The sequence below is a fragment of the Acomys minous genome (assembly GCF_964271855.1).
Source record: "Acomys minous genome assembly, chromosome: 3".
Lineage (NCBI taxonomy): Eukaryota > Metazoa > Chordata > Mammalia > Rodentia > Muridae > Acomys > Acomys minous.
This window is the reverse complement of record NC_140485.1, coordinates 19,941,980-20,085,849: the sequence shown is the minus strand read 5'-3', so window position 1 is coordinate 20,085,849 and position 143,870 is coordinate 19,941,980. Positions and strand designations below refer to the sequence as shown.

Genomic DNA, 143,870 nt, shown 5'->3' with positions numbered 1-143,870 from the left:
TTCCTATAGACTATTGCCTTTCTGCTTTTCTGCCATGTTGAGACACAGCTGGGAGAGTGGGGTACTGAGAGACATAACATCCTCAACAGAGGCCAAAAAATGGGGGCTTTCAGCCACTGTCTTAGGGTTTCTATTGCTGTGAAGAGACACTACGACCACAGCAACTCTTATGGTGCCTGAAAGGTAGCTGAGAGTTCTGCATCTGGATGGGCAGGCAGCAGGAAGAGACAGTGAGCCACTGAGGCTGGCTTCATCTTCTGAAACCCCAGAGCCCATCTACTGTGAGACACTGCCTCCAACAACACCACGCCTCCAAAAATGCTACTCCCTAGGATCCTATGGGGGCCATTTTCATTTGAACCAACATTGTGAGTTGATAAAGTACACAGCCTCAGGTTTTATTACATCAAATAGAGTGAAGATAAATACACCTTTTAGACTGCAACTAAGCTGGGCGTGGTGGCGCAGGGCTTTAATCCCAGCACTCGGGAGGCAGAGGCAGGCAGATCTCTGAGTTCGAAGCCAGCCTGATCTACAAAGCAAGTCCAGGACAGCCAAGGCTACACAGAGAAACCCTGTCTCGAAAAATCGGGGGGGGGGGGGGAGCATCTAGGCTATGCGTAGCAATGACACTCCTTGGCACAATTCCGTTCCCTTAGAAAGTACCATGTTTCTGCCCTAAGTTTTATCCAGCAGCTCCAGTGCACTGTCTGGTCATGCTCTTTGGCCAGCAGCAGCTGCAGGCCACTGAACCTCTGGAGACCTAGCCTGGTACCCCTTTCTTGAGCCTACCTGATATTTGGAGCATGAACAATCACTCTCTTGATCTGGTAGGCTCCAATTACAACCAAAAGAATCTTGGCTCATATTCTGAACAAGATTCTGTTAAGTAGAGTCATTAAGATAATAAACTTTGTATAGCAGAGGGGTGCTATTATTTTTCCTAATGAAACAATATGACAACAGTAAGTCTCACGGTATTTTCCTAATATTATGAAGTCTACTATATAAAATACGTAATTAGACTCTTATCTATACTTGGAAAATGTTGTATGCTGTGTTAAAGACATCTTCAAACTCACATTTATATTTTATACAAGTATATAACCTGATCATTGTTTATGAGCCAATTAGATACTCTTTAAAAAATAGTATTTGTGTGTGTTACACACACACACACACACACAGAGTAAATTAGAGTACAGACATACATGTGTAGGTCAGAGGACAACTTTCTGGGATGTGGGGACCAAACTGCCAAACTTCCATAGGAAACTTTTACCTGCTGAGCACATCTCACCAGCCCAAGGATGTGGGTATAACTGCTTGCATACTGTATGATTCTTCACCTGTCAATAAACAGCTGATTGGCCTATAGCTGAGGCAGGAAATGGGAGGGGGAGCTCCAGCACAGAAAGTGAATTCTGGGATACGGGATTCTGAAGACAGATGTAACCAGTCACATGGGAGAGCTATGACTGGAATAAACGGGATGCTAGTTATGAGTGTCAGGGAGCATGCCAGCTACACTGGCCTAAGCATTTAAAAATATATTTCAGCCTCAGAGCCATTATTTTAGGAGCTGGGGTGCGAGAGGAAATCATGTGTTTACAGAAGATAAACACTCACATTTTAACAACACAAAGGTTAAGAGTATCAAGTATAAAAACACCACAGCAAGAGTTTATAAAGCAACCACTTTATTTAAACAGTAGTAATACGAAACAAATATCCAACAGGAAATTGGTTTTAAAAAGATGGCAGAACCACATTCTATGCTAAACCATAAAGTGGAACTTTGAATTGTTAAAAACACTATGCAAAGTATTTAATGGCACGTAGGGGTATAGCTCTTTTTTGCCCCATGCCCCCTAACAGTTCTGTCATCATCCTTTCTATTATTTCTCCCATCCTCACTTAACTTCTCTTTGTCTATTTTGTGCTTGTAAAAACTTGTACTTGGAAATCTCGATTGGAAGAGATTGGAAGAGACTTCGGCAACCTAGCACATCACAGCATTTGCCGCCAGCCAGCATGCACGTGCCCCTCTCCTGCCCCAGGAAGCACCCTCCAGCTGAGCACTGGACCCACCACTCCGTGTCCAGAGGGAGCTGCACGTGAGCACGACACAGGAAGGCGCATTAATCGAGGAACCTTATGAACTATTCCAAGTCACCAGTCTTCAAAAGTCTTGAACAGGAATAGATCTGCCCTCTACACAAGCTGCAGAAAAGAACACACATACCAGCTTGTGAAAACTACCAACTTAATCACCCCCACCCCAAACCCATCCATGCAGCAAAAGAAAATATAAAGCCCAAAATGAGTTAAATATTCTTCTTGGGGAAAATGGGAAGGAAAACCCTAACTTACATGTAAAATATAAGGATAGAACTTAACACAACTCCAGAAAACAGAAAAAACAAAACTGCAGAAAGGACAAAAACCAGACTATATTGAGTTTTTTAATCCTAGGGGGCAAGCAGGTAGATCTCTGTGAGTTCTAGGCCAGTCTAGTCTACACAGCAAGGTCCAGTGTAGCCAGGACTACACAGACAGACCTCATCTCAACAACAACAACAACATCATCATCAACAACAACAACAACAACAACTGATAAAAACACTATCTTAACAACAGTAGAGTTAATGGAAATATAAGAACCACCCTTATGATTACAATAAAAAGTTCACAGATATGGAGGCTGGAGAGTGGCTCAGTGATGAAAATACTTGTTTGATAGAGAACCCAGGTTTGATTCCTAGCACCACACAGCAGCTCACAACCACATGGATCCAACATCCTCCTCTGACCTCTGTGGGCACCAGGTATGAGTGCGGTACATGACATTTATCCAAGCAAACACTCAAGCACTCTACAAACAACATAAGCTCACAGAGAGAGAAAGTGCTGTGAAGTTCTCACTGCTACCCAAGGCAATCCACATGTTCAGTGATATCACTAAAAGTTACAGTTAGATATTTGGGAGGGAGGGGGAGGAAAGAAAGAAAAGAAAAAAGGAAGAAGTTTCCTAAGAACTCATATATAGAACCCAAGGGATCCTGAATAGCTAAAACAACATCAGAAAAGAATGACGCACGGCAAGATCCTGCCTCAGAAACAAACAAAAACAGAAAGAAAAAAAGGAGGGAAAAGACACCCTACAAAACGGTTAAAGGCCTGACACTCTTCACAAAGGATTATGAGCTGTATATAAAGGGATTGCAAAAGGACAGTCAGGTGAATAGAAACTTTGTCAAAAGATAGTAAAAAAGTTGGGCGTGGTGGTGCATGCCTGTAATCCCAGCACTCAGTAGGCAGAGGCAGAGAACTCTCTGAGTTCGAGGCCAGCTGGTCTACAAAGTGAGTCTAGGACAGCCACGGCTATGGAGAGAAGCCCTGTCTTGAATAACCAAAGCCAAACCAAAGCAAACAAACAAACAGACAGATGGACAGAACTCAAGAACAGAATTTTAAAACTGCATGGCAGGCAAACCCAGACAGACTCAGGAATGCACATATTTCTATTGAGGAAGGAATTAAAAAAACAAAACAAAACACTTTCATTTGAAAAGACAGAAAAACCTCTATTGAGGTGGTTATCCCAATTTCAAGAGATGATTAAAAGAATTAAAAAAAAAAAAACCCTAGTAGAGTCACCATTACCGTTTCAGTCTACTTACATGACTTCTTTTCAACACCCAAAACCTAATACAGGGAAAAAAAAAAAACCATGTGATTTTTTTATTCACTAATACCTACTAAGTGCAATCTCAAACGGTTCTAATAACATCCAACCTAACAGTATTTTGCACTACTGGAAGAAATAAAAAACTGATTTCACACAAATAAGTATTTGGTGTGATTCTGATTCCACAGAAACCTTCCCGGTTTTATGGACAAAAGCATCTACAGAGAAGCACCTCCGACTTCCTCATATTCAACTGTGCTCAAGGAGCTTTTGCCACAGGTGGTTTCAGGAGGATTTTTTGTTTTCGTGTTTATTTAAATATAATTTTGGAGAGACTAGTCTCAGCTAGTGTACAGGGAGAGCGCGATATCTGCAACCTCACACTCACCTTGCTCCCAGACTAAGAATTCCACAAGACAAGCTATCTGATCAGTCTTCCAGGTACCCGAAATGTCTCAGCCATGACTCTCAACTCCCCTTCTGCGCTTACAATAAAGTTTCTTCTGACTGCTAAAAGTCCGCGCGCGCACACGAACACGCATGCGCGCGCGCGCACACACACACACACACACACACACACACTAAGCAAATAAACATTTTAAATTGCTGGTTATATTGAAAAGTTTAAGAACATTCTAATTCAGGCTGGAGAGATGGCTCAGGGGTTAAAAGCACTGTCTGTTCTTCCAAAGGTCCTGAGGTCAATTCCCAGCAACCACATACAATGAGATCTGGTGCCCTCTTCCGGTGTGCAGACACCCATTCAGTCAGATACTGTATAAATAATAAATATTTTTGAAAACTTTTAAAAAAATAAAAAAAGAACATTCTAATTCATACTATCAATGAATATTAATCTTTCTTCCAGCTACAAAAAATTAATTTCCAAACCTAAGTAAGCTTATAAGATTATCATACACACTAGCCCATACTCTCCCTAAAGAAAAGTATCTTGGGGTTGGAGAGATGGCTCTTCCAGAGGTCCTGAGTTCAATTCCCAGTAACCACACTGTGGCTCACAACCATCTGTAATGTGATCTGATGCCCTCTTCTGCAGATAAAGCACTCATATATAATAAATAAATAAATCTATAAAAAAAAAAAAGAAAAGAAAAGCATCTCTTCTTTTTTGTTTTGTTTTTCGAGACAGGGTCTCTCTGTGTAGCCTTGGCTGTCCTGGACTCACCTTGTAGACCAGGCTGGCCTCAAACTCACAGCGATCCACCTGCCTCTGCCTCCCGAGTGCTGGAGTTAAAGGCCTGTGCCACCACCGTCTGTCAAAAAGTATCTTTTCAAATGCTACCCTCAGTCCAAACACACAAGAAGCTCACCACTGTACTTACTTTAGCCAACAGCTCTTGTGTTTCAGCAGTCAGCGGGGCATGAGAAAAATTACAGTGATCACCCTGGTAACACCTGGCTCCTGTGTGATAAAACTTGCATGGATATTCATGTAGCACAATGTTAAGGAAAATAACACTTTATCTAATTGAAATGATTCATTTTTAATTTAATAACTGTTTCCTCTAAGTCTTCCCTACCCCTACCAGTTGAATCACTGATTTCTCTTTAAAATGGGACAAGAAAAGGTCTCATTTTAGAAAGACAACTTTTTCTCATTCATATATGGTCTCAAAATGGGCCACAGGTAAGTTTCACAGGTGAAAGAAATGTATTTTAATTACCCTGAGACATGGTAAATTAGAATCAAGTGTATTTTAATCACCTCGAGACAATGTAAATTCAAATCAATGAGAACAACATGTTTTACAAATCTGGATCCTTTATGTATTAGTTTTGTTAAAGTAGAACCAATTTACACAACATTATTATCTCAGACCTACCAAGTTAGGATCTGAAAGTTCTGTAGTGTATGACTAAAGAGAAACAACTTCTGGGCGGCCATTGGTGTTATTACCCTAAATGCTTGTATTTCATGTTTTTATAAAAAGTTTGGCAGTTAGGACTAAGGCTACACCTTCGAGTTAAGGGAGACCTCCATAAAATCTCTCTACTTTTCTATATGAATAAGACTCAACTGGACACCATCACAGTAGAAACTGACATCCTCCTGGGCCTGACGAGGCTCCACGAACCTTCCACCGCCCACGCAGAGCAGAACAGGCCTACACGTAAGATTTCCTGGAGGGTCCCTCTCCTTCTTATGGAAAAGCATGCACAGCGCGATCCCTCTGATACCAAGCTTGGGCTTAGCTACAGCACCTTTTTATACTAACAACTGTAGCTTATTAAAAAGTCCACAACTTCGAATGCTCATGCTAGACGAAGAGCGCAGAGAATCTTGTGATAAAGGATATTATGCAAATACAGGCAGTTCTCTCCTCTGGTACAGTATCCTTGTACGTAATACTTACACATTTGCTTTTTCTTCTCTAACTCTGCATCATGATCGAAGTTACATTGGTCTCCCTGGGTGTAAGAACAAGCGCGGTTAGACCTCTGCAACTTAACTCCTGCTAAACTTGAAGTGAGCGAGCGAGGGTCCAGAGAGAATCCTAACAAGCCAGCGTCATAGCACGCAACTTAGCCTGCTCAAGTTTTTAAAAATTCTTACAACATTCTAAATGCAAAACACTTTAATAAATTACCTTTTAAAACATAAGGCACTTTACTAATTTTCTTACTAAACTTTTTCCAAGAGGAAAGAGATTTTTAAAGCTTACAGGTACATTCTTAGCAGACTGGCAGCAGCTCTAGTAGACTTCCGCCATAACTGCACCGTAGTGTTTCTTGCTTTCACACTCTCTTACCTTAATACATTTCCTTTCAAGGAAGTATTTGCAAACTTGCTTCCCTTTACGCTCCACCGTGTGCTGATTGATGAAGCCTTGACTCATCCTCACACGTGGCTGCTTCTCTTCAGGCTTATCAGCCTTTAATACAAAAAAACGGACAGGAGAAAAAGAAAAGTAAATCTTTCACTCTGTTTTAAACTACTTTTAATACATTAGAATGTCACTCATCTAGCAGGGCATGGGCACCAATGCATCATCTCAGCATTCCAAGGCTGGAGCAGGGCTACAGATCAAGTTCAAAGCCAGCCTGGGCAGTACAGCAAGATCCTGGCTCAAAAGCGTGTCCTCTAAAGGGCCTTCAAGAGCTGGACTTTGGTGTATCAGTTTATAAAGTGAATAATCATCAGTTTCAACAGCTTTCAACCACTGAATGCTAGTGTTGATAAAACTTGATTATCTTATTGTACTTTGCCCTTGTTTTTTTTAATTATAAGAAAAATGTTAAAAATGAAGTAAACTAAAAAATGAAAATATATTACTTGTAATAAAAAGAAATCTAAAACAGAAAGAGCTTTAGAGTAACGGAAACAAAGTTGGGAATCACAGTCAACAAGAAGCAGTGAAAAATCTCTGGTTCCAGTGATAGGTTTGTACCATGTAAGATTTAAAAAAGAAATGAGAACCTTACAATCTATTTTAGCTTTTTAGGAACAAAACTATTTTTAAAAGAAGTACTTATTTATTTATTATTTATACAGTATTCTGCCTGCACATACATCTGCAGGCCAGATAGGGGAACCAGATCTCATCATAGATGGTTGTGAACCACCGTGTGGTTGCTGGGAATTGAACTCAGAAGATCAGCCTGTGCTTTTAACCTCTGAGCCCTATAACTTGTGACAGAGTTTATAGCTTCTACATAGCTACATAGTAAATATGTCTTAGGAATATGGTGTGTGCAGTTAAGGAGCTAACACAGCTCCTAATCATCTGCTTTGCAAGAATATCAAGTTATTGATTTATTAAGACCATAAGAATCATATGTGGAGCTGGGCGTGGTGGTGCATGCCTTTAATCCCAGCACTCGGGAGGCAGTGGCAGGAGGATCGCTGTGAGTTCGAGGCCAGCCTGGTCTACAAAGCGAGTCCAGGACAGTCAAGGCTGCACAAAGAGATACTGTCTCGAAAAGCCAAAATAAATAAATAAATGTAAATAAAAAAAGAAGAGAAAGAAGAAGAAGAAGAAGAAGAAGAAGAAGAAGAAGAAGAAGAAGAAGAAGAAGAAGAATCATATATGATCAAATCTTTGATTTTAAATGATTCTGTTGTGAGAGTCTGATGCGGGTTTAGAACTTGCTCTTCACAAAGAAGGGCTGTCAGTGCTGCGGGAAGAATCATTTGAGGCAATGTGAAGACACAGAAGAGAGGTTGGGTGGAACAGGCAGTGATCTGAACCCTGACCTCAGATTCCCTGCTTGCAAAATATGGGAAAAGCGACAACTTTTATAGAAGTTTGTTTCAATCTTTAGTATTTGGAAACATTCCCCTGCCCCAACACACACACTTTTTGATCTGGGATGTCACTGTTACCCAGGACAGTCTTGAACCTCTGCTCCCACTCCTGAGCAGCAGGACTACAAGGCAGCCCCATCCATGTTCTATTTCTTTTGACCTCCCCAAACTAGTGACCTTGTGTCTAAGCTGAATAAAAAGCCCGCCACTCAGTTTAAAAGTCTTCAGAAAAGCAGAGTCTAGAGAAGTCGTTTACTGTGCCAGGCTGAAGTACACATGCACAGTAAGGAAGGACAGTTACAAAGCAAAAGCAAAGTACCAGGAGCAGGACTAGGAGATTTGGTAAGGCCAACGCTCAGAAATAGTTGTTTTTAATTTCCAGAAGGAATCACCTCAGGGCTGAGGGTCTGCAGTGTATAAACTGTGCAGGACTGTGTGGCCTTCCAACTGTCTCCATGGCATTTCCTTCTGCCTCCCAGTTGTCTACCATTACTGATGGCCCAGCACGCACAGGTGCACCAAAGGGCTGATGACCTGTATTCTGGGCCAACAGGGAAATCACGAGGCTGAAAATGGGTGCTGGCAGGCAGCACCCACGCCAAGAGGGAAGGAAGCAGTGGTGAGGAAGGGAAGACCACAGAGTCCCAGCAGGTACAGGTCTCCAGACAAGCCTGACCTGTGGGACGCTCCTGCTCCCCCCATCACAGAGCACTTCTTGAAACCGGAGTGAAAGACAGAAACCCTGAAGCACACAGCATCCTCCTGCAAGCACAACTCCTGTACCTTGTCTTGGGAGCCACTGTTCTTCAGTAAGGCACTTGACCCATTGTTCCCAGTGCCAGGCCACTTTTGCTTCATTTTCTTCTCTTTAACTTTCTTGTGACCAGCTTTAGATTTTTTATTTTTTTGTTTGACAGCTAAAAACAAACAAGTTCATTTTTAAAAATAGCATAAAGGTATGATATCAGCTTAACCTTCAGAAATATGCCTTATGATAACTCAGGGAAACTGAAGCTCAGTGAAGGAACACTGGGGTAACAGTGACCTGACTTTCTAGAAGCCTTGCTATTAAGAGGCAAAAAGAGAACTCTAACACCCCAAATTCAAACACATTGTTTTTAAAAAGAAGTGTTGGGAGGGAGAGAAAAGCAAGACATTTTTTGCTTTTTGTTTGTTTGTTTGGTTGGTTTTTTTTGAGACAGGATCTCTCTGTGTAGCCTTGGCTGTCCTAGACTCACTTTGTAGACCAGGCTGGCCTTGAACTTGCAGCAATCCACCTGCCTCTGCCTCCCGAATGCTGGGATTGAAGGCGTGAGCCACCACGCCTGGCCAGGCTAGAGCATTTTAAAGACAACAGCAATCGGTTGATCTAGTCGGAAATGCCACAGCTTTACAAGAGAAAAAAACTACAGAAGTTTATAATGATCTCATGTATTATATATTTTTCATTGAAAATACATCACAAAGCTGAGGATGGTGGTGTATACCTGCATGCTGGCTAGTTTTTTGTTTATTTGTTTGTTTTGTTTTTTGTCAACTTGACAAAAAATAGAATTATCTGGGAAAGAGGCACCTCAATTGATAAGACAACTCCATTCGAGTGCCTGCAGACAAGCCTACAGGGCATGCTCTCTATTACTAAGTGATGTGGGAGGCCCAGCTCACTGAGGGCGGTGCCACTCTGGACAGGTGGACCTGGACGGTATAAGAAAGCAGGTAAGAAAGCATAGGGAGCAAGCCAGGAAGCAGGGCTCCTCCACGGGCTCTGCTTCAGTTCCTGCCTCTAAGTCCCTGCTGTGGCTTCTTTCAGTAGCGGACTGTTGGTTACGTGAAAGTCGATAATATGATATAAACCCTTTTTTCCTCCTCAAGTTGCCATCACGGTGTGTGATCATAGCAATATACAGCAAACTAGGACAACTGTAAGCCCCGCACTGAGGACACTGAGGCTGGAGGATCAGGAGTTCACAGCTATCTTCAGCTACACAGCACCACCTGGGCAGCCAGGCATGGTGGCCACGCCTTTAATCCCAGCACTCGGGAGGCAGAGGCAGGTGGATCGCTGTTGAGTTTGAGGCCAGCCTGGTCTACAAGCAAGTCCAGGACAGCCAAGGCTACACAGAGAGACCCTGTCTTGAAACCCCCCCCCCAAAAAAAAACCACCTGGGCTACATGAGATTCCCATCTTAACATATCATAACCTGTCACAAAAAAAAAATATCTCATATGCACTAAGTTTACTATAGTTGTACTTTGAATGAAGAAACATAAAAATGGAGGAAAGTGTTAAAAATATCATTTATGCCAGGCACGGTGGCACATGCCTGTAATCCTAGCACTAGGGAGGCAAAAGCAGGCGGATCACTGTGAGTTCGAGGCCACTGTGGTCTACAAAGTTGAGTCCAGGACAGCCAAGGCCACACAGAGAAACCCTGTTTCAAAAAAAAACCCAAACCCCAGCACCCCCTCAAAAAAATTCATTTATACTGGTTGGTGGTAGCACACACCTTTAATCCTAGTACTTGGAAGGCAGAGTCAGGAGGATCTCTGAGTTTCAGCCCAGCCTGGTGTACAATGCGAGTTCCATAATAGCCAGGGCGATACAGAGAAACCCTGTTTTAAAGAGAGAGAGAGAGAGAGAGAGAGAAAGAGAGAGAGAGAGAGAGAGAGAGAGAGAGAAGAATTTCATGTGCCTTCATATCTACGGCCAAATCCCACTTTAGTAACTTAAGAAAATACATCTCAATTTAAAAAGTAAAAATGAAAATAATTTTAAAAATAAACATATTTCTATGCTGGGGCTATGGTTCTGTGATGGGATATCTCCTTAATATACATGAGGCCTGGGTGATCAATCCCAGCACCTAAATACATGGGCATAGACGAAGACAACATCCAGTCAGCCAGTTCTTTAAGCAAGGGTCAAGGGAGCAGGCACAGCCTAGCCTTTATACATGCACAATTCCGGATTCAGACTTCTCCTGAGAACTCAACAGCAGCTGCCTAGTGTCTCCTACAAAATGAGCATTTATGTATCAAGCAACCAGTCGCAGGGTATGCCTCACATCAAGCATAACGGCGGACAACCACGATGGCTTCTGCAGATGAGCACTTACTCTGCTGGGTACCTCCCGCTCCCTCTTTCTTCACAGATTCTTCGGGGCGTAGTGAGGGTTGAGCAGCACTTGCCATCTCTTTAGCTTGTATGTACCGCTGAAGCTCTTTGTCAAAATTATCTTCTGATCCCTGATTGCATGTCTCCCCATCGCTGTACGGCTCGTAGTCCTTACTTCGTGACTTTCTACAGGGCAAGCTCTTCGGTGATGCTGTAGAGCTTCCAGGGCGCTTAAACTAAGTAAAGATGAAAACCAAAAATTTCAAAACTTAAGATTCAAAGCAAGCTTGATATACACACACACACCCACACACACACACACACTCACACCCACACACACCCCAATACTGGCTATTATCTGACCATTACTGCATTTGTATAATGGGCACATAGTTTTCAGATAGCATTTTCCACACTCTTTTTTTTAAACACCTGAAACCTCTGTAGAATTAAACATGGGCTGGAGAAATGGCTCAGTGGTTAGGAGCACACAGTGCTCTTTCAAAAGACCCAAGTTCAGTTCCCAGCACCAGGTCCAACAGCTCACACCTGGAACTCCAGCTCCAGAGGAGTCTGAAGCTTCTAGCCTTGAAGGGCACCAGCACTCAAGTGCACACACACATGCAAACCTAATGAAAAAACAGTAAGTATAAATTTTAAAACACACATGCAAAAAAAAAAAAAGCAAAACAAACAGACAAACAAAAAAACCACAAAGAGGCCTAGGGAGACGGCTCAGTCAAACATGCACTATGCAGGTATAGCAAGAAGTTCAGACTCCCAGCACCATGTAAAAGCTGGTTTTGGTGGCCTCGTGCGTGTGTCCCTGGGAGACAGAGCAAGGTGAACGGAGAAAGATCCATGGAGTTCACTGGAAAGCAAACCTAAGTGCAGCAGTGAACTCAAGGGTCAGAGGAAAATGCTTCTCAAAATACAGAACAACTGAGGAAGACACAAACAGCAACCTCTGGCCTCTACATGTGTGAACATACATGTACATACACACACAGAGAAAACAAAACACAAACTACAGCAACATATTTATCTTCAGGGATAATTTGAAGAAAGAGTCTGAATTGGCACAAATGTATTTACAGGCCCGTAACCTCAGCATGCAGGAAGTAAGCGCAAGAGGATCAGAAGTTCACCAAGAGCCTCAACTATAGCACACAAGGCCAGCCTGCATCAGGAGAAATCCTGCCTTAACGGGCATCTTTATAAGCTTCGGTTAGTAAGATGTCTGCACTTAGCAACATGGGTATATCAATTGTATGATTATGATAAACATGTATTAACACATTTTACACAAAAAGTTGTTTGTTTGTTTGTTTTTCATTTTACCAAGACAGGTCCTTGCTATATAGCTCAGCCTGGCTTCAAACTCATGGCAATCCTCCTGCCTCAACCTCTCAATTACAGAAATGTGCCACCGTATCTCTTTTCCTTTAGCTACCTGTTTTTATCAATTAAGTTCCACTGCAACCCAGTCGTGCCCGTTCATTTGCAAGATGTTTCTGTTGTGCTTAATTATAACAAAGATTACAACCCAGAGTCATCAAGAGTCCCCGAATGGTGCTTTACATAGAAGCTGGCCTTCTCCTATCAATAGACTATGGTTTTATGGTCTCTACCTTTATTTAGTAGGTAAAGAGGTATGTTAGTAAGACTTTGCTTGTAAGGGACACTTGTTTTGTAAGCAAAGGACCTGAGTTTAAGCCACAGAACCCACATTAAGAAAAAAGCAGAAGCCTGGGATGAATGTGCATGCCTGTAAACCCAGCACTCAGGGAGGCTGAGGCAGAGGCAAGCATATCTCTGAGAGTTCGAGGCCAGCCTTATCTAAAAAACAAGTTCAAGACAGCCAAGGCTACACAGAGAAACCCTGTCTCGAAAAACCAAAATAAAAATAAATAAATAAATAAAAAACTAGAGAGAAAGAAAGAAGGAAAAAGGAAAAAGAAAGCTAAGAAAAAAGAAGCAGGGCGCAGAGGCAGGAGAATCCCTGGGGCTCCCCTGCCAACAGGATCAGGCCACTTGCTGAGTTCCAGGTGAGTGAGAGACCCTGTCTCAATAAATATACTTATTACACACACACACACTTAAAAAAAAAAACAAAGTGAATGATGCCAACGCTCACACACAATCACATACACAAATGGCTTAGGAAGAATTAAGACAAAGACTACAATATTCTAATTCCAATTCCTCTCTAAATAACCTACGGATTTTTATGGAATCTATGGAAATCCCACCAGGGCCACCTGACAAACTGATGGGCCTGTGTCTAAGACTAGCCAAGACAAGGCGGGTGTGGTGTAGCACCCTTCAATCCCAGCACTTGAGAGGCGGGTACCTGAATTCCAGGCCAGCATGGTCTACAGAGAAGGTCCTAGGATAGCCAGGGCTACACAGAGGAACGCTGTCTTAAAAAACAGAAAGGAAGAAAAAAGGAAAGAAGAAAGGAAGGAAGGAAGGAAGGAAAGAAAAAGAAAGAAAAGCTGGGCGTGGTGGTGCACGCCTTGAACCCCAGCACTTGGGAGCCAGAGGCAGGCAGATCGCTGTGGTTTGAGGCCAGCCTGGTCTACAAAGCAAGTCCAGGACAGCCAAGGCTACACAGAGAAATCCTGTCTCAAAAAACCAAAACCAAAACCAAAAAAAAGCAACAAAAAAAAAAAAGCAAAAAAAAAAAAAAAAAAAAAAAGGAAAGATAGCCAAGACACTTTAAACAAAAAATAAAACAAAACAAAGGTGCTAGGACTAGCTTACATAATATCAAACCATTATAAAACTGCACAAATTAACTCTGTAAGAGCTGGGGAAGGAAAAAGATAACTCAGAGGACAAAAACAGAGTTGAGAAGATTAACCATAAACACTTGATTTTAACAAAAATGACAATGTAAAACCACAGGGACAAGACAGCCTCTTCCTGATAAGTTAATAGTCCTGGAACAATTAGGTATGATAATTACAAAATATATGAAAAAATGGGTTGCCTGCACCTCATAGAGAGTATAAATTTCAATGTGAAAAGGTAAAATAAAGCTTTAGAAAGTAATATAAGAAAATATATTCATCAATACACAAAGGACTAGATACATAAAAACATATTCTTAAAACCAACTACCTTAAAATTGTGACATTTATTAAAAAAAAAATCACTGGCTAGAAAGAAAACTAAAATGAGCGGGTTCTGCAACACTTTACGTATAAGAATAAAGACCAAAAACTACTCCTAAAGAACCATAAATTAAGAAGAAAAAAAACAAAACAAAAAGGACAACAGCAAAACAAAACAAAACCCATAAATAATCTCAATGAGGGGAAGGCAGAGGGAAAGACTTGAACAAGGTTAAGTAAACAGAAAACTCACAGGCAGACAGTCCTCTGAAAACGCAAGCTGTGTGGACAAGACTGGGATGGCACGGCATCCTCCTCAGACAGAGCAACAGATAGGGTCTCTCTCGTCCATGGGTTGGAATAAAAACAATTAACTTTCTAACATAGTTAAGTGTCAACGCACGGGCAATGCTGCTCATACCCGAGGATCCGGCAGCTAGCTCCTCCCCCAGGGCAATGCTGAGTGCATGTGCAGGACACAAGTGAAAGGACAGCCCAGTGCCTCCCTACAGTAGGATGTCCTGTGTCCATGGAGGACCACTGTGCTGCAATAAAGATGAATGCGCACACACTAGATTCATAAATGTTAAACAGTATCCTTAGGGATGACCACACAAGCAGGAAGACTGTGAAGAACAAGGAAGCGGTCAGTTTACAAGTTACAACGGCTCATCTCAGGGGCTAACACAGACGGAGGAGGCACCTTGACTTGCAGGGCTGCCCTGGGTGCCCGATGGTTAGCCATAACCCCACACCTATTTGTATTAGTGACTGAAGAGCCTGGGTTGAAGCAACCCTACTTGGGATAATCCGGGTGGCCACCTTTTCATCTGACTTCCTTGGACATTACTTCAGAATACAGCATGCTACCTGCTGTCTGTGAGGGGTATAGTACACCGATTATGAACTGCAGACACAAAGGAGTGAGGCCTGTACGACTTGACTACCCCTGTGAGACAATAAAACTGCAGTTTCTGGACCTCAGCCTCAGTTCTTATCCATGGCAGCTACACATACAAAGACAGTATCTATGTGGTAGCTCCGGGCCTTCCCCAGGAGATGAGGGTGTGCCAGCTGTATCTTCTCTCCTGGATCTTTTCATAAAGCTGATTTGTGCCTTATAAGTTTCATTGCCAATAGGAACAAAAGATTTCAAAAGAAAGAGGAGCAGATATATTGACTTTGTGATGGACTGAACTTGAGTCTCCCCCGACTCTAAATCCTTTTTTCTTTCTTTCTTTTTTTGGTTTTTTGAGACAGGGTTTCTCTGTGTAACAGCTCTAGCTGTCCTGGAACTTGCTCTGTAGACCAGGCTGGTCTCGAACTCACAAAGATCCTCCTGCCTCTGCCTCCCAAGTGCTGGGATTAAAGGCGTGTGCCACTACCGGCTCACGATTCTAAATTCTTATGCATAGTCTTTATCCTCAGTATTTCAGAGTGTGGCCTGTCTATTTGGAAATCAGGCCATTGAAGATGAAGTCAGAAAGTTTCCCAGAATCATGGAAAACAAAAAAGCACCAGAGAGGTCTGGGTCAGATCCTTTCTCACACATCCCAGAGGGAACAACCCTGCTAGCAGCTTGCTCTCAGATTAATCCAGCCCCAAAACTACATGATAATGCATCTGCTGTTCTTACTGCTGTGTTGTGTCTTAGTAAGGCAGTCCCCAACACACGAATCCGGGTTCTAAATTAGTAATTACTAAGGCTGTGTAAGCTAGCAAGTCAGACTTTAAATTTTATATCTAATTTCACAAGAAGGAAGCTTTTCAAAAACAGTTTATAGCCCACTTCAGAAACAGGGAAGCTGATCTTTTTTTTTTTTTTTTTTCGAGACAGGGTTTCTCTGTGTAGCCTTGGCTGTCCTGGACTCCCTTTGTAGGCCAGGCTGGCTTCGAACTCACAGCAATCCGCCTGCCACTGCCTCCCGATTGCTGGGATTAAAGGCATGTGCCACCACACCCGGCTGGGAAGCTGATCTTGTTGCAATACTGGCACACTCTCCATCTGATGGTGAGGGCAGTTCATGCTAAAAGATAAGAAAGTTCCGGAGCCAGGAGAGAAACCCTGTCTCGAAAAACCAAAAAAAAAAAAAAAAAAAAAAAAAAAAAAAAAAAAAAAAGAAAAAGAAAGTTCCGGAAAGATGAGTTTCCTTGACCTAAGTAACTGAGCCCCAAATGCTGAATACAATAAGACAAACAAGATCCCTCATGCTCTCACGGCCATCCAGCGCCTTCTGTTCAACGTGCCAAAGGAATCTTACTTTCTTGGGAACTTTTCCACAGACTCGCTTTACTTCCCATTTGACTGTCTGTGTTTCTTCAACTTCAGTACCATCTACAGTTCTGCAGAAAAAAAAAAAAGCAAATAACACAAAGGGATTAATCACACAGCCATTAAAATTCATCGCCTGCATTTGTCTTAAACTAAACTTGAAATGCACAGTCTACTCTAAATGCTCTATAAAAATCAACATTAATAAAAACAGCAACGTAGGTCAGGAATGGTGGTGCAGTCCTTTAATCCCAACACACAGGAGACAGAGGCGGGTGGATCTCTGTGAGTTCGAAGCCAGTATGGTCTACACAGCATGTCCTAGGCCAGCCGGCGTTACATAGTAAGGCTCTGTCTCATAATAACAACAGCAATAATGATGTTGACCAGTAAATGTTACTATGTATATGCATAACCTGTAGGACCGAAACCTCGTATTACATAATCTTAATGCTTAAGAAGCAGCCTGCATATAAATCGCCATTCAGTCACCACTCCAGTCACTCAGTACACACTAAGTGGCCACCACATGTCAGGCTGTGGCCTCAGATCATGAGTTATAACAATGAAAACGGCAAGCTGCTCCTGCCTTCTGAGAGCTTTCTATCTTCTTCAGAGAAAAATAGTACAGGCACGACACTTCAGTTAGACTTGGGGTTTTCTAAACAGAAAAGATATGGAAGAACTACCAAAGAGGACCAAGAAGAGACTTGATACCCTATGAGCATATACAGGGGGAGGAGGTCCCCCTCAGTCACAGTCATAGGGGAGGGGAGTAAGGGGAAAATGGGAGGGAGGGAGGAATGGGAGGATACAAGGGATGGGATAACCATTGAGATGTAATATGAATAAATTAATAAAATAAAATAAAGTAAAAAAAATAAAGAGAAAAATATCAAAGAGGAATATAAAAGAGAAGGGTATATCAGGTACAATGCAGGATGCTTTCAGAGGCTAGGAGACAAACACCTAAAAAAAGTCAAACACGAGAAATTGGCCATGCATAGATACTGTGCGAGGTAATTCCTGAGCATAGTCTAACACAACGGTTCTCAACCTTCGAGTCTTGACCCTTTGGGGGGTGGTATATGACCCTTTCAGGGGAATCATATATTATACATTTACACTACAATTTTTTGCAGTAGCACACGCCTTTAATGCCAGCACTCAGGGAGGCAGAGGCAGGTGGATCACTGTGAATTCAAGGCCAGCCTCACAAAGTGAGTCCAGGACAGCCACGTTTACATAGAGAAACTCTGTCTCAAAGAACCAAAAAACAGTAGCATATCCACAGTTACAGTTATGAAGTAGCAACAAAAATAATTTTATGGTTGGAGGAGTCACTACAACACAAAAACTCTATTAGGGTCATAGCATTAGGAAGGCCGAGAACCACTGTTCTAGCAGATGAAGGGACAGAAAATACCAGAGACTGGAGAACTGTGCCTTGGACCACATCCCATCATCCACAATGTCCTTTCAACTTCACTACTCTATTGGGACCGATGGATGATCTTCAGTCCTATTTCTTGACCCACCCATAAACCTGTAAGCCAGCTCCAGCAATACTGAGCTGTGCCGTTTCTTTTTTCCCCTGTTGTAGGCTCTGGTGTTTTTGTTTTTTTTTTTAACAATTAAACTTTATTATACAACCCCACTAGCTTACACAAGAGGGAAAAAAGGTTAAAGGGGAAAAAGAGTGAACCTTCCAGTATCCGTTCCACAGGACGGGTCCATGGGTGTCTCAGGCCTGCGTGCAGGTCTGGCCTGTTCGCTGATCCACGTGCGCTCAGGCCCGGTCTGAACCTGCAGCTGCTCTCTCCTCTCTGCCTGCCTGTGTGACATGCGAAGGGCAGTCTCCTTCTCCCACTGAGGGTCAATTAGAAAAACAGTAGTCCTGGTGGAGTCCCCAGGTCGGCTTCCTGAATTCCAGGCCCAGGATGGCTCCACCCAGTCCATCTCAAGGTATCCATGGTGTGTCCAAGGGTAAAGCCCACCGAGACTGCTTTCACCTGTGACAAAGCTTACAGTCCTTCCCACACCCTATTGCTGCTATTTTTTTTAAAAGATAGGGTCTCACTGTGTAGACCAAGCTGGCCTCAAGCTCAGAGATCCACCTGCCTCTGCCTCCCCAGTGCTGGAGTTAAAAGGTGTGATGCCACGCCTTGTTGCTGTTTCTCAGTCTCCTTGGTTGATGCTTCATCTTTGCAACTCTTAACAAAGCCTTTCTTTTCTCTATGGTTTCATTCTTGGTGATGTCTTTCAATCTAATGTCATTTGTATACAGCTGATTCCAATATCCTAGTCTCCAACTCCCTACCCTTAACAACCAGCCAACCTCCCTTTCAACTGATCTGCCTGGATACCCCACCCCCACCCCCAAACCCCACCACCTTCCAGTAAGACTTTCCTAACTATCCTCTTTATCTGCACTCTCCTGATGACTCCACAAGCACTTCCTAACTCCTCACTCAGGCTTTTCATTTACCCCATGGCTTTCATTATCGTATAAATACTATGTATCTGCAGCTCGCCTCAGCCACCTTGGTAATATACAATTCAAGAGCATTAGTATTTTTCTGCATTTCATTCATTTACTGTTCTATCATCATTGCCTAGAATGATGTGTCTTATGTCAACAGAAGTTGTTTCAAATAAATGAGTATTCCCATCATGAACAAAAAGCCGCCCGTTTCAAGGCGGAGAAACGGCTCAGTAATTAAGCGCCCTCTTCTGGCCTCCACAGGCAGTGCACACATGTGGTGCAGAGGGTACCTGCAGGCAAAACATTCGTACATACAAAATGAAAATGAATTAAACAAACAAACAAACAAAAAGATTCAACACACTAAAAAAACTCTACAGGCAAAATCAAAGATAAACCGAGAGGAAACACAGAAATCTGAAATCTTTTTGCTGTTGTTGTTGTTTGGTTTTTTGAGACAGGGTCTCTCTGTGTAGCCCTGGCTGTCCTGGACTCACTTTGTAGACCAGGCTGGCCTCGAACTCACAGTGATCTGCCTGCCTCTGCCTCCCGAGTGCCACGCCTGGCAAAAAATCTTACATCTTGAAAAAGACCTAGGTCAAAGTGAAAAGCAGGCACACTCCTTACTTCCTATCACTCTCCGCTTATCTTTTGGCAAATCCAAGTGTCTCTTCGTATTTCAGGCAAACTTTAGCAAATGGGCTTTTGTCTAACATTATGTTCAAATTGTTAGCTATTTTATTAAAATCTTGCTCAGTTCTCATCTATGCGAAAATTACCAATTCGTTCTCTTGCTGTTCTTAAATGTATTACCTGCAAGTAATTAGCGCCCATTTCTTCACTGTATCTATAGGACTTAATTTACAAGAGTAACTCTGCTTTAGAAGCTGGGTGATGAAATCCTATGTAATGGAGTGACACTACATGGGCACCTTAATCCTAGATCCGCCACTCACACTGCACAGTCTTGGAGGACGATTCTCTATGCCTCAATTTCCCATCTGCCAAACGAGAACATCACTTTCTCCTTAAGGTTGATGTTAAGACTACATTTCATACAAAGGACACAGTAAAACCCAATTAGGTAATAGTTTCCACTAAGGTATTTGAAACAGAGCAGCCAACATATACATATATTCCTTTCCCTCTTGAGACAGGGTTTCGCTATGTAGCCGAGGCTGGCTTGGAACGTAGACCAGGCTGGTCTCAGACTCCCAAGATCTGCCTGCCTCTCTGCCTTTCCAGTGCTGGGATTAAAGGTGTGGCCACCAGGCCCGGCCCAGGGCTGGAAAAAAATATCTGTAATGAAAGTGGGAAAAAAAACTCGTGAAGGATGTGTGTCAAGAGTTCCACTGAGGAAAGATGTAACATAGGAAAGGTTTAGCAGAGATGGCTTTGGGGAGCACTTTCAACTCAAAAGTTAACGGGTATCATCTGTACAGAAATTCTGCACTAAGTACGAGAAAAACAACATGCTCTTCCAATTTAACAGAAATAATACGGCAAAACAGCGCTTGCTGCTTTATTCTGGGATTTTGGGTTCAGGATCACTGGCAGGGCAGTCCTGTATGTAGCCTTCAAACTCACTACAATCAGAAGTCTGAGCGGAGTGACAGGAAACAGGTTAAGCGCACGTGCGAGGGGAGCAGGCGGCCCCTGGGGGGCAGATTTGCTGAGGCCGGAGCCTCCTCCCGCCTCCCGGCCACTGCCCTCGCCCCCGGTCCCCCACTCCGACTTCCATCCCACTTGCCCTCGCGACCTCTCTGTTCTGGCCTCCACCCACGCGCTAGCCCAGGCTCGGGGGTCTTCTTCCAAGGAGCGAGGGGGCGGAGCCTGGGCGGTGCCCCTGCAAAGGACGAAAAACGTGTGGATCACCTTTCCTCAGGGTTGGCAGCCGGTTTTTTGCCGAGGGCCGGATTGGGGGGTTTTGAGAAAAGATTTTCAAAATCCATAACTCTGATCGTCCCTCTCCACGGCGAGCAGCTACTGAGCAACTAGCAGAGCCCAGGCTCCGAGAAACCTTGAGGCGCGCTACGGGCCACAAGCTCCGCCCCCCAGCGCGCACGCGCGCGTGCTGTCTGGCTCGACTCCGCACAAGCCGTCGCCCTTCCTACTACGCATGTGCAGTCCTCACTTGGGTGCTTTCGGTACCTTCGCTGCGCACGCGCAGTTCCCAATGTTTGACAGGCGGGTTTGCACATCTTAGTGCAGCAATCTAATAGCATTAAAAAAACAAAACAAAACAAAACAAAAAAAACAGGCGGTGGTGGCCCACGCCTTTAATCACAGTGCTTGGGAGGCAGAGGCAGGCGGATTGCTGTGAGTTCAAGGTCAGCCTCATCTACAAAGCGAGTCCAGGACAGTCAAGGCTAACACAGAGAAGTCCTATCTCAAAAAAACATTTATTAATTAATTAGCTAATTAATTAATTGCACAAAAATAAACTTACATGGTCTCTACAATAGAAGACTAAACAAATATGTTTAAAGCAGGTAGTTCATTAGAAAGAGCTGTGTGAGGACTCTTCGGAAGAGTGGGGCATACAAGCTGAAAGGGATGAGCTTGAGTGGGGTGAGCTCAGTCTTGAGATAATTTCCAGAGGAAGGAATAAAATTGTAGTTAGATGTACGTCCGAAGGAGAACTCTGATGGCAGGAAAATAGATAACATTTGGAAAACAGGAAATTGTTTAATGGAAATAAATGTAAGAAAGTAAAACTCAAACTATGTGTTGGACCAGGACAGAAAACCTGACTCTGCTGTAACTAGGGGTGGGGTGGGGGGTGTCACACCACAGACAAATGAAGAAAATTATTTGAGGTCAGACCTCTTCCAGAGGGAAATTCTACCTCCCCGGTTATATGGACAGTCACCTTTTCTTCCTTTTTTTCAGTTGGTTACTAAAAATTATGAGAGAAAAACTAAGGAGGTAAAAACTAATAATATCAAAAATATATTTTAAAAAACTAGTAATATCCCTTCTTTAGAGGAAATACTAGATCATAAAATTATTGCCATTTAGACCTTTTCATATTAAAAAAAAAAAGATGATGTTTAGAATTTGTGTTGATGATGTGTTGGTCGTCCGTGCTCAGATGGAAGGGCGTCCTAGGACTCAGAAGGCCAGGAACAACACAGCTCTGACAGGAAGCCTCCTCAGCGGAGTCATTTCAGCTCCCAGAGGAGGGTAATCGACCCCCCCACACACATCCACCTCCGCCCCCCACCCCCCATCTCGGGAACTCAGGACCCTCAGTCCCCTACAATCCTTCAGTTCTTCCCTTCTTTTCATTTCTTCTTGGCTTCTTCTGATAAGAATCACATTTAGCAGCAAATCTCATAAAACAGATTTTTAGGAGGGTCTAGGGTGTGGAGGGACGATTCCAGGGTTGGCTGTCCTGCTCAGCAGGAAATTGAACAAAGGCTGGGGCTTATGTAGGATTTCTTAGGGGGCAGAGCTTTTCAGGGCAGAGATTTCCAGAATGAGGATTGGTAGGATTTCAAGAACAGGCAGCTTTGGCTGAGGCACCGTCGCTGAGGAGCTGTTTGTGGAGATGCTGTCATGGCTCACGGCGGACAGTTCCTCTGATGGCTTCCCACTACAGCCACAGGCTGGGGCTGCAGGGAAGAAGGTGCAGGTACCAAGGTGGCATCTCATGATGGCAACAGGCTGAGGAGGTGTCGCTGTCTGACAGATGCCGCCATTTTGATGGTTCCTGGTGACAGCACACCAAGGTGGCACAGGCTAGGGCGGGAAGGAGGGACCACCGCTTTGACAGCTCTCACAGTGGGCCACCCAGGGACTGCACAATGGCCTGAGTTTGATCCTTGGAACCCACAGCATGGAAAGAGAAAACCAATTCCCCCAAAGTTGTTATCTGACCACCGCATGCTTGCCATAAATCTGATTTAAAAAATGAAATACCCAAGTTGGGTACGGTGGCACACGCCTTTAATCCCAGCACTCAGGAGGCAGAGGCAGGCAGATCACTGTGAGTTCAAGGCCAGTCTGGTCTACAAAATGAATCCAAGACAGCCAAAGCTATAGAGAAACCCTGTCTCGAAAAACCAAACAAACAAAGAAATACTGGTCTTAGTGTAAGTTTTATTTCTCTGAAGGGAAAGCCTTCCCCAAAGTGTTACAGCTTGGAAGGAAAAGGTGTCCTGGCAGTTGAGAGTCAAGGAATACCACAAAGCCACACCAACAACAAACCTCACAAAAGTAATTTTTGGGAGAGGAAAACCCAGGAGGCTACCTGCCTCTGTTTGGGTGAATAGCAGCAGCAGAGAACTGCACAGAAGACAGCATCTCTACAGGATTTCTTGGGGTGGGGTGGGGTGAGGTAGGGTGGGGTGGGGAGGCTTTCCAGGGCGGAGACTTTCAGGGTGGAGATTGGTGGAATTTCAAATCCTGAGCCCCAGCTTTTTACTGTGTGGGGTGGGTGCTGGGTCTAGCCATTAGGGCAGTTAGAGTGTTCTGTGGGTGGAGCCTGAACCTGGTGGTTGGAGGTCCTCAGGGGAGGGGCCTGGCCTCTCTCTGGTCCCTGGAGAAGTTTATACTTCGTGAGTTCTAGGACAGCCAGCCTTGTCTCAAAAACAAAAACAAAACAAAGCAAAGCAAACAAAGAAAAAAAATTAAATGCCTACAATAGAGTTAAAAATAAGCAGACACAAAGGAAGTCAGATGAGCGGCATAAAACTTGACATGTAAGAGCATTAGATTTAGTATTTTCAAACAAAGATTATAGAAGGTTACATATGTATGCAACTAATGGCACTGAATTGTGCAGTTCAAAATGGATGGGACAGCAAGTTTTATGACATGTTACAAAACGGGAGAAAAGGAAGTATCTGGCACGATGTGACGGTGCAACGACCTCTGATAGGCTTTGTCCCAGCATTACATACATGCTGTGTATGTACTGAGCATGTATGTAACCACCAACAAAGGCTGCTGCATTTCTCACTTTCCTCCTCACAGTTGCAGATGTTAGCGCTTGTCTTTCAACCTCAGCACAACTGCCGCTGCGATTGAACAGTTCTTTTCTAGGAAGGACAGATGTGCATTGTAGGACAGTAAGCTGTTCCTACCACTAGGTGTCAGTAGCACCTGCTCCTGACATCAAAAAATAAAAAATAAAAAAAAAAATCACAGGCTGAGAAGCGTAAGATTGAGAAAGGACAAAACAAAAAACAAAACAAAACAAAAACCACTTTTTGAAAAGCCTAAAACTTTGCCAGAATCAACGAAACCTATCAATTTACAGTTCTATAAATTAAACCGATTCCAATGTATCAGCCGTGGCAAGCAAAAATTTCTCCTCGACAGATGTGGAGGGAGATGGGTTGGAGGAGAAGCCTTCCTAGTTCAAAGGCACTGGATGCAGATTAATTTCCAAAGCAGGAAGGCTTCTATTATAAAGGGTGTGACAGTCTTTTATAGCTTCAAGTTGAGACTGCCATTTGGCCATGTACGGCTCATCAGGCCCGTGAACCAACACGTGAAAAGGGAGGACTCCCACTGGTGGGTGATATTCACCCACTATTGAGTCACCCCAGTTGCACAATGAGGCCAAGTTAAAAAACAAACAAATAAACAAACAAACAAAGAAACAAAATACAGGTCTAGAAAGACCGGGGCATGGTGGTGCACACCTTTAATCCCAACACTCAGGTGGCTGAGGCAGGCAAATCGTCATGAGTTCAAGGTCAGCCTGGTCTACAAAGTGAGTTCAGGACAGCCAAGGCTACACAGAGAAACCCTGTGTCGAGAAAACAAAAAACAAAAACAAACAAAACAAAAATTAAAAAGATGGTGAAAGATAGCAGAACAAGAATAACGAAAAGTAGTTAAACTTCACTTTGAAAAGTCCATAAAATCAGCAAATGTCTGCCAAAACTGAGAAGATGAAGGAGTGCCACAAGCAGTGGCAGCTCGGGGATCGTCAGGTAATTCAGAGAGTAGTCTCAGAGCTCAGATGTAGAGCGCATTGATGAACACCCCTGGAGGCCTGAGTTCAAACAGCAAGGAAACAAACCATAATGCAAAACCTCAAAAACTGGCTGCACCAGAAATAAGAACACAAGGCTAAGATGGTTTCCTGTGGGTAAATTGTTAAGAAGTATCACTTCTACATAATTTCATACAGAAAATAGAAAAGGAAGGGTTCCCAAATTATATTTATGAGGTCAGCATTTGTAATAACAAATAAAATCCAACAAATTTACTAAATATAGAACAATGTATCATCAGATTGAGATTATCTCATGAACGTGGGGGGGGGGGCGAGGGGGGACGGCCCGCGGGGAGGCAGAGCTGCGAGTGCGCATGCGCTGGCCCACAGGGAACTAAGATGTCAATGCGTCAGTGGTTTCTTGAGTCCTGTTCATTTTTTGTTTGTTTGTTTTTTAAAGACCTGGTCTGTCACTACCCTGGAGCTCACCAAGTAGGTGAGTTTGGGTGCCTGCTAGCCCCAGGGATTAACCCGTCTCTGCCTCTCCAGTACCGGGATTATAAATTTGGGTTAGCTTTTTCATGTGGGTTCTAAGGGTAGGACACAGGCCCTCCTGTGCGGCTGGTCTTTGCTACCTCGCCAGTTTTGGTTTTCCTTTATCCACTCTTTATCATCCCTGACCCCTGTTTCACGCCTAATCACTAGAAAGGAGAGAAAGAAGGTTAGGGAGAAAGAGAAAGATTCTTGAATCTAATTTCTTTCTTCTTGTTTCTTGTGAGTTCTTCTTTTTCCCCACTCTTTATCCCCAGTGTCAAACTAGATAGGAGGAATAGAGGGAGGGAGGGAGGGAGGGAGGGAGGAGAGAGAGAGAGAGAGAGAGAGAGAGAGAGAGAGAGAGAGAGAATCCTTAAATCTAGTTTCTTTTTTCTTTTTTTTTTTTTCTTTAACTAATTAACTTATTTATTTGGTTTTTAGAGACAAGGTTTCTCTGTGTAGCTTTGGCTGTCCTGGACTCATTTTGTAGACCAGGCTGGCCTCAAACTCTTGGTGATCTGCCTGTCTCTATCTCCTGGATAGCTGGGATCACAGGCGTGTGGCTCTTTTGTTTCTTCGTTTGATCATGGCTATTAACAAACAGAAACCAAATGACTAGAACCACAGACCCCGCCTATTGCAGCTCTAGCATTTCCATACCATCTGAAAATTCCCAGAATTCCAAATGTCACACAATCACAGAAAATAAGTGCAGCTGGCAAATCATAATCAGCTGCTGTGGGACAGTCCAAAGCAGCCCCATGTACCCACACCTGAGATTAAAATGAAAACATACTGTGTTTCTGTGTTTTTAAAAAAAATCCCGCCGGGTGTGGTGGTGCACACCTTTAATCCCAGCACTCGGGAGGCAGAGGCGGGTGAATCGCTGTGAGTTCGAGGCCAGCCTGGTCTACAAAGTGAGCCCAGGACAGCCAAGGCTAACACAGAGAGACCCTGTCTCGAAAAACCAAAAAAAAAAAAAAAAAAAAAAAAAAAAATCCCAAAATTGTTGCTACACTTATGCTTGTATGACAAGCCCTTTCCTAACTGACCTATCAACCCAGCCCCATTAACACTATTTTTTAAAGTCTTAACACTGAGAGATCTATAAATGTAATGTTAATGGACACTCTCCATTCACTTGCCTGATCTCTCCCTGCTTTGTTTTACTTTGATGGAGATTGGCCTCTGTATTCCTTTGCTCTTGACTTCCAGATGCAGTCAAATGGTAGGACCAGAGGTTAGAGAGAGGGAGAGGGAGCTATCTTATCCTCTATCTCCTGGAAAGCCTTGCTTTGGTGATGGCTGCTTGCCTTTTAATATTGATTGATTGACTGCCTGGTATAAGGAATTGAACCAAAGCCTCATGCCTACTAGATGGCTGATATCCCCCACTCTATAAACTTTGAAAATTCTAGTTAAAGAAAAAAAATTTTTTTTGAGTTGAAGTCTCTCTGTGTTCCTCAGGCTGGTTCTGAATTTCTGAGCTTCAAGGTCCTTTCTGCCTCAGCCTCCTGAACAGTTGGGACTACAGGGCAGTGGCAAGATGGCCCAGCCGATGGCTTCTTTCTTGTTTTTAATCCAGTGTCACAGCTCTTGGCAGGAACTTTTCTCCCGTAACTTCAACCATCCCCAGACTCTAATAACTCCAGGCTGCAGTCTCTGCAGGCTGAGCTGACACATCCACTTGAAAGGCGCCTTTGCCACTCCCCCCGTCATATATTCCAACACACTGTTTCCAATAGCTTTGCAGGCTAAACTCACCTCAATCACACCTTTGCATATTCTTTGGGATACGATCTGAATAACACACAAGGGGAAAAGAGAAATATCAAGATCATCTCAAGATACGAAACAGCCAACCTAGCCACAGAATATAGAAGTAAATTATTGGAAGAAAATATGTTTTCTAGACAATATCCTAAAAGAGAAACCGTTAATGTCATTCTGGAAACAAGGCAAGAACAGTCTCCCAGATTGTGTCTATTTAACACTGCACTGGGTGCCCTAGTTCGAAGCTCTCTGGGCCCATCATAGCCAGCAGAGTAGCGATCAAGAGAGTCGAGAAGGCAGTTCAGTTCAGCATGACTAAGCAGCAGACCCCAAGCAGTTTATTTTAGGCATATTGAAGCACACCACAATTTGGTAAACCCTTTCCTGGTTATAATGAACTCAATCGCATGTACATAGTAAAGCTTAAGATGTGACTACTCTTTTTAAAGTACATGTGGCATCTCCCATAAAGACAGGTTCTATAGATTGACTACCTGTGATCTTTTCCATAAGGATTGTTTCTGTAGATTGACAGGCCTATGGTAAGGTCTGGGGGAGGATCTGGCGAGATCTTGGCTATACAGACAGCTCAAAGGTCACCAGACTATTAGTCCCATCGGATTCTAGCCTCTGGGCAGATAACAGATTATGCATCCTTCCCTTTGAAGGCGCAACCCTGTGTTTACATTCCTGCTTCGGCTAGTGCTTATCTGTGAGCGAAGTTCTGGGACAATTTCCAATACCAAACTATAAGTTTTTAAAAAATGAGTATTATTGTAGCTTGTTACTCAGCAATGAAAATAGAAATATCAGCTTTTGAGAAGGTGTCTAGAGGAAAGCTATGAAGTTCTGTTAAAATGACTTCTGGTCCTGCTGAGATAGCCCAGCTGCTAATGGTGCTGCCACTAAGCTCTGAACACCTTGAGTTAAGTCACCAGGACCCAAATGGTAGAAGGGAGAACTGTCTACAAACCTGCCCTAACACATACACTAAATATGTGGCTATTACTTACTCAGAAAATTAAGCATAAAACAGTTCAAATGTCAATTTCAATTACAGGATTATTTTTTTTTAAATAGCATTGAGCTTTGGTCATAGAATTTAATCATTCTAAGAGTTGAATTAAATTCTAAAGTCTGCAAGCCATTTTTCAGCCGATCCTAGGTTTCTTCCATTCTGAGGTCAACAGAGGGTGACACACTGAGAGGAAGTACTCAGTCTTTGCTGCTGATGGATCCTTCCAAGTGTCAGTATCTTAATTTTTTGCTAGGAGGCAACAAATTTTTAGGTTTTTCTTTTTTTCTGAGAAAGTGTTTCTTTGCGTAGCCTTGGCTGTCCTGCACTCACTGTGTAGACCAGTTTGGCTTCGAACTTACAATGATCCACCTGCCTCTGCCTCCCGACCACTGGGACTAAAGGTGTGTGCCACTACACTGGGCTTCTTAGGAAGTAACAAATTTTAAAAGTTGTTTTTCAAAGGGTAAACTAATGTCCAGAACTTATTTTAGTGTGTGTTTAAACTTTCCAACGAATTTGAATACAGCAAATACTCAAATGTGTACCAGTTCAAAGACTTTTTTTTAATTAAAAAAAAAATTCAACTCTTAAGTCCCTACTTTAATGTGTAAGCAGAAAATGTGGTTGTCAAGTGCAGCTGTTATACCTCAAAAGCCTTTGGTTAATTAAATGAAGAGGCTTGAAGATTTTAGTTCCAAAAGCTAATATTTGCTTTTCTAGATAAAACAGATGTGCTTTTTGAAAGTTTCCCATAAATAATGGGCTGCCGCCTTAAAAATTGTAAGGGTTCAGGTCATAACAGCTGCGTTCAACTAAAAAACAATGCCTATTCTCTTTTCAAATTATTCTAATCGCAATTGCTCTTTGGATGTAGGTTATTTACGCATCAGAACACTCAAAGACAAAGGAAGGCGTGTATTTGGGAAGATTGGACATTTAGGCTCATCATTTTAATAAAAAAAAAAAAAACCATCAACTTTCCTTCAGAACCGAGTATACACTACTCATTTCAAGATTATTTCTGACAGCCATTGACATGAAGAAATGCGCTGTCTTGTTATTTATGAAATATTCGAATCATTCCACATACAAAACGCTAATATTTAGACATGAGATCATATTTTAATGTCCTCAACAGCTACTTTCAATTTCAAGTAATGATTGGGTGAATTTAACATTATCAGAAAAAGTTGCATGCCAGCCAGTCTTCCTTCCAATGCGAATAAGCACTAGCAATTACAGAAATAGAGAACAGCCACAAATCTGGGGGCTTAAGCATGATTCCGTGTTATTTCAGAAAAGAAAAAATAAAAGATTTTCTTTCCACAGATTTTACTGGCAGTCCTGAGTTCCTTTTTATCTCGCTCAGCTAACGGTGGCGGGGTAGGGGGTAGGAGCGGGGGAGGTGGGGGGTGGCGGGAGGATGGTGTGATGCGCCCAGACGGCTAAAGCCCTCGGACGACGAGTCTCGCAGGAACACCGAGAAACCGGCGCAGAGGACCCGGTGGACTTAGCAGGCCTGGCGGGGCTGCGGGCCCCTCCCGATGCGACTCCCGGCGCCACCCGACAGCATCTGTCGCCTCCCTTCCCAGCCATCAGCTTGCTGCCTCCGCTGCCGCGGCGAGCGTCCCGAGAGCCCGCCCCTGGAGGTGATTGACGGGCAGCTTCCTCCAATGGCCAACACGCTCACCCCGGCGGGCAGGGAGAAGGCCGCGCTTCGCGGAGGAATCTCACACGTCCTTTAGTCCCGGGCGAGGTGTTGCGGCCGGCGCCATTTTCTGAGCCGCCTGTTTTCGGGTGCCGCCATGTTGGTGAGGAGAAATCACCGTTACGGCCACTACCCAAATCCCCGCGTCGCTGCACGCCGCCCGCCGGCTCCCACGCCTCAGCCTCCGGCGGCGAATACAGACTAGAGCGGCTGCGCCGGCAGCGCGGGGCCGTTGCCCAGTCTTTGCAGTTAGAGCCCCATCTCTCTGGCGTGGTTGTTAATAGACTGGAAAAGTCTGTGTCTGTGTCGCTCACTAGTAACCGTGAGTTTTTACCACTTCGTCACCTGTCGGCGGCGGCCGGGAACAGGTGCCCGCAGGCGGCGCCGGGGTCCTCCCCGCGCCCCGCAGCCGCCGCAGCCGCCGCCGCCGGCCTCCAGACCTGCCCTCCAGCCCCGCCCCGTTCTTGACCAAACATGACAGACTCTGAACATGCAGGGCACGACAGGTCGGGAACCCTTCTTGTCTGTCTTTCTGTCGGATGAGAGGAGGGGTCGGGGCGGCGGGAGCGGGCCGGGGCCGGGCGCCCTCCTGCATGACTTAGACGTCTCTTGTGTGGCTCCATCGGTTCCTCCGTGACGCGCACCTTCGTCCACCGCCGCCGGCTGCCGGCCGCGGGGCGGGGGTGGGGTGGGGGGGTGGGGAGGCCGATCCGGCCGCGCCCGCCTCCCGGAGCCGGGGTCGCCGCTCGCTCGCTCGCCGCCCCGCCCCCGTCCCCGCCGGGCACGTGCGAGCCCCCCGCCCCCCGGCCCCGGCTCTGTCGTCGGCGCCGCGCGGGCGGCGGTGGCGACGGCGGCGGCGGCGGCGGCGGCGGCAGCCCCGTGGGGACCTGCCCCGAAGGCCCAGTAGTAGGCCTTGTGGATGTTGGCTTCCTACCCCGAGTCCACCTCTGAAAATAAACATGTTTAGTTTTTAGGGGAGGGTTTAAAAAAAAAAAAAAAGACCTCTCCCCCCCTCCCATCCCCCGCTCTCAGGCCATGTGTCGCTGCAGTCCTGTACCCACCTCACCCCCCTTCTAGGAAAGCGAAATGGCAGTTTTCAGATTGACTATGTTAACACGAGGAGACAACAGATGTTTAGCTTAACCTGGTTTCCTAGGTGCTAAGTATCATTTGAAAATTCAGCCGAGATTCTGATTTCCTTCTTTGCAATATCTTTGTGCTCTGAGAGGCATATTCTTGGCGCCATTCAATGATTGGTGGCATTTACAGAGTATACTCTAGCATAGCTAAGTTATAGGTAAGACTTCAAATTTACATCTATAACCAAATCATTTTTGAAGGGGGCAAAGGAGGACTTTTATTAAAATTCCTGGCACAAAAAAAAATCTCATGCATCTGAATCCCACTTAGAATAGTGAAAACTACATCCTCGATTGCTTGTGAATAGTGGAGGTATACAGTGTGGTCTAGTGGGGCCTTGGAGACTTGCACACACCTTTCTTCCCTAAACATAGAATCAAACAAAAGTATCATTGAAATTTGAAATATCAAAATATATGGCGACCTGGAAAGGGATTTAAGAAATTCTAACAGCTTCAAAAATGTAATAATAATTCTCCAGAAAGACATCAATCAGGCATATGGCAAGTTTTAGATAAATCCACTCTTAAAATTATAGCAGCAGAATCATATTTTTTTTATTATTTTTTAAATATAATACCTTTGTCGTTTTGGTATTGGCAAATGGACCTAGGGACTCTTATATGATAGGCAAGTACTCTAACATTTGGCCACATCCATAGCCCAATATTACCCTTCAAGAAAAATTTAAATACGGTTTTGTTAACACACTTAAAATTCATTAATATGAAAGGAAATTTGATCCCATTTGTTAGTGGACAGTGTAACTTGAATACGTAGAATAATGTTTAAAAAATGCCACCAAGTTTAGAAATCAAAATAGTGCTACTAAAGCACAGGGATACCAGGGGTTTGGGTTTGGTTTTTTTCCCTCCTTTTATTTTTCCCCCTTTGAGACTTGGTCTCATTAGCCTTAGCTGGCGCAGAACTTGATATGTAGACCAGGCTGTCCTAGAACTCAAAGATCTGCCTGTCTCCGCCTCCAGAGTGCTGGATTAAAGGTGTGCATTACCACACCTGGCTGCTGTCAGACAAAGACTGTGAGGCCCAGTATGGCAGTGACACTCGGGCTGAGACAGGAAATGGTGTGTGTGTGTCGGCCTGCCCTACACAGCAAGACCCTACTTTTTTAAAAGTGGAATTTTAAAGTACTTAAAAGTTAAAATGAAACTCCCGGTTTGAAGGATATCAACGATCAGTTTTGTGAGGGAGCGATAGCAATTGCAACGATACCTAAAGGTATCTACAGTTAGCTGCTCAGTTCTGACTCACCCAGCGGTAAGCGGTGCTGTGAAACATACTTGTAATTCTAACACTTTCGAGGCCAAGGAGAACTGACATTTGCGCCTGGGCTAAAGGAGAGGAGGAGGAGGAGAACCAGCAGAGCAGGGTCTACAGAAATGACCCTTGCTCCAAAACTGCAACCAGTTAGCGTGCTGAACTTGAACAATCGAATTTGGTAACAGAAACATGTACCAAAGCAGTGTTTTCCAGCCTGCCTCGGAGCTCTTCTTAAGTTCAGGGCATTCCTCTTACGTGACCTAGGCCCATAAGTTTTAGAAGCTCCTCGTAATTATGAACCATTAGGTAAACATTTCTCAGTCTCGTCTAATTAGACCCGCTTTGATACAAAATGACAAACAACTTGGATAGAAATTTCTAGGTGGGTGTGATTATAGGTTTCTAGTTGATTCTAAAAAAAACTTGGGAGAAAATAATTTATGAATCCCTCAAGTATTCTCTGCTTCTACATTGTAACTATTTTATGCTGTAATACAAGCGTATGTGAGTTAGTGGAGAATATATAAAATTTTGCACAGACTATATATTTTTACAAAGATTATTTTCAATCACTTTTGAAAACTAAAATATACATTGAGGAAAATAGTGAAATCTCTTATTTATAACTGCTTTTAACAAATTAGAATATAATTTATAGGAGACAGAAATTCTGAATGTAGGTGAAACTCATAAAATGTATAACGTTTTGCTTTCAAATTATTTTCTTGTACATATTTTATATGTTGAGTGCTTTGTGTAAGTTTGTTTACTATATTTTGAAATATACATGTATATTTGAATAATAACCTTTTGACACTATCCATTTGGGAGTCAAGTGTTGTTGGCGCACACCTATAATTCTGCACTCTGGACACTGAAGCAGGAACATTGGCTTGAGTTGAAGACCAATCTGAACTATATAGTGAGACCGTATCTCAAAACAACAAACGAGTCCCCCAAACAAACAAATAACGCTATCCAGTTGGGTGTGCTTCCCTTTAATATATCATGCCTGGCGCAGAACGTATGTTTTTATAAAGTGTCACTATAAGCTTGTAGATATGTAGAATGTTAGCGTTCCAGTTTCTAAGCATGAATTAGAGATAAGGAATTGAGGAAGCTAAAGAAAGGTATAATCCCCTTTTCCCTCAGTTCTCTTTCACTCGGTTCTTTCAGGCATGACTTCACCCGTAGTTCAGTGAGGACTTGGGCTTCAGCAGTGCTGCAGGCGTTACTTGTTTGTTAATTCTTGGTAGAATGAGAGGTGTCTGAGATGTTAGTTGGAATGATTGAGACCAACTGAGGTATAATAAAAGTTGTAGGTCATGGAGAAAAGAACACAGGGTTTACATTTTAAAGGAGGAAAAGCCTTTCACAGATGTAACGATCACAGCCCTAAGGGAAAGAGATTTTTTAAAATGTCCTTTGATATACGTTATTCCAAATTACAACGTTTTAGTACTGAATAAAAGGTGCTGTAAACTGGTGGCCTTCAGCCTGAACCTGAACGTTTACACATGCTGTTTGATTAGATGGTTTTTTTTTTCCTGTATAGGAAATTACAGCAACAGCCTTTCACATGGTAGGTATGCTCTCTACACAGACCTTTGCCTAGTTTAGGTTTGAATGCATTTAAGATTTGACTTAACATTTCTACCCGCGTCAGTCCTTTGCCACTTCTGCATCTGCAGACTCACCACCCAAGATGTGCCTCATTCATGTAGGTCACCTAGTTAGCATCTTTAGTTGTAACTGGAGTTTGTTTTTTGCTTTTTTATTTGTTTTGTTTTTGAGACAGGGTTTCACTGTATAGTCATTGCTGGCCTGGAGCTCACTGTGTAGGTCAGGTTGGCCTCAGAATCAGGCTACCTTTGCCTCCCTAGTGTTGGAATTCAAGGTGTGGACCTACAACTGGAGTCTGTAACCCTTTCCCACATATTAAATCAAGGCTTCCTCCTGGACTGCCTAACTCACATGGATGGCTGACCTTGAGTTCACCAGATGAAGCCTTTGTGCCAGGGCTGCCAGCACATTGCTTTGTGATTTTTTTCAAGAGTCATCTTTCAGAGTGACCTTGCATTACCAGTTTTTCAGGGTCAGCAGCTGACTCCAGAGCTGTTTAGACTCAGAAGTGCCAACTCAGTCTCAAAACTGGTAACATTGATCACTTACTGTGTGAACGCTAATGTCTTAATTGCTTCATATGAATCATTTAATTCTCACAGCAACCCAGAAAGACGGTCTTTTTCTTGGTCTCCCTTTTGAGAGATGAGAAAACAAATCCAAAGATTTTGTTGTTGTTTTGTTTTGTTTTATTTTTCAAGACAGAGTTTCTTTGGCAAATACAACGATTTAAAAGTTCCCAAAAGCACTAAGTAAATCAGTAGGAACCGCTGGAATCTAAGTACCGAGCCTACACTTTCATCCCATATCAAGAGAATGTTTGGACATGAGAATAGCAGTTAATTCCTGTGAAGTGAAGCCTAGGTATTTGCATCACAGAGTATGTTTTCCATATAGATGCTGTGTAGAAAACTAAATGTCGAGCTGCCCAATGAATAAGAGCATGGTATTGGGACAAGAGGACTGACTGCGGATGACTGAGTTGAATGGCATTAGTCTCTGATGAAGTGATAGTCATATATTTATATTGTACCTGTGAATTACACACTTGCACATCTCTTAAGGCATATCTTTCCTCCTGGGCACATGGCACTGGCCGCATTTGTCATTGCATTTCCTCTTCGTTGCTTTCATTGTTAACAGCCTTTTTTTCTGTTAAGAGAAATTCTTTTTGCAATGCACTGCTAATATCTCAATTTACTTATTTTTCACTTGGTCCATCTTAATCTGTTATAGTTTAATCTTTTGCTTTTATGGTTGGTTTCTTTCTTTTTTAAAGGACATTTTTATTCTAAACACACACTTATACACGTGGGTACATTGGGGGCAGGGTTGGGTTCTAGGATGTGTTACCTGACTGGTGTGAGCATGTGTCAGCCAGGATGATAGTAATTACAGAGACAGTTGCATCAGGCTGTTTTCTCCTGGCTAAGTAGGCTTTTCCCACTGTACCTGATTTCATATGTGCTTTGAGTTTAGTGTTCTGGTTTAACAGTACTTCAGATACTGATACTATATTAATACTTAAACTTTCATTAATCATATATTTTTTGGAGTGCAAAATAAATGACTAAAGCAAGTTCCATGTAGCTTTTAAAGATCTTAAGTAAATCATCCTTAAATGTGTAACATAAAACTAACAGCACAGCTTTTTCCTCCCTACAAAGTTGACAGAAAAGGACCTAGATTTGGAATTCTAATGATTCTTGAAGTTTAATATATATCACAGTTTATAATTCATATTTCACTTCATTTCAGAGTTTAGGAGCAGACTGGCCTTGATCTTACAGAGATTGACCTGCCTCTGCCTCAGGGGCATGCTCTACCACTACCTGGCTTTCATAATCCATTTAAAAGAAAGTCAAATCAGTTAACTTCAGCCAACAAAGCTGCATTTTTAGCTATAGAAAATAGAAAATCTCCTATTATCTATGTTTCAGCTTCTTAAGGGAATTAATTGAAAATGCACAGACACACACAAAACAAAACAAAAATCACCCAACCTTAATTCCCCCTTTGCTTAAGTTTTTAATTCCTGCAAGCAGTTGAGAAATGTCTTGGAATACTTGCATTTCTATGTGGGATTGAGTTCTAGGTTGTGACCTGATTGCTATGTCCTTAATATATATAATTCTATCTTAAAATTTTATTTTGTATAAGCAAATCAAGTGGAAATGAGTAATCCACAATAAGAAACACCTCTGTAGCTGGGCGTGGTGGCGCATGCCACCCGCCTTTAATCCCAGCACTAGGGAGGCAGAGGCAAGCGGATCGCTGTGAGTTCAAGGCCAGCCTGGTCTACAAAGTGAGTCCAGGACAGCCAAGGCTACACAGAGAAACCCTGTTTCAAAAAACCAAAAAAAAAAAAAAAAAAAAAGGAAAAGAAAAAAAGAAACACCTCTGCAAGCTGGTCACAGTGGCACATGCTTTTAATCCCAGCACTTGGGAGGCAGAGACAGGTGGATATCTGTGAGTTCAAGGCCAGCCTGGGCTACAAAGCAAGTCTAGGACAGCCAGGGCTATTACACAGAGAAACCCTGTCTCAAAAAACAAAACAAGGCCTGCAGATGTACATGTAGGCAGAACACTGTATACATAATAATAAATAAATAAATATTAAAAAAAGAAAAAGCAAGACAAAACAAAAGAGAGAGAGAAAGTATGTAATTTCTTTGTGTATTGTACCAAATGCCTTTACTTTTTTTCTGAATGTCAGATGGCAAAGTGTGAAAAATAATAGTCAGCCAAAGCCATTGTTATCATTATTGTATAAACAAACCTCCAGCATATGTGAGCAAGTAGGAGCAGTTACACTGGAAGCTGTCATTAGACATTTTAGTGGTCTCATTTAAAAGTAAGTCATTATAGTACATTAATGGTATTTTTTTCCCCGGCATCGCTCATTGCTAAATTAGCCCAGTGGTTGCTTTTAATGCATACACTAGAGTCATTTTCACTTGAGATAGTAGAACATCAGACAGTAGGAAGAACTTGTTTCTTTTGGTTTGGTTTTTGTTTGTTTCAGACAGAGTTTCTCTATGTAGCCCTGGTTATCTTGGAATTCACTCTGTAGACCAGGCTAGCTAGAACTCAGAGAGATCCTCCTGCCTCTGCTTCCTACGTGCCAGGACTAAAGGCGTGTGTCACCACTGCCCAGCTAGAACTTGTTCCTTATAACCTGGTCTTGTATATACCCACACAAACAGAACAAAACAATTGCAGCAAACAAAACTTCCTTATACAATTTTGAGGTGGAAAAGTCATTATTTAGTGGTTAATTTGCTTTTATACAAAATAGTTTTCATGAACATTGCTTGTAGCATTTTCTACATTCATAAATGTAGATTTATGCTAAATCAAATTGGTAAAATTTCAACGAATAAAACAAAGATTTTCATTCCAACTTGTACCTAAAACACCTTAATGTGGAATATTCAGATATTAATAGCAAATCTAAATCTCATGTGTGTGTTTACATTTCCCTTATTATACTGATGAATTAAAATGGTAAACAGATGAACAGGCAGTTTCTGATGATGTGATTTCCAGGAATATCAGAAATTACTTGACCAAAGGAGAATTAGAAAAAAGTACATTTTAGTTGAAAAGTTAGGCCAAGTATGAAGTAGAGCATTTCCTTAAACAAACAAACAAACAAAAAAGCATTCTTAGCAAACCTTTAAATCTTGTAGTCTTGTTACCGCACATTTCCAATTAATCTAGCAACAGATGGGGGTTAGGGTATTGACTACTTTCAGAACGAGTTCCCTTTGAGTGTGTTAGTAGATGACAGGCAGTCGCTCTAGCTCATTGTTGGAGCCATCCAGCAAAGATTTCTGGAGAATTGCTGTGTGAAAATGTAGGGGAAATTATTTGATGAAAATTTTCTGTGGATTTCTACATTTTTCAGTTTGTACTGGAGAGTCTTTTTCTATATATAACTATTAAGTCTCAAAGAAGTTAGCAAAGTAATTCACAATTTTTATTGATTCACATACTACCCTGTTTTTGGTTATTTACAAAAATATTTGAGGCTGGATGGTAGTGGTTCATGCCTTAATCCCAGCACTCAGGAGACAGAGGCAGACAGATCTCTTTGAATTTGAGGCCAGCCTGATCTATAGACAACCAAGGCTACATAGAGAAATCCTATCTAGAAAAGGAAAACAAAACAAAACAAGAAAAACCAAACCAAAACAACAAAACAAACCAACATTTGAGGAATGTAACTATTCTCTCATGATGTCAATAACATAAATTTACAGGCTGGAGAGAAAGCTAAGAGGTTACACTGCCTGCTCTTCCAGAGGTCCTGAGTTCAATTCCCTGCAACCACATGGTGGCTCACAACCATCTATAATGAGATCTGGTGCCCTCTTCTGGCTTGAAGGCATACGCATACAAGCAGGCAGATACTATATTAATAATAAATAAATCCTTTTTTAAAAAGGAAATATATATTTACATATATATTTAAATGCTTGCTAGTGTCATGGTACAAAACTGGAGTCCCAGCACCCAGCTGAGGCAACAGGATTGCTATGTGTTTGAGGCCATCCTAAGCAAGATAGCAAGTTCCAGGCCAGCCAGGACTATGTAGGTATTAAAACAAAAAAACAAAGCAACAACAAAACCCACAGAAGATGGAGGCTGAGGACATTATGGATGCAATAGCATGTTTATAATCCTAGTGCTGGGATGGTGTGCGAGGTAGCCTAGTCTACTTGGTGAGTTCTAGTCCAGTGAGACTGTCTTAGAAAATAAGGATAGTGCCTGAGGAATGACACTTGAGGTTGTCCTTTGTGCCTCACATTCATTGCACACATGTGCAGCATACCCCACCCTGACAAGAATGCCTAGAAAATCCCAGAGAAAAGAAAAATAAAAATGCTTACAACAAAAATAATATTTCCTAGAATAAAGGCACAACAGTATTTCCCTCTGCTTTCTTGGAAAATGAAATGGTCAGGGAATTTGGCATTAATAGATGATTTGTTATCCAGAAGCCAGTTTTTGGGAACACGCTGAAAGAACTCTGAATAAAGTATGTTCCTTGCCTCCCTGTTTTCCTGAAGCTCCTTTTATCTCTTGAGTTACTTTGGGTCTTTGCAAACGTCCTTACAGTTCTGATGAGCACCCCCGTCTTCAGTTTTGTTGCTTTGGGAAGACTCTGGAAAGATAGTGGTTCAGAGAGCATGCTGCTGAGGTTTTGTAGAATAAAATAGAAATATCTTCAGGAACAGACTCTGAGTTTGGTCTGTCCCGACTTCATTTATTTTTTACCCTGTTCCAGATAACTTTTCATTATTCTCAGAAGGAAAATAATGGAAATTTCTTGTTAGAATCCTTGCGCTTAGATTTATAAATTCTCCAGACATACATACTACATTCCATTTGGAGTTGTGCGTTTCAGAGAACTCACAACAAATTAAAGTAAAAAGAAAACTGTAGAATCTTATGTTAGTACTTTGGTCATTCATTACCAGCCCAAGTATTTTGCCTGGGAGGCCCCAGTGTCCTGACAAACACTAAAATCGCTTGAGGAATGGGTGTGCTAATGTGACCGAGTGACTCTGAGCTGGCTTCAGTTACTGGAGTGTGTTGCACTCTACACAGGAATTTTGCTTGTTCTTTGTTGGCAGAGATCCCTTACTATGTCTATCCCTCTGGCCAGTTCTAGTCACACGTTTCCTAGAAAGTCATCCAGACTGCCCTCACGATGGCTTTACCCTGTCAGAGCACATTCTCACAGCTTGCTTACCACCTGCATGTACTGGCATAGTTTTATTTATTGGTGATTGTTTTTAATTGCCTATTTTTGCATATTTTATAGGTTTTTTGTTTTGGGGGTTTGGTTTTGTTTTTTGTTTTGTTTTTTTTTTTTTTTTAGTCTTTTGAGACAAGGTTTCTCTGTTGCTTTGGCTGTCCTGGACTTGCTTTGTAGACTAGGCTGGCCTCGAACTAACAGCAATCCGCCTGCCTCTGCCTTCAGAGTACTGGGATTAAAGGCGTGCACCACCACGCCCAGCTATATTTTGTTTTTCAAGACAGGGTTTCTCTATGTAGCCTTCTGAACTCACTTTTTTAGAATAGGCTGGCCTCAAACTCAGAGAAATCCACCTGCCTCTGCCTCCCCAAGTGCTGGGATTACAGGCATGCACCACCAAAATTATAGTTTGTTTAATAAAATTTACAAATGGCAATAACATAAATGCGACTGGAGACTTTATAAAATACAAGAAATCTGTTTGGTAGTAAAATCAAGTCAGAGTGTCTTTCCATACTGAAGTTAGAAATAAAGAGAAAAATAAAATTGTATTACATACTGAAAAGGATTCTAGGTATTAAAGTTCAAATTGGGTCACTTAGGGATTACACAATTCTCACTTTTTTTTTTTGGTTTATTTTGAAAAATCACAAGTTTGCCTTAACATATATTAGAATGTGGTTTGAATGGTTTTAGTCCTTTGGCCCTCATATAGCTATAAACAGAAATGTACACACCCACCATTTTATGACATAGGACCTTTGTAGGAATTCTGACCTAAAGCTTTACTTTACCCTGACTGGCTAACAGCAGCCCTTTTGTTTTCCTTCTATTACAAAACAACTTTTTGAGTGTTAATTATTTTCTTTTGTGTGTGTATGTGTGTTTTGTCGGCATGTATGTCTGTGCACCATGTGTGCAGTGCTCTCAGAATCCAAAAGAAGTTGCCAGATCCTCTTGGAACTGGAGTTACAGATGATTATGAACGCTATGCAGGTGCTGGGAATTGAACCCCATTCCTTTGAAAGAGCAGGCAGTGCTCTTAACTAATGAGCTAGCTCCCCTAAAAAACAAGTGTTTGAATCACAGATGAAATAACAGCTTGCAGTAGTATCTGTGACTCTAGAGAGCAGGTACTGGCAAACTATAACAAAAATAGCTCGGTGGGGCTTGGAGAGATGGCTCAGCAGTTAGGAGTACTTGCTGTCTTGCAGAGGACTGGAGTTTGGGTTTCAGCTGGGGACTGACACCCTCTTCTGATCTCCATAGGCATGTCCCCACCCCTACATACAGTTACACAGATACACATAAAAATAATAAAAATTAAGAATATTAAAAATAACCCCAACTCTCATAAGGAAACATTGGAAGACTTTTTGATGGATGACCAACAGAAGATTTCCCCCTCTTGAGTACAGGTCAAGGGTCAGAATTCTTTCTATGTCTGCTTTTGATAGGCATATTGTCTATTCTTTTGGTTTGACTATTGATTAGCAACCTTCCTTGTGTTATTAATCCACACAGCAGAAATTACTAGCCTCACTGCAGACTTTTCTCTTGCTGGTAGCAGGAGCCCTGGGGCTCTACTGTTTTCTGTAAGCATTAGATCAGTTATTTCTGATTGGTCTGTTGTGTTTCTAGGGCTACACACTTTTCCATTTACATTTTTAGTCAATAAAGTTTTAGTTAATAAAAATTTTCAAGTTATTTGATCCCATCTAAAAAAATAAATGTTCTTTCAGACACTTCCAAAAAAACATGGTCTTCTGAGTGGAGAAGAGAATATTTAAAATGGTCTAATTATTGAATTGTTATATAGTGTTTTTATTTAACAGTTATTATGTAAGCCAGGTATTGAGTAAATATGTTACTGACTGAGCAAGTAAAAGTTATTATTTGTAACACAAGAAAGGAATTCTCAATTGTTTTTGGTATAGAAATACTTTTACATAAAATTAAACAAAATTTTCAAATGTCATAGGACTGTGGAGAATGTTAGGATTAGCGAAAATTCATTATATAGTCCATGTATTTGTATTAAGTTTCATTCGTGAAAAAAATCTTTATTTGGATTGATTTAGGTTTTAACAGATTCTGATATTGGCTTGAGTAAAATAAACAATAAAGTTTTTTTTTTTTTAAAGTAAAAATCACCACAGGGTACTATAGAGATGGTTCAGGAGTTAAGAGTTAGGTTTTAACAGATTCTGATATTGGCTTGAGTAAAATAAACAATAAAGTTTAAAAAAAAAAAAAAGGTAAAAATCACCACAGGGTACTATAGAGATGGTTCAGGAGTTAAGAGCATCTTACCGTGCTTCCGGAAGAACTGGGTTCAGTTTCCGGCACCCATATAACAGTTCACAAGTGTCTGCTACTCCAGTTCTACAGAATCAAACACCCTTTTCTACTCTCCATGGGCACCAGAACCTACCTGTGCACATGCATATATGCAGACAGAACACATACACATATAGAATAAAGTTGAATCTTAATAAAAAATTTTAAATAAAAATTTAAAAATCCCCGTACACATATTTTCAAAAGTGGTAAAGGGAGTTCCTGCAAACTAACTTTGAAAAGGTATAAGAATATATTGGGTAAAAGATGCGGATGGACACTTTCAAGGCTTGTAGGTATTGTACCTCTGGTAATTTGTAAAGAGATGAAATTTAATACTTGTGACCCATGTGGTAGAAGGAGGGAATGGACCAACTCTGAAAAGTACATTTTAACCTCTTCGCACTAAAACACACAAAGTTGTTTTTATTTCTTTTTTAAAAAACTTAAGAAAATAAGAGCTGAGGGCCGGGTGTGGTGGCGCACGCCTTTAATCCCAGTACTCGGGAGGCAGAGGTAGGCGGATCGCTGTGAGTTCGAGGCCAGCCTGGTCTACAAAGTGAGTCCAGGATGGCCAAGGCTCCACAGAGAAACCCTGTCTCGAAAAACCAAAAAAAAAAAAAAAAAAAAAAAAAAAAAAAAAAAAGAAAAGAAGAGCTGGGGGCTAGAGAGATGGTTCAGTGGTTGAGAGCCCTGTTGGCTCATCCAAAGGTGGTTCAATTCCCAGCAACCACATGTTGGCTCCCAACCATCAATAATGAGATACTGTGTCCTCTTCTGGTGTGCAGATGTATGTGCAGGAAAAACACTGTATACATAATAAATAAGTAAATCTTTTTCTAAAAAAAGCAAAGAAGAGCTGTTGAGATGGCTCAGTAGTGAAGAGTATTACTCTTATAAAGGACCCAGGGTTTGGCTTGACATCTTCTGGACTCAGCACCTGCACTTACAATATGCATTTACCCCCCCACAGACACACATAATTTAAATACAAAACAAAACAAACCCTTAATTTTAACATTTAGGAGACAGAAGCAGGCAGATCTCTGTGAATTCTATGCCAGCCTGTTCTACATAGCGAGTTCCATGCCAACCAGGGCTACAAAATGAATCTGTCTCTCAAAATAATACATTAAGCAAAAATAAATATTTTAAGAAGTAATCTAAAAGGTGAACTATCCAGGATATAAACTTCCAAGGTCTGAATTTAGGACAAAACTGGCCAGGTAACATGGCCTCAGAATGACCAGTCAGTGGCTTTGCTTGAGTGGGGAGAACTGGTTTAGGTGTCTGATACATGGAGCTAGCCTACAGCTTGGTCAAGGGCTTGTCTGGGTTGATGCAGAAGGTGAGAGTAGGCCTGACAAAAGCCTAGACCAAACACCAGCTGTCAAGCATGCTGACAGAGTGAGTCAGTGTCATCAGTGCTTACATGGAGAGCATCTTAGTATCATCTGTTCACACCCCTCATCCCAGGGTAACACTGAAACCAAAGGAGCCCCATTATATTAACCTGAAGCTGCTAGGAAGGTAATCAGTCAGACCCTGCTGGACACTGGGAGGTGGGTGAGAAACTGCCCCACAGAAACCTCCCACAAATTTGGGAGTTGGGTGAGAATTAGCTTTCTGGCCCAGCGCTCCCTATCTTCCCATATTTTAGGGGAATTACAGGGTATACTGTTGAGGCTCAGGCTGCCTGTGGTCCATCCTTTCCTGTGTGGTCTGTGAAGGCGTGGAAGGTCAAAGACACCAGCACAGAGCACTGCCCTACCTTGTCATTCTGGGCAGGGAGAAATGGCAGCGTGCATTAGTACAGACTATGAAATGAAAATGTTGGCTAAGTAAAAGTTTCAAATACTGAGAAGATTGACATTGTTTAGAGGAGGCTCCAGTCTCTGTCTCCACTCCTGCACTGCGAAGAATTGCTGCCGGTCACTTGCTACATTTAAAAAATGTCTGTTTTGTGGCATTTATACCAGTGAGTACGTGTATTCATGAGTACTGTTGGAAATGTCTGTTAGCAGTGCTTAGCTAGTCTTTTTCTGAGAGGGTGTGTGTGTGTTTGTGTGTTTGTGTGTTTTAGAAGATTTAATTTCTGACCTGTACCTTATAACAAGCCTTTAAACAGTGGTTCTCAGCCTGTAGGTCACAACCACTTTGGGTCATATATCAGATATTTACATTTCAGTAGCAAAATTACACCAAAATAATTTTATGATTGGAGGTCACCGTAACCAGAGGAACTACATTAAAGGGTTGCAGCATTAGGAAGGTTGAGAATGCTGCTTGAAACAGTCATGATCATAAAGACAGAAACTGCCTGTGGAGTTAAGGCCGAACCGTTAAGGTTGCTTTATCCTGGTAGTAAAAAATATCAGAGTGGAGGAAGGTAGAACCGTTGAGGCTTGAGACATACCAGTCATAAGAATTTGGTCAGTAATTATCTTCAGAATGTTATTTTTCAGGTAAGATACAGATGTGTAACCCGGGCCAGCCTTAGATATGTGACTCATTTGTCTTAGCTGCCCGAGTGCCGGGTATTGGTGTGCATCACCATGGCCAGTTCCTGAGCACTTGGCTTCAGAATGAGGACATAGGGGAGACCCAAGTCTTTAATTTACACTATAGTTTATTGTGATTTTCTCCACTTGTTTCCAGTTTGGATCTTTAAACATCCCCTTGGTGGTATTGAGAATCAGACCCAGAACCTTGCACATGGCAGGGAAAGTTCTTTCTCACGGCTGTGCTCCCAGACCTAAGACTTTTAAAGCTAAAGGAAAGGTATCTTAGTTTTAATACATTCTTAGCTAAAGTAGAGTTCCATCATTTTCCACTTTTCTTTTCCTTTCTACAGCTCCTCTGGGTACTCTACCTCCAGTCCCTTTTCACACTCCCATTCTCAGATTGTTAGCTTCTTTTTCTTTGATTATTGTTATTACACAAACATATGTATGTATATGTATATATATGTATGTATGTATATATGTGTATATATGTATGTGTATATACACATATGTTTATGCAACAATTTTTAGAAGAGACTGTTTTACACCCAGGCTTCTGGTTCTCACAAGCGTTCCATTCTCTTTCCATCCACTCCTCCAGGATATCCGTAGAGCCATAAATGCAGCAGCTGTGGATGTATCTGTCCCCGCAGGGTTCCCTATGATCCATTGATCTGATTGTGTATAGATGGAGTTTTCTGCAGTGGCCTCCATGAGCTGTAAGGAGATGTTTCTTTGATGAGGGCTGGTAGTTACACTTACCCGGCAGAGTTGTCTAGTGAACCAGAACAAAATACTTTAGCCTCTTAAAGATAACTTTGTTGAGATGTAGCCCAACATTTTAAAGTATATATACTGATTTTAAAGTGCTCAGGGCTGTCCAACCAGTACTACTATGTAAGTTCAGAACATTTTCATCATTACACAGAGACTTGAGGCCTATTGGTAGTTTCTCTTTATTTTCCCCTTTAATCTAGCTGGTAACCCCTACTTTATTTTCTGTCCTTGTGGATTTGCCTAAGATACAAACTCTTAAAGACTGGATAGTTATTTACCAAGCTTCTGTACATGAACATGCCATTTTGCTAAAAATAACTTTATCATGCTAATACTTCTATGTTAGTAAGAAATCACCTATACATTTATAATTTTTAAAAAATATTTTTATTCTTGAAATTATAATATAATTACATTATTTCTCCCTCCCCTTTCCTTCCTCTAACTTCTCTCCCATTATACTCCTCATTTTTCTGTTAAATTCACATATTTTCCTCATTAATTGTTGCTACATACATGTATAGATACATACATATATATTCCTAAATATAACCTCCTCAGTTTGTATAATTTGACTCATTGCATGTTTTCAGGGCTGACCATTTGGAAGAATCTCTCCCACTCTCAGCATTCCTTAACTGCTTGTAGCTCTTTGTGCAGGGTTGAGGCCTTGTGGGCTTTTCTCCATCCATTTTGCCTTGTCTAGTGTGCTCTTGCTCAGCTTATCCTTAGGCAGTCATGTTGGTGAAGATCTATGGGCGTAGCTTCTGACATTAGGAGGATACATAGTCTCACAGCAAACTCCTGATTCTCTGGCTCTTATACTCTTTCCTCCCCCTGTTAGCAGTGTCCCCTGAGTAGTTTCGTAGGAGTATCCATTGTAACTGGGCAGCACAGCGCTTCACTTTGACTGGTTGTGATTTATGTAACAGCCTCTGTCTGTTGCAAAGAGAACTTTGCTATGAGTGGTGAGGACCACACTTTATCTTTAAGTATAAGGACACATATTTAGATGTATTTAGGGATTATTCTGAGTTAGTGAGGTGCTAGTTGTTGGCCCTTCTCTAAGCTCCATGATTTCACCAGCGCTGACTAGTTGGCTAGGTTTCCAGTAGCAGGCTTAGTCTCCTTCTTGTTGAGCAGGTCTTAAGTTTAATTAGAGAGTTATTGCTTACCGCTAAGACATGTATGCCACTACTTCCCCTTAGGGTTATTGTGCTAAACTCAAGATTTAAAAGCTAACTTGAACTTAGTAAACAAACCATCTCTTATAGAGGTGCTCACATAGTTCAAGATCTAGAGAATATCAAACAATGTTAATTCTCTTTTCAGCTGTTGGTATTCTCAAGACTGTGGAAATTGAGTGGTGGATGATACATTACTACGTGCTCAGTCAAAAGGCTGTATTTCTACGACAGGGGAGGAATTAGAGTCTAGAATTCCTCCCCATTTAAGACTCTCCTCTTTGCATTATGCCAACATTTTTACAGGTGTCCAAGATGACTTTTTAAATTACTTGGAAGCAATTCATAGGAATGTGAATTATTTACCCTTTCTCCCTCTCATTTTTATGACCAAACAGAAATATGCAAATTTTTATCTGTTCTTATGTGAAAGCTGAAATCATAAATAGGCTAAGGGAGTAATGAGAGAAAAAAATTGATAATGACTTCAATAGGTACAAAATTTATGTAAAAATGGGACAGACTCATACAACATTTTTAGCTTGTTTAATTTATGCTTTTAAACAGCTGTAGTTAAAATGCCAAATATTAATTACTGGATTCCATGTATACAAATTTTAATGCTTTAAAAAGCATTAAATAAAATTGGGAGATAAATATAATTTAAAAAGGGATACATGCCTATAGAGTTGGGGGATTATTTTAAAATAAAGTCTATAATTGTTATACACAATGTGGTAAATTTATAAATATGTATTCACATATACATATGCTATTTGTACTTACATGCAGTAAACACAGATCAATACTTTTACTATTTCAGCACTCTGAAGTCTCTCAGAGCCCACATTTGTCATTTGCACTCCTTCAAGAGAACTCTTCTGGCTTCTGTCACTATAGATTTTGTCTATTCTTGAAGTACATATAAATGGAATGACACAGTAGTGTTTTGTGTCAGGCTTTTTTTCCCCCATTAATCATCATATTTATAAGATCAGCCATGTTGTTTTCTGTCAGCAAGTTTCTCTTTATTGCATTATATAAATCAATTTGTATCTCTGTTCATATGCTGATAGAAATTGGTGTGCTTATAGTTTTTTTAATGACTAAAGTTGGAAAATATTCTTATACTTGCCTTTTAGTGAATGTATTCACTAATTTTATTGGGCCAAAGAATTCTATAATAATAATAATAATAATAATAATAATAATAATAATAATAATAATAATAATAATAATAATTTGAACAGAATGGGGGGGTCAGTGAGGTGGCTCAGTAGGTGAAGGTGATTGATGTGAAGCCTATAACATAAGCTTGATACTGGAAACCACTCAAAAGTGGAAGGACAGAATTGATTCTACAGAGTGGTCCTCTGGTCTCTACATATATGCTGCAGCATACATGATCACCCCCTGTGTTATGCCAACAACAACAGTAATAAGAAATGTACTATTATTGTCATCACAATCATTAACATAGCAGAAAGCCAAGTCTGTCTCACAGAAAAATTATAAGTCCATGTAAATGGAAATAACACCATTTGTCTTAGTTTTTTTATTGTCATGAATAGACACCATGATCAAGGTAACTTATTAAGAAAACATTGGATTGGGGGCTTTCTTATAGTTTCAGAGGTTGAATCCATGGCTGTTATGGTGGGGACTATGGCAGCATGACTCTGGAGCAGTAGCTGAGAGCTTGCATGTTGAGGCAGCAACCATAGGACAAAGACAATAAAAAAGCGAGAGAGACAGAGACATATAGATGAGGAAAGGGAGGGGAGAGGGATGAAAGGAAGGGAGAGAATGGCATGGCTTCTAAAACGCATAGCACACCCCCCAGTGACACACCTCCTCCAATAGGGACACCTCTCTCTCCCTCTGATTTATTAAAATGTATTCAGATTACATCCTGATTATTATCTCCTCTCTTGTATTTTCCTGTTCTCACCCTCCCCTCCCCCTTCCACTGTATTCCACCCTCTTCTCTAGACCTCTGACAGAAAGGGACCTCCTCCCCCACCATATGGCCACAGCCTATCAGGTCTCATCCAGATAGACCTGCTTCCCCTTCCCCTGTGTGCCCACTGGGCCTCCCCACCAAGGAGTGATCAAATCGGGAGGGGGGCACCAGAGTTCATGTCAGAGGCAGTCCCCGCTCCCCCGACAACCATGGAGAACAAGCTGTTCTATATCAGGGCCATACCTCTTAATCCTTCCCAAACAATTCCACCAACTGTTGAACAAGCATTCAAATATATGAGTCTGTGGGAGCATTCTTATTCAACCATTACACCATTTCAATTTTATAATAGAGCTGGGAGAAATAACATTGACCATTTAGAATGGTATCCTGTACTTGCTCTATATGGGTGTTCACTGAGTCAGTAACAGTAGGTACTATGCTAGATGCTAAAGATACATCTATGGAAGACAGCCAAACCCTGAGCTCACTGACCATAAGTGATGAGAAGACAGTGCTAAGGGCACGGTGACAGAAGAAATGGGGCAGTACTTGGAACAGCATATCTCTAAACTAGGATTAGTAAGACATCTCGGAGGAAATGACATCTAATTTATATTCTAAATATGTTGAAATTAGCTACGTGACAAAAGCAAGAGTTGTTATTGAGGTGAGTAGGTTATTGAGAAATTATAAATGATGTTTAAGTCTTGGAGACTAGAGATAGTAAAATTAACTGGACAAATAGGTCTTAGTTATTGAGGGCCTTTGAATAAGAAATATCAAAGAGGTTTGATAGCAGTCTCGGGGCAGAAGGGAGCCGTCTGAGACTGTTTTATCAAAGAACACTTTGAATGCACAAAGAAGAGCAGAATGAATCTGTACCTGCACAGACCACAGTTTTATCAGCTCCCAGTTCCATCCTCTTGAGAAGTAGATAGACTTGAGGCAATCTTGAGATATTGGATAATTTAATTATTGAATATTTTTAACAGGGAAATAACATGACTGATTTTTTATTATTAAACATTCCAAGCAATTCCAACTTACCTCTAAAATACTCACATCATAGTTTGGTGTTTATCAATTGGTTTGAATCTGAAAATAGAATTAAAGAAAACTTTGGTGGCTGGAGAAATGGCTTAGAGATTAAGAGCACTGGCTGCTCTTCCAAAGTTCCCGAGTTCAATTCCCAGCAACCACATGGCAGCTCATAACCATCTATAATGAGATTTGGTGCCCTCTTCTGGCATGCAGGCATACATGCGGGCAGAGTACTGTACAAACAGTAAATAAATCTTTAAAAAAAAGAAAGAAAGAGGCAGAGGCAGGTGGATTGCTGTGAGTTTAAGGCCAGCCTGGTCTACAAAGTGAGTCCGGTACAGCCAAAGCTACACAGAGAAACCCTGTCTCGGAAAAAAAAAAAAAGAAAGAAAACTTTGGCTTCTATAACTAAAAGTGTGACAGTGTTAAAAGTTCCTAGGATTGAGCTTTGATATTAACAAAGACACTAGGGACTGGAAAGTGGAATTAGGTGTATAATTTTATGTGATTTATAAATGAAAATTGAGGAATTTTGGGTTTTATCAAGCCTATATATTACAATATATGTACTTAGTGAAATGTACTCTGAAGGCAAAACAAAAAGCAAAAACAAAACAAAACTGTAGATTGCCTTCATTTTAAAGCTACTTATAGACCACAACTTTAAAAGTCTTACTTGTATTTAGAATATTTCCTTAAATAGTTTACTTTAATTTTCCTTGAAAGTACTTTAGTCACTGGTAACTGTTGTAATAGTTTATGATAACACTGTATTCATTCACTTTGGGAGAACCAGTGACCTCAGTCTAAATTAGATATTGGTGAACTGTGGTTGCTGAGAATGATTATCATTTAAATTTTTTATTTATTTTTATTTAATTTTAATTTATGTGTGTTGGTGTGAGGGTGTCAGATCTTGGAGTTGCAGACTGTTGTGAGCTGACATGTGGGTGGTAGGATTGAACCTAGGTCCTTTCAAAGAGCAGGCAGTGCTCTTAACCACTGAACCATCTCTCTAGCCCCTTAAAAAAATTAAGGGAAGAATTTGTAACAGGAACTGAAAGATACTCTTAAAATGTAAAATATTTACTTATTGGCCCTTACTGGAAAAAAAATCCAATCTCTTATCTGTATGGATAGAATTTAAGTTCTTAGCACATGCTTTTTTTCCTTTTCAAAACATTTAAAATTTTTGTTAGGGGCATGGGCTGCAATTAGGATGTAAAGTGAATAAATCAATAAGAAGCTATTTGGAGAAAAACAACCTTGTTTTAGAGCTGACATTTGAAGTGTAAAATTTTCATTGTTTTCTACAGAGAAGATGGTGAGTTAGAAGATGGAGAAATAGATGATGCAGGATTTGAAGAAACACAAAACCAGGAAACAAAAGAGAATGAAAAGCTTAAAAACGAGAAAGCCTACAGAAAATCAAGAAAAAAACACAAGAAGGAAAGAGAAAAGAAAAAATCCAAAAGGAGAAAACATGAGAAACATAAGGTTAGCTATGCTAACATCAACTTTCCACTCTTTTTTGTTGTTTGCTTGCTTGTTGAGATATTTTATTTGTTTAGTTAGTTAGTTTTTTTGAGACAGGGTTTCTTTGTCCTAGACTCCCTTTGTAGACCAGGCTGGCCTTGAACTCACAGCAATCCGCCTGCCTCTGCCTCCCAAGTGCTGTGATTAAAGGTGTGTGCCACCACCACCTGGCTTTGAGACAGTATTTTATGTAGCCCACACTGGCCTTGAATTCATTATATAGCTGGAGATGACCTTGACTTGACCTTGATCCTTCTGCTTCCTCTCCCAAAGGGCAAAGCTACTGTGAGTTTGATGAGGATTACATATAGAGACCAAAAAAGGCATGTTATAATTATAAAAGCTACAGTTCAAAATCAAGATACACATTAATTTTTTTTTTCTGAGACAGGGTTTGTTTGTATTGCCCTAGCTATATTGGAACTCACTCTGTAGTCCAGGCTGGCCTTGAACTCACAGAGATCTGTCTGTTTCCCAAATGCTGGGATTAAAGGTGCAGGCCACTACACCCGGATTCATTATATTTTATGAAGAATATTTTTGTATCTTTGTATTTTGTATTCTATTGTCACAAAGAGGAGACTGTTCATTATTCTAAGAAGAAATAGAGCATACTAGTGATAGACAGGCTAGTATACCTCTCCTAATGCAGAGAAATCAATCAAGTAACTGAGCAGACTTACCTTGTGATGGACAGTGCTTATTCCAAACCCTAGCCAACAAGGCTATGTATTTGAGGTATTTGGTAGCAAAATTGTAAAAAGATTGTTTATCAAAGCAATAAAATCGAGACTAAAAATAGAAACCCAAACTCAAAACATTTAGAAGCAAAGTTCTTTTTTCTTTAAAGGAACACTTACTGGAATGGAGGAAAACAAATCCTGCCTCTGTAAGAATCTTAGAGTACAGTTCACTTAAATAAAATTAAGAATGCACAGATAATAAAGTTCAGAGCCAGTGTTTTTAGAACTGTTTAAAGAACTCAAGTTGAGAAGGTAATTATTTTGGCTATTAAAAAAAAAAAGTCTTGTATGCTGGAGGCAGAGACAGGTGAGTTTTAGGCTAATCTGGTTTACATAGAGAATACCACGCCAACCAGGATTACATAGAAGACCTTGTCTCAAAATACACAAACAAAAAACACTTGTTGATTTTTATAATTGAAATTACCCTATAATTTTAAACTTTCTCTTGTATTTGCCAACCATTATCAACCACTGGGGGTTTCAGTTTGCTTTTGTCCAATCTTGTGGAATGGGTTCATTTTATGTGGATAATTTGGAATAGTTATAGGACTTTCATGCCAATAAATAACTCCAAAGCCAAGGCTACACAGAGAAACCCTGTCTCAAAAAACAAAACAAAACAAAACAAAATAACATAACTCCAAAGCAAGTTTAGGCAAAATTAAATGAGTGTTTATTTTACTTATGTTTCAGGATCCCTTTTGGTGATGAGGAACCAATTTTATTTCCTTTAAAATTATCTTAAACTAGCATGGTGGCACACAACTGTAATCCCAGCTGAGGGGCTGTGGCAAAGAGTTGTAAATGTGTAAATGTCAGATCATTTTAGAGCTAAGTGATTTCTGTTTTAAGCTCTTGGCATCAGGTTGATGAGAAACATACTTCCATAAAATTTCTGAGCAAAAGGGACAAATACTTCAGCCTAGAAGTAATGGTGGCCTTTGAGAACAAGAATTTCTCAGTGTCACCCAAGAGTCTAAGGGAGTATAGCCTACTGGTTGGTGCCGCCGGCAGAAACAAGCTCATGTGGATATGAACTCATTTCCTTCTTGTGACTGAAACACGTTTCTTTGTTTCCTTTCAGCATAACTCTCCATCTGGTGATGATAGTTCTGACTACAGCCTGGATTCAGATGTTGAACGTGTGGAAAGTTCGTATAAGAAAAGAACTAGCTTCTACAGGGATTATGACATTCCATTTTCTCAGGTATTGCCTTTTGTTGTGGTAAAAATATGTATAAATAAAATATGTATGTAACTGATTTCAGTGTCTGATCTAGTGGCAATAGATATGTCTGCAGCATTTAGCCATCATTGTGGTCCACTCCAGGATCTCTCACTCGTCTGAAATAGAAATGCTGTACTTGGAGGCAGTCTTGCTCCTCACCCTCTACGGGCTCTCCTCACTTTCTGTCTATGAACTTGCTCTTCTGGGCCTCGCATCATAACTGGTTGTCCCGCATGTTTCCAGGGCTCATTCGTGTTGTAGCGTATATTAAAATGTCATTCTTTTAAAGCAGGAACGCTGCTCTGTTGTTGTGTTTGCTACATTTTTGCTTATCCCTTCATATCTTGAGGGACCCTTGGATTGCTTTCACTTTTGGCTGTTGTGAATAGCCTGTTTATTAAGATGGGTGTAAAATTGTCTTTAAAACCATATGCCTCAGAGTGAAATTATTGGTGGTTCTTTTTAACTTTCTGAGGAACCATCAAGCTGTTTTTCAGACTGTGGTGTTTTACATTCCCATCAGGAATGCATGAGGCATCTTCCCTACATCCTTGCCAGTGCCTGGATTTGTTTTGTTTTGTTTTGTTTTTATTGGCAGTGGGGAGTAATCAAGTGGCATTCATGTTAGTTTTTTGTTTGTTTGTTTGTTTGCTTTTTTGGTATTGCCATTTAAAGGTGGAAATTTACAAGCTTAAGTTGCATATTTCTTCTAAAAATACCTGAAAATCTACTTTTCATGTTAGCACGTGTTTGTCAGATACATGCAAAAATTTCCAAGTCTTTGAGAATAAGGAATGCATTATATATCAAGTTTATTGGAAGGGTGTTTGTGTGGACCACACAATAGATATTCATTTTCTGAGTCTGAAAGCTAGAAGTCCCTGTTCAAGATGCTAGCAGGGTTGGCTTCCAGTGGAAGAGTCTGTTTAGGTCTCTCTCTGGTTTATAGATAGATGCTTTGTTCTCACATGCCCATGCTGCAGTGTATAGCAAGCCCTGGCGCATTTGAATGCACAGATTATCCTTCTTTATAAGAACAGCAGTCAAATTGTAGTAGAGCTTATTTTTAAGGCCCTATCTCCAAATTTAGTCAAATTCTGAGTTACAGTGGGTTAGAGCTTCTGCATAGGAATTTGGGAGGGATACACAGCCTGTAGTGTACAGAAGCTCATCAATCAGCATAACTTCATATTTGAATTGTGAATATATGTGACATTGGCCTCTTTAAATGAAAATATTACTTGGAATGTTTTGAAAATAAGTGGCAGAACACTTGCCTAGCATGCTCTAGGCTCCATCCTAGCACTAGAAAAGGAAACAGCCATAAGACAACATATTACTTGTTTCTTTTTTTTTAAAGATTTATTTATTTATTATTATGTATACAGTGCTCTGGCTGCATGTACACCTGCAGGCCAGAAGAGGGCATTAGATCACATTATAGATGGCTGTGAGCCATTATGTGGTTGCTGGGAACTGAACTCAGGACCTCTGGAGGAGCAGTCAGTGCCCTTAACCTCTGAGCATCTCTCCAGCCCCCATTACTTGTTTCTTAAATATGTGTATTATATGAAGAAAGTCCTCATATAAGAATTAATCTTATACTAAGAAAGCACTCTTCTTTTCTGAACTTGTTATGGTTCAAGAATAGTTGACTGCACCCTGGCTACTCAAGCACCAGACTCAGGTAGAAATGTATTGAAGGCTGACCTGCCAGGGGCGCAGTCTGAACCTGGGAGTCAGACTGTGGGAGTTTTAAAGAGAAAAACCACAACCAGGCAGGAAAAATCATTTTTTCAGGTACAGTGTATTCATTTGACTGAGAAGAATTAATTCTCCATTGTATCTAGGTAGATAGACAAAGCACTCTAAGCTGATTGGCTGGGAGTTAGGGTGGAGAAGCTCTTGAAGGCTTTCCAGCTGTCTGTGAATAAGGAACATATCAGGATTTTGTGGGTTTTTAACTCTTACAGAACATACATTTATCTTTTTTTTCATACGTTTATCTTTAATTCAAGCAGAACATGCATTTATCATCTGTTGTTTTATTCTAAGCAGCAAGGTACTAACCAGGAAGCTAAGATGGTTCTGATAGGCTAAGAGCAATAGCTGGTGCTACAGTCATACTAAGAACTAAAGTATGTTTCAATGACGGGCTATAGTTAAGTAAAAGGTTTAAGTTGATTATAACAATAAGAACTTTATTCTTAATTTGATATTACTAATCTCTTTTGAGTTTAGAAACCAAATTAATCTGTTTGGTTATGTGTTTTATCTTTCTGTTGTCTTTTTTTTTATTTTTTATTTTTGTATGTTTATGTTCGATGTACATGCAGTGCCCTCAGGGGTCAAAAGAGGGCATTGGATCTCCTGAGACTGGAGTTACAGATGGCTCTAAGATGCCATCTGGGTGCTGGAGACTGAGCGCTGGTCCTCTGGAAGAGCAGCGAGTGGTATTAACTGCTAAGCCATCCCTCTAGCCTCATATTCTTTTTTTTTTTTCAGTTTTTTTTTATTAATTTATTCTTGTTACATCTCAATGGTTATCCCATCCCTTGTATCCTCCCATTCTTCCCTCCCTCCCATTTCCCCCTTATTCCCCTCCCCTAGCCTCATATTCTTTGTGTGTGTGCGCATTTGCACTTGTGCCTATACACGTGAAAGCCAGAAGACAACTTTGACTGTCATTTTTCAGTCACTCGCAGCTTGCTCTTTTCTTTGTTTGTTGTTTTAAGATTTCATATGTGTGTGTGTGTGTGTGTGTGTGTGTGTGTGTGCGCGCGCGCGCGTGTGTAGGGGAGGTGTTTGCACAAGAGTTTCGCAGAGGCTAGAGGCATTAGATCCTCAGGAACTAGAGTAGCTGGTGGTGATGAGCTGCCTGAGCTCTAGGAATCAAAACTCACGCCCTCTGGAAGGGCAGTTTGCAGTCTTAACCGCTGAGCTGTTGCAGGATCCTATTGTGAAACCTGGGAAAATCTGTTTCTAATTGTGTTGGGCTCGGCCTTTGACCCTAGAACTTTTTGTTTACTGTAATAAGTTCTTGTAGTGTCCTTCAGCCCTAGCACACATCCAAGAGCTAAGTAAGGTCAACCAGGTCAAAAGGCGGAGCAAACAACCAGTTGTGGGGATTAAGTAGAAAGCAGGGAGCCGGGCCTGGTGGGGCACGCCTTTAATCCCAGCACTCGGGAGGCAGAGGCAGGCGGATCACTGTGAGTTCGAGGCCAGCCAGAGAAACCCTGACTCTAAAAACCAAAAAAAAAAAAAAAAAAAAAAGTAGAAAGCAGGGAAGGGCATTGAGTTGATGGTATTTAAGGCTGTATGGAGAAGGAGGAGCTTTTCGCTGGAGTAAGAAGATCAGCGGGGTGCTTTCTCTGCCTCTCTGAGCTAGCAGGCCTTCACCCCGGTGTCTGGTTCCTCAGTCTTCATTGGTAAAGTCAAATGATTGGGATTTTGTTTTTAAAAACAACACTAAGCCATCTCTCCAGCCTCAACTCACTTGATTTTTGGGAAAATGTCTTTCATTGGCCTATTGTCAAATAGGCGAGGCTAGCTTGCCAATGAATCAACTAAGGCAATACTCATATGAACCCACAGAGACGGAAGCAGCAAGCGCAGGGCCTCTTTGGATCTGCGCCAGGTCCTCTGCTCATATATTATGGTTTTCAGTATGCCTTATGGTGTCTGATCTCCATGGGTTTGCGTATGTTCTACAGTTCCTTTATTCCATTGTCGTCACGAGTATAGGAATTATTTCAATTTTCCTGTATTTGTTAGGATTTGCTTGTTTGTTTGTATTTTTTGGGGTTTCTGAGTCAGGGTTTCTCTGTGTAGCCCTGGCTGTCCTGGACTCACTTTGTAGTCTAGGCTGGCCTCGAACTCACAGCAATCTGCCTGCCTCTGCCTCCCAAGTGCTGGGATTAAAGGTGTGAGCCACCACGTCTGGTTTTGGTTTATGTTCTTTTACATGATTTATTTTAGAAAAAGATCCATGATCTGTTGCTGAAAAGAATATATATTTTGCATTGTTTGAATGGAGTGTACTTGTACTGTAGTTGTCTGTTAGGTTCATTTGATTTATGATTTACTTTAACTCAAATATTTCTCTTTTTCTTGTCACAAAGTCCCATCTACTAGTGAGAGTAGGATATTGAAGTCACCCATGATTATTGTACTGAGCTTAATCTGTACATCTTTACATCTAGTAGCATTTGTTTTATGAAATTAGATTCACTTGTGTTTGTTATTCAAGTGGTTAGAATTGTAATGTCCTCATGATAGATTGTCCCTTAATCTGTAAGGAATGTCCTTCTTTCATTTTGTTTCGTTTTTGTTTTTCAAAACAAGGCTTCTCTATGTAGCCCTGGCTGTCCTAGAACTTGCACTGTAGACCTTTTCCAGAGTCCACACAAAGATTTTTTTCAGCTGGCAAAAACCACATCCCTCTAACAGGACAGCTTCCAGTAAAACATCATGTGCTCTCTCATGAGTCACATGACACAACTGAGTTTTCAAAGAAATCAGAAACTTTCCACTTCAGTATGTCTTTGACGTTTTTACGTTTTTACTTTTTTTTTTTTTTTTTTTACAAAATTTGTACACATTTCCCCCATTTCTTTCAGTATATTGAAAATAGAGTCTTGGGCCAGGCATAGTGATACACACCTTTAACCACAGCACTCAGCAGGCAGAGGCAGGTGGATCTCTGAGTTTGAGGCCGGCCTGTTCTACACAGTGAGTTTCAGGACAGCTAGGGACATTACACAAAGAAACCCTGTGTCAAAAAACCAAAAAGAAAGAAAAAGAAAAAGATTCTTTTTCTCATTCAGTGTATCTGACTACAGGTTCCCTCCCGTGCTCCTCCCAGTTCCTCCCCACCTCCCTTTCTGTCTCACAGTAGAAAAGAACGGGCTTCTAGGAGACAACAACAAAACATAGCAAAATAAAATATAATAGGTAAGACAAAAACCATCACATCAAGGCTGGACAGGGTAACCCAACAGAAGGAAAAGAGCCCCAAGAACAGGCACAAGCATCAGTCCCACTAATTGCCACATGCAAGAGTTCCATAAAAATCCTAAACTAAAAGCTGTAACATACATGCAGAGCACCTGGTACAGTCCTGCGAAGGCCCTGTGTTCAGTCTCTGTGAGATCATATGAGACTCGCTTAGTTGACTCGGAGAGCCTTGTTCTCCTGGTGTCCTCCATCCCCTCTGCCTTGTGTACTCATCTGCCTCCTCTTCCATGGCGTTCACTGAGCTGTAAGGGGAGGGATTTGATGAAGACATCCCATTAGCGCTGTGTGGTGCAAGGATTCTCTCTTCTTAATTTCTGGCGGTGAGTCTCTGCATCTGTTCCTGAATATGACACTGATCTATGACCATAGCAGAATACAATTAGGAGTCATTTTACTAATACTTTTCTTTTTAAAAGACCAGTCCTGTGTGTTTTTACCCTAAGTCTCTGAGATACCTAGTCTCTGGGTCTAGATCACAAGGTGGTATTGAGAGTGGGTGGGCCTTTAGTCAAATCAGACGTTGGCTGGCTTTCCTCCCAGTTCTATGCCACTGTTGCCCACGTATATCTTGAAGGCAGGACAGATCACAGGTCAAAGGTTTTACGGCTGGGTTGGTATTTATATTTCTCTTTTGGGAGCCTTCAGAGTACTTTTCTGCATTAAAGACACTAGAACTTAGGGGTGAAGGCACCATGTGGCCACCAGCTTGACTTTTCCATGTTGAGCGAGTTGTGTCAGTGTGTCCTGACAAATGGGCCCTGCTGTCAGTTTCCAGAGAGCAGCTCTCTGTCCTAGCACCAGCCTGGGTTGGGGATTTCCACTGCACCGCCTTGCCCAGCAACTCAACTGAATTCAACCCAGTCCCAGGACTGGAAGCCTTGTTTAGTGACAAGGGATGGCCAGTTGGGGCTCTCTCACCCCTATTGTTAGAAGGCCTCATTAGGATCACCATCATACGTTTTAGGAAGTTTCCACTACACTAGGTTTTTATATCATCCCTTAAATGATTCTCAGGTCCATCTCTCTCTTCCTACATTCCCTCTCTCAATCCTGTTTTCCTCCCCACCTGATCCTCCTATTCTGTCCCCACCCACCCCACTTTGCCCCTATGGTATTTGAACTTTCAATGTTTGATATTTGCACATTTTCTGTAGTCTCCCCAAGCTGCTTTACTATTTTCTTTGTTTTTAGAAAGGCCTTTTGTAAGTGTTATATGTCTGAGGGGAAAGGTTTCCTCAATGCGAATGTTACAGCTCTGAAGGGAAAGGTGTCCTGGCATTAGGGAGCCAGGAGTATCATAAAGTCACACTGCACAACAAACCTCACACAAGAGATTTATTGGGAAAGACACATGAGGATTGGCTGCCTCTGCTCAGGCAAGAAGCAGCAAAGAGCTCAGTGGAAGGCAGATTTTATATAGAGTTTCTTGGGGGCAGCGCTATCCAGAGTGGGGATTGGTGGGATTTCCATTCCTAAGCTTGGGAAGCTCAGGGATTGGTGGCTCTGACTTTGTATTTTGTAGGGCAGAACTTGGCCACCTGAGTCTGGAGGGGCTGGGTCTGGCTTTACATTGTCTGTGGGTGGAGCCTGATTGTTGGAGGTCTAGGGTTGGGGCCTGACCCTCATGCCTTGGAGGGCTTACACCTTTTCCTTTGGAAAAGGAATTTATATATGATGGCATGGCTTTTAAAATATCTGTGTGCTTATGACTATTGAGACACAGAACATGGAAAATAAAAGCTAAAGAATAAAGTATCACATTTAGTAATACAAGTGGCATTTAGTGTACTGACTTACTGTTAAATATGGTCATCAGGAAGTACTAATGTGGTCAGAGCTAACCTGTCTTGTATCCTTTGTTCTCTAAACTTTCTGGGGAAGATGTTCCATGTTGTTATCAGTTGCTGCCACTAGTTGAAAATTTCTGATAATGACTGTTTTTTACATAGCGTGAACATATATCAGGAAGTTACATGACATCAAAGAAGAGACAACATAACAAAAAATTTAACAGTAAAGAGTATGCCGAGTCCAGTTTCTACAGTGATGACAACTTTGGTAACTACAGTGATGACAACTTTGGTAACTACAACCAGGAAGGAGAAGAAGATTTCTCCAGTCAGCTGAAATACTATCGACAATCCCAGGAATCCTCAGGGTCATCGTTTTCTAAAGAATCAGGGAAAAAGCAGAGAACTAGAGGGAGCCCGCCAGGTGAGTTTAAAGGGAGTCCGTCTTAGCTGTGAGAACATGTAGTCTACAGTGACATACATTTCTCAGCTCCTTTTCAAAATTAGCTAATTCCTGTGGTTTCTAAATTAATTTTTCTGAACTGTGTAATCTTAGACCTTGGGGCTAAACATATACAACTGTCTCAGGCTGTATGATGTTAATATTTCAACTGGAAAGGTAATTCTAATAGTTTAAATGTATATAACATTACAGTAAAACATATTTAACGCCAGCACACATTTTTCTCCTTTATGCTATTTATTAACTTCTATTTTAACTGGTAAAGACAGATATTGGAAGCTGTTCTTTAATTAGTCTTTAAAATACAGCAGTTACCTTTGCCATGCAAATGTTTATAGGGCTGTGGACATCCTTTAAGGATGAAAACAAGAATGTAATTTTTCCAAGATTTATTTACATTTTATGCTTATGAGTGTTTTGCCTACATGTATGCATATGCCTGGCACCCTTACAGCTAGACGAGGGCATGGAATGGAATCATGTGGGTGCTGGGAATTGAACCCTGGTCCTCTGCAAGAGGAGCAAGTGCTCTTAACCACTGAACCATCTCTCCAGCCCCAATAAGAACATATTTTAAAGAAATGCATTTTATCTGCTATATTGTGGTGTGTGGTCCCTAGAGAGACCAGGACAAGCTGCCAGGTAAATGAAGAAACTAGTAACTATATAAGTTTTAATTAGCCTTAATGACTGAGTATTTTGGGCATACGTTCTCCATAATTTTTCCATTCATCCATCCATTCATTCATTCATTCATTTTGAGACAGTTTCTCTGTGTGGCGCTAGATGTCCTAAAACTTGCTGTGTAGAGCAGGCTAGCCCCTGAACTCAGAGATGTGCCTGTCTCTGCCTCCTGAGTACTGGGATTAAAGGTGTGTGCTACCACACCAGGCTCCAGTCACACTTTAAAATATTTATTTATTGTCATGTGCTTTGCCAACACATACACCATTATGCACCACACACGCATAGTGCACTTAGAGGCTAGAAGAGGGCATTGGCTGTCCTGGAACTGGATTTTACAGAGGGTTGTGAGCTGCTGTGTGGCTGCTGGGCATCGAACCTGAGTCCTCTGGAAGAGCATCAAGTGTTCTTAACCACTGAACCATCACTCCAGCCTCCTTCATTATTTTCAATAACAACAAAATTATACATATTTTTACAACTTATTTTTCTTTTTAGCTGTGAATAATGTCCCAGTTATTCTTGAACTAACAAGTAGCTTTTAACACCTATATTTTATTGAATTGGTAGATGTACCAAATTAGTATCTATACCACAATTTATTTAAGCAAATCATTAGATTGGTTTGGTAGGATGGTAATTATTTGGAATATAGTTTTTACCCTATTTTTCCAAATTTTGTAATTGATCCTGCAAAAATTGTATTCATACATATGTCAGAAAGTATCTTGTCAACTTTATTTTTACTTAAGAATGAACGATAGGGCTGGAGAGATGACTCAGAGGTTAAGAGTACTTCCTGCTCCTGCAAAGGACCCAGGTTCCATTGCTGGCTCCCACATGGCAGCTCATAACTGTCTGTAACCTCAGTTTCAGGGGATTTAATGCCCATATCTGACCTTGAAGGCACCACTTATGCATGTGGTGCCCATATATACATACAAGCAAAGCACTCATGCAATAAAATGAATAAATCTAATTTTAAAAAGAGTAGGGTTTAAAGAGGGCATGGTTATGCACACCTCTAATCTCAACAGCAGGGAGGTGGAGGCAGGAGGATTCTGTGAATTTGATGCCAGCCTGGTCTCTGTGGTGAGCTCTGGAACAACCAGGACTACACAGAGATTCAGTCTCAAAACACAAAGATTGAATTATTAACCACATGTGGTGGCTTATGCTCATAATCCTAGCATTTGGGAAACTGAGACTGGAAGACCATTGGAAGTTCTAGGCCAACTTGGGCTAGACAAATGAAAATAATTATGAAAAAAGAAATTTCCACAATTTAAAGACATAGTCACACACATAACATTTTTACCCATAAACCAAGTTGACATCTGAAAAGATGATATATCAATATTTATAACTGTACATATAAAAGTGCAACATTCTCTAGATTTGTACAGCACCAATTATATTTTTTGAGCTAGAAATTAGTGTGTTCTCTCTTTGCTATTTCTTTACTTTTATATCCGTTACTTTTAAGTGTGTGTGTACATGTGGATATGTGCACATTAGTTCAGGTGCCCATGGAGTCCAGAAGAGGCTTCAGATCCCCTAGAGCTGGAGTTGGTGGTTGTGAGTTGCCTAACATAGGTGCTAGGAACAGAATTTGCCTCTTCTGCAAGAACAGTGTGTGCTCTTAACCACTGAGCCGTTTTTCTAGCCCTCTGATTTCCTGTAATAAAGTGAAACTTTTCACACATTTATTGGTTATTTCCCAGATCATTAGAAAAGCTTAGTAGTTTTTTTTTTTAACTTTGATAAAATATAAAAATTATGTTGTAATTTATTATCCTGTTTGGTTGCTTGTTTTAAGACAGGGTCTTGCTGTATAACCCTAGCTGTCCCGGGACTCGTGGCCCTCCTCTTGCCTCTACCTCCCAAGTACTGACACACAAGTTTTAAAAAATTGAACATCTTTTCAGATGGCTTGTTTTTTGCAGTGCTGGAAATTGAACCCAGGGTGTCATCTATGCCAGCAAGCACTTTACTACTAAGCTGTATTTCTGGGGCACCCTTTTGGACACTTTTGGGGGTTAGAGTATCTCACTGTGTAGCCCAGAGTAGTCTCAAACTTGAGTTCCTATTATCTGAGCCTCTGAACTGCTAGGGTCAACCTATGTGATGCTAGAAGACACTTTAAAATTATGTTTTCAGAAACAGCCAAGTGTATATATCAATTCAAAATTATTAGTAGAAATCTGGTGTGATAGATATACCACTGATATCTAGATCTATCTTAAAATATGAATATAATGGTTAGTTCTCTTAAAAAAGAAAGAGCTTGTTAATCATCTTGTCCCAAGAGGGTGTGGGGAGAGACAAGAGTGGCTTCTCTAGGTGTGGATACCCTTAAAAGCCTTGTGTCCGTGTAGCTGACCCTCCCATCTTCTGAGCAGGAAGCAGTTCTCAAAAGGTAGAGATGGGTTAACTTTGTCACTGGCTCTTGGGGGAAAACAGGAGGACTCTCTATAGACTGTTAAAAATGTATTGGTGCTTGTAAATTAATAGATGCCAGTTAAACTGCTTTTCTGTAACATTTGAAGTACATTTTAACTTTTTTAGGTACAGAATATCGGAGTAAAAGTTTTAATATTAGTCATGGACATGTTTTGCCAAAGAAAATCAGAAGAAAAGATCACCGTGGAGTAAGAGTCACTAAGGGGCCTAATGTCTTTTCAGGAATGGATGACTTTCAAGAGGTACTGAGAACTTATGTGTAAGGAGGAAAAAGACCTTATTTTTAAATTGTTTGGTTGCAAAGAAAGCATTATGATTGTAATGCTACTAGCTGAATGAATGGAAAGTTTCCAACTAAGACCTAGAAATAAAACGAGTGTATGTGAAAAGCCTCAAAATAACATTGATGTGTTTCCAAGCAGAAGCAGCCTCTGTTCCTTCTCCTCTGAGCTTCCTTTCCCTAGGTCATCTTCCCCAGGGCAAATAGCAGGAACAGGGTAACAGCTCAGTGGGCCTGGAAGGAAGGTGGTGTAAGTTAGTTTATTTATCAGAGCTGGAAGTGTTGAAATGGAGGAAAGGATATAAATGATCAGAAAGACAAACTTAAATACTTTTCATGTATCACTTAAATATGTGTTAAATTGAGCTGATTGTGAGCATGTGCCATTTCTGCAGCTGTCTGACTTGGAGTTACCCAGGTCCTGTATTCTGTTGTGGTCTAGCTTGGATTCGGTTAGGTGGACTTTTCAGTGTTCTCATCCTGGCTTATGTATTTTGTGCTCATGTGTGACAACACACAAGGAGGGCAGAAGACAACCTGCAGAAGTTGGTTCTCTTTCCACCATGTGGATCCCAGAGGGCCTGGGGTTTGGTGCAGCTGCCTCTGTCACCAAGCTAACTCACAGGCCCCAAAGTGAACTTTATAATTGTGATTTTGATATTGTTAATGAACCTAAGTAAATATTTTTTGGAGACCGAGGTTTGCCAAAGGGGTTGTGACCCACATGTTGAGAACCACTTGTTTAGAAGTTTATGGAGATGTAAAGACTTTGGGTCTGGTTAACTTTGTTGTGTGGTTTTCTTTTTTTATTAGCAAGTTCTTTATAATAAATTTTACGAAACTGAGAGTTTGGGCTGAAGGATGGCTCAGTGATTAAGAGCTCCTGTTTTTGCAGGGGGCCTTGATTCCCAGCACCCACATAATGCTCACAACCATTTATGACTCTAGGTTCATTGCATCTGACCCTCTTTTCTGACACTTTGGGGCACCAGACACTCACAAGGTGTACAGACATAATACAGGCAAAGCAATCATACACAAAAATAAATCTGAAAAAAATTAAAGTTTAATCCCAGCTTAGTTTGTAAGATCCAGTGATGCCAGCCTGCTTTTGGGGGGTGTCAGTCAGCATGTGGTGTATGAACAGTTCTGAGCAGATGAGGCATAGGGAGCCTGTGTACTCTGTCTATCTGTCGTTTCCAGCCCTCCTCCTTGCCCCACCTTCCAGTGCTTACTGAATGGCTCCTGTTCCGTGGAGAAGAGCTTTCATATTATTGTAGTTTTCACTACTGTTCTATCTGTTCATCTTCCAAGACATAATAGGTTTCTAGAATGTGCTGTTTGTAGGTGAAGTAACCTTGCTTACTTTCTAAGTAAGTCTGCTCCATTCCTGATGCTTTACAATATGCCTAGAAACACAGTTACCAAGAAAGTACCTTCTAGCAGGTTGCTGACTGTTTTATACTTCAGCCTGCAAAATGAGGAAGATGCCTGCAAGCACTAACATTTTGAATGTCTGTTGATAAGGCTATAAAGTTTGTTTACTATGCAGTAGGAAAATCAAGATCCATGTAATTGCTGTAATACCTATTGATATTTCATATCTTATATTCAAGTGATTTTTTTTTTTGCAGTACAGCAAACCAGGGAAGAAGTGGAAAGTTATGACTCAGGAGTTTATTAACCAGCACACAGTAGAACACAAAGGAAAACAGATCTGTAAATACTTCCTGGAAGGGAGGTGTATTAAGGTAAATGTTAGCATAAGGGGCATAATAGATCATTTTAACTTTCAAGTCATCTTTAGAATTTTGTCCTTTGTGGGGTGGTAATTTTCTTTCATTGCTCATATAGTTACAATAATGCTAGGTTTTTAAAGTGCTCCTTGCATTAAATTACTGCCTAGGCAAGTTCATTCAATTATATTCTGGGACAGCAACAATTGGTTGGAAACAGATTTGACTGACAGATATGTTAACACCTGTGACAGATACAGTTGTGGCTATCTGACAGTACAGCATGTATCATTCATGGTCTAGCAGATGCATGGTAGTTTACTTTTTATAACTGGCATACTAAGTAATTATTGCTAATAGCCTTGTTTTAGACATGACACCAAGATGTTAAATGAGTTTCCATGCTACAGCCAGAAATGGTGGATGCTGTCAGACACTGGCAGAACCCTGAGACCACATACACGCTTCGGCAGGAGGTCAGAGGGGATATCTGCTTTGTTCGTACCTTAGTATCTACAACTAATGATAACAACCAGAATCCGACCATGGAACACATGGAGAGAACGTAACCAAATTCTTTCTTTCTGCTTTGTTTGTTTGTTTAAACAGGGAGATCATTGTAAATTTGATCATGATGCAGAATTGGAGAAGAAAAAGGAGATCTGTAAATACTATTTACAGGGATATTGTACCAAAGGCGATAACTGCATTTACATGCATAATATCCTTTATAGAAAGTGTGTATCAACCAACATACTGATATTTTGTCGGGGTGGTTTCTTAAACGTCATAAATACAATCTAGAAAATTTAGCTTGGTTTAAAATTTTTTCTCATTGTTTTTCTTTTTTATTAAATATTTTTTTATTTTTTACACATGTATTTATAATATTACACACATATACAATAAACTACCTAAAGCAAGAAGAACCATGACACAATCAGGAATTATATAAATGTTACATTCTTAGAGTTTTGCCTATTTGTATTGGCAGCCTTGAAGAAAACATAGTTCCTATCCTGGTGCTTGGTTTTAGATTTAAAATGACGTATGATATAAACCCAGTCTTGTCCGCCGTTGTGCTTCAGATGGGCACAGTGCCCAGGGACATAGGAACAGAAAACCTTATTGTGACTAAAAACCTAGAAGCAGTCAGGGAAAGGACTAAAAACTTGACTACATGCAAGTTTAAATCTTTATAACAGAAACCTACAAGCTAAGTAATAAGTAAAAACATTAGGACATAGGAAATTGTTTATTTATATAACTTAGTAAGAAATGCATTGCTGCAAGAATTTCCTAAAGATTGAGAAGATTAGGAACAAAGAGAAAGATGATTCACAGAAAGAGAAACAACTGGTCAAAAATCAAATGGGAAGATAATTTATCTTATTCATAGTAAGAATATAACTAAAGCCCGACCAAGATAACAGCAGTCAGATTCACAAGAGCCCCACTTGTTAGCAAAGCAGTTAGAGAGACACGCTCACAATGGCACACCTTTATTCATGGTGCTCTTTGTCTTCTAAAAGAGTCCACATGCTATGTAACTTGGCAAATACACCTAATTTTTTTGTTAAAATATATTTTGTCTTAGCTAAGAAAATACAAACATATTGCCTTCAAATTTGATAATATTATTCTTTAGAAACCAGATACCAAATTCTATTTTTAAAAGTTTCTACTCTGTTCTTAGGGACTCATGTCACCTGTAAATAAATGACATTTTATTTCATTCACTTTCATTATATGTTATTATATTTGTTGTTTTTTGTCCTGGTTGTTTGGTTTTTGTTTTTGAGACAGTTTGACTGTATAGCCCAGACTGGCCTCAGGCGGCGTGGAGTTCCTTGGCCTTGTGGGATTACAAATGCACGCCACCATGACTTGCCTCATTTTCATTATACTCAGTATGCCTTTACAGTAATGTTAAGTAATAGTTATTGGGGCAGACATAATATTTGTCTTACCGTGGGTTTTTAAAATCAAAGTAAGTGTATTTTACTAAGATTTTTATTAAGATTTTTAAATTTATTAGTTGTTTTTTGCATTAGCCAGAATTAGACATGATTTTTCTCCCTTGAGTTTGTCATTCTGGTTTTATTTTGGGTTTTCTTGTTGTTGTCTTTTTTTTTTTTTGAGACACTGTGTTGCCCTAGAATTCTAGAGGATGTGGACCAATCCAGCCTTGAAATCACAAAGACCCACCTGTATCTGCCTCCCAAGTACTGAAATTGAAGGTTTGTACCACCATGTCCAACCTGTTTAAACCACACAGGTCTTTGCCAAATGTTTGCCACCCCCAAATAGTACATTTTCACTATACATCTAGATTTTGTATTTTCTTTAGAAATTTATCTTTAAAAGTTAAAGTAAAATTAGTCTGTGGCTTTAATTGTTGGAATTTTTATTTTTAACGTGATATATCCAAACCTCTTTATTTCCTTCGTAGATTAAAAAACATGTTCCTATATAATTTTTTGTGCTCTATATTTGATTATTGGAAAGGAATGGTACCTATATATTAAAAGACAACAATATTTTCTATAACTGTTACAAAAATGTTTTTCTTTTTAAAGTACATGTGTAGCTGGGTGTGGTGACGTGTGCCTTTAATCCCAGCACTCAGAGAGGCAGAGGCAGGTGGATCTCTGTGAGTTTGAGGCCAGCCTGGTCTACAAAGTGAGTCCAGGACAGCCAAGGTTACACAGAGAAACCCTGTCTTGAAAAACCCCCAAGATAAATAAGTAAGGAAAGAAAGAAAGAACGAACGAACGAACGAACATGTGTATTATTACATCTCTTAACCCTCATCAGAGAAACTTTTATTTGCAGTAGATGGTGATTAACACAGACCCACAGACAGTCAAGGTGAAGGGAGTAAGAGACTGGAATGCTAGGCCCAAGTGGGACCTGCATGGCCCCTCCCCACCCCAGGGAAGAGTGGTCGGAACAATATTAAGAGACAAAGGGCGTAGATGGACTAGTTTTGTATACCAGGGTGGCCTCTCACTTACGGAGAGCCCCTGCCTCTGTGTCCCCCAAGTGCTGGGATTAAAGGCATGTGCCGTAGCACCCAACTGAGTCTTTTTCTTTAAAAGCATTTTTCTAGGTAGGCTAACTGTGTTCTAGTAGAAGGTTACACTCCCAAGAACATACAGATAGCACAAATTAGACCTGATGATTTTGGTTATTTGGAGGGGGAGCACAAAGTTGGGTGGATAGAAAAGGGATTGTATCTGAGGAGAGGTGAGGACTGAATATTATCAAAACATTCTGAACCGAATTTTCAAAGCACTAAATAAAAAATGAGAAAAATATTTGTAGTTATAGAATAAGAGTTTAAACTTTTTAATGTTTTCATTAGTAAAATAATGATTTATAATAAGTTATTAGATGTGATTACAAATTCTTCAGTATAGTAAGTACTAATAGAATTATATTGATTTAGCTTTTTTTTTTTGGTGTGGTAAGATGGCTTAAATGAGATATATTTTCTTAACAATGGTTATGAAGGTTTAACATGTAAGTGTTGACTGTTGCACAGCAGATATCTGGAAGTTAACCAGCTTTGCAACAGGTACTGTTTTTGAATGAAAAGATTAGACGTTGGAGCTGGGCAGTAGTGGCTCTCCCTTTTAATCCTAGCACTTGGGAGGCAGAGGCAGGCGGATCTCTGTGAGTTCAAGGCCAGCCTGGTCTACAGAGTGAGTTCCAGGACAGCCAAGGCTACAAGGAGAAACTCTGTCTCGAAAAAAAAATTTAAAAATAAAAACAAACAAACAAACAAACAAATAAATAAAAAGACTAGACCTTGGGCCTTGCTATGTCAGCACGAGGAAGCTGAATTCATATCTCTTTGACCCATGTAAAGTTGGGTACAGTGGCATGTGTGTGACCCTAGTGATAGAGGCTACTGGCAAGCCAGGGTAGCTGAATGGTGAGCTCCAGGTTCTGTGTCAAAATCTGTCTCAAAAATTAAGGTTGAGACTGGTAAAGGAAGACATGCAGTGCTCACATCTGTCCTCCGTAGGTACAGACAGGTGTGCACGCACACAATTATCCTTGATTTTACTTGGTTTGTTCCTTAATGTTTTTGTTTATGTGAATTTCCTTGCAAGTTCTATCATAGTGGAGCAAAGTGCTACCAAGGAGACAATTGTAAGTTTTCCCATGATGATCTGACTAAGGAAACAAAGAAACTTTTGGACAAAGTGAGTAGTGTTTGGCACCATTGATTATTTGTTAGATATTTCCTTGTGTTTTACTGAAATCCTTTTATAAAGAGTATTTATTAATTTGCTAAAAATGGAATTTTTGTATGTTTTGTCCTATTAATGTAGTTTATTGGAAAATAGAATTAGTGGTCTAGGAATTTGAGACCATTTTAATGTGATCCCTATTCTGACTCTAAAAGAAATAATTTACTTTGAGCAATACTCCAAACTGTTCCCAGGTTTCAGGCTTTCTAGATTCTCAGCCTTTTATCCAAAGGGCTCATACACAGTCGCCAGAGTAGCATTGTAGCTGTCTCGGTGCAAAGGGCAGCACAGGCTGGAGCGGCGCCTGTGAGGACTGACCATGGGTTGCGTGAGTGGGCTCAGGAGGAGGGGAATATAGCACGAGGAGCCTCTTTACAGTGCATGTGCCTGGACGTGTACCACAGGTGTGCATAGTGTCTTGGAGGCCAGAACAGTGTGTCAGGTCCCCTGCAGCTAGAGGTACAGATAGTTGTGAGCTGCCATGTGGTCCTGGGAACTTAGCCTGGATCCTTTGGAAGTGTAGCCAGTGCTCGTCACCACTGGCCATTGGTCCAGCCCTAGTTCTCTAGTTTGCTTGATAGCTTAGGTCATATAATTTTGGGTGGGGGAAGGGTTTTGAGAGAGGGCTTCTCTGTGTAGCCTTGGCTATCCTGGACTCACTTTGTAGACCAGGCTGGCCTTGAACTCACAGCGATCCGCCTGCCTCTGCCTCCCCTAGTGCTGGGATCACAGGCGTGCGCCACCACTGTACTGGCTGTATAATAATTTTTTATTACTCATGTCTCTTCCCATAAGACTTCAATCACATGCACCCGATTGTCCATAAGCATAAACAAGGTGGTAAATAGAGAATTCTCACTAAAAATTTACTTGAAAGACAGTTTGCTCTGATGTGCATGTACCTAAAAGCAGTTGATGCAGGATCAGCCCTTCTATTTTTCATATTGAACACTGAGAATACACTTGAATAAAAGCTGTCTAAATTTGATTATCTGTAGTGTTGCTCAGATATGGGAGAACATTAGCCAAGTATATGGGGATTCTAGCGGGTTCTGAGGTTGCTTGATACTTATCTGGAGAGGGTTGTGTATATATAGTACATGCAGGAAAAGGAGAAGGTTGCAGGTGCATGATTACAAAAGGATTGTGTGTGCTGTGTGTATACCAAAACCAAAAAGGGGTGTGTGTGTGTGTGCTTGTGTGTGTACCAAAACCAAAGAGGGGTGTGTGTGTGTGTGTGTGTGTGTGTGTGTGTGTGTGTGTGTACCAAAACCAAAGAGATTCCAGACTAAATTATCTTCTATGTTTGACTGCTTTAAAAACCATTTTAAAATTTTCTCTGTATAACAAAAGTAGTTACCTATCTCTAATTCACTTAAACAATAGTGTTAGTTTTTTCTCTGTAATGCAAATATTCTACTGAAGATTTTGGTTTTAACTGTGAGGAGGAAAGCTCGTTTTAAAGTGCTAACCTTTCCAACCGTGCAGGTGCTGAATGCTGGCGAAGAGCTCCTGAATGAGGACGAGAGAGAGCTGGAAGAGCTTAGAAAGCGGGGCATCACTCCTCTCCCCAAGCCGCCCCCTGGAGTGGGGCTTCTGCCAACCCCGGGAGAGCATTTTCCCTCTTCTGATCCTGAAGACAGTTTTGAGACAGATCTTTCTGATGATATGAAGAAAATTCCATCTCTTTTTGAAATAGTTGTAAAACCTACTGTGGATCTAGCACATAAAATTGGGAAGAAGTAAGTAAGCCATCAAAATGGCCGCACTGTCCCCTAAAGCTCGCATTAAGATACTGAGGAGGTTTCCAGGTCCTTCGCATGGTTAAACGCAGGCAGAGAAGCAATTGCCTGGCCCATTTTGGGGTTGCTACATCCCTTTTCTCTTTGCTTTTGCCCTTCTTTCTTACCCTGGTGTTTTTCTCTGTAGAATTTTTCGCAACTTTAGACACTTGGCCATATAGTAACCCCGAGGGGAACTGCTGGTGCATGGAGTTGGCATTCTTGCCCCCTGCTTATGAGCTTGCATTTTTAAGTAGTTCTTTCTGAGAGTTATTTCCTTAAGGTATTAGAGGAACACCTCTGGATAGGCTGCATCCAGTTTTAATTTTCTAGCAAGGCCACTCCAGCGCTGATTCCCATCTTTTGGGTCCCCAGGCCTCTGCTATTGATTACTCTTTTAACCCTGAATGCCCTGGGGAGGCAATGATAGCTCAGCAGGTCCGGAAGAAGAAACTAAACATCACAACTAATGTGAGCTCACAGTATTTCACTTAAAGTTAAGAAGAGAACCAGACATGGTGGTAAATGCGCTTGTACTGTCAGAACTTGGGAGCTATGAGGGGTGCTGGTTAGGTGGTTTTGTCAACTTGACACAAACTAGAGTCATCTGGGAACAGGACACCTTAGAGAAAAGGCCTCCATCAGATTGGCCTATAGCCAAGACTGGAGAGGCATTTTCTTGATTAATGATTGATGTGGGAGCTCACTGAGGGTGATGCTACCCCTAGGACAAGAAAGCAGGCTGAGGAAGCTATGGGCTGACCAGTAGCAGGCAGGCAGTGTCCCTCCATGCTCTTTGTCTCAGTTCCTGCCCTGACTGTCTGCCCCAGCTCCGCTTCATGGTGGACTGCGCTGGAAGATGCAGTAAGCCCTTTCCCCCAGTGTTTATCACAGCAATAGAAAGCAAATAGGATAGGTGGCTTAAGTAGGAGGATTATGAGGCCAAGGCCATCTGGGCTATACAGTGAGACTTTGTCTCAGATTTAAAATGCACAGGAAAACCCACCATTTTGCCAATGTTATATATCATATTCTAATAAATGAACTAAGAGAAAGATATAACTACGTCAAGATTAGAAATGTAGTGGGAGATTCATCACTGGGCAGTTTCAATAAAACCAAAAATGAACTGACAAAACTATTAGATGTGATAAATTAATAAGTCTGTATTAAAAGTGAAGTCTTTTGTATGCCAGCAGTATAATAACTCCCATTGGAGATCATGGTTAGAACTGTATGTTTAGATGGTGGGATTTTAGTTTTGGTGTAAAGAAGTCTATGTATACCAAAAAAAGAAAGTCTCCTTGTGTGGATTCAAGGTGACTTTCATTAGCAATTAGAAAGACCATGTCTGAAATGAAAGCAGGCGACACATGTTTCTACCTGCCAATGATAGGGGACAAGCAAGCTCGTAAACACACAGGATTCTAATTGAACATAAAGACTATACTTAGTTTGTAACTGTTTTAGGGGCATAACTTTTTTGTTTGTTGAACTGAAAAATACTGTTTTGTTTGTTTTGTATTACAGACCACCAGCTTTTTACAACAGTGCCTCACCTCCAGGACCACAGTTTGAGGAAAGCAGTCCCTGTCCACAGCATATGTACAGTTCTGAGTCAAGTCCAGGTCCAGGACCTAATGTGCCCCAAGGATGTGACAGTCCTGTGAGGCACCCAGGCTCCCCTGGACATCATCCACACCATCCATGTGTGGGGCCTCTTGGTCCACCAACTCAAGAGAGCTCACATTTGCCACCTGCTTCATCTGAAATGATAGGCCCTCATAGTCAAGCCGGAGGGCTTGTTCAGCTAGACACACCACCAAGTATGGGTGGAGTTTATCATTCCCCAGGCTTCCCAGGACACGTGATGAAAGTCCCCAGAGAGAATCACTGCCCTCCAGCTTCACTGTACCAGCAGATGCCTGGCGAAGTGCAGCTCGCCACCGACTCTGAGGCCCTGCAAGTCCCAGCCGAGCATTATGACGATCACTACCCACAGCATGCTGCGCGTGGTTTCCAAGCACCTGACAACTCCGCTGGTAAGAGGACTGTTGGAGTCAACTCATTTCTACTTTAAAATATTAAGACTTGCTTTTTGTATAAGCATGTTTTTAAATTAAGTCAAATTGATGAAATTGAAGCCTTGAAATGTTTTCAATTTCTTCAAAACTGTAGAAACAAAACTTTAGCTAACTTCTCTTGCAATAAACTTTTCAATAATATTTAAAAACAGAAAACTTAAAACCATAGAATTTAAATTTATTTTAAATATTTAATTCTACAACGTAGGAGTCCAATATGGTGATTAGGAGACCTTCTGTCTCTTATACTTGTGAAATTTGAACTCACAGTGTCTCTCTCCTGTTGTGTCTGTAGATGAAATGTGGCATGAAGAATTTGCCCAGCAGCCGCCTCCTATTGCTCACAGTTCCCCTAACCTGGGGAGTGGGCCCAACAGCAGCAGCAATATGAGTCCCTGCCCTCTGCCTGCCTCAGGGCTCCCTCCTGCAGTTCAGAGAGCTCTTTTCATCCGATTGACTCAGAGATACCAAGATGAAGAACCAGCTGCCATCCAGACTCATAGGGCATCAAGCAAGGAAGAAGGTTTAATACTTCTTGCCTTTTGAACTAGGTTAAAATGTGAAAATGAGTTCCTCTGCCCTGTGTACTTCTAGTTTGCCTTGTAGATCTCCTCTTAGAATTGTTTCTAGCTTCAGTGATAGGCTTTGAATAACTGTTGCAAAAGTTAAATTTATACGTAAGTGTAAGTAAGATGGCAAATAGAGTATTGGTCCTGACAGTTTACCTGAAATATACAATTTGCCTTACATGTACCTAAAACCAGTTGATGCAGGATCAGCAGCCCTTCTATTTTTTATAGAACATTTTAAACATTGCAAACACACTTGAATAAGAAACTGCCTAAATTTTATTGTTACTAGGGTGGAGAAATTGGCACAATTGTTCAGAGGTGAGAGTTCATGTAGCCAAGTAGGTGGGGATCCCTTTTAGTGATTAAAATAAGTTCAGATGGTATGTAACCTTAAGGTTAAATATGAATGCTTTGTTTTTAACCACAAGCTTCTTCTCTACTTAGATGATACAGTTAACTGGTATTCTAGCAGTGAAGAGGAAGAAGGAAGTGGTGTCAAGTCAATATTGAGGACATTACAGAAACAAACAGGAACTCTCAGAAATCAGCAACACCCTCCCACAGAGCTCAGCATTCCTACTGACCCAAGACTGGCTAAAGAGAAAAGGAAAGGAAGTCAGGTGGCCGACCCAAGGCTTCGGACTGTCTCAAGGCAAGATATTAGAAAGCCTTGTGAGTCTGCCCCAGTGGATCTCAGACTTGTGTGGGATCCCCGGAAATTAAGAGGGAATGGAAATACGCCCGGGGCCTCCTCAGTTAGTGGAGCAAAGTTTGATTTACATCATGCACATGCTGGTACAAATTGTAAACCCAAAAGAAGAGATGATGATGATGAAGATACAGAAAGAGAGCTGAGAGAAAAAGCCTTCTTAATACCTTTGGATGCTTCACCTGGTGTAGTGCTCCACGATCCAAGGTCACAGTTAAGACAATTCAGTCATATTAAAATGGACATTATTCTAACCAAACCCAACTTTGCAAAACACATTGTGTGGGCTCCAGAAGACTTACTCCCAGTACCTTTACCTAAACCTGATCCAGTATCTTCAATCAATTTACCTCTGCCCCCGCTTATAGCTGACCAGAGGCTCAATAGGTTATGGAATGCAAAAAGTGATCATCAAAGCGCCCTGTCCCTTGATCCAAAATCAGCAGCCAAAACCAAAATGAATCTAACACACAGAGAGGGCTACTTAGAGCAGTTTGGAGATTTACATAGTTCAGGGGGTAAATTAGGAGACCCTAGGCTGCAAAAGCATTTTGATCCTCGGCTTCACAGACTGTCCAGTACAGAGTCTCAAGTGGCTTTGAAGGATTCACATGCATCAAAGAGTGCCCCACCCTTAGCCAGATCAAACCCTGCTTTGTCACAGCCCTCAACAGCAGTACCTATTAATGCTGGCCCAGTGACTCTTCCTCCATATGCCCCCAAACTCTCTTCTTCTTCTGATGGCCTCCCACTGGGAACTTCCAGTTCTGTTCTTAGTGGCATCAGTTTGTATGATCCTAGAGACAAGGGGTCAGTGTCTGCATCAGAGCTATCCACCATTTCTTCGGGAGAAAATGCAGAGAACCAGAAGAAAGGTGGCTTGAAAAATAGTGATAAAAACGAACCTTCCCCTGAAGAAGTGATCTCACCACAGCAACCTACTGCAGATGTGAAGGTCCCTGTCGCTGGGCCAGCCGACATGCAGGCGGACGTTCTCAGGAGTGCTGATAAGGTTCCGGTCCCTGCTGTGCACAGTCTTCCCATTCAGGCCCTAACAGGCTTAATTAGACCTCCATACGGTGATCCAAGGCAGGCAAGAGAGCCAGGACAGGCAAGCCCAACGCCAGATGAGGATCCCAGTACAGAAGTCGATGACAAATCTCTGAAAGAGGTTTTTAAGACATTTGATCCAACTGCGTCACCATTTTGTTAGCTGTTGTGTAGTTAAGCTGTTCTCACGCTGACTGTCACAGTCCTCTGCTGTTTTGTAACTGGTTTACCTCTATAGTTTATTTTTTAAATTATAAACATTTTTCAGCTGCTAGTATCAGAACCACATGAACTTATATCCTCTAAAGTCTGTGGTATTTTATATAATATTTTTGTAACTTCAGGAGACTGTAGGATAGGAATACATATCATATTAGCTTTAGTAAAAGTACTTTTACTGTTAAAAGTGAACCATCATGAACACAACACTCAGCCTGAGTATATGCCAGTTGTCTTTCGTAATCATTGTTTAGGGTAACAGTTACCACTTTTATATGGTTGTTTAGTTTCAAGCAATATGATATATGCTACTTTTGAGAATCAGTATTTTAACTAGGATCCTCTCTTCCAGCACAAAACTGATTAGTGTGTAACGCCAACTGCTAAGTAAGATGCAAGGTGAAGGCTAAGCCGTCACTAGCTCAGCCCGCGTCTAAGGGCACCACTTGATTAGCATTGGCAGAACTGTGTCTGTACATGAAGCACTTGAATGTTTATCTTTTAAAAGTATTTTATTGTACACTCTATCACAGAAGCTGAAGGAATATAAATAAAATGTTTTGCTACAGTAAAAAATTTCCATGTTCTCTAACAGAACTTTTAAAATTAATTTTTCATATTAAATAGTTATGAGTTTACTGCTGTATCATTGTGATGTTTATGTATTTCAATGTTGTGTCTTTAGCAGCATAATTTTTATCTCTTTCAAATGATGTAACTGCAATAATTGTGCTCATGACTGTGGCCATTTTTAACAGAGTTTTCAAGTGAGCTTGTAGTCATTATTATGCTGATAATGTTTTAAATGTCTAGAGTCTATTTTTTCTTGCATAGCAAACCCCCTGCTGAGATGGCAGGTTTATTCCACTGTATATGGTACCAATAAAGAACCTTTTAGATCTCATGGCTGATTCTATAACAGAGGTCACCTGTGTCTTACTTAATGTCCTCATAGTTTTGAACTCTGAATTGACTAGAAATTGTATTTATGAAAAGTAACATGTATGCATTCTTGTATATTCATTGCAGTGTATAGGTAACGGTACCTGTGTTTTATGATGTAACTCAGTGTCACAGTGTTGTGCTCTCTTGGACTGCTGGCGTATGGCAGTATTTGCTGGGTGGCTCCAGTTAAATCAGTGAAAAGGAGAATTTGTTATGAGACAGAGCAGGTAACAAGGCCAGTCCTTGGCTAGAGAGAGCTCTCACAGAAGCAATTTTCACACTTCACAATAAATGCTTTTGTTTCTATTTGTTGCCTAAAATGACTCTGGATAACAGGGTAGAGTAAAGGATACTGTTTAAAAGTCACCATAGAAACTATTTTCTGACTTATTGTCCAAATGAACTTTACTGTTAACTGAAAAGTCAATAAAATAGATAAAATATACAGAAAAATGTATCCCAAAGCAGTACAATTTTCTCTTTTATCACAATTTTTTAATCAATAACAGCTAAATTTCAGTGATTCAAACATTATCAAAGTTTTAGTTCCACTCATGCATTCAATCCTATTGCTGAATTAATAATGCTTCTAAATATACACAAAGATAATTAGGCTTATTACACATGAAACTCTTAGTGGAAGCTTTCTTTTTAAATTTCTGAAAAGGAAATTAGATGAGTAATTTAAAAGTAGAGTTTAAAAATTATTAATTCCAATGATGGAATATTTCTTTACTTATTTCCTTGTCTTAGTCACTGTTTATTGCTGTGAAAACACACCATGACCAAGGTACTCTTAAAAATAAAACATTTAGTTAGGAGCTTGCTTACAATTTCAAGGTTCAGCCAATTATCAGCACAGTGGGAACATGGCAGCACTCAAGGCTTTGCAGCTATGGCTGACAGATACACCCCATCCACAGGCCCAGAGAGAGAAAATGGGTTTGGCATGGGCTCTTGAAGCCTCAAAGCCTGTCCCCAGTGACACTCCTCCTCAAACAAGGCCACGCCCCTTAGTCCTCCTAATTCTTCTCAAATAATGCCACTGTGATGACTAAACATTCAAATATGTGAGCCCGCAAAGGCCATTCTTACTCAAACCACCCCACTCGTTCTTGGGTGTCTATTAGCTAGTGTCCTAAAGGCTGTTTACAAACAAACTTTATCTTGGTCTCAAGTCTGACAACACAGTTTATATGAAAGTGTTTTGTGTTTAAAATCAAGCTTTTAGTTTATGTAATTGTGGAGAGGGGTTGAGATATTAGATTAGGGTATATTGTTTAGAGCCTGTCAACATAGAATTGTTTAATCCTCCTTTCTTTTTTCCTCATAAAAGTATAAGACATAACTACTTTTCCCAGTGAGTAAGCTCTTCTTTAAGTGTTGGGGGTGGGGGCAGGGGGGATTGGCGTGGTGATTTAAAGGGAGCTTTCCTCGCAGGCTTAGTTATTTGAATAGTTGCTCCCCACTTGGAACCGCTGTTTGGGGACATTTAGGAAGTGTGGCCTTGATAGAGAAAGCTACACATTTACAGATAACAGAAACAGCTTGTGTCTGAAAAGACCGCATCTGTTGTGAAGCCACTTGGACCTTCACACTGAGTCTCAGAATTCAGACCTATTTAATTTGCTGTTGAGTAGAGTAGATCCATAGACCAGGTCATAAATTTAGAACAGCAGCAGATCAAAAGAATTTAGATTTGTCAACGGTTTTTCTATATCCTGGTTAGGACTTTATTCTGAACTTCGAAAACAAACCAAATGTTGAAATGGTTTCACACTCTTGGGTAATTGACCCCATTTCTGTATGGCGCCTCCCTGTTTCCCGCCCTGTCCGTCCAGACCTGGGCTGCAGTGAAAGGTGCATTGTGCTGTGCTGTGGCCTTAGGTTTTTGGCTTTTAACTTTCCCTGGGACTTGAGACCTTAGTGCTCCTGCTAGTTGTATTTATTTTAAAAGTGGGAGAACAGTCGAGTAGCTATGTCTTGTTTAAACTGAATAGTTAACAGGACTGGAAGGACAGAGAACTTCTGAAGGACTCAGAGCTTAAAGGTGATGAATTCACATCCTAGTTCTGATTGATTTTTAAACTGGATCTCAATGTTCAGTTTCTTTCTATAAGGTATAAATAATCTTGTCTGTTCAGAGGTCTGAGGTGGGGAGGGAACTGTTTTTGTAAATATGAATTTGCCTTCTGTTCATCACAGACACAATCCCTACATTCCTATGAGGGTTATTAAGTTAGGCAGCCTTGTCCCAGGATAACCAGACATGACTTGTGTGGTTTACCAGTTTTGCAAAGCTTTAGGTGCGCACTGAAATTGTAAGAAGAAAATTCCCTGAGAAGTTGTTTCAGAGAATATTAATCCCCCAGGTAAGCAAGTTTTAAATATTAGTGTGTAAGAATCACAGAACTTTTCTACCTTAGAGGTATATTGATTTGAAGTTTGTCATAATGATCTGACCTGACCACTCTCTCCAGGATGGACATTCTTGGAAGCTGATCGCTTTGCTGCTGGGCCATGATGTATGTTCGCTGAAATAGCATGAGGGTAGAGTGGACATGTATTCAGTATAAAAGTCATTGGTTCTTAGAAACAACAGAGATCCTGACTCAGGTGAGCATGTGACCCAGTAGTTATTCATGAGTTGTTCATGTTTTAAATGTAAAATGTGTAAGAAAAAAATGAATATACACTACGAGTGCATTGAAAATACCAGCTCTTAAAAGAAAAAAAAAAGGAAAGAAAAAACAAACAAACAAAAAAACTCAGTCGTCACACTTCTGGCTCACTATTGATTTTATATAAACATTTTTTTTTGTCTTTTTTTTTCAGTGCTGGAGCCAGAACCTGGAGTCTCAGCATGCCAAGCAAGAACTACCCCCGAGCCACACTTCACAGCCCTTCACTGTGGATTTAAGCATCCTCATAAGGATGTTCAGGTTGGAAGGAATAGTGAAGTTTGCATTTTGTTAGTGTCTTATCAGGGTTAATTCATAGTTTGTTGTAAATAAATAAGCATATAGAAGCTGAACTTGGAAATGATAACTTGCTTTTCCTAGACGTCCGTTGCCACCATGTCTGGGAGCCAGCCGTCAGTGACACACACTTTATACGCTTTTTAAGTCAGCGCATAGGAGAATGTGATTCCCCCATTCATTTCAGGTAAGAGGTTGTCACCTACCTTGATTTTACAGTTTTTCCTCCAGGCTCTTAGGGGGGAAGTTAAAATACGAGAATTCTTTTCAAGAAACAGTATAATATTTCCTTATAAAAATGCCAGGATATAGTCGTTTGTATATTAACTTGCCAAAATGTAAAACATCTTTCCATTGCTTATGCTATGTGGGCTGCCCCAGCCACTTCACTCAGAAGGGGGCTCAGCATAGATGCAAGGTTCAGGACTACACAGGGCATCAGGGTTTGCATGAGACCAGGGTGTCTGGCGGCCCTGTGCATAAGTGCTCTGTCGCAAGGGGCAAGGCGGTCAGACTTGGCAGTCAGTTTGCTGTCAGATCCACAAACACCAGATATCTGGGCTGAAGTCCAAGTTGTGTCCACTCAGGTTGAAGTGCTTTGTTTGAAGTTTTCAATGCTATCATTCCCCCAAATTGTATGTCAAATTTTGAAGAAGTCCTACTCACACTATTGGACTTGAGGTTTATATACACCAATTTACTAGGCTAGCTAAATTGTTAATTTATTCAGAGAACACAACCAAGGGTATACTTTGCTAAACTGATCAACTATAACATTAAGAGCTAACAAATAACTTGGAAAAAGGCAAGATTATGGGTGTTTTGGGTTTTTTTGGGGGGGGGTGTTTTTGTTTTTGTTTCATTTTGTTTTTAATTTACTAGTAAGCTTTCAAAGTGGCATTCTCAGCAGTGGCACTGTTGCAAGTTTCTGTAATGTTTTTGTCCTGTTATCTTTATTATCTGAATTTAGATGAAAAGTTTTCCTAACATCTGGAAGTGTGCTGTTTTACTCTTAATTCCAGCATTTAAAGAGGAGGCATGTGCACATGCAGGAGTTTGTGAAAGAGATCATGCCAGGCCTCCCAAAGACAGGGGGCAGCGTTACATTGCTCTTCAGCAAATCTTTGTTCCTACTCTGACTGTTGTCCACTGCTGAAATAGGCGTCTTCGACCAAGGCTAAGAACTGTACAAGTCTGTGAGTGTAAACACAAATATTTATAAGGTAATTTAATGACGTGTTGGCAAAACATCAGTAGTAGATTCCTTATAGGAGTTGTGACACACTTAAACATAAGGTTTTGACCAGTTCTACAAACCAGGCTGATATTCTGTCTAATGGAACAGTTCTCAAACCCACTCTGGAAATGATTGGTAACTCCCTGGACATTTGTGTCACTTTTGTACCAGCAGGGAAACCTTGCTAGTGATCAGTGCTGAAGCACATGGGATCTTCAGGTGGGTGTGATTGTTGATGGCTTTTCTTCTCTCACAGTGTGCTTAGCACTGTCAGGCATCATGAATTCTAGCTAGCAGGAAGCTTCGCACCCAATTCCAGCTTGGTTTCTCTGTGCCCCTCTCTGTGTAGCTCTGGCAGGCAGCCAAGAGCATGGCAGCAGCCTGTATCGCTTTTTGGTAGCGATGTTGTCATCTTTATTGTTTTTATGTTAGAGTAATGAGTCTGTTCAGTCTTCCACTATTTGATCTTAGTCTGTTTCCTCCTTTCTGTAAGAAAGTTCTTCAGGCATTCTGCTTTGCTCAGCCTCAGCTCTGCACTCACCTCACCTACACATTAAGCCACCCAACAGAACTTTCTGCTCCGGTCAAATGAAGTAACAGGGTTTGTTTCTGCCTTAAATGGCCACAAGTGAGGTAGGAAATAAAAACAATACAAGAAAATATAAGAAACCAAAATAGGGTTGTTTGAGAAGTTTAATAAAATTAATGAACTACTAGCCATACTAATATAGGAGAAAACCAGGGCACAAACTATGCAGGAACTGAAATATGTGACATAAGTATGTATTTGACCGGATAAAAAGAATAATGTGGAAGTATTGTCTACAGCATCATTCCAATAAGCTCAATAACTTACATTCATAGCAGTTTTATTCAGAATAGTCAAAACTGGGAAGAACCCAAATGTGTAGCCATTGGTGAATAGATAAGCAAGGTGTGGTATGTCCATACTGTGAAAGTATTAGGCAGGAAGAAATAGAGTACCAACACAAATGTACTTTCAAAAGCTATGCTAAGCAGTATAAGGCATCCAGACACAGACACACATGCACACACATGCACACACATGCAACCACTTCATTATCCTGTTTATAGGAAGTGTCTAGTCTAGGCAAACCTATTTTAAAAACACAGAATGTAATTAGCAGCTACTTGGCTAGGGTAATGGGAGACGGCCACAAGAGCGATTTCCCTGGGGATGACTAAACTACTCCAGCACTGACTGTGCTGATGCTTGCATAAACCTGTGAGCATTCAAAACCATTAAAGGATACGCTTTAAATGTATAAATGATATGACATGTGAATTAATAAAGTGGCTTAAAAAACAGAATGAGCAGAACAGCAAAAAGACTGGGAGGACAAGCAAGAAACATGCAACCAACAAAGGGGCGTGGTCCTCTTCAAAGCACAGTCGCATTCATTTTCGATCTGCTGCTCTTTTTAAAAAATCCCTGTCTGTATCGCACACAGACAGGAGCATTCCCTGTTAGGTTTCCACCAGTGCCCACCTCTTTAGCCAGGAATGCTGTCAGGGAAGCTCTGTAAAGCGCAGACCCTGGCCACACATACCTGTGTTTCAGATCCAACTACACACGCTGCAACGTCCCGGTCAATGCACACTGACTTGACGGGTGTTCCTCAGCTTTTAAATGTCTTGCTCCAGCGGCGCCAATGCTGGGAGGCTCCTCATGCTTGTTTTCCGTAAGCCCAGCTCATCACAGTCTGCGTTGGTAGCTTCTTGAAGTCGGTGTTGCAGTAGTTTCCTCTTCCACTGTGTGCAGAAGGCAGCAACCTCCAGCTCCTCTGGGTCTGAGGAGGGCCATCTTAAACCCTGCAGGAGTGAAAGGACACTCAAGCTCAGTACTGGGGACACTGCCACACGCTTCTGGGGTCACCGGGTTGGAGCTTGCTTTCCTGGAGTTCTTCCTAGAGTGTTGAGGCTGCCTTTCTGGTATCATAGCTCTCATTTTACACCATGTAACTACCATGTTTGAAGGCAACTGGACACCATCCACCCTCCAAGGAGATGAAAAGTAGGACAAGGTCTTTGTATTTATCCCGGCGAATGCTCTGAAGACATAACCAATTCTTTTAAGGTCTCTCAGCAGTTAAGAGCATTGGCCGCTCTTCTTGAGGACCCAGCATCCATGTAGCAACTCACAGATACCTCTGAGTCCTGTCCCAGGGGATCTAGTCTTCTCTTCTGGCTTCTTGGGCACTAGGCATACATGTGGTACACAGACATGCGCAGGCCAAAACGCCCACACACATTAAAAATAATTTTTCCCTCCGTATCCGAATTCTTCTAATGTTTGTGTCTTGCACACAAAGAACAGAGGAAATGTCACCGCTTGACAAACCTCGGTCAACAGCAACCAACCAACAACAACCAACAGCCCCATCCTGACCCCCGTCCCAACTTGGGGCCCTAGCATTTGCATACCCCCTGAAGAGTCCCCAGAACCCCAGACATCACAAACTTACAGAAACTATCTGCAGCTGGCAAATCAGGCCCCTGCCAGAGCACGAGGCAGATCATAGTCAGCTGCTGTGGACAGTCTAGAGCAGCCCCATATCCACACCTGGGATTAAAACAGAAACCTATTCTTATAATATTTGTGTTTCTTGAGGAAACCAAAAATCTCACTCCACCTAGTATTACACCCAGGGGAGGTATTCTTTTAGGCATGCAAACAGTGTCCATTTGCCACTGTCATTTAAAATTTAGGAAGCCAGAAAAAGTATTGTTTTCACCCCAACAAGACAAAGTCAGGCAATACACAAAATTATGCTTTTTTAAAAAGACGATTGGAGAGCTGAGTTTGAAGTTTTCCAACCTCAGATGTATTGGAAAACAGACATCCCTGAGGAGAGATGGGACTAGCACTGGTGTACATGATAAACAGCAGGTGAGGAAGACAGGACAGCCATGTAATTGAACAAGAGGTTTGTGAGTAAGAGCCTTACAGGGTATGGATATAGCTTAGTAGTAGAATACCTGCCTAGCATCTTCAGGGAACTGGCTTTGACCTCTAGGATTGAAAAATAAAATTAGCAAATTGCTAAGGTCCAAATGTAGATGAGTATGAGTCCAGCACCCATCCACAAGAAAGGCCCATGTGTGCTCAGTCTCCTAAGACCTTCCCTGATGCTCCTGAGAAAGGCTCGGGTTAGGGTAGGGCCCTGAGAACATCTGAGATACAGGCTTTGGGGAAGGGAGCAACCCCTGTCACATAGGCATGAATCACTGCCACATCTGTCTTTTTAATGATAAAAAGCCTTTAGCTACCAAGCAAAGGACAGTAAACTAAACAAGTTAAGGCTAGCAAGCCTGATGCCATCACAGTGACTGCAACAGTACAACCCCGGCTCATGTCAGTGCCTGACAAGACTGTCTCACCTCCCATATTAGGTGCCTGGAAAACATAAATATATGTAAATATGATTTACTTGGTACCTAGAAATCTTCATGTAATGTCAGGTTCCCAAGGGAAAGTTATGAGACATACAAACGAAACACTCCCAACTCATTGTCAAGAAACAAGACAAAAGCCAAATCTCCCAGGTCAACAAGTGAGATCTTAGCCATGTTATCTGAAAAGAAAAAGAAAAAAAAAACCTATCTTCATGACTTAATTGAAATGTGGGTAAAATGCACAGGTAAATGGTAAATCTTACAAAAGAGGAAAAAAAGTAAAGAGATCCAAGTATGGTCATGTATACTTATAATCTCAGCCCTCAGGAGGCTGAGGCAAAAATCATGAGTTAAATTAGGTCAGACTGAGCTAGCTACACACTGGCTTTGAAGCCATCATGGGCTATCTATAACTTATCTCAAAACCAAAACCAAAAACTTTGTTCAGCTAACTAAACAAATAAAGGGAAATACTGGAAACAGAAGGAAACATAGCAAAAGGTGTACAGAATACTGTGGTAGGCTCATCTGCAGATGGCATACGGCTAAAGTAGTGGTAAAATTAAAGCCAGGTTAATAGAAATCATGCAAATAAAAACAGGAAGGAAAGGGACTTGTTTAGGGAAGGGACCGAGTTGAATAGCTAAGAGAGGGTGTCCTTGTGATGGCCCACCACTTGGCAGATCCTTGTGGCACTCACCCGAAGACAGGCTGCTTCTGCAGCCCTCACGGTCTTGGAGACAGCCTGGAGGAGCCTCTGCGCGTTGTCCACGAGGACCTCTTCAGAGGACTTGCTTCTCTCAAGGGAGGCCTTTACACTGGGAGTGGTCGGAAAGAAAGCTTTACCCCAGGTTAGGAGGCGTTCACAATAAGTACCGAAAGCTGAGCTGCTTTGTGTGCCAGAGACTAATGTACAGTGTCTTCCTCCATTGCTTTTTTTCCCCTTTCTTTCTTCTTTCTGTTTTTGAGACAGCATCTCCCGCTGAGCCTGGAGCTTACAGGTTTGGCTAGAGCCGCAAGCCCTGGAGAAGCCCGTCTCCACCTCCTTTACCTGGGATTAGAAGTACATACCACCACACCTAGTTCTTAGATTGGTGCTTCTCATGCACACGTGCGGCAAGCACCTTCCCAACCGGGCTGTCTCCCCATTCGTTCAGAGGAAGACTGTTCCCAGGGCTTAATTTTGTATTTTTAAATAAAAACCTTATTTTAATGCCAAGAAAATAGGCATACAGCGTCTATAGCAAAAACAAAAAAGAGTATATTGCTAATAGAAAGAACTGAAGAGAGGTGACAGAATGGATTTCAACGGCCATCAAAACATGAAAGAGAATAAACTCTGTACAGAGCTGTGTTCAGGACTTGCCTGACACTGGAGTGACCGCCTTTTCTAGGTCACACCAATTCCCAGAAGAGCAAATGCACCTTCCATATTCAAAATAGTCAACCCAACACTTATTTTGCCTGCTCATTTGGACTTATGATTCATTCCCATGAGACCCTTGGTGAACACTTTTACCTGTTTCCTCCTAGAACCTTCTACTATTTGACACAGGTGAGTGTGTGGTTGTGTGTGTGTGTGTGTGTGTGTGTGTGTGTGTGTGTGTGTGTGTGTGTTTGTGTGTATCCCTCCCTGCTTGGTACCATGCCTTTTGTGTCTAGAGGGGGTTCATTTTGAGTATAAAACTACTTTGTTTGTCGTGGTCATTTTTATGTCCATGTCTTAAATAGAAAAAAAATATTAGGAGCTAATCTTGAGATGACTGTGCATCTGAAATATTTCCTGGAGAGCAGTTGACAAGACTTATATTATTTTTAAAATGTATGGGTGTTTGTCTGTATGTATACACATATGCCACATGTGTGCCTTGTGTCAGTGAAGGTCAAAAGAAGGTGCCAGTCACCTGGAGCTGGAGTTATACTTGTGAGTCACCATGTGTGTGCTGGGAATCACAGCTAGAGCCTCTGGAAGGGCAGCCAGTGCTCTTAACCCCTGAGCCATCCTGCAAGTTGTTCTCTGACTTCCACATGTTTCCTGACATGCACATGCGTGTATAAATACACTAAAAAATAAACAAATAAGTAAAGATATTGCACATTGGCTTGAACAATGTTAATTTTATTTTTCACTTATGAGAATATAATGAAAGAATCTAGCAGATGTGTGCATCCCTTTTTAAGACTTCCGGTGCTGGGGTCTGGGATATCTCACTAGGAAGAGGGGTATTGGCACCACACATCATCTCCTGCCTCTGCCTGGGAACCAGGCTGGCTGCTGGCTGCTGTAAGACCTCCCTCGCTTTCAGAAGGTGTAAGAAGAGACTCCCACTTCCTGCTGTTTGGGCTCAGATTCCTCTCTTCAGAGCCCCTGATAGGATGTTGTCTCTCTGTCTGTCCATAGCATTAAATAACTCTTGCAGCCTCAAGGAACCATACCTGTCTCAGTGTCCTCTACCATGTCTGAGACCTTTCACTCACAATCGACAGTAGTTGTAATGATCACGCCTTTCCTTATATAAGACTGTTAGCACCGGGTGTTTGTTATTGGTCAGTGTGCCACTGCAGGTTCTGATGCACTCAGGCTGAACTAAAGCTATTAAAATTTTATTATGGGGTTGTGTAATTTGTATCAACAGAAAAGCTGGTCTGGGGAGGTGATCAATAAGGATCACTCAACTCCAGAATTGAGGGACACTAAGTGGCTTAACCTCGTGTGGGGTGGTGTTGTGAGACAGAGTTTCATGTAGCCCAACCTGACCTCAGACTCATAATGTAGCCAAGGATGGCCTTGAACTTGTGCCTCTACCTCGTAAAAGCTGGAATTGTGGGTGTGCACTGCCACTCCAGTTTATAAATGGACTGACCGTAGCAATGCTCCCTGCTGCTGTTTTTTTCTGTTTTCACTCACTGTTGTTGTTTGTCTGTTGGGATACAGTCTTGTGAGGCCTGAGATGGACTTGAACTCTCTATGGAGCCAAGGCAGACCTTGAACTCATGATCCTCCTGTGTCTGCCTACAAGTGCTGAGACTGCAGGCATGTGCCCCCATGCCCAGCCCAATAGCTGCCTATTGATGTAGTCAGGAATCAGTGACAAGGATCCATCTGAGAATTGTGTCGTCAGGTGATTTTGTCTTTGTGTAAGTATCACAGAGTATACTTTCATAAACTAAGATGGCTATGCTGTCATTGCATGTCCAAAATGTCACTGTGCACCATGTTTTAAAAGGCATGTGATTAATATAAAAACAGAGGGCTGATTCACAAAATCTACACATGGTTATGAAGGAATTATGTCAGTCACTTGTGGAGAAGGCCAGCTACCCCTGAAGTGTTGTGAGCATAGCAGTGTCCACTGGAGTAAGGGCCAGAGTTCGGAATGGGGAGGGGCCAGTGTAAACACTAGGAGCATAAATCATTAAACATATTCAAATGATTTCCATCTCCACTGGGCCTCATAAAAACTTAGCCTTTCTCCCCCATGCTGCCGCCTACCTGGAGATGATGCTGAGCTGGCTGCTCATGGTTTGGACCTGCTCCACCATACACAGAAGCTCCTGGGAGCATCTCTCGTCTATGCAGTTCTTCGCAATGATGCGAATGAGCCTGGTGAGGTTTTTTCCAGAAGCTGAGATTTTCCTGGCAGAGGCAATGAGCTGATCCTTGGTCTACATCGGAAGTGAAAACATTAGAAGGAGGGAAACACAAATTTCCTGCCTGCACAAATTCCCGCTGAGACATCAAGGATGCATTTTAATGCTCGCCCCAAACATTTTTGGCTCAACATACTTCTGCCTGGAAATGTACTCATTTTAGCTCAACCACCATCTCCTGAGTGGATTCTCAGGGTTTCCTCTTGGGTTAGAAAGAACCTGATTGATGAAGAAACAATCCCCACCCTTGTAGGGGGCTTCAGACGCCCCGCAACCCAGCTTCCTAGGCTGTGTGTCTTAGGCCTGCTGTGAATGTGTGTGTGTATGGTAGCTGAGGCTGGCTTTGGATTCCCGAGTGCTGGCATTACAGACACACACCACTGCACTTGGCTTGTGTGGTGCGTTTCAGTCCCAGGACCTTGTGCACACTAGGCAAGGACTCTTCCAAATGACCCCAGTCCTAACCAGACATACCTGTCTTTTTTCTGTTTTACTTAAAAGCACAATACTTCAAAAAGCCAGGTTGGCATTAAGATCAGGATGTGGGATCGGGGGAACTCATAGGAGAATGCTTATACCTGCTTCCTACCAGAAACAAGCCTCACTCTTAAAATGCACTTCTTTAAAAAAAAAAAAAAAAGTACTTCTTTCCAGGAACACAAGGGTGCTGAGTCTGTGAATTGCTAGGTCCATAGCCACACACCACCGAAGATACCCGAGTTCTATTTAAATCAGAATACCTGATTTGAAAATACATTCTGGAAAGCCGTATCTGCTTTGGTGACTTTGGAGATCACTGGTTTCAGCCAGATGTTCACTGGTTTTGGGAGCTGGGAGGAGGGACCTACCCACGAAGGGCTTGAGTCTTGGTGTGATGGGGGCTCTGGGTTTGTCCCTATAGTCATATCGTCAGGGGGTGCCCTTTCCTTTCCTCCTGGACCCTCTGTCTGCCCCAATAGAAAATCCCAGGCCTCTTGTGGCTCAGTCTTGGGTTTTGGAGCCATCTGTACCCAGTAGACCCATACTGGAAGTTTTCTACCTGCCATTTTGTGTCTTCCTTTTGGTCTATACACAAAGCAAATGGGAGTCCTTTTATATTTTTTCCATATTGCTGTGCTGATAGCAAACAATATTTGCCTCAGTCTAACCAAGAAGAGGAGTGAGTGCACAGTGTGGGGCGACTGACAGTGGAAGTCAGCCTCTAGAGGCTAGTGGGAAATAGACCCTCCTCTCCAGGCTGTGCCAGCCACAGTGGGCTAGCTTTCAGGAGGCCTCAGCCCTCTCTAGGGTTTTTAAAAAGCGGCAAGATGTATTAGACATGGATCTGTAATCTCAACACTGGGACTAAGGTAGAAGGCTACTGAGTTAAGGGCCTGCCATGGTTATGTACGGAGACAGTGTCACCCCAAAAGGTTTAAATAATCTAAAAAGGTAGAACAGCCTGGACTCATTATTCTGGGGGATGAGTCACTCCTTGATTTTACTACATTCCAGATATGGCAAAATTTTCTTCCCTGATATAATTGATAAAATTGTAGTAGCCAAGCCAAAAAGAGGGGAAGAAAGGGGTGAGGTAAATTTTACAGAGCTGGGGTACTTATTGAATCTTAAGTGTGTCCAGTGCTGTGTAGGGATGTCAAGGCACCGTTTTCCCGAGTGCTGCCCAATCACCCATCCCCTGTGACCTGCTCAAGACCAAGTACCAGGACTCGCCCTCTCTTCCTCAAGCTCTGAGCCATCAGGAGCACCTCGTTGGCCATCTCTTGTGTGATCTGGGCGATTCTGTTCTCACTGCCTGTCCTGCCATCCTCTGGCTCAGGCTGATCCATCTGAGCAGGAGGCAGAGAGGGGCTGCCACTCTGGTGCTGAAAGAAGACACTGGTTAGAGGTTTAGAACAACGGTAGTGAGGATGGTGTGTGTGTGTGTGTGTGTGTGTAAATTGGTGTTCACATACATGTGGAGGCCAGTATTCCCCAGGAGCTGCCTACTTTGTTTTTTGAGACAGGACCTGTAATTGGGTTGTGTATTTTGGTCACAGGTTCCCCTTTTGTGGAAATGACATTTTGATGAGAAAAAAAGAAAGTCTAATAAGGGCAAGGGTAAAGACATGGTGTGGTGTGATCAGTCTTCTCTTGGGAAAAGCCCTATAGAGCTTTGGAAGATTCTGCACAGCCATACATAGGTCACCATGAGGATATACGGTACGAGGCAACTCATCTATCAAATCCTGGATTGTTGTAACATGGTTCAAGAATGAAGTCATTCGAGGAGAGTTCTCAGTGCTTGTGAGAAAACCCCAAGTAAACGAGTCTTGTGACCTTGGATTCTTCAAAAACACAGAATTGTTCTTGGAATGCTCTCTCTTGTCCTCAGTGGATACGAATTTACTTTGGATTATTCATTACAACTGGCTATTGTTATCTGTTTGTATGCCTCTATGGAAAAACATGTCTTTGCCATGTGCAGCTTGTTCTTGTGATAGAATTCATTCTGAACTCATGAGAACTTTGCTCATGTGACCTTTCTTAACCCTTGGAATATGAATTGTTGGCAATCGCGTGAGACTTTAGTCTGCCTCAGTTTTAGGCTCCACTCTTCCAAGTCCCACCTCCTCTAGAGCAGTAAACACTGGATGAAGTGTATCTACATGGAAACTACTATAGCCCTGCTAAGCTGTACCTTTTCCCATGACTTTGGTTATGGTCAGTAGAAGTAAACCAAATCTTTCAGATCCTTAATGTCCTAGAAGGAAGCAGGTGTGTAGGGGAGGGACACAACAGGCCTATCCTCTTTCTCATAAGCCCCTTTCTCCTCTGCTACAGTGATTTTAGTTGTATTCTTGTCACTTGAGCAGGGAGGTGACAGCTGCAGAGGTCAAAGTGGATACACAGCCCGAGTACACAGTACTGAGTACTGCCAGGCATAGCAAAGTTCAGTTAAAGTGATGAGGAAAAGCTCCACCAAAACCAAGGAAAAGCACAGGCACAGATTAGATGCTAAAGGTCAGGAAATATTTTTGTGTGGATGTAGTGACAATTCTGGAATTTTGGCTTCTTTAAAAAAAAACAAATATTTTAAGAATATGTTTGTGTTTTGATCCCAGGTGTGGGGATATGGGCCTGCTGCAGACTGTCTGCCGCAGCTGACTATGATTTGTGTGGTGCTTTAGCAGAGATGTGGTTCTGCCAGCGGCAGGTAGTTTCTGCGATTGTATGATACTTGGAATTCTGGGAACTTTTCAGGGAGGTATATAAATGCTGGATTCCCCAGTAACATTTGATGGTTGTTGGTCATTCAGGGGAGAAGACCAAGAAGAAGAAACAAGAAGATAGAAATTAGATTCAGATCTCTCTCTCTCTCTCTCTCTCTCTCTCTCTCTCTCTCTCTCTCTCTCTCTCTCCCTCTTTCTCTCCTATCTAGTGCTGGGGTGAAATCGGGGGACAAAGGGTGGGAAAAAGAAGAACCCACAAAGTAGCAAAGACCAGCTGCAAGCAAAGAAGAAACAAGAAGAAATTAGATTCAAGGATCTCTTTCTCTATCCCCTATATCTTTCTTTCTCTCCAACCTATGATGCTAGGGGGTGATGCAGGGGGGATAAAGGGTGAGGAAAAGAAGACCCTACAGAGTACCTAAGGTCAGCCACACGTGGACACGTCATTGCCCCTCTCTAGAACTAGAACGCTGGAGTTGAAATGGTGCTGAGACTTCTCTGTGGTTTTGGTAAGGGCACTGCAGAGGGAGTTGTGGGCCAGGGTGTCTGATCCCCAAGCTTAAGCTGTCATAGGCTGCTCATGCTGCCTGCCCTGTGTGAGTTAGACACATGGGCATCAAGTCCCTGGAATGTGCTGGGGTCTTCAGTTACTAGGAAGCAGGTCCAGGTGGAGGTAGATGCAAGATGCCAAGTAGCCTACCGTGCTCATGTCTGCTGGGGTGGTCCTGGTGGTGGTTACCTCATCAGCACAGGTCTCCACTGAGCTTTCTGGGGTACCTTTGGGAACAGTACCCTGAGAATCCACACTGCCCTCAGAAGTGGTTCCTGCTGCACCATCTTTATGGTGGGGCTGGGGCTGGACAGGATCCTCCTCTAGGGCCTTTGCTGGCTCCTCCCTGGGCTTCAAGCATTGGACCAGGACTCTCCAAGCCTCCATGTGACCACCTTCCCAGGCCTGGAGCTGAGTCACTGTATGGTGAACCTTAGCTGCCCATTCCTGCTGAAGCCAGCCCAGCATGTGCAGCTCCTGTTCCTCCTGGGGCACAGGGACCCTCTTGGCCGCCTCCTTGGTAAGCCTGAGGATATTCTCTAGAGACACAAGAAGGTCTTCCCGGAAGGGTCCAGCCTCATGACCTTCTGCTATGAGTCCCTGCACAGCCTGGATACCAGACAGCATGCTTTCCAGCCTGGTCTGGGAGCTTTTACCGACAGCATCTTGGAACGTATGCTCATAGGCCGAGTTGATGCTGCTCATGTAGTCAGTCAGGGCCTTGGCTTGAAGGCTGAGTTCTAAGCAGAGAAGCTCAAAACGGGTAGAGAGGCTGGGGCATGGCTTGGGAGAGGAGACCAAGATGTGTGCCACGTCCAACAAGGCATCTGTGAGAACATGAACTTCCCCACACAGAAAGGACACCTCACCCTTTACTTGCTCATCCCCACACACAACAACAGACAGCCCGGCAGCCTCTTGTAGCCTTTGAGAAACATCTGCTGCCTGAGCTAACCCTTCCCGCAACCCTTGCTGGTTCTTCACTGCCTGTCGCAGGGGCAGTAGGAATAAGCCTTGTTTCCTGCTCAGTCTCTCCATACACTGCATCAGGTCGTGGACAGCTGCTGCCCACAGAAGACACCCATTGTCAATATTCTCTTCCCTCAACGTGAGGGCTGGGAGACCATCGGAGCACAGAACTTGGTCCAACAGCTGTTTAGCATGGAGCTCTGTCTTTTCCAACCTATCTTGAAGCTCTAAAAGCACTGCCGGGCTCTTCTCATCCAAATTTACAGGGCCACTTTTAGCTGCTACTTTAACCAACGAGGCCAAATCCTGCTGAAGCTCTGCAAATGCTGCCATGCTCCCTGGTAATTCAGCCATCAGGTTATGGCAAAATAGTTGCTGACACAGAAAGTACCAATCGCCAGCTCTGGCTCCCAGCCCCTGCCTGGCTTCCCTGGTCCTCCCAGTGCCCTGGACTTCCTCCCAGGCTGGATCTCGAACCGAAGGAGCCGGTGTTGGGAATTCTTGTAGTTTTGTCGTCTTCTCTGGCCCCAAGCATTCTTCCCCAGACTTTGTCTCTTGGATTCCATCCACAGTAGAATCCTGCTCTGACATGGTGATGTATGGTGATGCCTGGTGATCCTGGCGCTCCAAAGGAGTGATGACTTTGCTGACAGCAAGGAGTGGAGCTCCCCACCCCTGTATGCAGGTGTCAGGGACCACTGTGTAGGAAAGTTGTTCTATTGGTAGGAAAGAAGGGTTTGGGACACTTTCCCCTACCCCGGGTACCTGCTGATATTTCATTTCAGGAGCTGTGGGATGCTGGGGGCTGGGGAGAATGAAATACGACCATCCCTTGGTGATGTCAGACCTTTGGACTTGGGCTCTAAGCGGGCTGAGGATGTCTGGGTGGTTGGCCCCATCCAACCCCTCGTGGACCTTCTGGGCTGAATAGATGAGATGTTTTGCCATAGTTAAAAAGGCATCTGTGTCTAGGGCACTGTCTCCACCTCTGCTACCTTCAGCGGCTGCACCCAAAGCCAAGGAAGACTGCGCCAGCTGCTGGACCACGACTCTCATCCCGTTCCGGAAAATAGGATCTGAGTCTTGGCGCACATATCTGCTCATCACCTGCACTATGTGTGTGGCTCTTCCTCGTAAGAATGCCACAGACCTGGAAAATTCTCTAGACGCTCCGCTCCTCGGAGCTCTTGTGTACAAGTCCAAGTGTTTAGTCATTTCCTGGATGGACAAACTCAGGAATTCAGGAATATTGAGAATGGCATCAAAGCACGCCAAAAGGTGTTCGGATTCCCTGGCCCAGGCCTCAAGCAGGGCCTGAAGGGTGACAGGGCTCAAGTCTAGGCCACACACTTGGGGACTTTGTGAAAAGAGTTCTTTCGCTTTGACCATAAGCCTCCAAAGACCTGCCACTGCCGCCTCCACGTCTCTGCCAGTTTGCTGTTCCGGGCAGCAGACCCAAACCAAGTGTGCCACTCGAATCATCTGCTTGGCTTGGTTGTGGAAGGCATCAAGACGAAGCTGGAGAGTCTCTGCCAAGGCTTCGCTGTCACACCGGGACCTGATGGTGGAAGTCTCCAAGGCGGCCTGGACCAGCCTCTGGAGAGGACTTTGTGTGTCTGTGAACGTGTCTAGAATCTGACTCAGTAACCCAGCGCGGACTCCCCGAAAGAGCGCATCAGTCGCGGCCCGCAGAGCCTCGCATTCCGTTTCTGGTCTGGTCTGGGGAGGCAGGTGCACCCTGGGTCGGAGGTGCAGCAGTTGGCGGCAGCGAGACACCAGGTGCATCCTTTCCCGTGGCGTGGAACAGGCGGCTAGGCGCAGGCAGTCCCACACCACAGCAGCCAGTGGTGCATCCAGCAGCCCACAACGCAGGTGGGTATGCCGGGACTCCTCCAGGACCTGTCGCAGCTTCCACAGACGACGCGCCAAAGCGCCATTCTGAGAGCGCGAGCTTGGCCCTGCGACTACGCCGGGCTGTAGCCCATCCAAGATCTCTCTGAGGCTCTGCCTGGTCAGAGCGAAGACGCGGCGCCGCGAGGCCACCAGCTGTGGATCACCCGGGTGCCGGAGGTGGCCTCGAGTGGCCGCTAGCAGCGCCGGGACGCAGCACCCTAGCCGGTGGCGAGCTCGGCCCAGGCGCTCATCCCGGGCCCAGCGCGCTGTCAGGTCGCCCAGTCGCAGCAGGGCAGCCGCCAGATCAGCGAGTGAAGCGCGCAGCGAGGTAGCATCCTCCCCAGTCTCCAAGGCATCCAGGCATGTCAGACACCAACTGGCCGCTGGCACGGTCTTCCTCACCATTGCAGTATCATCAAGGAGCAAGACCTGATGGGGCCATCACAGGAAAGAGACTTGAAGATGACTGAAAATTTTTGGAGCCGTGTAGCTTAACCTAGGAAACATTATATTTTCAGATATCCTGAATGTAGCCAAATAGAGGAACCAGTCTGGGTGGCTGGACCTGAGATCCCACCCTCCTGTCTTGGGGGTTTGCGGGTGTGTGCATTTCTTTGCAAAGCAGAGGTCTGAATTCACATAATTTCTCTGCCTTCACTCCATATTTAATGTAGGGTCTAACACAGACTGTTCAAGAACGGATTATTATTTAGATACGTATGACGGGCTGCAGGGTGTTCTGGAAGCTTCTCAGAGACAGCTTTTTTTGCCTGACTCCGCCTCTCCCAGCCAGGTCCACCCCACTCCTTAACCCTGAGACTGGTCAAGCCAAAAAAGCAAAGCCTTTCTTTCCCTTTCATTCACCACCATCCGGTGCCCAAGCCTCTAGCCCTCCCAACCCCATGGCAACTACTCTCTAACAAGGCGGGTGAAGGAAAATACTCATCAATAAACCACACTACAGAAGTTATACAACGAACAGGGGCAAAAATCTTTCATGAGTATGTGTTTGAACCAAGAGCAATACCCAAATCTAAAAGTTGTGCCTGGGGCTGGAGATACAGATCAGCGGTTAAGAGCACAGGATGCTCTACCTGAGGACTTGGGTTGGATTCCCAGCATCCACAAGGGGAGAATCTTATGCCCCCTTCTGGCCTACTCTGTCGTTTTACAGATGTGGTGCATAGACATCCAGGCAAATACATAAAAACACACATAAAATTAAAAACAACAACAACAAAATATCCAAAATAAATTTAAATTGTATGTTAACAAGGAATGTGGGTCTGGATTTAAAAAAAAAAAACCTGAGAGTATTTGGAAACTGAGGGATCAAAACGGTTCTGATTGCAGCTTCCAGCTAAGCCCCGATTAAATTGATAACGAATCTGTGTCTGGGATTCCGACAAGCCCCGCCTCCTGCCCCCCCGCCCCCCCCCCCCCCCGTCAGGTTTCACAATTAAGCCATGTAGCGAGTTGCTGTGGGAACTACGCGCGCTTGCATATTCTCCAGCAATGACCAAGCAGCCAGGCAGCTCTGCGGGGCCCTCACCTTCGTGGTGTCCACCAGGATCTGTTGAGCGATGGCTACTAGCTCCTCCCAGTGGCGACGATGCTCGGGCTGCAGATGGAGCTTCTGAGTTACCAGCAGGATCTTCCTCCCGGAGAGGGTCAGAGACTCAGCCACGGGCTTCATTTCTTCCCTAAGCCACTCCTCCTCAGAGTCCCCTGCCAGCCTGGATGGACACATTGCACTTCCTAATGTGATACTAGAAGCAAAGAACTCTGAGGAAACAAGGGTACACAGAAGGGACAGAGCACCGGGTGGCCACTAAAGTGAAGGTTAACCACTGCACATGGCCATGGACTTCTCCCCAAGACAACGATGAGTTTAAAAAAAAAAAAAAAAACTCCATCTTTACTTCGGGTGTCTTAGCTTGTAAATTAGAGTTGTCACCTCAATATATTTCTCAACCTTTGCAAACATAACACTGTTAGGTTAAACAGGTTAATGACAGACATCTGGGTAGACAATTCTAAGCCTCGGGTCTCTTTCTTCTCAACAGCCTGCGTACAATTGATTCCAGCATCTTCTGGCCTCCAGAGTGACCAGTAAGAAATCTGAGGGAGCTCTATCTTAGCTATTAGAAGTAATATAAAGCCACTGTGCTTGGCACGGTGGTGCACACCTATAATCCAAGCTACATGGGAGGCAGAGGCATGTGTGGGCCACATAGTGAGTTTGAGGCCAGCCTGGACCACTCACTGAGAGCTTGTTTCAAAACTTGAAATAAGACCAAATGTGGTGGGACATGCCTTTAATCCCAGCACCAGAGAGGCAGAGGCAGGTGGTTCTCCGTTAGCTCGAGGCCAGCCTGGTCTACAAAGGGAATTCTAGGACATCCAGAGCTACATAGAGAAACTCTGTCTCAAAACAACAACAATAACAAAACAACAAAACAACCTGAAATGGAAGGGCTGGCGATGTGACTTAGTCATGCAGCATTTGCCTAGTGGTGTCAGGTTCTAAGTTGGAATTCACATGACTTGGGGCAGGGCACGGGAGGACAAAACTAAAGAGAAAGAATACTACTGTGGACACAGGATTCCACTTCTCTTGGACAAATGCCTAGCAACAGCAGGTGTATATTTAACCATGAGAGGATATTTTCTAAAGTTGTTGCAATATACTGTGTCCTAATCAGCAATGAGAGAAAAGCCTTGGCTTTTCCTAATGATGGTCTGTATCATTTAAGCCAAATAAATTGTCCCCTCCCTGAAGTTGTTTTAGTTTATGGTGTTTCATCACAACAATAGGAATCTAACCATAACATCAAGCTTAACAGCATGCATTTCTGCCTGCTGAGCCATCTCACCAGCTGCTGTTTCTTATTAATGGGAAAATGGGTGTTAGTGACTATATATTTTTATAATTTATTTTCTATTTAATGTGCATCTGTGTTTTGCTTGCATGCATGTCTGGGTGAGGATTTCAAATTCTGAAGTTACAGACATTTGTGAGCTGCCATGTAGATGCTGGGAATTGAACCCAGATCCTCCGGAAGAGCAGTCAGTGCTCTTAATCACTGATCCATTTCTCCAGCCCCCCGGTGATTACATTTTAATTATTCAAAAGCATCTCTTTTTACCTACCTGAGCAAAAGATTCCATGGTAGCAATATGCGTAGTGATCATAAAAGTACAAACATTTTAAAATGTTTGCAACAATCCAGAAGTCAACAAGACAAATAACAGTAGTGACAAACTGTGACTGTATCTGTGGATATGTCTGTAAAGTAATCACTTGTATGTTTTTGTAATGTGTACCAGGCTATGTGCTCCAGCAAATGTCCATTTGGGTAAACGTGTTTATTTTATATTGCACATGACTTAAGTGTAAAGGGAGATGTGATTCTGTAATTCCAGTAAGTCTGACGTGCTTGCAGGATGACGGCCGACAACCTGAATAACACCTCCATTAAAAAGTATTTCCCCGTCTCCGGCTGCTCTTCTTTCTCTGTTTAATAGAGTTCTCTGAAGAGAAGTTTATTTTGTCCTTTTATGTACATGCTTCCAGTTTTATATCTAGAAATCTGTAAACCAAGATCTCAAAGACTCAGGTCCCTCTGTTTTGCTGGTGGTGCTTGTTGGTTGGTTTTTCTTTTTTGTAGATTATTGATAAGCTAAAGGATTATACTTAGACTTTTGGTTGATTTTTTTCTTTTTTCTTTTGTTTCTTTGGTGTTTTTTGTGTGTTTGTTTGTTTGTTTTTTGTTTTTTGGGTTTTTTTTTGGGTTTTTCGAGACAGGGTTTCTCTCTATAGCCTTGGCTGTCCTGAACTCACTTTGTAGACCAGGCTGGCCTCGAACTCACAGCGATCCGCCTGCCTCTGCCTCCCGAGTGCTGGGATTAAAGGCGTGCACCACCACACCAGACGATTTTTTTTCTTAATAAAGTCCCACATTTACTTTTGCACATAAACAGCCAAGTGTTCCAGCACTCGGTGTTTCCTATGCATTGGTGTGCACACTTCTCTCTCTGTGTGTGTTTGAATTTCCAGTTCTTAGATTGGAATAGATGGTGTTTGTCCCAGCTTTGATCTACTGAGGTGACATGACCCCTGACCTTTTTTCCCAAATGGAAATTACTTAGCACATTCTCAAGTTCACAAGGGCAAGCAAAGACCTTCTAGTAAACATCTCTAAAAGAGAGGGGGAAAAGTGTGGAGGGCTTACAGGATGAGATGGAAGACTTGCTGTAAAGCCACAATGTTGAAGGCCGGCAGCTGTCTGTGTTAATGCAGACACTTGGAATAGAAGCTCCAGAGACCCATGCATGTAATCTATTGATTTTGACAAAGGTACCGAAGCAACTTGGTCGAGAAAGAATGATTCTCCTTTCACATTTAAGGGAGTCCATATTTAAAAAGTGAAAACACCTATGTCTCCCATCACATTAGCGTGTGCACTCAAAATAGATTCGAGATCAGAATGCGAGCATGTGAAACCACAAAATTCCTGGGAGGAAACACAAGAGAAATTTGGGTTTTGTTTTTGTTTTTATTTTGCCTGTCCTGGAGCTCAAAATGTAGACCAGGCTGGCCTCCAACTCACTGAGATCCTCTGCTTTTGCCTTCTTAGAACCAGTACCAAAGATGTGCCCTACCACCTCTGAGGAAGGTTTTGTGGTCATCAGTTAGGCAAAAGCAATTTTAGGTACAACACCAAAAAACCATACTCCATAGACAAAAGATTATTGTGAAGTTGGTTCATCAGAAGAATTCTGGTTTATAAAAGACATTGTTAGATGCATAAGGAGTAAAGGTACAGGTTAAGAGGAAATTTGCAAAGATATTGGATAAACCAAACAGCCTGGCATGTAAGCAAACACAGAAGGGAAGATGTACAGCTGGGATATGTAAGCAGATGAGGGGCTTAAGCCAGGGCTCAGCTGCTCGGGAAGAGGTCCCAAGTTTGGTTCCCAGCCACACACAACCTGTAACTCCAGCTCCAGGGGGCTCCGGCACTCTCTTCTGGGCTCTATGGGCAACTGCACTCAAGTGCGCATACCCCAACACAGATATACATAACTAAAAAATAAACCCTTAAGGGGTTGGAGAGAGCTCTCACCAGGTAAGACTTGTGGATACCATGCTTACAGAGACTGCAAGCTCATTTCTCAGCACCATGTCAGACAGCTCTTAACTGCCTGTAACGCCATCTCCGGGGGATCCGTGTCACCCTTTTCAGTCTTCTGTGAGCACTGGCACTCACATGCAGAAAACCTCACATGTAATTTTAAAAAACAACAAGTTTTAATTCTTTAAATGAATAAAAATGTTTTATAGCATTATTTCATGGACATTAAAGTTAAAAATCACAGTAAAGTATCTGCTAGGATAGGTAAATTAAAAGTTTTATATATGTGTGTGTGTATATATATATATAATATATATTATATATTCATTATCTTCTTTTTCTTTCCTCCTCCTCATGCTTTCCTTTCTAGTTCTCTCTCTCTCTCTCAGACACACACATACACACACATACACACACAGACACATGTGTGCACATGCACAGATGCATACATGCACACACATGAGTGCACACACACACACACACACACACTTTTAGATCTAAATTTGTATATGAGAGAAAACATGGTGTTTGTCTTTCTGAGTCTGTCTTATTCCTCTTTACGTAATGATTATTAATAACTTCCATTTTCACAGAAATGTCACAATTTCTTTATGGGTCAATAAAATGCAATTTTGTTCTCTATGTGTATTTCTTTTTCTAGTCATCTTAAAGATATTACTTAAAGATTTGTTTTATGTATATTTGTGTATATGTGCAAGTGAGTGCAGGTGCCTGTGGAGGCTAAGGTATTGGATCCCCGGAGCTACAGTTACAGGTGATCTTGAACCACTTGACATGGATGCTGGGAACCAAACTTTGTCTTCTACGAGAGCAGAACTCACTCTTAACTGTTGGTCCATCTCTCCAGCCCTCTACAGAGAGATTTTTATGCAAGTTTTTAAAAAGGGGAAGTAGAATGGCGGAGGGGGAAAAGCAGAGAGAGAAAGACAAACATCTGGGACGAATATATTCTCAAATACTCAGAGTGGCTGTCTTTAGGCTGCAGGTTTCTGGATAATACTTTTTTTTCTTTCTTCTGTTCATTCATGTTTCCTAAATGTTCATCATAAGATATATTTCTATGGGCTGGAGAGATGGCTCAGAGGTTAAGAGCACTGATTCCTCTTCCAAAGGTCCTGAGTTCAATTTCCAACAACCACATGCTGGCTCACAATCGTCTGTAATGAGAGCTGATGCCCTCTTCCGGCTTGCAGGCACACATATGGACAGAATTCTTACTGTACAAATAACAAATAAATAAATCTTAAAGATATATTTCTAAGTAAGAGGAAACACATCCTGTGCTGGCCTCTTCTCACAGGCACACATACACTGACAGACAGCAGCTGAGGTAGCAGGTTCTTGCCCCCTGGGAGCTTGCCCAGCAGCGGAAGGCAGGCACTTGCCAGCACAACACTTAGTGGGCTCTGCTGATTGTGCCTCCATTTGGCCAACAGCCCTGGGAGCTGCTGCAAAAGTTGGTGGGGACAAACTCAAGTTTAAATGTGAATTACTACAGCTCTGCTAGGATAAGAAGGGTTGGACCCATTCCCATGGTCATGAGCACGGATGAGTTGCTGTATAAATAATTTATATTGCCGGGAACAGGCAGTCCAGCGAAGGCATTTACACGGCAGTGAACACAAACATTTAGCTTCTTTCAGAACTTACTGTACTTTTTGTGATTAAAAAACGCATTGTCAGAAATTCAGAATCAACAAAAAAAGTATTACATTGGTATGAAATCACTGTTACCAAATTCCTACATAATTTATTTTATGTGCATGTGCGCAAATGTCATTACATGGGTTTGGGTTCATGGCTGAGCAGCAAGTCCTCTCTCCAGCCCTTGTACATAATTTATAATGAACATTTTATATTATTTCTCTATATATTTCTTTTTACCTAGCTAGAGTCACATGATGCTTAGGCCCTGCCCCAACTCCATAGCTGTGATGGCTAATCTTGGTTGTCAACTTGACACACCTGGGAAGAGGGACCTGGATGAAGAATTGTCTTCATCAGATTGGCCTGTAGTCATGTCTATGGGGACATTGTCTTTATTGATAAGTGGCATGGCTGGGCCCAGTGTACGGTGTGTGGTGCCACTCATGGGCAGGTGGGCCTGGGCGAGCTAAGAAGCGTAGCTGAGCAAGGCAAGGGAGCAACCAATAGACAGTGTCGAGCGAGCCATGGTTCCTGCTTCCAAGTTCCTCCCTTGATGATAAACTTTAACTCGTTAAGCAAAATCAACCTTTCCCCCCTCCAAGGTGCCAATGGACTAATGCTTTATTATAGCAACAAAGAAGTAAACTAAAACAGTCTACATTAATTCTTATACTTACTTATTTTTCAGAAAGCATTTATTTCTTGAGACGGGGTCTAACGTAACTCAATCTGGATTCAAAATGGCTATGAAGCTGTGGTGGTTTGGACAAGAATGGCCCCCATAGGCTCATATATTTGAAAGTTTAGTCACTAGGGAGTGGCACTATTTGAAAGGATTAGAAGGATTAGGAGGTGTGGCCTTGTTGGAGGAAGTGTGTCACTGGGGGGTGGGCTTTGAGGTTTCAAAAAGCCCATTCCAAGCCTAGTCTCTCTCTCTCTCTCTCTCTCTCTCTCTCTCTCTCTCTCTCTCTCTCTCTGTCTGTCTATGGATAAAACACAGAACTCTCAGCTCCTCCTCCAGCACCACGTCTGCCTGCACGCTGCCATCCTCCCTGCCTTGATGATAATGGACTAAACCTCTGAAACTGTAAGGCAGCCCCAGTGAAATGATTGCCTTGTTTGCCAGGCATGGTGGTGTAGGCCTTTAATCCCAGCACTTGGGAGGCAGAGGCAGGTGAATTGCTGTGCATTCAAGGCCAGCCTGGTCTACAAAGTGAGTCCAGGACAGCCAAAACAAAAAAAAAAACAAAAAAACAAAAAAAAAGTTGCCTTGTTCATGGTGTCTCTTCACAGTGACAGAATGGTGACAAAGGCAATAGCCAAGGAAAACCTTCCATTTCTGACCCTCCATGCTCAACCTCCTATATTCTGGAGTCATAGGTGTATATGCAGTGCTGGAGATGAAACCCAGAGCTTTCTATATGCTAGCAAGTACTCTATCGACTGAGCTGCATCCACAGGCCCCAAAGCATTAACAACTATAATCAGGTCCTACTTCTCTGTTCCACCATCTGCCAGTCTGTCAGGGTAAAGGGCTTAGGCCCCATGGAGGAGACATTACCTGCTGGCAGCATGCACAAAGTCCTCACTGGCGTTGGCCAGTTGTTCTGCCACCTTCTGCAAAGAAGCAAGAGCTTTATGCTGAACATCTTTGGTCTCCACTGAGATGAGCAGATGACAAAGCTGGACAGTCATTGGTGTAATGATTTGTTCTATGGCCCTGTTCTGTATCGGAGGACCAAAGTCATCCCAGAGGAAAGAATCCATCTTCATGAGTCTGTGAACAGACATTATGACATGTGAAAGCGTTTCTCTTGATTCACTGTTCACCTAGTTTTAAATCTATAAAGGGAAAAAATCTATAAAACATTAAAGGGCTGCATAAGGTTTATACTAAAGACCTTATGAATACAGTAGGTTGTGGCTTAGCAGAAACATATGACAAAATACAAAGGCACAAGAAAACAGAGTTGGAAGAAGACAACAGAGTGAAGAGTGGGCTCATAAACCACAAAACAGACACCGTTTAAGAAACAGCAAAAGGCAATTTCAATGCTGGGACTCTCTAATTTGTTCAGTTTTAGTCCCTTATTCAAACTATTCCCCCAAGTGAAGAGTAGAAGAGGAAGACTCAGGTGAGACAGATGGCTCAGTTGTTAAGAGCACTTCTTGCCCTTCCTGAGGACCTAAGTTCAGTTCCCAGCAACCGCATCAGGCAGCTCACAACCATTTTTAACCATGGATTAAGGGGGTCTGATACACTCTTCTCCAAGTAGCACACACACACACACCCATACACACACACAGAGAGAGAGAAACAGAGAGAGAGAGAGAGAGAGAGAGAGAGAGAGAGAGAGAGAAAAGAAGAAGGAGGAGGAGGAGGAGGAAGAGGACGAAGAGGAGAAGAAATTGAAGAATACAGCAGAAGATGGAAACGCTCCATGTCCCTGAGTTGGAAGAATCAGTGTTGTAAAACGGCTATCCAACCTACAACCTACAGAATCAATACAATCCCCATCAAAATCACAATCACACAGAATTAGAAAAGGCAGTCAGAAAGATAACATGGAAGTACCAAAGGCCCCAAACAACGGAAGCAATTCTAAGCAGAAAGAGCAATGCTGGAGTTATCATAAGACCTAACCTCAAACTATACCACAGAGCCATGGTAAGGAAAACAGCATGACCCCAGTACAGAAACAGACATGAGGATCAATGCTATAGAATAAAAGACACAGGAAACTCTCAGAGCTGCAGCCACCCAATTTTTTGACAAAACTGCCAAAAACATACATTGGAGGACCAGCAAGATGGTCCTGTGGGCAAAAGCTCTTGCCACACAAGCCTGGCTATTGAGTTTCAGACCTGGTACCCACAGGAAAAGCATCTATAAAACCAGCATTCCTGGGAGATGGCAGGTGGAGGCAGAAGCTTTGCAAGGGAACAGGAGCATCTCCAGAAAGCCTGGGGCAGGCTGGGAAGCAGAAATAGTAAGAGTGACCTTGTCTCAATACAAAGTAGAAGGAAGAATTGACATCCAAATGTTGTTCTCCATCTCTAATGTGCCAAGGTGCTCTCTCTCTCTCTCTCTCTCTCTCTCTCTCTCTCTCTCTCTCTCTCTCTCTCTCTCTTCTCTCTCTCCCTCCCTCCCTCTCCCTCTCCCTCTCCCTCTCCCTCTCCCTCTCCCTCTCTCTCTCTCTCTCTCTCTCTCTCTCTCTCTCCTACATAATTGAGTTTTATTCCTCTGTAAAGAAGAATAAAAAATAATGCCATTTGCAGGGAAATAGAAGGAACGGCAGATCATGAACAGAAATAAGTCAGTCTGGGGGAGTGCAAACAAATGTTGCATGTCTTCCTCTATAACTGGAGTCCAGGTTTAAATATAAGTGTAAAGCTGCATGTGATGTAAAAGTAGGAGGGGTGTGTGAAGGATGGGAGAATTTAAAGAACAATGAATGGAAAGCAGCGGTGCCTCTGGGTTGCACAGAAAGCATACATTCACCAGACTATAGACTGAGTCCTGGAAGCGTGGTCCAAGATGCTGCGCAGGCCCTCGCATCCCATCACTGGCTCATGACCTAGTTGTATGATGCTGGCTGCTGAGGTCATCATCTATCTCCGGCTTTCCAGGGAATTGATCTGATGGATGGGCTGCTTTCCTTTGGGAGTGGCCAGTGGCTTCATGAGGAAGAACACAGATGGCCAGTCCCTTTGCCTCTGGGAGAGGAACGTCTACCATATAGTTTGTGCTGCGTGGCTATATGCTCCAGGTCAGACCACGGCAGACCAGACCTGAGACTACATTCCGTCTGGCTTCTTCCCGCCCCCATTTCCCTTCTTCCCCTGCCAGCTTTTCCTGAAGAGTAGGGACTCTGTACAACAGGGTGATTCAGGGAGGGCATGAGGAATCGGTTTGTTCCTGGCTCCAATCCTCATGAACGTGCTTAGAGCCATTTTGAAAGTGCAGCCAGGGGTCTGAAAACTGAGAGCAACTCCTGAGGCCATTGCATCAACTCTGAGATTCAGGCAAAGCCTTAGTTTCTACACACACTTTTTTTCTTTTGTCTTTTGTTTTGTTTTAAGTCATTTTGATTTTGTTAGGGTGGGCTGACAGGCATGCCTGTGTAGCCTGTCCCTTTGAGAGCCTTGCTTTTTTGCACAGCTACAGGGTGACAGTGTGGACCACTCATAGATGTGGAGATAGGGCATGCAGAATATCGATGAACCTCCTCAATGATCCAAAGAGAGAGGCGATTATATCTAGCACCATATTAAAAATTTTTTTTCACTTTAGAAACTCTAGTATTCTCATTTTCAAAGTGGATAACCCACATTACATTTTTAGCATGAAATATTTATTCATGAAATATTTTAATACATTAAAATGTATTATAAAACAAACTAATCCATATAACAAAGAATTTGACAAGAGGAATGTCATTACATATAAATGGGAAATTTTTTATAATCCATTTTTTTTTTAAACTGGCCATCCTAAGCATAGCCATCCACAGAGAGTCTAGAAAATACGGACTTTTCCTTACCTTAGTGGGAGACTGTATCCACTCTCCACGCAAACGAGACCATCAGTGTCACTCTCCCTTGAAAAACACAGGTGGTTTCTCAGTCACGGAAACCCACCTAATGTTTGCAAACTCTTCCAGACTAGAAGATCTCCCAGCATCTGTTAACCGACTCTGCCCCTGACGTCATCGACGGTATCAGGAACAAGCAGCAACATAACTTATGCATGGCCTTGTGGCAGGGCCTCTGCTTTGTGTCGGAGATAAGAACAGAGCGAGCGCCTGGGAAGACAGCTCATCTCACCAACCCCGTCACAACAACAGGGCTCAACTGCAGGTCTTAAAAAAAAAAAAAAAACGCTGCCCTTTGTGGTACCGTGGTACCGTAAACAAATCGTGTCCCAGATTCTCGCAAGTCAGAAGGTGAATTGCTGAGCAGTTTTACATGGCTTCTTATTTCTAATTCCTTCATAGGTAGGTTGAAGACCTGGTCTCTCCACAATGCCTGCCTGCTGCCTGCTGCATTGCCTCTTGCCATGATGCACTCTCATGCCTCAGAGAACACAAGCCAAGATGAATTCTTCTTCTATAAGTTGCTTGGGTCAACATATTTTAATTAATTAATTAGCCAATTAATTAATTATTTACATTTATATCCTGACCAGCCAGAGTGTTTTACCACAGCAACAGAAAAGTAACAGACGCATACATTATCAGTAAACACAGTAGCCTGTGGTCAGATAGGCACATCAGCACTTCCCTGTGGTAGTAAGCATACGCGTTTGTCTGTGGTCATTACTTTGCAGGCTATGTGTCTGGAGATGGTTTACCTTGAACAGGGAACGAACGTGCACATTCTTATCAACAGGAGGGCGTAGCTCTATAGATTCCACTTTCTTCCTAACTAAAATATTGTTTTTAGTCGTTATGTAAATTTACCATCTCCATGTGACCACTTTTCATTTGTGGAGAGTTTATGATGTGCCAAGCATGTGCTGGGCATTTTACATGCCACGGCGCACAACTGTCAACACCAGCCAGCCATACTCTTGTCTTGAGGTGCAAGGAATCGTTTCTAAAGCTGGGATTCTAGTCAGGCCTGACTGCCCCACCCCCACCCCCACCCCCCTGATCCCAGAGCCTTTGGCTTTCTGTGATGTGGTCGGTGCAAAGTCACAAGCCCAAATGAAAGTAGCTCCAAGTTCCGTCATTTTTATGACACTGTCCCGGTGACTTTCAAATGGCGTTGTTCTAAAGCCTAGATCCTGGTTTCGCAGCTCAAAGCCCTCCTCTGTGCTGAGTTCTAGGCTTGTGGGTGTTTTTGGAGGGACCAGGGCTACTGACTCCTCCTTCTGGCTGTGATGTATTCCCGGGTACTCTACACAACATCCGTTTCCCAGTTGTATCCCTTCCCTGGCATGTTACTGAAAGAAGTCTGTGGTGGCGTGAATAGGCTCACAGATTTGGATGCTTGGCCTTTATGTTCTACTTGACAGGGGTTGGGAGGTGTGGCCTTGTTGGAGTGGGTGTGGCCTTGTTGGAGTGGGTGTGGCCTTGTTGGAGTGGGTGTGGCCTTGTTGGAGTGGGTGTGGCCTTGTTGGAGTGGGTGTGGCCTTGTTGGAGGAAGTATGTCACTGGGAGTGGGCTCTGGGGTTTCAAATACTCAAGCCAGGCCCAGGGTCACTCTTTCTTTCTGCAGCCTGCTGATCTGGATGTACAACTCCCAGCGCCCTCTCCTGCACTGTGTCTGCCTGCACGCTGCCATGCTGCCTGCCATGACGTTAGTGGACTAAACCTCTGAAACTGTAAGCCAGCCCCACTTAAATGCTTTCCTTTGTAAGAGTTACGGTGGTCATGTGGACTCCGACTCAGAAATAGGACAATATTAGAACCCTGATTCAGAAAAAAAGTCTCTTCTAGGGATTGTCTGCTACACACAGGACTATTTTCCCCTTCAAGGGTCTTTTCTCTGCTGAACAATTTCAAGTTGTTACTACTAAGGGGCCAGGTGCCTCGATGGGGCAACAGCCAGAGCTGGAAAGAGTGACCTGGACAGGGAAGACAGATTTAAAGCACGTACCATCCACGTAGGCCCTAGTTTGCCGTCTGTTACTATGATAACATTTCTGACCAAAAGGGGGCTAGAGAGGAAAGGGTTCATTTGACGACACATCCCCATCACGGCTCAGCATGAGGAAGGGCAGGCCAGGATGGAGATAGGAACAGGATTAGAGCTCACTGCTTCCTGGCTTGCTTCTCCTGGCTTGCTGCTGCGTTTGCATTTAGAACAACACAGGACCCTCTGCCCAGGGCTGGCACCACCCACAGCGGGCTGGGGCATCCCCTATTAACTGTAAACCAAGAAAAATGTCCCCACAGACTTGCCCACAGAACAATCTGATGGAGGCATTTTCTCTCTTGAGGTGTCCTCTTCCCAGATGACTTTAGCTGGTGGCCAACTGACACACTTAACAGCTGGCCACCTTTCCACCTCCACAACAAAAAACCCAAGACATAAACTCATAAAGAGAGTGGGTTATTCTGAAGCTCGGTTTGGGGCTGTGACTGGTTGGCTCTGTCACCCCTGGGCCTGCTGCAAGGCAGCACACCATGGTAGGAACACATGACAGATCAAAACACACTCGCGCCATCCCCTGCCAGGGAATAAGAAAGAAGAGGGGCTGGGTTAGCCTCAGAAGGAGAAGACATGCTTACATTCCAAAGATCCAAATTAGGAGTGAAGCATGCCACTTACAAGTATTGGCAAGAAAATATGGGTCCATGTTACCGGGACTAATAACACGAGGGTTGGGAAGTCTAAGTCTCAGACAGAGTGTTCCCCCCCCCCCCCAAGATGACAAGTTGGCTCCAAGTTGCCCCCCACAGCTTGCCTCTGAGTAATGGCTGCTGAAAAAGTTAACGATTTTCCACAGCTCAGCATCAGATCGGGCAGGTTTGCATTATTTTTCCGTGTCCCCACTCACTGTGACAAAAGGGACAAGAGTGACCCCATTGGCGCAGACCTGATAATTCATTCCCCTCAGTGTTAGTCTCACTAGCCCTTTGGAAAATGGTGCCCGAGGAGGAAAGATGAATTTTATCACTAAGAAAAGGAGTGATGTATAAAAGCCAAGATGAACAAACCCAAATGATGGAGTGTTGGACTGGGGGTGCGCCAACGCGTAGAGTGTTTGCTTGGCGTGCACAAAGCTCTGGGTTTGATCCCCAGCACTTAATAAAGCCAGGGTGCGCCTATGGACAGAGGTGAGGGAGGAGGGCAGGGTCTTCACCATATATATACTCTGTAGATCAGGAGAGAAGCCCCATGGTGCTCTTCCCCCTCCCCTCGCTCCCCCCCCTCCCGACTCCCACCGGCCCCCCACCCCCACCCCCACCATCCCGAAAGCGAATTAAAAATGTGAAGCCTGGGTCTGCTGAGGGCATCTATGCGTGGGTGTAGAGACGCTCTCATAGTACCAAAGTTGGCTTCCTCAGGCGATCAGGCAAAGGGACCAAAATCCTTTTAAAGAACAAATCTGCCACCACTCAGGGGAAGCTGAGGTCCAGACAAGAGAGAGTGGCACAACGCTGGAGAATTTCAGGACCTGTGAGAAGTTCTGTATGGGACTGACCCGCAGGCAGATTTCAAAGGAGCCCTCCTCCACACTGTACAACCCTGGGGCTCAGCAGATGACAGCGTTTGACAGCCCCTACCCCCGGAAAGCAACATCAAACAGAAAGGAAGGGAAGCAAAGCTTCACTTCGACGCAGGATGGGGACCTTAGAACTTTAGTTTTTATTTATTTTGAGACAGGCCTCATGCAGCCCAAACTGGCCTCGAATGCACTAGATAGCTGACGATGACCTTGAATACCAGACCTTTCTTGCTCTACCAGCTTAGTACTGGGAAGAGACGCTTGCCAGATTTTACAGGACCCAGATTGAACCCAGGGCTCGGTGATGGCTACATTCCCTGCCTGGGTCTTTTGTTTTCATTCATCAAATCTGATTTTGAACTAGGTGGAAGACTCCGGCAGACTGCGGAAAGGGATATTTGCGGGTTATGATCCCGGACGCAGCTGGAATCATTTCCCTCTGTCTCTCCACCGCTTTCCGAGAGCACTGCGACCACACCTGCGCCTTACGCTAATGGCCCCTCACTGAGCTGCGGCCGGGACCGCCCGGCTTGGGAGCTCCCGCCGCAGCCGCCCGCAGACCTGCCCCGGGCGCCGCGCGGAATCACGGTCGTGGGCGGGGCGCCGGCAGTGGGCGCGGCGTCCGGGTGGCGCTCGCCACTCCGGTGGTGGCGCGGGCGCCCAGGGCGGACACTGAGGGGATCCAGAGGTGCGGCCCAAGAGCTGGGCGGACAGCCGGGCTGGGGCAGCGTCCACGCGGGGCCGCCGTGCTTTGGACTCGTGTGGCGGCTGCTGGGCGCGCTGCCCTTCGCCATGTACACCTTCGTGGTGCGCGACGAGAACAGCAGCGTCTACGCTGAGGTTTCCAGGCTGCTGCTGGCCACCGGCCACTGGAAGAGGCTGCGGCGGGACAATCCCAGGTTCAATCTGATGCTGGGCGAGAGGAACCGGCTGCCCTTCGGGAGACTGGGTGAGCCTTTCTCTCGTGGCTGCTGCGCGCCTGGCTCGGAGAGCCAGCGCTTTTGTTTTTTAAGGTCATTAATCATCCTCAGGAGCGAGCTCGCCTTAGCAGATCTAAAACTGGTCCAGAAAGATCTAAACCCATAGCTGGATTCGGACCGAGTCTGGGTGCAGTTGCCTTGTCTGCTCACAGTGACCTAGCCCTGTACCCTGGAGTGTGGGCCTGGGCCCGCTGCAGGCATCTTGCAGCTTTCCGTCACGGAGGATTCCGCCCTGTGTGGTGTGGGCGTGGAGGGGATGTTGCTGTTGAAACCCTAGAGGCATATGCTACCCAGAGGCCCAGATGAACCGGCAGGGAAATTTGGGATAAACTCACTGAATTCCCCAGAGCAGTAGCTTCTAGGGAAGCTTGGGGCGGGGTTGGGGGTGGGGATAGGAGATGGTGTTCCGTTTCAGACCTTTCCGTTAGCTGCACGAAAAGTGTGTTTTACAACTGTGCATCTAGGGATGGTTTTTACACGAGCTTGGGTGACCTTTGCTCTCCTTATGTACATGGACGAAGCTGGCTTGGTACCACTTTATTCGTATACTCTCCTGTAGGAAGGGACAGCAACTCCCTTTTAATGACGTAATCAAGAAGTTGTCCAGATGGGTTCAACTAGCACCCCACCGACTTGAGCCTGGTCTCATGGTCCCCTCACCGCACACTCATCTGAGGAGGGCCTGCCTCTCTCTGGGTAGCTGGTTCTTTTACAGAAACTCACGGGAGGGGGGGGGGAGTGGCAGCCGGGGTCGGAGGCAATATGGTCGTTTGTATTCCAAGGACAGAAGGGGAGAGAGATGGAAGAAGAGGCATCTCTACCTTAGAGAACACCCCGGAGTAATGTCCCATGTTCCGGAGAAGGGACAGGTTTTCAGAAATAGGTGTGGTCAGAGATGGATGAGACTAGACTGAAAACAGGTCGTTCGAAATTAACTGGCTGTTTGGCAGGCTTGCCTAGGGCATTTGGGTGACATGATAGCCGTCCCGAGGTATGCTGGCTTGCAGAATGGAGTGCGTTAAGACTTAACCTTACTGAAATAGTTCAGGGACAACGTTTCATCATCATACAAGTTAATACTCTAGCCTGGTGAATCCACGGAGTGGTTTGTTAGAAGCCTCGGGAAATCTCAGAATAGAAAGTGTGCTTGGAAACTGATGCCCTTGTGTTAGCCAGATTCCTCCGGAAGGGCTCAGCAAAGAGAATCCCACAAAACTAACTTCCCTGAAAGTACAGGGAAGTGCTGTCACTTCCCTTCCTGCCTTACTGGCTCCTTCTTGCCACATAGCAGTAGCAGATGGTGAGAGCTTAGGTAGAACCTTGATACTGAAGACGCACGAAAAGGCTCGTCTCGGGCTGGGGCAGGGGGGAGTTGGCCCTGCTGGTGTGATGACGAAGAGGAAGCTTTGGGACCCCAGCCCTAAGACCCATATGTTGAGCAGATGGTCAGCAGACGTTTCATTTCTATGGAAAAGACAGATGCATCCTCTAGCCAAAATGCTAAAGTGGGGTGTGTAAACCCCAAGGAGAAAGGACAGAGTTGGGTTCAGGCACTGGAAGGCCGGGCCCAATGGGAAGGTACTAGGTCAATGGTGAATTGGATTTGTCTTCCCCAGGGAGACTGTGAAAACCAGATAATGTCTCAAAGTTCTGGTTTGGTTGAGTGCCATAGTTGGAGTAACTGTTGTTGCCTCTGACACCCAACTCAAAGTCTCAATTTAAACTCTTACTTTTTTTTTTTGCTACTAGAAATGTAAAGCATTTTGTTAGGAGATAAATTTTTTTCATAAAATGTATCTTTGTTGTATTTCTCATTGTTTATCTTTATTTAATCATGTGTGGTGCTGGGGACTGAAGCCAAGGCCCCATGTGAGAGAGGATGCATTGCACCACTGAGCCACACTCCAAGCCTCTGGCTGTAGTAAGAGCTACTGCCATGTTTCCTTGTGGGACAGTGCAACGTTGTTCTCAGGGCTTCTGATACTGTCCCATGGCCTTTCCGCTGCCTTCTTTCACTTCTTAGTGGCTTCTAGAAGCTTCCAGAGGCAGATGTGCCACATTCTGCTGCCGACTTTGATGTTTGGAAAAAGCGCATGGGGGATGGATGTGTGGCTAAATTCAGGTAGCCTTGCTCAACAGATTACAAGCCTATGTGTGCTAAGCCCAGAGAGGACTGTGTAACGACCAAGCGGGACCGAGATAGAAAATACCCAATGCCTTCCTAACAAGAAAAGCCACGTCATAGCTGACCTGCACGTCAGTATTAATGTTTCAGTACTAAGAGCAGGATACTGAGAGGAAAAGGGACCGTGGGACACAGAAACATGAAGTATTCCATGTTTGACAAGCAGCCTGAAATGACAGAAAGGGAAGTGTGGTGTGACACATCTGTTCTGCACACTGCTGCTGGCATTGTCACTCCCCACCTGTTCTGTTCTCCTTCTGAGCCTCTTCTCTCCTTGCAGGTCACGAGCCTGGGCTGGCACAGCTGGTGAATTACTACCGGGGGGCGGACAAACTGTGCCGCAAAGCTTCTTTAGTGAAGTAAGTGTTCCCGAAAACCTCCATTTTGGGCGTTTTATGTAAACGGTTTTAGCTTTCATCCTGAAGCACTTAGGCCGAGACAAGGGACTATTGCAAGGAAAAAGGGAACCTTTACTGTTTAAAAAGCCAATAGATATCAGGGCTGTGGCCTCCTTCGGGTCGCTTTGATTACGGTTTAAGGTGCGCTGCTGGGTATCGCTTAATAAAGGCTGTCTGTCTCCTAGGTGAGGCTCCCTAGAAGCAAAGCCTGACTCTCAGGAAGGGGGTTCTAGTGTTAAGTGACTTCTAGGAAGACTTTCAAGGCAAACCCATCTGAAAGTGAAGTGGGTAGAGTCGGGCAGGGTGAGTTAGGAGCCAAGCAAAGCAGTGGCTTTAGCTGAAGTCTTTACCCTGGAGCCGTGACATGGATGACACCTCCTGGTTATCACATCTTGAAGCAGAGGGACTGAGCTGCTGTAGTGTCAGTCAGGAGCAGTTCCACTCTTTCTTGGCTTTTGCCCGCCTAGAAACTTTTCCATCCTCTCTAATTGTGAGGAAAGGGGGGCAGGGTGGGCGGGGGATGTGGATAAGTTGCTAGGCATTTCTGGTCCCCAGAGAATGGTATGCAAGCCTTCCTTAGAAGGCTGTCAAGCAGCTAGCGGTCCCCGAGAAGATGTTCAGACGGAGTGCAGTACAATCATCTCTGTTGTTTGTTAATTGAAGATCCCAGATCATTCTGTTTTACGAGGAAGGACTCAGGAACCAGATGCTGTGGTGAAAACCCTGCTAGCTCAGAGAGGCAGAGAAAGCACCCAGCTGACCTTCCTACTCAGTTCATGTCCCAATGGAGAAAGCCCAAAAGACTCACTAGCTCAGCTGACAGCCCAGGAGGAAAAGGCCAAAGAAACCCAAGGCCAGAGGCTTGCTAGCTCAAGACCCAAAAAGCCAAAGGCCAAGGAGCTGACGCGTTCAAGAGCTACAGAGCTAAAATCCCAAGAGTAAAGCCCAAGAGCTAAAAGCACCAAAGACCCCCTCTACTTCTACACACTGTCTTAAATACTCCTCAACTCAAAGTCCCTCCTACTCTTTAATCCCTGTCAGCTGGTTTCTTGCTCTGCCTCTTGACCTAGGGTTAACTTTATTAAATCCTGTGTACACATAGCTCTTGGATTAAAGGTGTGTGCTAGGGCTGGCTGAACCACACCGTAATCACCTGTTTACAATAAACAAAGTTCTTTGGCTAAAGGTATGTTAGGGCTCAACACAAGAAACAGGGATTAGGGCTGGAGAGATGGCTTCAGCAGTTAAGGGTACTTACTGCTCTTCCAGAGGTCATGAGTTCAATTCCCAGCAACCACATGGGTGGCTCACAACCATCTATAACGTGATCTGATGCCTTCTTCTGGGCTGCAGATGTACATGTAGGCAGAGCACTGTATATATAATAATAAATAAATAAATATTTAAAAAAAAAGAAAAAGGGATTTACAGTTCCATCTCAGGGGGCACTAAGAGATCAATGACAGGTTCTTACAGTTCACAATCTCAGGGATCGCACTGAAATCAAATATCCGGCAACATTTGCCCTCGCCCATCTCTGAGCCATCGCGGTATGGCTAGGTATCACGAGCTCAGTATTAAAGGTAGATTTGAGTAGTATACAGTGTCTGAGATCCAGAGTCAACAGCTTGGGGTTAACTTTGGCTCTTTGAAGCATCTGAGTAGTGGGCAGGTCTTTTCATCCATCTAAGCCCCAATACCCAACTCATAAAGCAATTAGGAGGATTAACCCAGGTGACCTATATGAGTGGACACAGCACAAGGACCAGGTACCTTGTGGGTGCTTATGCTTTAACTTTTTCTCTGCACGTGTAACAGTAGCAACGACCTGACTGCAACTATCACCATCATTTTCATATGGAAGCTCTCAGTCTGGTCCCTAAGGCCAGGATTATAGTAGGCCTCCTGGATTCTTTCTCTGCAGTTCATAAGCATGTGTGACTAGTCAAATAGCCTTCAGGTAAAGAGCCGCTAAGGCTAGGACTTTGGATTCAATGCACAAAAAAAAAAAAAAAGTAATAATAATAAATAAAATAAAAAGTGCTCTTTTACTCCCTAATGTGGCTGGGTGCTTCTGGTAGCGTCTTTGTTTTTCTTTGGATGTGCTGGTTGTGGTAATTCTCCCACTTCTCTGGGATGGGTTTTTATGATTTAGCAGCAGTTCCTAAACAAGAGCGAGGCTTCCTAAAGTCTTTGTTGATGTATTCTTTTTGTGTTTAGAAATGTAAGTGGCCAGAGCTAGAGAGATGGCTCAGTAGTTAAGAGCACACATACTGCTCTTCCGGAGGACCTGGGTTCCGATCCCCAGGCATGTGACACAGCTCCCAACTGCCTCTGACCAGCTCCAGGGCATCTGACAGCCACATCAGGCCACTGTGGGCAGCTACACTCATTTGAATGTGAGCATACCCACACAGAGTCATAAAGACAAAAGTAGAATTTTGCTTTTATAAGTAGGAAGCAGAGGATGCTATAAAAATAACAGTGCTTTGCATGTGTGCTTACTCAGCAGCTGTGGTGAGTCAGAGAGAACACTGGGCTGGGGTCACAACCAGTTCTATTACCTTGGACAGCACCACATTGATTCCCAGTGTCCCATTTGCAAAATGGGTTTAGACGGGGTGAAAATACCGAGTCTTTGACCCACAGTAATGTGGGACACTATCTGCAATGGCATCTTATAAATGGTGACATGACTGTTGTGTGCTGGGTGACTCTTGTCACCAGCAGCAGCAGCTTCCATTGCCCTGTAAGTGTTCTGCAGGGCGCTGTGGCAGTTCTAGGAGGCCCTGGCTCCCTTTTGCCCTGTGTGTCTCCTCTGTGATTGTATATGGCTTAAAGGGACCCTTGAGAGTTAGAAATGTGATCGCCCTCATTTTGTGGATTGCAGTGGCACCCGAGGTATGGGGCAGCCAGCTCTACATTCCTAAGCCACAGAGGTTCGTGTTGAGCCAGGACTGTACAAACAGAGCAGTAGGACCAGCGTGCCTGAGAGGGCTCCCCGGAGCCTTGATGGGGTTCTGTACTGGGCCCTGGGCAACCTGATCTTTCTTCCTGTCACTTAACGGAGTACCAGAAACTCATGGAGAGCCCGTGGCCACAGCCGCAGAGCACTTAAAGGACTTTTATCGCCTGGCAGGGCTTTCATTTTTCTCTTCTGAGCGTTACTCCCTTGCAGGTGTGCATAAACCTACAGTTGCACACTTGCCTCTCAAACTTAAAGGAAGAAATGCAAAGGACGTCCTGGGAGCTGAGCCCTTGGCTCTGGACTGCTAGTTAGGGCTTCCAGACCTAGGTCATCTTACGAACCAGCACTGCCCAACAGAAATAGGATGCTCACCACATGTGTAATTTTAGACCTAAAACAGCAAGTGCAAAGAGCAGGGTGCCATCAAGTCAGTCTATTTTATTTAAACAGATACATCCAAAATATGGGTGTGCTGGATAGTTTTACGTTAACTCGACATAAGCTAGAGTTATCTGAGAGGCAGAAACCTCAATGGAGAAAATGCCTCCATAAATTCTAGCTGTAAGGCATTTTCTTAATTAGTGGTCGGTTGGGGAAGAGCCCAGCCCATTGTGGGTGGCTCCATCCCTGGCCTGGTGGTCCTGGGTTCTGTAAGAAAGCAGGCTGAGCAAAGCCATAAGGAGCAAGCCAGTAAGCAGCTCCCCTCCACGGCCTCTGCATCAGCTCCTGCATCCAGGTTCCTGCCCTGCTTGAGTTCCTGCCCTCACTGCTTTTGATGATGGATTGTTCTTTGGAACTGTGAGTGAAGCAAACCCTACCCTCCCATGATGCTTTTGGTTATGATGTTTCATCACAGCAATAGACACCCCCAATTAAGATAGTGGGAGTAAGGGTGTAGTTTATTGGTAGAACACTTTCTTTTAGTGTGCAAAGCTTTAGGTTCGATCCCCAGTATTACAAAAAAAGTAGCCCAGCAAAAACCCCTACACCTAAAATATATTGTCTTTTTGAAATGCTATTAATATATAAACAAATTATACTGGGGGTTTTTTTCATTGAGTCTTCAAAATCGGATGTGTATTTTAAATATGTAGCATGCCTTAGTTCAGAGATTACATTTTCACAGGAAATCCTTTAGGATTTTAGAATTTAGACTTTGTAAAACTGTGAGTGAAAGCCGGGCGTGGTGGCGCACGCCTTTAATCCCAGCACTTGGGAGGCAGAGGCAGATGGACCACTGTGAGTTTGAGGCTAGCCTGGTCTACAAAGCAAGTCCAGGACAGCCAAGGCTAACACAGAGAAACCCTGTCTTGAAAAACCAAAGCCAAACCAAACCAAACTATGGGTGAAAATAGGGCTGGGGATGTGGCTCGCCTACTAGGCACAACAAAATCCCAAGGAGGCCAGCCTGGGTTACATGAGACTCACACACACACACACACACACACACACACACACACAAACACACACACACACAACAAACAAACAAACAAAAAAGATTTCTGTACCCAAATTATTCCAACATATGTAAAGTTTTTTTAAAAATAATTGGATCATCAATCGAACCTTTCCTTTAAAATTCATATGCACATTGGCAAAGTGGATTCACTTTTTGAGAAAGATTGATTTGAGCTTGAAGCAAAAATTTAAAAACTTATGTCCACACTAAATTCCAACTATGTGTCAGCTCTTTTTGTTTGTTTGTTTGTTTGTTTTGTTTTGTTTTGTTTTTCGAGACACGGTTTCTCTGTGTAGCCCTAGCTTCCTGGACTCTCTCTATAGATCAGGCTGGCCTTGAACTCACAGCGATCCACCTGCCTCTGCCTCCCAAGCGCTGGGATTAAAGGTGTGCACCACCATACCCCGCTCTCATCTCTTTATCTTAATATTGGACTTAAAGGCGGTACTGAACATACTGAAAAGTAACTTTATAGTTACTTTTGATGTCTTTTCAGTTCTTTTAGTTTATTTAGCCAACATTTACAACATCATTACAAATAAACCTTCTGCATTTTGTTACATGATAAAAATATGTAAAATCATGATTACTAATGTGTTATGAAATTGGAACACAAATTATCATACATGTTTGGGTAGATCATAAAGTCCTTTTTCCTCCTTTGCGCTGTAAATTTAGCCCATGTGGGTTTAATATGAATATATATGAGATTTTGTATAACATTGCCATTTAAAAATCTATGAATACTGATGAAATAATTGTTTACTGGGTGAAAATAATAACTTGGCAAGTATTTCTACTTCAGAAAAAGTGAATTGGAGCTAATACAGGAAAATGTTTTCATCTCTCCATCAGAGAGCATCAGCAGAAGACACTCACCAACTTCTTTGTCTTCTGTTTGAATTTTTTTTCTTTTTTTCTGTTTCCTGAATTGGTGATTCATCATGGCATGACTTTTGCAAGTGTATACTAAGCCATTTGGGCAGCTGTAGCCATGATACTTTTTATAGAGTGGGCCTCAGAAAACCTAGAAGACAAATGTTTCCAGTTTGCATCATCAGGTGCAGGGAAGCAACTGTTTCCAGTATGTGCCATGTGGTGCAATGGAGTGAGAAGGGAAACGTTAGCTTCCCAGCAGATCCACAGTTAACCCATCGGAGTTGAAGCTCTGTCTGTTATGACAGAGAGGAATTCTGTACATGTCAACGATAATCTTTGACAGATGAAAAATATTAAAAGATGCCTACACCGTGAGTTCAGCATTGTTTAGGCCAGCATTTTTCAACCTGTGGGTCTCAATCCCCTGGGGAGTCGCATATCAGAAATCCTGCATGTCTGCTAATGCAGATATCTAAGGAACGGTATTGAAGGACTGCAGCGTTAAGAAGGTTGAAGATCACTGACTCAGGCTGAACTTGGACACTGTTTTTCCATATGAGCTTCCCCAAAGCATTAACTGGGCAGCATCTGCTTATGTCATTACTTAGCCAAGGTTAAGGAAAACTTTAATATTTTTAATTTCTTCAGTTCATTTTTGACATTAGAGTTTGTAGCCAATGGCTACATGGGGCTTAACTATAAAACCTGAGAAATATCTGTCTTAGTTAGGGTTGTTATTGCTATGATGAAACACCATGACCAAAAGCAACTTGGAGGGGAAAGGGTTTGCTTGGCTTATGTTTCCACCTTCCACTTCCTAGTCCATCATAGAAGAAAGTCAGGACAGAAACCCGAACAGGGCAGAGACCTGGAGGCAGGAGCTGATGCAGAGGCCATGGAGGGGGCTGCTTATGGGCTCGCTCCTCATGGCTTGCTCAGCCTGCTTTTTATATAGAGCCCAGCACCACGCGCCCAGGAGTGGCACCACCACATGGGCTGGTCCCTTCCTATCAATCACTAATTAAGAAAATGCCCTTCTGCCAGATCTTGTCATGGCTGCATCCTCTCAGTTTGAGGTTCCCACCTCTCAGATGACTCTAGCTTGTGTCCAGTTGACATAAAATTCGCCAGCACGATATCTTTTCAGGTTTTTTTTTTCCCCTTAAAGTAATTTATTTTATCATCTGTTCATGTACAATGGCTTTCGTTTTTCTGTGATAGCTATTTTATAACAGACTGAAGTTAAAAGTTTAGGTCCTCTTAAAAAGCTGTTGGCAGGCCAGGGGATGTGTGGCTCAGGTATAGATGGCTTTCCTGGATGCGGGAGTCCCTGGGTTCTGTCCTCTGCACTGGAAGGGGGATATTTTTAAGAATGTTTTTGTTCAAGGATTGGAGAGATGGTTCAGTGGTTAAGAGTGCACACTGCCCTTCCAGGGGATGTAAGTCAGCTTGCCAGTACCCACAGGGCAGCTCACGGCCGCTCTAAGCTTCACCTCCAGGAGATCCTGTGCCCTCCACTAGCACACGCACTCACATGTGCACAGACAGACAGACAGACAGACAGAGATACACTTAAATATAGTAAATAAATATTTTTAAAAGAATGTTTTGCTTAGGTATTTATGATCTCAACCACTAATATCATTGGTTCTTTCTTGACTGTGGAGGAAAAACTGCTTATCAAATAATCATTGCTGAAAATGTTGCCTTTACCAGACAGACTGCTTTTGCATTTTTCTGTGCTATGACCAGAGCAGTTAACACTGATTGTGAATTTGTGTCATATCTTTTCTAGTTATTTCTCTTACCTATTCATTTTTCTCTTTACTCCCCAGGACATTTTCTTGGCTCCCATGTTTCTCTTTCAATTTCTTAATAGTACACCTTTGTTTTATATTTTTAAATTGCCAATGTTTACATTATTATTATTATTATTATTATTATTATTATTATTATTATTATTATTATTTTCTGTGAATGAGTGTTTTCCCTGCATGTGTACGTATATTGCATGCATGCAGTGCCCAAGGAGACCAAAAGAGAGTGTCAGATCCCTGGAACTGGAGTTCCAGATGGTTCTGAGCCACCATGTGGGTACTGAGAACTGAACCCAGGTCCTCTGCAAGAATAGCCAGTGCTCTTAACCCCTGAGCCATCTTTCCAGCACCGATATTTATTTTTTAAGCTAGAGAAATACTCACATACTGCCTTAGATGCCGCTCATGGTGTATCTTGCTAGCTCTGTTCGTTGTATAATGAGCACATAACATTTCATCTGTGCATAGAAAAAGCATTGCTTGAGCTGAATTAATCCGTTGTCCCTAGATAGAACAGTGGTGCTTTTGTGTGCACGCCTAGAAATAGCACCGGGGTGTTACCTAAATGTAGGGATACAGTAATAACGGAAATGCCATCTTGCTAAATCAATAAAGTTGTACTTACTGGAATAATGTTATTACAGTGGTTTCTTGATTAAATTTGGATATAGTTTACAGTGTGCTTCCTGAATCTTACCATCATTCAAATGTTCAATGGTTGCACGTGACCCGTGATGACCTTATGGCACAGTGGTGCAGAGCTGGATGTGCAGGGAGCTAGAAGTTTGTGGATTTATACTTCTTAGTCTCTTTGGGCCGAAGAAACTTTCAAATCCTGCTTGTTGTTAAAATGGTTTTATTCCAATTGTATGAATGTGTGAGTGTGCGTGAGTGTGTGTGTGAATGTGTGCATGTGTGATTGTGTGAGTATGTGCACATGCTGTGTGTTGCTGATGAGTATGTGGTTTTTTTGGGGTTTTTTGTTTGTTTGTTTGTTTTTTTTGGTTTTTTGAGACAGGGTTTCTCTGTGTAGCCTTGGCTGTCCTTGACTCGCTTTGTAGACCAGGCTGGCCTCGAACTCACAGCGATCCACCTGCCTCTGCCTCCCGAGTGCTACGATTAAAGGCGTGCACCACCACGCCCGGCTGAGTATGTGTATTGAGGCCAAAGAATAACCTAGGTACTGTCCACCTTTAAAAAAATTTTTTTTCTGGATGTGGAGGCGGATACCTTTAATCCCAGTGCTTCAGAGGTAGAGCCAGGTGGATCTGTGAGTTCAAGGCCAACCTTGTCTACAGAGCGAGTTCTAGGACAGCCAGGGCTGCACAGAGAAATGCTGTCTTAAATTTTTTTTTTTTTTTTTTTTTGAGACAGTAAGCTAAGCTGGCTGGCCAGCAGGCCCCAGGAACTATGTGTCTGCCACTCCCCCGGCTCTGTGGTCACAAGTGCACATCACAGCACGCTGCTGCCTGCACAGCAAGCTCTTTCCCAACTGAGCCGTCTCCCCAGCCATTTCATTTTAAATCTTAGTTAAAAACGATGTTGTTGTTTTTGCTATTTGCTCGACTGGGTTTTACAGAGAACTCTTAATTTAGGGCTCACATGAGCAGTTCTGTTCTAGACAGGAGAGGCGGGAGGGGCAGCTTCTGGGAGGCCTGTGTGACAGAAGAGCTGGTGTGGTGGGAAGCCATTGTGTTTATGTGCCATGCCCCGGGCCTGACCTTATCTTCTGTGGTGTCTGTCATTCCGGGAGGCAGAAGGCATTTTCTGTGGTCTGTTCCTGTCCTGTGCCCCACTGGAAGAGTTCTTTCTTTTCTGTCAGGAAAACAGCCTGAGCTAAAATCAAGATATAAAGGACTTAAAATAGTGTCTGAATGATTTAGATTGAACAGCTAAGTACACTAAGAAGTTTCCCCTAAATTTTTTTTCCAACCAGACCAAGATACTATTTTTGCTAGTTACTCAGATTTTTTTCTTTTTTTTTACTTTTCCCCCAGTGTACACCAGGTAGGTCTTTTACTGTAGAGATCCACCTGCTTCTGCCTCCCAATTAAAGGTCTGCCCCCTTTTTTATTTGGATCTAGCTACTATAACATATTGGTTGAAGGGTGTCAGCTTAGGGTTATATAGAGTTTTTTAAATAGAGATACATTTAAAAAGAGTTAATTCTGAGCCTTGTAAGTTTTGTGGTTGCTGGTTTGTTGTTGGTTTTGATCCAGGGTCTCTTACAGTTCATGTTGGTATCCAGACTTGGACCTTTTTTTTTTTTAAGATTTATTTATTATGTATACAGTGCACATTAAATCACATTATAGATGGTTGTGAGCCACCATGAGGTTGCTGGGAGACCTCTGGAATAACAGTCAGTGCTCTTAACCGCTGAGCCATCTCTCCAGCCCCCAGACCTGGAACTTCTGGCCCTTCTTCTTCTACCCCTCAAACACTAGGATTACAGGCATGCACCGCCAAGTCTGGCTTATATGGTGCTGAGCATGGCGCAGGGCCCTACACTCCCAGTCCACCACGAGCCTTTGAATACACCAGGGCATGGCTTTGGACTCACACCAGACAGCGTGGTGCATTAGAGGCCTGTCCTTGGAGGCTCAGAGTGAAAAGAAACCAGACTGGGTCTTAGCTTCTAGAAAAAGCTTTTGGGGGAAAGCAGTGACCTTTCTGAGCAAGGTGACAGCTCACTAGGAACAGAGCCTGACCTTCTGTCATCTGCTAGGCTAGTCAAGACCAGTCCAGAGCTGTCTGAGTCCTGCACGTGGTTCCCAGAATCCTATGTGATCTATCCAAATAACCTCAAGACACCAGTCGCTCCAGCGCAGAATGGCATCCAGCTTCCGGTCAGTAACTCCAGGACAGATGAGAGGGGATTCTTCCTGGCTTCTTATAACAGGAAGAAAGAGGATGGGGAAGGCAATGTTTGGATTGCAAAGTCGTCTGCTGGTGCCAAAGGTAAGTTGCCATGGTTATTCTCTCTTGTCACTTGTAAGATCCTCTTGAGCATCGTTCAGTGACACATTAGGTTTCAGTGATGCTCCATTTCTTTGTTTGGAGGGCGGGACTTGGAGGGCGGGACGCGTAGACATGGAGGTCAGAGCACTTCCTTTGGGAGTTGGTCTCTTCTTCTGCCATGTGGGTCCCAGGAATTGAACTCAGTTCATTAGGCTTGGCAGCAAGCACCTTTACCCACCGAGCCGTTTCACCGGCACTTACTGATATAGTTAGATGAATGACTTCTCTCGGAATCCTCAAAATCAGACAACCATGTCCAGTTTTTTTCTGGAAAAAAAAATTTTTTTTTTTTGAGATAGGTTCTCCTATAGCTTAGGCTGGTCTTAAACTCTCTAAGTAGCCAACGATGACCTGGGCTGCTGACCTTTCTCTGTCCATCCACCTGAGTGCTAGAATTCCAGGCATGCACTCTCATGCTCAGTGCTATTGCGTTCTAGGCCAGTACTCTACCTCCTGAGCTTTAGCCGCAGCCCTTTAATGACCTTTTGTAGCCTCCTAACATTTATCGCCCAAGTCTTCTCTTTAAGCTCTGGATTCACTGGTACCCTCACCATCTCCAAAAGGCTTTTCAAACTCAGAGTGTCCGGCACAGAACTTTCCATATCCTTTCCGCTTGTCCAGCCCCTCCCCTCCGCCATCACGTTTCCTGTCTAGTGTATGGTCCCACTGTTCACACAGTCTCAGAAAGCCCCAAACCTCGGATTCCTCCTTTTTTTTTTTTTCCACAATCTTTATGAAATACATTAATGTCTTGTCAGGGCTACCTTCAAAATATGTTCTTATATTTCTACCACCCCCACTCTCAGTCAAAGCCACCAATTCTCTCTAGCCAGTTGCTGCAATGTGACTTGCAGCCAGCTCTCATCTTGCCAGACAGAATGATGACTTAAAACCACAAATCTGATTGTGTTACTTCCTGATGCGTTTAAGATGGCTCCAGAGTCCTGATGGGACTCTATCCCACTGGACACTTCCTGGTAGCTCTGAAACCAGCTCCTATTCCTGGCCTTGTTCACTCTGCTGTAGACATAGAGGCTGCCTTGGATCCCTCAAATAGATAAATTTGCTTCTGTGCCGGGGGTATGTCTCCATCGGCTCAGACATTGCCTTGTCAGAGAGGGCTCTTCTGGTCTAGAATGGCCCCCGTGCCCGTTGCGTTCTGTATGTTTAACCTGTATATGTTAGTGTCTTCCCAGGATGTATCATGCCTTCTGGCACTTTCCCTCCATGTAGTGTAAGCCACATGTAAACATGGACTTTATGTCTTGTTTGCTTCTGTGCCTTCCACACAGGCATTCAATACATGTGTGGGATGGATCCCTAGAGAGGGAGAAGACTCCTAACATCAACTCAGGCCCCTAATATGATGAGCACACAGTCTCCCCCATAACTGCTGTCGGGCGCTCTTTTTAAAACCATCGCATCTTGAATTTACTTCTTTCACTGTTTGGAAGACCGCCAGGCCACTGTTGCTCATTTCTGTCCCCAGTCCATTGGACCTCAAAGTCTTTCCCACCAATCAGAAGACAGGAAGGCTTTACTGGGAATCTCCTGGAAACGGGTGAAGTGAACTCTTGCCACAAGCCGGGCCCTCACCTGCTTCACTTCTCTCTCGTAAATCCACCTTAAGTACTTACTTTAGTTTGGTTCTATTGGTAAATTGGGAACTTAGAGGAGAGATGGGCATCTATGGCACTCTAGAATGTGGCCCAGGAGTCAGGATGATGCCGGTGGGAGGACCGGTCCCCCAACAATGGTCGGTTAGGAGTTGTGAGGAGCTCAGCCAAAGAAGGAGAGATGGTTAGAGAATTTTAGGGGGAGTGAGGAAACTGTTCTAAAAATAGATTCTAATGACGGCTGAGGAGCTCGTGAGTATACTAGCAACCGTCGAATTGTACGCTTTATAAGGCTGGATTTTCTAGTGTGCTGTATCTCAATTAAATCGTTGCAGTTGATGGACAGGTACCATGCCCTGAGTCTTCGCTAATGTGCTGCAGGAGACACTGCTCTATGAGTGGGTCTTCACCTTGGTGGTCTGGTACCCTTGCCTTCCTGGGTTTCCTATAGAGCATCGTCTTAGGAGTGAATTTGGAGATCATGGCCATAATCTTATTATGGTAACCATTGACAGTGGTATCTTAAACTACTCGGAAATTATATATATATTTATTTATTAAAATTCAGGCCAGAGAGATGGTTCATCTGGTAAAGTTGCTTGCCACCAAACTTGACAACCTGAACTCAGTTTCCCAGGACCCATACCATGGAAGGAGAGAACCAGCTCCTTTGGCTTCCATGCATCCATGCAAGCAGTATGGCACACGCACACGCACAATCACACACACACACACCAAAAATTATAAGTTTGTTTAAACACCCAAAATGTCATGTTAGTCCTGAAAACACTATATGGAGAAGTTAATGCGATGACCCTGGAGAGGGTGAGACAGCAGGAGGGGAGCGGGGGGGTGGTCGGAGGAGCAGGCCAGTGGAACCCTCCTGTGGGTTTTTCCGTTTCCCCTGGCTTTGGTCAGGAGCTGTCCCTCTTGGAACGAGCCGGCTGGTCTCTGTGTCACTTTTCTTTGCAGGTGAAGGCATCCTCATCTCCTCAGAGGCATCGGAGCTTCTGGATTTCATAGACAACCAGGGCCAAGTGCACGTGATCCAGAAATACCTGGAGCGCCCTCTGCTTCTTGAGCCCGGCCACCGCAAGTTTGACATTCGGTAGTGTTTGCTGTCCCCAGGCTTGATTTCAGTCATCTTTTCAGAGTGTGATAGGGCCTGCCAAGAAAAAGGTGCGACGTCCGTGGAGCATCTGGCTGTAGCGAGCACGAGCACATTGCTGCACTGAGTATGGCCGAGCCTCCCAGCCTTGCTACTGTTTCCCCTCCACTTCTTCTCCCTAGGGAATGTCACTAAGTCACAGTGCCAGTCAAGATACCAAAGGACAAACATGGCAAGTGGAGGTGGCATTTGTTAACCTCAAACAAGCCCATAGCCTTTAAAAAAAAAAAGTCTATTTTAGAAAGGAACTCAAGTCTCATTATTTACAGTGAAATACTTCATTTGTCTCATGGCGGTGCTCGTCCATTATTTTGGCTGACTTGCGATTTGCCTTATATAACTTCAGCGCCTTCTCCTTTGCTACACTGTCCCAGCTACAAAAAATTCAGTGCGTGTGCCGTGTGTGTGTGTGTGTGTGTGTGTGTGTGTATGTGGTTGTGCATGCATGTAATCCTGGCACAGGATATAAAGGCAGGCAGGTATCGTCAAAGGAAGTTTCCAGGCCAGCTAGGGCCTCACAGTAGGACCCTGTCTCAAATAAATAAATAAGTAAATAAGTGGTAATAAAGTAAGGTGTGGAGGTTATGTATAAAACCTTGGGATCTGACTGAAGCTGTGTGTGTGTGTTGGCCTGCAGAAGCTGGGTCCTGGTTGACCACCAGTATAACATCTACCTCTATAGAGAGGGCGTGCTCCGCACGGCTTCGGAGCCGTACCATGTCGACAACTTCCAGGATAAGACCTGCCATTTGACCAATCACTGCATCCAGAAAGAGTACTCAAAGAACTATGGGAAATACGAAGAAGGCAATGAGATGTTCTTCGAAGAGTTCAACCAGTACCTAACAAGCGCGCTCAACATTAACTTAGAAAACAGCATTCTGCTCCAGATCAAGCACATAATAAGGTGAGTGACGCATGGCCCTGCTGACGTGTGTGTTCCTGAAGGAACTTCCGGAGTCTATGCCCTCTTAAGCTGCCTGCTTTATGTGTGGAAATATTCTGTTATTTTCATTTTAACGTCTGTGGACTATATCTGTGGTACTGTCACTTCGTTTGTTCTAAAATTGATAATTTATATCGTCTTTCTAGTTTAGTTGGATGGATTAACTCTTTTTTTCTTTTTTAAAGGCATCTCTGGGCCTAATTATCTATCTTTTCTGTTTCTTATGATTTTTGTTATCTCCTATTGTTTGCCGTAGTTATGTAGGGTGAAAGCTTAGATGATTGGAGTTGTTTTTTATTAAGAAAAACAAACACAACAAACTATTCAATCAACTAAGTCAATCTTTTGACTTCATTCTGCAGATTACATGAGGTTGTTTTTATATTTTTATCATATCAAGCTCTTTTTTAATTTTCCCTACTGCTCCATCCTGCCTTGGGTGATATAAGAATTTTTGCTTACTACCCAGATGTTTATGGATTTTTCATAATTCTGTTAGAGTTATAGGAGCATCGTATGGTTTCACTCTTTCTTATCTGTTCATTATTTTTTGCAGGTATAGATATGTGTGGTGTGTATCTGTGTGTATGCTCGCATGTTCACATGTGTGCTTGTGTGGGTAGAGGTCAGTCCGCAACTCGTACGTTGCGGCAGGCTCTCCCACTTGAACCCTGAGCTCACTGGTCCATCTGCTCCAGGTAGACAGCTGGCTCTAGGGATGCTGCGTGCACATCTTATATTTAATAGCAGTTCTTGTATTCACGTTCACCTGTTCCTGGCTTACAGTTTATTTCTTTTTTTCTTTTTCTTTCTTTCTTTCTTTCTTTTTTTTTTTTAAGATTTATTTATTTAGTATACAGTATTCTGCCTGCATGTAACACCTGCAGGCCAGAAGAGGGCGCCAGATTTCATCTTAGATGGTTGTGAGTCATCATGTGGTTGTGGGAATTGAACTCAGGACCTTTGGAAGAGCAGGCAGTGCTCTTAACCTCTAAGCCATCTCTCCAGCCCAGTTTATTTCTATTGTCTCTTTTTTTTTTCCTCTTGATTTATTTTCTTAGGATACCTAGGAGTAGTTTTTTTAGTTTTCAGTATTTTTTGTTACGGGTTACAAAATCAAGTAATTTTTAAAAATGAAATGTAATACACCAAAGTGTGGTTCAGTGAGTTTTAAGTTACGCACATTCTCACCTAATCATGAAACAAATCGTGATATAAAATATTTATAGTAGGCACATTCCCTTTACCCCAGAGCCTGGCAGGCTGGAACAGCAGGGGTAGAGGGCTCCAGGCTAGTCTGGGCTGTATCCTGAGACTCTGATTCCTTTACAAAGGTAGCCTTTCCTTTATCACCACAGAGTCGTGGAAACCCACCGGCGTGGTGGCCCATGACTTTAATCCCAGCACTCAGGAGGCAGAGGCAGGTGGATTGCTGTAAGTTCCAGCCTGGTCTACAAAGCGAGTCAAGGACAGCCAAGGCTACACAAAGAAACCCTGTCTCAAAAAACCAACCAACCAACCAAACAAACAAACAAAAATAAAAACCCTTTACTGTGGATTATTCATCCTAACCTCCTAGCAGATAAAAAGTTTCATTTTGTGTGTCAGATTTTTTTATTTTTATTTTTTATTTTCGGTGAGTGTTTTAAATCCCAGCACTTGAATGGAGGCGGCAGGTGGATCTGTGAGTTTGAAGCCAGCCTGTGGTCTAGAGAGTTCCAGGCAGCCAGGAATACACAATGAAACCAAAACAGAGACAAAAAGCGTGAAGTATTATTTCATAGGCAAATGCCTTAAAATGTTTAATAGAGTGCCTTTTTCTCCTTTTTTTCTCCTCTCCTCTTCCTCCTTGATTTTGTTTGTGAGGATTTAGGTTATCTATCATCTATCTATTTTTTCAATACAGGGTTTCTCCATGTAGCTCTGGATATTCTGGAATTCATTCTGTAGCCCAGGCTAGCCTTGAACTCACAGAGACCTGCCTGCCTCTGCACCTGCCTCCCTAGTGCTGTTGGGTTTTTTTGTTTGTTTGTTTAAGTTTCTAACGTGTCTATGCTTGTGTCTGTGTATGCCACGTGTGTGCAGTTTCTGGCTAAGACCAGAAAAGGGCATCAGATCTCTTGGAGCTGGAGTCACAGGTGTTGTGAGCTGCCCAAATGTGGATGCTAGGAACTGTATCTGGGTTAGAGGAGCAGCAAGTGCTCTTACCTGTGAGCCATCTCTCTCCCAGCACATTGTTTTTTGTTTGTTTGGTTGTTTTGTTTTGTTTTGTTCTTGTTTTTTGAGACAGTGTTTCTCTGTGTCACCCTGGCTGTCCTGAACTTGCTCTTTAGACCAGGCTGGCCTCAAACTCACAGAGAGCTGCATGCCTCTGCCTCCCAAGTGCTGGAATTACAGGCATGTGCCACCACCAGCAGCTTGATTTTGTTGTTGTTTTTATTTATCTGTATGGTCTAATAATGTTTATTATCAAGCCTTTAATTATTATTATTACTACATCAGTAAACCTGCTAGCTATCAATCAAGACACAGACACTTGTTATATTTTAAAATAGCCTTAGTTAACCTGGGGCAGGGCAGACATTTATCCTCTAAACTACTTCCCATGTGGGCAGGCATCCCATACCTGCTACCTCAAGCTACCTCCCATCCATAATCCCATATACTTGCTAATGTTCTTCATCTGGGCCAAATCTCCATCCATGCTGGCTTCTCCTCCATCTAACCCATGAGGCCTTTTTCTCCTCTCTTCTCGGGACCCTGTCCTCAGGTCTCTTTCTTCTTCCCAAGAATCTCTCTGTCTCCAAGCCCAGGAACCTTAGCCACACCTATCTCCTTTTGCCCTGCCCAGGTGATGGCCTTTTATTGGTCATAAGGTGGGTCACAGAGACAGCAAGCAGTAATTAGCATCAAAATACAACAGACCACCCCCCAACAAGATTTTGCATAATCCAGATTGTCTTTGAATTCGAATCCCCCTGCCTCAGCATCTTGAGTGCCAAGATCACATGTGTGCCATTAGGCATAGGTTACAAGCAGACATTGATGGTACAGAATTAAACTGTAGGGGCTGGAGAGATGGCTCAGAGGTTAAGAGCACTGACTGCTCTTCCAGAGGTCCTGAGTTCAATTCCCAGCAACCACATGGTGGCTCACAACCATCTATAATGAGATCTGGGGCCTACTTCTGGTGTGCAGGTGTACATGCAGGCAGAACATTGTATACATAATAAATAAATAAATCTTAAAAAAAAAAAAGAAACTGTATAGTGGCACTTTCATACATGCTTATAACATAATTTGGTCATCTTACCCTCTCCCTATTATCCCATTTCGCTAATCTTCCAAAGTGTTGTTGTTGTTGTTGTTTTGTTTTTTTTTAATTCCTAAATTTACTGACATCAGCGATAATCAATGACATGCTAGTTCATAAGAGCAGTGTTTTTTAAATGATGCCTAGGGCTGGTTGTGGCGGCACATGATGGTAAGATTTGCTGAAGGAGGCAGAGGCCGGAGGATGACCAGCCTGGGCTACACATTTAGCCAGGGGGTGGTGGCACACGCCTGCAATACCAGCGCTAGGGAGGCAGAGGCAGGCAGATCTATGTGAGTTTAAGGCCAGCCTGGTCTACAGAGTGAGTTCCAGGACAGTTGGGACTACAGAGAGATACTGTCTCAAAGCAAAAACAAAAGGGAAAAATGGCCTAGGTACCAGGGGTCATGTTGAGTGTCTTATGTAACTATCTCTATGAGCAGTCTCAAGGCTAGGAGTGGGTAGTTTTGTTATGCCGAGATTGCCCAGATTGCGAGACCCCCAAAAAAGGCCACCAGGACTCGATACCGATGCAGTATACACAGGGTCCTGTATTACAGGCTCAGAGCTTTGGATCCCCATCCTTCCTGACGGAGCAGAATAGGAGAATGATACTGGAGCTTCAAGGGTAATGGATTTATAAAGAAAAACTGTAATTAGGGGTTGGGATCACAGGGAAGTAAGGAAAAAGCCGTAAGCTGGGGTTGTGACAGTCTTTAGACCTCCTCTATTTACTCAGTGTGTCTGTAAGATTCAATTTTAACTTCTTTCTATGCTATTCAAATCTTCCAATTAAAAAAAAAGTAATCAGAGCTACTAAGAATTCTGTGATAGATTTCAATATTTAGTTTAAGTACTTGTCATCTTAAATGTTCCATTAGCCATAGTTAGCAGTAGATCTGGAGCTAGCAAGAGAAATCAGTGCTGTCCAGCAGTTTTTCTACAGCTCCTGCTCTGCCAAGTGCCAGTCCACCTTTCACGTGGCAAAATACAGGGACGTGGAGATGGCGCCATTGACCTGAGTTCTGTCCCCAGCACCGATGTTTAGAGCCTCGTGTGATAGCTTGGAACCCCAGCCATGGGGAGGCAGGGCCAGGCAGATAGGTGTAAGTTTGAGGCCAGCTTGGTCTACAAAGTGAGTTCAGGACCCAGGGCTCCGTAGAGAAACCTTGTCTCGAAAAACCAAAATAAAAATAAAAATATTATTAATAATGATGATGATGACCAAAATAAAAATAAAATTATTATTAATAATAATTATGATGACGGTGGTAATAACAACAACAACAATACTACTGCTACTACTACTACTACTACTACTACTACTAATACTAATACTAATACTACTACTACTACTACTAATAATAATAATAATAATAAAAACAACGTGAAACTGATTTTTATGCACATTTGCTATAAGATCTTGCAGGCATAGTCTCTGTGTTCCTCCTGTCCCTACCACCTCATTCTCAGCAGGCTCTCCCTCTTCCCCCTCACAGGAGCTGCCTCATGAGTGTGGAGCCGGCCATCAGCACCAAGCACCTTCCTTACCAGAGCTTCCAGCTCCTTGGCTTCGACTTCATGGTGGATGAGGAGCTGAAGGTCTGGCTCATTGAGGTCAACGGTGCCCCCGCGTGTGCTCAGTAAGCCTGAACCTGCCTGTGGTCATAGCAGGAAGCTGGGTGTGCAGCTTAGGTAGTCTGTCAGGCGCAAGCGTGGACCCTTTGATTGTTGCCAGGGAACTTGTCATAGTGAGGGGAGCCGTTTCCCTTTGTTGGCGCCACCAGCTGGGTGTGGTGAGTTAGACCTGTAATCTCAGCACTAGAGAGGCTGAGGTAGGAGGGATCACTGTGGGCTCGAGGCCATCCTGGGTTACACAGTGAGGCCTGTGCCCAGCATGGCCTCCTGAGCTTTGGAGTGAGAACCTGCCTCCAGGTAAAAACAAAAGCAAAACCAGCCCCTACCTCAAACTGCTGCCATCCTGTTCATGTGACAAGCTGAATTAGCTGGATCCTGTGAGCAAGAGAGACAGTGAAGTTCAGGGGCTTCCCACACAGTAGAGCCTGAGCTAGGGTGTAAAGAATTGGGGCTCAGAGGCACCAAAGGCAGTGGGGAGGCTGTTCAGATGACATGGGGACCTGGCTTTGTGCTGGGTTGAATGCAAGTTTGGGGGATGCTCAGCTGAGGAGAATGTGCCCTCAGAAGCAGGGTGGCATCTTCTCTTCCTCCTGTCAACAGTGTTAGTGTGAAGTGTAAGAGAGGACGGTAGGCAAGAGAGCTGGGACTTCATGTGGTGGCTCTTGCTATACAGGCAAACCAGGAGGGTGTAATCCTCCCATGCTTATGGGCTAAGTTTCACTTTAATCATGTCAAGGACCTTCCATGAAGCTCACATTTAGCTCTTGGAGAAGCTGAGGTAATTTTCCTGTGGCTTAGAGAGCCCCACACTCACAGGGGACAGAGTGAACACATAGTAGTTTAAAGGCCAGGCTTTGGCCACCTGATCAGAGCCTGGAGTAGTTGACTCATTTGCATTTGTCAGTCCTTGCAGCTGACAGGTTCCCGTTAGGCTCTGCCTAGCTTTCCAAGCACCAGAGAGGGTGTGGGCTCCTGGTGCTAAGAAGAGACACAGGGCCTTGGGGAAGAGCTATGGGTAAGGGAAAGGACCAAGTGAATATGATTGCAAGCTGTGACAAGCATTTTGGTAGAGAAGAATGTCAAAGGAGATATGATTTAGTACAAGGCCCTCTCGGGGGTGATGGCTGGGACTGAGATCTGGAGGAGTGCCAGCAAGAGATGCTGAGGTACCAGCAAGAGATGCTGAGGGTACCACCAAGAGATGCCGAGGGTACCAGCAAGAGACACCGAGGGTGGAAGGGAGCAGGTGGCCCTATGTCCTCCCTTCAACATTGACAGCCGTGTGTCTAGTGTTTCCTCCTGCCCCTTCTATCAAAGACCCATCACTCCAGAGTACTCTGCCCCACCCTCCCATCTTCTCCATTTTCCCCAGTCACCTCTCCCTCATGGCTGTGGGGCTCCCATTACCACATGACTGTATAGATTTTCCAGCTGCTTCTCCGTGAACCTGCACCCTGCTCCAGGGAGTGCACGCCCCAACCTGCTCCCTTTGTGACCCAATCTTTTTTTTTTAGGAGTCCATCTTTTTAATTAATTAATTAATTAGTTAATTTTATGTACATGAGTAACCTGTCCTCACAAATAGCAGAAGAGGGCATCAGATCTCATTATAGATGCTTATAAGCCACCATGCTGTTGCTGAGAGTTGAACCTCTGGAAGAGCAGCCAGTGCTCCTAACCACTGAGCCATCCCTCCAGTCCCAGGACCTATTATTTAGACTGCAGCGTTTTCCAGAGCTGTCTTATCTGTCCTCCTTTCCCTGTGACAGCTTTGGAGGAGGCCGCTTCCCTCTTGTAGAATCTTTCTTTTCTGTGTCTTTGGGTCGTTGTACACCCGATGAGGCTGTCTAGGGTGGCTGCAAGCAAGCTGGACTCTCTCTCTCTTACCAAAGTCTGGCTCCAGGTGGTCTTTCGCTCTCTGCTCCTTTTCCCCTGTTTGTGTTCTTGTTAAACCTCATAGTAAAGCCACCAAATTAATGCAGCTCCCGAATTCTAGATTCGTATCTGTATGCACCTTCCCCGGGTCCCGTGAGGATGTCTGTGCGCACCCACCCACTTGGCTTCCTCTCCAGACTTTTCCATTGCTGGGAGAAGGAAGGGGTCGCCATCTCCCTCCTCGGGAACTGGCAGAGCACCTGCCTTCTGCTCCCATCCGCTCAGTCCACAGGTCCTGGGAACTCAGCCTCTGGCTTCCTTGGTCATCAGTCCCTTTGTGCCAGTTACCTTCTGTCTCTGGGGAAACTTTTGCAAAGAGCCCCCCTGCTGAACTTTCTATTTCTGCGCTACCCTCATAAAAATGTCTCCTTCCCAGAGCAGCCTGAGTGAGAAAATAGAAACTGCACTCCGCCTTCCACCTGTGAGACAGCTGCCTCGCCTGCCTCTGCAGCTCAACCAGAGATGCCCTTCCCACGATAGCTCTACCCACTGTGTGGTCTCTGTGCTTTCTGCGTCCTCCCTGTGGAACCTCGTCACCCCTCACTGAGGCCTCCCCGAACCAGCTCCCTTTTCTCCATCAGAGCCTTAGTATTTCCTTCCTTGTGTCTGCTGCTGTAAACAACTTGTTTTGTTCTCTATAGAATGTTCACACCATGACGTCTCTAGCCTCGTTTTTCTTAGTTGCTTTTGAGGCCCTGCGCTGGCCACACGGTTCTCTGTACATATCCTATGAATGAGCAAACCGTATTTCCTGGCTTAAGTCTTCTCCACTCACCTGATTTTTTCCTTCATTATTATTGTGTTTATTATTATTATTAATTGATTGATTATTTGTGTGTGTCACGGACATGTGTGCCACAGCATGTGTGTGAAGGTCTAAGGGCGACTCCTTGGAGTCAGTCCCTAGAGCCCACGTAAAGGCAGACAAAGAGACCTGACTCCAAGGAGTCCCCCTTTGACCTTCACACACATGCTGTGGCACACATGTCCCTGAACTCGGATTGTCATATTTATGCCTCAAGTACCTTTTCCCACCGAGCCATCCCATCAGCCCAGCGTTCACCTTATTTACAATTGCTTGGGCTTTATTTAAGTAGAGATCCCTTTTATATTATCTTTCTATTAGCCAGTAACTTATGAGGCTTAAGTGTAAAAGAGTTCTTTATATTAGGGCCCAACCTTATTTGTCAACCCAGATTCTTCTCGCAGGGCGTGGTCTTATGAGCGGGTCCCCTAGGGTTCGGCTTCCAGTGAGGTGGGCCTGGCAGCATGAGACACCTGTGCCACGCTGAGTCTTTCTGTGTCACCAGTGTTTAAGATGCGAGTTGGCCTGGCCACCTCGAAACTGGTCTGCGCATCATTTCCTGGCTCCGGCTCTCCTCGTGGGAGAGAGATGCTCACGGTAGTCACTTACATGCACGGCGTATTCTTATAGCTGTGGTTCTTGGGGAGCTCACATGATTCCCGGAAGGACCTCCACGTCTCTGTCCCTTCAGAAATAGGAGCTTAAGTAATTTGGCTTGGTTGAAAATGGGACTGGATTGTGTAGACAGAAACAGGAGGGGGGGGGAGCCAGGGGGCAGAGGCTGGGGAGGTGGGGAGTGGAGAGAGAGAGGGGAAAGAGCAGGACAAATGAAGGTCAGCTGGCAGTTAGGACTTCCAAGAGAGAGGTTGGAAGCTTGGCTTCCCAGCAGCGTTACAACAGGGTAAATGCAGACCTAGCAGCCTAGAGGGTAGGGGTAGGAGAGGAAGTGATGGGAGAGGCTGCTGGGTGGACATGTCTCTGTGCGATAAGGATGGCAACCGCAGAAGAGGAGCTCCTCCTAGCTGGCGGGAGTAGGCACACAGAGTCTTCTGAGAATTCGAACGGCTAAGACCTTGGGCCTAGGCAGGCTGGCCTGGACTCCTGTCCTTGCATCTGGCCACTTGTGTTCCCAACACCTCCTGAGCACGTTGTGGGCCAAGCCCAAGCCTCCCTCCAGATACGTGTCCTTATATGTTTCCTCTCACCTCTGCCTGCTCCAAGGGTCAGTCCCAAGCACCTGGCTCCGGGGACTCATACTGCCCATGGAGCCCACAGGGGAGGGGGACAGAGTGCCACCCCCACCGCCCCCCCACTGCTCTGGGAGAGTCCCACTTTTGCCTTCTGCTTTGTGGCAGTGGAGTGGAACCCGCAGTGTGCAGCCTGGAACCGCAGGGAAGGAAACTCAGATGGGTGTTGTTGCCCCTGGAGGAAGTTGAGCCCAGGGAGCTCACTGCCCTGGGCCTCGGACAGTCTACCAGCTCCACGTCTCCCACATGTGCCGAGTTCTGTCTTGTTGGTGTAGGCCGCTGTAGTCTCTGTGCGTCCGCTTCTCTCACACCCAACACGCACTCTTCAGCAGCCGCCTCCTCCCTCTCCAGAGCCACTGTCTCTTTCCCGTCTCCTTCCTCTGCTTTCCCAAGCTGTCATCATCCTTTGTCTCATCACTCGCCATCTCCTGGGTCCCATCTTAACTGTCAACCCCACAAGTCTTCGCTAGTGTCCCTTTTCCCTTAGAAGGTGGTGATGTTCCTGCACGATGCCTGCCCCTCCATGTACACCCTCATAGACAGGCGACGTAGGCTAAGGACACTACTGAAAATCACCTTCTCTGCTAGTCAGCAGCTGTTGTTTGGTTGCCATCAAGGCCTTTTAAAAAATACTTAAATACCGCCTTACATGTTTTATCTGTGTGCAGAGCCTCTTGTGGGTACTGGGTTTTTTTTGTTTGGTTTTGGTTTTGGTTTTGGGGGTTTTTTGTTTGTTTGTTTGTTTGTTTTAACAGAGACAAGTTTTACAAACGTGTTCCCAGCTTTGATTTTTTTTCTCTTGTACTTTGATGAACACCCTCAATGACATCTTTAACAACTTATTTCAGGAAGCTCTATGCAGAACTATGCCAGGGCATCGTGGACATAGCCATATCCAGTGTCTTCCCACCTCCGGACGTGGAGCAGGTGCCCCAGCCAGCTGCGTTCATCAAGCTGTGAAGGACCAGGAGCTACAGAGCCGCCTTGGGAAATGTATGGGGTCCTGGCTCCAGAGGAATGCGAGATGACTGGACCGCTCCTTATCAGGGCATGCTGGGGAACAGGTGTGCAGGAAGAGCCCGTGAAGAGAAGGGCAGCTGTGGGAGAGCAGTGGCGCTGTCTTCCGCGCTGTGGAGACCTTGGGAAGCTGAAGCACGTGACTGAGAGGGGAAAACCCGAACACTATTCTAAAGGGCCCGAACCAGGGATTTGGTTATGGTGTGATCCAATCCCTTGAGCGGTTCCTGGTCTTAGGTGGTACTGGGAGCCGAGCTTCTCCTCTGCAAGATACAGCCCTCTGGGACCTCTGGGTGGTGCCTTCCCGCCTACTGCAGCTTTAGTGCCTTAGCTCAGTGCCCAGTGCTGCCTCACTGGACACAGACTGGACCGTAGAGCGTTTTGGAGGTTGCCACGTGTTCCCTGCACATCCCCTCTGCGACACTGTCCCACTAAACCCTGAGCAGGCATGCAGCGCAGTCCATGCTGTGCTCTGGCCGGTCAGTGAGGGCCTCTAGCTTGTCACCCTCCTGGTGGGCTAAGAGTGAGTACCTGCTGAGGGTCCTGTGGGCATCAAACAGTGTATGCTGCTCACTGCATGTTTTAGAAACAAAAGCAGCAGGCCTGACGAATCTGCAAGCATCAAATAAGCATGAGAGAGAAAAAAAAAAACATGGTATCTTACTTAATGGGGTAGGTGGGTGGGTGGGACCCTCTGAAGCATCTTAAGTCTTGGTTATCTTTGGTTTAACCAGAATTCTGAATGCAGCTTTGCAATTTCTCTTTCCTTTACTCCGCACCCCGTCCCCATCTTTGAACCTTTGTAACAGTTCTCTCTGGGAGCCAGGAAGGAAAACCCCCATCCTCTTCCTCCCTCCACAGCTCTCCCCATATCTGCCCTCCTTGGTTCCAAAGGCCTTCTGCAGGAGCCGGAGGACCAAGTTCCATTCCAGAAAGGACCGTCTGCTTATGCACATAGGCAACAGGAGAGATGCCCTCTGAATGAGGGTGTGTCCTGCCTGAGTGAGAAACAAGTATATGGAGCTCTGCACAGTGTCACCAAAGGTGTACTACAAGATGTGGTTTCCGTGTCATGGATCCGTCTGTATTTTACAGGCTCCTCGGGAGCCCACTTCCATTGTGGCGGGAGGATGTCATGTGTAGTCGGTGTGAGTGTGGAACCAGGCTCTTCTGTAGAGTGGCCTGGAGCCACAGCAGACATAGCGAAGGCTGTCCCTTTTCCCAGAGCAGTGTGATCTTTCCTGGTAGATACATTTTCCCTCTTTATCCTCATTTGTCAGCATGTTCTACAGTCGGGTGAAACTTCAACAGACAGAGTGAGATGCGGGAACTTAGGGTAGGAAAGGGATGGTGAGATTACTTAGTACCTGCACAGTGGGTGGCAGGATGTGAACGTGTTATAGTGGAGCGAGGAAAGCCCCAACTCATGGGAATCCGGAGCGTAAAGGGGCCATGCTTACCTGGGTGGCCAAGTTGGCACCAAGAGCAAAGCCAAGCATTCCAGTATTAAGTCAGTTCTTGGAACCCAGCACAGCTATGGCTCAGTGCTGTGGAATCTCTGAGAAGGCGGTGTGCACACTCACTTAGACACTGGAGGATGCTGGCTAGTTTCAGTGGGCTGGTAATGGAGAAAGCAGGGAGGGTTATGTGTGCCCCTGGACCCAAGGCATGGGGACATGCAGGAGTGTTTAGCTGCTGTCGTGACAGGGCTGGAAAAGCAGGTGTCAGTAAGTCTTTATGAACCCCAGCAGGCCTTGTAATAAGCCTGAATGATTCTATAACATCTGTATGAGGGAAGTGAGGTAACCTGAGTGAATCCATAACATCTGTATGAGGGAAGTGAAGTAACCTGAGTGAATCCATAACATCTGTATGAGGGAAGTGAGGTAAACTGAGTGAATCCATAACATCTGTATGAGGGAAGTGAAGTAACCTGAGTGAATCCATAACATCTGTATGAGGGAAGTGAGGTAACCTGAGTGAACCATAACATCTGTATAAGGGAAGTGAGGTAACCTGAGTGAATCCATAACATCTGTATAAGGGAAGTGAGGTAACCTGAGTGAATCCATAACATCTGTATAAGGGAAGTGAGGTATACTAGGTGGGAAGGCTTGAGTTCACTGCTCACATTGCTTTGACTATTTTACGCATTTACTTCCCTCCAAGTAGGAAGATTGGCTCTGAACCGTTTCATACCATCCCATGGTGTCGTTGGCGCAGGTGATCATGCCTGGCCCACAGGTCAGTCAGTGTAAGTGCTGCCCATCACAGTGGTTGTTTGGAGATGACCACTCCACTTGTGGCTCTGTCGTTTGCACCGTGTCACGTGAGCCAAATAACCTCACTGTGCCTTAAGTTTTTGTCTGATAGAGGAGACGTTACCTGACCCTGGGGACTACCTCAAGAGAGTTTTGTGAGAACAAAAGAGAGTAAGTAGGAAGACACAAGGGCCTTTAGTACCAAGGTTCTCAATGCCGACTACATGCTAAAATCCCCCATGACGTTAAAAAGACCTTGATGACCCTTCCCACCTGTGGCCAATGGAATCAGAACCTCAGGAAACAATATGTCATGGGGTGCCTTGAACCATTCCTTTGGGGAGCAGGACAAACACATTGTTATCTTAGAAGAATCACTTAAGGATTAAGGCTCAAAAGAAAAAAAAAATACCCTTTGAAGCAAGCAATTCTGAAAGAACAACCAGAGTTGATCTATATATTTGTAATATAATAAGTATTGTCCAAGCCGTTTCTAAGTTTGCTTCTCATCCAAGCATCTGGAAATTCAAACGTACTTTCATTTACATAAGCAGTTTATCAAGTCCTTGACAGCAAATGTGCACAGACACGAATCTATGAATCTAATAATATATAGTAGAGTTATTCTTTAATTGTGGGAGAAAAGCCCCTCCCCTCACACTTGACTTCAGTGGCAATTAGAAAGTCCATTTTGCCAAGAGTGCCTCTGTGTGGTGAGACAGCGTGGGGCTGGAGCTGGCACAACATACCAACTGACTGTTGTTTCAGGAGCTCTTCAGGATGACATTCACACACACAGGACAGTGCGGGGAGGGGTGCTGGAAAACGGGCTCTGATCCCCAGAACCAGCCAGCGTTAGTGATGCTATAAGGTGTTTCTAATGAACAGCTGTGGTTGTGTTCATGGGTGTGGCACAGAGAAGATCCATGAACAAAATGGCAGGTGCCAAAGTGGGGTTGCATGTGGCGTGTGGGTGCTGCCTTGAGGCTTCAGTGGTTTATGTATGCACCTCCAATCCTGGACACAGCAACTGCACCTAAGAGGAAATTTCTGAGACGAGACAACTATATGAATGTTTTAAATGTCTGGAGCATTAAAGTAAAGATATTTCAAGTGTTTTTGTGTCCTTGGGTTGGGTCATCTTGCTGTGAGGGTTGACTAACCTTTGGCCATCGCTGGTTATTCCAGGCTCTTGATGCCACCCAGAAGGAAGTCACTGAGACAGCAAATGTCCTGGCCTCCTGTGAGCCATCTGGGGTCTCTGTTGCATGTTCCTCATTTATTCCCTGAACTCTGAAAATGGATGGACATAATTCTAAACTCGCCTGCCATCCAGAGCCAAGTTGGATATTTCCTAACCAAGTGCTATTTATTACAGAGGTCAGCGGGACAATTTCAGCTGCCAGACCCCAGTCTCTTCCCTTCCCCAGTGTCTTGTGCCCCGTGTGAATCATGGCACATGGCACAATGACACAGGACGGTGTGAAGGAGAGCTGTGTGTGCTTCCAGCATAGGGCGGAGTTGGGTGGGGCTTAAGATGAAGCTGTTGGCTGAAGGATGTCTAGACACCACAGCATTTAGTGTGTGCGTGCAAACAGCTCCACACGGCAACCTGTCATTTCCTGGGCTGTGAGGCTGTCTGCTTTGAACTCCTCCGTACAGCTGGCCTGCCTTCGGGGGCTACCTGCACCCCATTTCTGTGCCTTACAATGGCTGTTTAGTGCTGGACTTCACTATGGGTTTGTGGCTGTTGGTTTCTGGGACTGCCACGAAGCTGGGAAGGCAGGGAGGGGAGCAGGGGGAAGTTGAAAGTCGGAAAGCTTGCTGTTGTTGCCAAGATACGGCTGTCTTCTGGGTTGCTGCAAGCTTCGGCTTAACATCTCGACCATGCTCCTCGTGTTCCTAGTGGTTGTCTGGGGCAGGGTTTTGAGGGGTTCTGCCTCTGCCCTTCAGAGAAAGGGAAACATGTGAAAGGCTACAGGAGCGCCCCGCCGTGCCCTGCAGGAATGCCGTCACAGGGAGGAAAGGAGTGTGTCTGATGGCCCGTGAGCCAGCTGAGAGACATTCTCCAGTGTCACTGAACACTATCCCTCTGGGGACCACTAAGTAGATATTTGCCTGGCACCCTGTCTGCTCTACACTTCACCTTTGCTGTGGGCAATGTGTGTTTTTATCATTTGACTTTCTGGGTTTTTGGTTTTTTTTAGGCAAGTGTCTCTTTATGTGGCTCTGGCTGACTTGGAACTCACTATGTAGACGAGGCTAGCATTGAACTCCCAGAACTCCACCTGTCTCTCTCTTCCATCTGCTAGAATCAAAGGCATGTGCCACCACATCTGGCTCATTAGACTTCCTGGTAGTTCTCTGAGGCCTGTGCTCCCAGGAATTGCTTTTATTTGGTAGGACACAGAGCTTGCCCAGTGCAGATACCTTTTCTCCCAGTGTGCTTGTCGAAAGGGATAGAAACGATTGTTTACATCTCAGCTTCCTAAAGTAGCAATACCTCTTAGAACAAACAACTGACTAAAAAATGCAAGGGGACAAGCCGGGGCATGAGAGAGCCATGGAAGGCTTTGAAAGACTCCAATACATTCATGAGACCATAGGAGGTAGGGTAGGGTAGACATGGTAGACATGGGTAGGGCTGTGAGAACAAGCGGGAAACTCCTGTCAAGCCCCTGGGGTTGTTTGTTTGTTTGTTTTTTGGTTTTTCGAGACAAGGTTTCTCTGTGTAGCCTTGGCTGTCCTGGACTTGCTTTGTAGACCAGGCTGGCCTTGAACTCACAAGGATCCGACTGCCTCTGCCTCCCAAGTGCTGGGATTAAAGGTGTGAGCCACCATTGCCCGGCCTGAAGCCCCTGTTTTTATCGCTGATGTTTGGGCTCTGTACAATAGGAAGTGGATATCAAGGCAGGACTGTAAAATGCCTGCACAGATATTGAAGTCACCACCACCAAACAGGATTGTTATGGTGAAGTTAGAAGTAGGGCCTAAGAAAGGTTTATCATTAGCTCTATAATTACTACAGCAGTATTTTCTAACCTGCTAACAATCAATGAAGACACAGGTACCAGTTATATTTTAAAATAGCCTTGGTTCACCTGGGGCAGGGCAGCTCCTAATCCCCTAAACTACCTCTCATATTGGGGCAGGCATCCCATACCCTGCCCCAATCCCATGCCATCTGCTTCTAATAATTTCTGTCTAGCTACCTCCCATCCGTAATCCCAAATACTTGCTGGTGTTCTTCCTCTGGGCTGAATCTTCCATCCACTCCGGCCATGCGCTTCTCCACCTAACCCACTGCACAGCTTGCTTCTTCTCTCTTCTCCTCTCCTGTCTCCGAACCTCTTCCAGTCTCTGCCCGCTTCCTTTCCCAACAACCTCTCCGTCCAACCAGCCCTGGAACCTTAGCCGAGCCCATCTCACTTGCCCTGCCCGGGTGTGTTCAGTTTGTTCAGTCAAACAAGAATAAGTTCTTAGGCAAGGTTGCAAACATTTTGGGGTATGTGAGTCGGTTTATTTAGGCAGCAGCCAGACCAAACCCCAACTATTCCCCTTTTCTGTCTAAATAAAGAGGCCATTTTAAAATAATATACAGTAAGAACTGTTGTGGTTAAAATACCAGTATAGCCTAATAATGTTTATTATCAGATAATGTCATAATTATCATTACGACAGTATTTTCTAACCTGCCAGCAATCAATCAAGAAACACACACTGGTTATATTTTAAAATAGTTAACCTGGGGCAGGGCAGATATTCATCCCCTAAACTACTTCCCACAGTGGGGCAGATATGGGATACCTGTCCCAACCCCATGCCATCTGCTTCTAATAATTTCTATCAAGCTACCTCCCACCCATAATCCCAATACTTGCTAATGTCCTTCATCTGGGCCGAATCCTCCATCCACAATGGCCATGAGCTTCTCCTCCACCCGACCATGGCACAGGCTTCTTCTTCCTCTCCTCTCCTCCAGTCTCTCTTCCTCCCAAGATTCTGTCTCCCTGAGCCTTGGAACCTTAGCCTTGCCTATCCCATTTACCCTGCCCATGTGCCATGGCCTTTTATTGGTCAAAGTACAGGTGGGGAAGAGACAACAAGCAGTAATTAGCATCAAAATACATCAGACCAACCTCCAACAAAGAACAATTATGAAGCAATTACAAAAGCCAATATGTAAGACTTCTGTCTTGGTGA

General features: G+C 43.5%; 4 protein-coding genes across 5 annotated transcripts; 2 read left to right on the top strand and 2 right to left on the bottom strand.

The window, feature by feature from the left end:
- Positions 1–1,678: 1,678 nt before the first annotated feature.
- Positions 1,679–21,024, bottom strand: ZC3H8 (zinc finger CCCH-type containing 8). Of its 2 annotated transcripts, XM_084775906.1 has the most exons (9): positions 20,825–21,024; positions 16,454–16,535; positions 11,075–11,309; positions 8,742–8,875; positions 6,463–6,585; positions 6,010–6,121; positions 5,035–5,144; positions 3,684–3,708; positions 1,679–2,223 (listed from the first exon to the last, which is right to left on the bottom strand). In XM_084775906.1, the coding sequence occupies exons 1-9, from the start codon at positions 20,899–20,901 to the stop codon at positions 2,183–2,185; spliced, it is 939 nt and encodes a 312-aa protein (XP_084632032.1). In that variant the 5' UTR covers positions 20,902–21,024; the 3' UTR covers positions 1,679–2,182. The 2 variants fall into 2 exon arrangements, with proteins under 2 accessions (XP_084632032.1, XP_084632031.1); XM_084775905.1 differs by lacking the exon at positions 3,684–3,708 and having other exon boundaries at positions 1,679–2,248.
- Positions 21,025–30,271: 9,247 nt separating this feature from the next.
- Positions 30,272–77,096, top strand: ZC3H6 (zinc finger CCCH-type containing 6). Its single transcript, XM_084775904.1, has 12 exons — positions 30,272–30,441; positions 50,875–51,055; positions 52,925–53,047; positions 60,034–60,298; positions 63,590–63,726; positions 65,399–65,515; positions 66,110–66,221; positions 69,605–69,714; positions 71,251–71,504; positions 73,074–73,585; positions 73,923–74,150; positions 74,644–77,096. The coding sequence occupies exons 1-12, from the start codon at positions 30,410–30,412 to the stop codon at positions 76,119–76,121; spliced, it is 3,549 nt and encodes a 1,182-aa protein (XP_084632030.1). The 5' UTR covers positions 30,272–30,409; the 3' UTR covers positions 76,122–77,096.
- A 5,093-nt stretch (positions 77,097–82,189) lies between these two features.
- Positions 82,190–103,608, bottom strand: LOC311594338 (uncharacterized protein; the record flags this gene model as incomplete). The annotated part of the gene is made up of 7 exons (XM_084775903.1): positions 82,190–83,170; positions 85,455–85,572; positions 88,248–88,420; positions 90,109–90,270; positions 92,318–95,458; positions 96,582–96,765; positions 103,397–103,608. 7 exons carry the CDS (start codon positions 103,606–103,608, stop codon positions 82,985–82,987), a joined length of 4,176 nt encoding a protein of 1,391 aa, XP_084632029.1. The 3' UTR covers positions 82,190–82,984.
- A 6,999-nt stretch (positions 103,609–110,607) lies between these two features.
- On the top strand, positions 110,608–140,782 carry TTL (tubulin tyrosine ligase). Its single transcript, XM_084776899.1, has 7 exons — positions 110,608–110,963; positions 113,460–113,538; positions 123,429–123,661; positions 126,310–126,445; positions 127,143–127,412; positions 132,264–132,407; positions 137,238–140,782. Exons 1-7 carry the CDS (start codon positions 110,807–110,809, stop codon positions 137,347–137,349), a joined length of 1,131 nt encoding a protein of 376 aa, XP_084633025.1. The 5' UTR covers positions 110,608–110,806; the 3' UTR covers positions 137,350–140,782.
- The last annotated feature ends 3,088 nt before the right edge of the window (positions 140,783–143,870 follow it).

Excerpts from the sequence above, each read along its gene's own strand:
- TTL (XM_084776899.1), top strand. The coding sequence starts at position 110,807 with ATGTACACCTTCGTGGTGCGCGACGAGAACAGCAGCGTCTACGCTGAG. Across the intron at positions 113,539-123,428 it reads CGCAAAGCTTCTTTAGTGAA|GCTAGTCAAGACCAGTCCAG; the intron begins GTAAGTGTTCCC and ends GTCATCTGCTAG. Across the intron at positions 123,662-126,309 it reads GTCGTCTGCTGGTGCCAAAG|GTGAAGGCATCCTCATCTCC; the intron begins GTAAGTTGCCAT and ends TTTTCTTTGCAG.
- ZC3H8 (XM_084775906.1), bottom strand. The coding sequence starts at position 20,901 with ATGGATTTTGAAAATCTTTTCTCAAAACCCCCCAATCCGGCCCTCGGC. Across the intron at positions 6,586-8,741 it reads ACAGTGGCTCCCAAGACAAG|GCTGATAAGCCTGAAGAGAA; the intron begins GTACAGGAGTTG and ends TTTGTATTAAAG. Across the intron at positions 5,145-6,009 it reads GAACTGCCTGTATTTGCATA|ATGAATATCCATGCAAGTTT; the intron begins ATATCCTTTATC and ends ACATTGTGCTAC.
- ZC3H6 (XM_084775904.1), top strand. The coding sequence starts at position 30,410 with ATGACAGACTCTGAACATGCAGGGCACGACAG. Across the intron at positions 65,516-66,109 it reads TGGAAGGGAGGTGTATTAAG|GGAGATCATTGTAAATTTGA; the intron begins GTAAATGTTAGC and ends TTGTTTAAACAG. Across the intron at positions 66,222-69,604 it reads TAACTGCATTTACATGCATA|GTGAATTTCCTTGCAAGTTC; the intron begins ATATCCTTTATA and ends GTTTTTGTTTAT.